At 36.0% G+C, this 135,026-nt stretch overlaps 2 protein-coding genes across 2 annotated transcripts; one reads left to right on the plus strand and one right to left on the minus strand.

Moving 5' to 3' along the window:
* The first annotated feature begins 12,185 nt into the window (after positions 1–12,185).
* Positions 12,186–110,613, plus strand: SLCO6A1 (solute carrier organic anion transporter family member 6A1). Its single transcript, XM_004281328.1, has 14 exons — positions 12,186–12,344; positions 14,034–14,721; positions 26,296–26,556; positions 30,802–30,987; positions 32,886–32,982; positions 39,729–39,850; positions 40,691–40,803; positions 59,041–59,185; positions 65,558–65,753; positions 83,266–83,419; positions 89,603–89,790; positions 104,690–104,754; positions 107,052–107,189; positions 110,414–110,613. Exons 1-14 carry the CDS (start codon positions 12,186–12,188, stop codon positions 110,611–110,613), a joined length of 2,712 nt encoding a protein of 903 aa, XP_004281376.1.
* Positions 110,614–129,071: 18,458 nt separating this feature from the next.
* On the minus strand, positions 129,072–132,238 carry LOC101276629 (AN1-type zinc finger protein 1-like). Its single transcript, XM_049707374.1, is given in 2 exon segments — positions 129,072–131,942; positions 131,945–132,238. Coding segments are annotated over 2 exon segments (801 nt in total). The 5' UTR covers positions 132,228–132,238; the 3' UTR covers positions 129,072–131,424.
* Between the last annotated feature and the right edge of the window lie 2,788 nt (positions 132,239–135,026).

The following is a 135,026-nucleotide window of genomic DNA, read 5'->3' on the forward strand; positions in this document are numbered from 1 at the left end:
CCATTTTTCCCTTCACAAAAGAACAAGGATTACTAATACATGGGTTCATGTGTGACAGACCCTGTGTGTCCAACTTAAATAACTTGAACAAGAAGTTCCCTGTCTCTAGAATAATAACAGCACCTTATGTACATTGAGTTCCAACTTTTTGTGTCATGTACTGCACCAGGTACTTTGCCTATGGATTTCTAGTTGATCCTAGTAATGTCCACCATTGTCGTCATTTACTGAGTACCTACAGTGTGTTTACACTGTAGTAGGTTTTTTTTTTGCGGTACGTGGGCCTCTCACTGTTGTGGCCTCTCCTGTTGCGGAGCACAGGCTCCGGACGCACAGGCTCAGCGGCCATGGCTCACGGGCCTAGCCGCTCCGCGGCATGTGGAATCTTCCCGGACCAGGGCACGAACCCGTGTCCCCTGCATCGGCAGGCGGACTCTCAACCACTGCGCCACCAGGGAAGCCCTGTAGTAGGTTTTATTACACTTAGTTTTAATTCATACCCAGTACAAAGTCAGCCAGGCATTATTCTCCACATTTTACAGATAAGGAAACAAGTTCAGAGATGTAAAATATTTACAGTGGCAAAGTGGGAATTTTGACTGACAAGATTAATGCTCTGACAATCTAGGACAAAGTTATAAACATGAAAAGACTACCCCCTCCCCCTCAAAAAGGAAATTTAATGGGCCATAGAAGTCTCTACTTACATTGTTTATAGTCAAAGGGATTTATTGCCCTATTGGACACACTAGTGATCAATACTATCTCAAATCTGAAAGTAATAGAAGAATGAGCTTGATTCTCTCTGTATATAACATGCTAAACTTTTAATGACACAGTTTCTCCACTTCAGGCTCAAAATGTTGTGTTTATTCCCTCTTTCTATCCCCAAGCATGGGCATGGTCATGGCCTGAAATGCCATGACAAGGGCAGACAGAATGTATAAGCAAGTACTTACCAGTATGTGGCTCATACCGTTACTGTCCTTTTTCTTTTTTTCATTATCTCTGACAAGTGAGTCTTTACTGGAACTCTAAATGAGAGCTGATTTCTACCAAAAAATGTACAGTAGCCTGTTGAATTACTATTGAAATGCAACAGACTGTGGCTAAATCTACTGTCTTTGAGACTGTGGGAAATGGAGTTTCCTAAAGCTCATAAGGTTAATATTACTTGCAGTAAGATGATTTTCCCAGAGATGGTGTTTTTCTATGGAATACACTAGATTTATGGCACAGTTCCAATCTAGGTTTTGAATTCTTTCTACAGACACCCTCTTATAACTTTATGAATCAAAACACAAATTCAGAAATTAATGGAAACATGAACCTAAAGATCACAATTCCAAAAGCCAGCTTGTCTTTTCTTGTCATTCAGAAAAAAATAAATTACTCTCAGTGGGAATTTAGTTTAATTTACTGCTCAAGTATTCAATTCTAAGGATTAATGACTCTTTAAATGGATTCTTTCTAAAGTAGTTCATAAAAAATTTGTTGGGAGATTATTAAGAAAAATCAATAAATTAGATATGATACAAATGTAAGTAAAATGGTCATTTCTTATTTGAGAAGGAAAAATAGCAAGGAGCTGATCTACTTCTTTTCTTGTGAGTAAAAGAAAAAAAAATCTTCCAAGAATTGCAATAATATCGATTCAGGGATTCATATCTCCCAAAGACACTAATTGCACCTTTTCTTTATTTTTGCTCTTGAGACAGTGGAACAAATGTGAAACAAGAACTGGAAAAGAGAGATGCTGATTTGTGTTTGTGTTTTCCTTCCTGACAGCTTTTCCTGGTGCCAACAGGGAGGAAGTGTAAAAGATGTATTTTAGCAAATAGAAAAACTGTAGGCTCTAAAAATTATTACCAAAGGGTAGTACTAGAAAAACAGAGAAAAGTAAACCAAATGACATAATACTCCTGGTTACAAGTTTCTATGAATTAAATAAATATTAAATACATAGTATTAGATATTTAGAACAAATAATCTTTGAGATCATTAAAAATTTCCTTTACTCTGACTTAACATTAATTTTTCCTTACTAATTTTTTCTATGTGGCTTTAAAACAAGATGTTGTATATATGTATTTATTTGTATTTGTGATATGTGTAAGAGGTATTCAAGATAGTGCCTAAGAATGTGGGCTTTAGAGACAACTTGGATGTGAATCCTGGCTGTGCCATTTGGTAAGTTTGTGACCTTGGACAAGTGATGCTACATTTTTTTGTCCAAATGGTCTCATGAGTAAACTGGATTCATAACAGCAGCTACTTTATGGTGTTGTTCTAAGGAAAAAATAAGTTAATATGGTGGCCTAAACCAGGTGCATGAACACTTCAAAGAGTGTGGGCAGTTTTACAGGAATCACTTTCCAGATCCTGAACTCAACAGGGTTGTGCCTGAGAACTTGTGGCTGGAAAAGTGGTCATGTTAGAGCATCATGCCTGTTTTCTTCTCTTTTTTCACAACTCTTCTTTACCACATTCCGAAATAAGTACATTTCTTACCCTTCCAGAGTCTTACTGTGCTGCTTTCACTTAAAGTATAAATCCTCCAGTGCTAAATAAAGTGACTACATGAAATAGTGTTAGTTCAGATAGTGAGTGGCACCAATGAGTAAAATTATGTTTTTTTGAAAGTCTGGTGATTTCCAGTTCTCTGTCTTCAACAAAACTGAAGGAAGACCTAATAGAGTTTTCAGCCGATAGATCGTTAGAAATAATTAAGGATAATAAGAACAGAGGATTCTTCCATTCCTATCTACCTCCGTCTGTGAACAAGTTTCTTAGCTTATGTGTCGTTGGTCACAATTTTAAAAATTATTTTAAATAAATAAACATATTATTTGTGTACACACACACGAATATGTATCTATTGAATTGGGTATGGTAGGTATCAAATTGCTTTATGACCTAGCCTCAGAAGGCAGACGGCATCCCTCTATTGTAGTCATAGCCCACCCATATTCAAGGGGAAGATACATAGATTCCAACTCTTGGTGGAGAGCTGTGAATATCACATTGTGATGGAGCTTGTTGGGTTGGATGTATTTTTGCAATCATCATTGAAAAATACCTCATATTATGAAGGGGGAAATTCTACAATTTTAAAGTTGCAAGCAGTTTTTTTTTTTTTCTGTAAATGGAGAAGTTTGAATTTACCTTTGAAGTCAGCAACCTTTATTTTAGACAAGAAATCTAAACAGTTTAATAGGGCTTTTCCTATGGGAATCCAATATCCCATTTTGAAGCGAAGAGATATAATACAGTGAGCAGTGAAATTGCTCTGCATTATAAATGAAAGTTTCTTTTTTTTTTACTTAAAAATGGAGTCACATCTCTGAAGTCCTTTCAGAATGAAAAACTCCCTGTTTTCTCCTTTTCTGTAGTCCTTGGGGAGTCCTAGTCTTAAATTCTGGGCAGGAGGGTCATGCTGAAGGACACATAGGTCAAGAGCTAAATCTAATGTGGCAGGGGGCTGGGGACTAAAAGAGAGATGTCCATAAGCACTTGCATTGGAATGGTTTGACCAGGGGATTCTAAGTAGTAGTTATATGTAATGTCTGGTTTTGTGTTCTTTGATAATTCTGTCTTCTGATATCCCAAAACTTCAGTAAAATTTTGGTTTATGTTACATTATATTGTTTTTTTTTTCCTTTGTAGAATTAAGGGGATGGGTTTGTGTTAGGATAAACAGCTTGTCCTGATTTCCCCAGGATTTTCTGGTTTAATACTGAAGTCCCATGTCCCAGGAAACTCCTCAGATCCAGGCAAATAAGGATGGTTGGTCCCTCTAGCTGGAGTCTGCACTTGAAATTACTTGTTGGGAGTGAAGGGTAATAGCTTAGAGAAAGCTGGTTACAGGTCAGTTAGTGGTAACCTTCAAAGAGGTATGCCATATCTTCTTTGCTTGAATCAGGCAGCAATTTAGGTATCTAGTAAACGTTAAGAAAAAGTATCCAAATCTTAGAACTAGGTAAAAGAGATTACTAGGTATCTTTTCAGTGTCATGCTAATTATTGTCTAGCTGTTCCACAGAGGTATTATCTGAGTCTCTAGGAGTGAATAACTTTGTCTTTCTTGCTATTTTAATATTGATTAGGATATTTTATATCTCTGTAGAAATTATTAACTTGTAGAAGCTGACGCACATGATTATTTTCTGATAGCAATACAAATGAATTTTGTTTAAGGGATGAAATGATTTCTGGCTTGTAAAAAAGATGAACCTCAGAAGTTGTACTTTTATTGCCCTGTAGGATATTAACTAGTTTTGTATTTAAATTAGCGTTCTTATTTTACTATCTTTTCTATAAACCACTATAAATACTCTGATTTTTTCCAATTCTTTTTCAACCAGCCTCACCATCTTGCCGGTTCCCTCATTAATGAGGTAAAAAATACTTGACTTTATTTGGGTGAGTGATGCTTTTATTTTTTTGAAAATCATATTTGGATATTAGAGATTTGTAGAATGTGTTAATATTCCTTAAAAATATCCTAGAAGGGACTTCCTTGGCTGTCCAGTGGTTAAGACTTCACCTTTCAATGCAGGGGTGTGGGTTCGATCCCTGCTTGGAGAGCTAAGATCCCACATGCCTTGCAGGCAAAAAACCAAAAAACATAAAACAAAAGCAATATTGTAACAAATTCAATAAAGGCTTTAAAAATGGTCCACATCAAAAAAAAAATCTTTTTTTAAAAAAATATCCTAGATGGGGCTTCCCTTGTGGCACAATGGTTGAGAGTCCGCCTGCCGATGCAGGGGACACGGGTTCATGCCCCGGTCCAGGAAGATCCCACGTGCTGCGGAGTGACTGGGCCCGTGAGCCATGGCCGCTGAGCCTGCGCGTCCGGAGCCTGTGCTCCGCAATGGGAATGGGAGAGGCCGCAACAGTGAGAGGCCCACGTACCGCTAAAAAAAAAAAAAAAAAAAAAAAAAAAAAAAAAATCCTAGAAATTCTTGGAGGGAGTGAACCTGTAAAAGTCTGGGTTTACTACATCCTTTCTGCCTCCCAGGGTTGGGGAGACAATGAATATGATGAAGAGATGGGGTGTTCCTACAGTTGAAGAAGCCTTTCTGTCCCTCCATCTTCACTGTCAGTCCCCCCAGCCTTCTTCCATCTCCCCTATCTGCAGAGTCCCTCCTCTTAGTCAGTGGATTCTATTTAATATGGTGGGGTGAGGGATGGTGCAGATTCTTCAGAACATTCAAATCAAAATATCTTCCAGTCAAACCTTTCTCTTACCAAGATGGACCTCTTCTTAATGCTTATTTATACCACATTATGATCCCCAAAGAGTCTCTGTTACTTTCCTCAGTCTCACCAAAGATGCTTTCCTAGCAGGAAGTTGGCGATGGAATCAGAATCAGAAGCAAACTATATACACTCACCTATATGTGTATGCGTATATTGTATATGTTGTCAGGGTCATAAGAGGAAAACATAACCCAGAGACCACTCTACAGTTTTTTTTAAAGAAGTTAATACCAGGAATTGGTCAAATAGGTTATGGAAACCAAACAGGGGACAGTGAGGCACTTCAGAAATTAGCAACAGAAGGAAGCTGCTCCACCCCTGGAGGGAGACAAGGAGAAGGCAGTGTTCCTGAAGCCCAGGGGCTGGAGTTAAATGGCAGAAACTGGATCGATGGGGAAGATGCAGCTGTTGCCAGAGAACTGCCAAGGCAGAGAGAGAAGGAGAGAAATATCGTGGTTTCTTCCTTCCTCCCACCTTCCCACTGGCCAAACCTAACGGGGAGCAGTGGATTACAAAGCCTGAGACTTGTAGCCTGCAGGGCCAGCGCCCTTGCGAGAAGAGAATAGCAGGCAGAGGAAGAAGGAGAGAGGAAATGGGCCAATACCAGTACATTGTGTGGTCGGACACATAATAGGCCAACAAATGTTATATTTCTGTTCCTTCCAATTTTGTTTCATTGGCCTTTAGGTTCTTTATCTCACTACTAGAAGCTGTAAAGAAAAGTGCTTTTATAACATATTCCAGGATCTTGAATCAGGTCAAAAACTTTCTAAGAGTACAAAGGTCTGTCCTGCGCTGAATTTCTTGAAAATATCTGTATTTGAGGACAGTCAGCTTGGTTAAGCTAAATAAATGGTCACTCTCTCAGATCCTGCATTTACTTCAATACTTTTTCAGTAACTCTCTCTCTTGCTTGGCCTCCCAAAGATCTTCTTTCTCTATTTATGACTCATCCCCAAGAAAAAGAGAACTTTTACCATTGATTCCTCTTCCTCTAATTCAATTGTTATCCTGTTCACACATACATACAGAAAACACTGGGCTTTGTGGTGGTACTAATTCCACCCCCCTTTGCCTTTGAGTTCTGAATACATTAAAAAAGATACAGAAGTGCAACACAAAGTAAAATACCAGCTGTACTACTGGAAAAGCTATATTGAAGAGCATAATTGGAACTTGAAAGTGAAATATACTTGTTCTTTCCACTGAATTGAGCTTACCATGTCATCATAGGTAGAGAGAACAGATAACTGCAGCCCAGTGTCCTGCAGGTTCAGTGTCCTTCCCCTATTTTCACCAGTTTGATAAATTAATCCTCCTTCTTGGGGGATAATCAAATAATGTGGTGATGGGAGTGACCAGAAGTAATCTTCAATGTTTCTTTCTGAGGAATATAGGAGACTTCTCTTTTTGTAGAAATGAAAGAAGAAGAGTAATAGATGTTTCCCCCAGTCAAATTACCACCTACATAAAATGTCAGTCAATCAGTTAAAAGCTAATTGTGGGCCAGTTTAGCCCCATTGGTTACCAATTTGTATGTAATCAATCCCTGCCTTAAAATTGTGCACATCAGGTATTCCTGATTAAAAGAATTTTAAAATACCGATTAAAATTTTTTCTTTAAAAATGTTTTGCTTTAAAACTCAAGTTTTACGAATATATTATGCACTGTTATAAAAGTTAGCATGGTATAAACAAAAATATACTGTTGTACCCTGAGTATAATCAGTAAGTCCAATTCAGCTCTCACAGAGTACTGGAGACATAATTAGGAACATTAAATCATTTTGTGGTTGAAAATATTTTCCTGAAAGAAAGGTAAGTAAAAAATGTAACAGCATGTTGAAATCTATTTTAAATGTCTAAATACTTTCTTTTAAACTTAATATAAAAATGAAAGTATCTGCCCACTAGATGGCGGCAAATTATATCTTTTAAAACGGCACTTCTGTTAAAGTAGAGGGGAAAGGAAGTCCCTGCTGGCAGTCAAGTTGTTAGGGAAGAAGTAGGAATTTAGACAGAAACCATGACTTGTAAAATGCACTGGCAAGTCAGATAAATTCTATCAACCAAATTGTGATTACAGACTATCTATATTGGTCTCCTAAGGTTAAATCTTTTTAACCCCAATTCCTTTGAACACATATGTTCTAAGAAAATAGCACAGAACAAACTGATCCAACTCCCCACAGTCTTCTGAGTTCTGAAAATACAGTCATTGACTGTGACAGAGACTGGCCCAATTTACAGATTCTACATAATGTTTGCCAAGATCACCCATGACTAACTCTTGCACCCCAAACCCTTTCTGTACACTTCCCTACCTCCCTCCTTTTGGTATTCATTCCCTCTTGCTTCAGTTAGACTTATAGAGGTGTTCCTGGTCATACTGGCTGATGAGCTTAAAGCTCATGTATCAATGAGACATGCTATTATCAAACTTACTACGGAATTATTTTCAAAGTTGCTATAATATTGAAATAGATTTATTTCAGTAATGTAAGTCAAATGTTGTCAATAGGGAAGAAGCAAACCATTAAATATACATTCTGACGAAGACTCTCTCCTTGACCAAACTTTACACAAGTTCCTTTGTAGCACTCTTTTCAACTAGTCTAAGCCACTCTTAGTAAAGAATCTGCTAAGTCATCATTCTCCACCCTTGATATTTGATCACTTTTGGTATCTCATCAAGTTCCTCATCTGCACCTTTGATGTATAAATCCTTGGCCTTCCTTTAGCAAGAATCTTGTTAACAAGATACCCTTGATGCCTCCTTGGTAATTTTCCAACCACTGACACCCTTAATCTACTCTTTGGATATAAATTCCCATTTGTCTTTGTCGTATTTGGAGTTGAGCTCAATTTCTTACCCCTATTACAGTAGTCTTGAATAGTCTTCCTTACTATTTTAACAATTGTGACAATAATTGAATAGTACATTTTAATTTTTTAATGTTTTACTTGTTTTCAAAAATTGCAATCTAGCAATTATTCTGAATGGCTTTAAACCTAAGTTATTTTTAAAGTGCTTTATTTCTAACAGGCATACATTTCTTTTTCTTCACCATCTCTCTTCTCATTCAGCTGTATATTACTTCACTCATTGACCTCTTAAATGATCTTCTAGTATCTTCAACTCCAATCCACTCAATCATCTTGAATTCCTAGGCTTCACTAGCTAATTAATAAAAAATTATATTCACTTTAACATAACACATTCTTAATCGAAGGGTCTCCGCTCTCCCAGATACTTCTGAGCACCTCTATTTCCACAAAAATGTCAGTCAGGGAGTCATTCCCAGGTATCTACATATTCTTTTTTTCCAGGTCCTTCCCTGTCAGAGTAGTTTGCTGTTCTTAAAGCTGCTTCAGGGGACTTCCCTGGTGGCACAGTGGTTAAGAATCTGCCTGCCAATGCAGGGGATGTGGGTTCGATCCCTGGTCCGGGAAGATCCCACATGCTGCAGAGCAACTAAGCCCATGCACCACAACTACTGAACCTGCGCTCTAGAGCCCATGAGCCACAGCTACTGAGCCCACATGCCACAACTACTGAAGCCCACACGTCTAGAGCCCATGCTCCTCAACAGTAGAAGCCACCACAATGAGTAGCCCGCGCACCGCAACAAAGAGAGTAGACCCCCACTCGCCGCAACTAGAGAAAGCCGGTGCATAGCAACAAAGACCCAACACAGCCAAAAATAAATAAATAAAATTTTTAAAAGTAAAAATAATAAATAAAAGTCATCCAGTCTGTGTTTAAAAAAAAAAAATCTGCTTCAGGAAACCTTAAAACTCATTGTTACAACTTTTTTTTTTTTTTTCGGTACACGGGCCTCTCACTGCCGTGGCCTCTCCCGTTACGGAGCACAGGCTCCAGACGTGCAGGCTCAGCGGCCATGGCTCATGGGCCCAGCCGCTCCGCGGCATGTGGGATCTTCCTGGACCGGGGCACGAACCCGTGTCCCCTGCATCGGCAGGCGGACTCTCAACCACTGCGCCACCAGGGAAGCCCTCACTGTTACAACTTTTAAGTTTCTTTCTAAATGTCTTAAACCTCATCTGTAATGTCTCTCACAGAAAACGTCAGTTTAGGCTATTCTGCTTCTTGAGAACATTATTACTTATTCTGCCACTTCTTTAAGGATAAGCTCAAGTGTTGCCCTCTCACTGTAGCCTTTTGTGAGAACATCTGCTCATAGATTCCCCCCTCAATTAAGTCAACTTCTATCCATTGATTGAGGTCTAACTTACAGAGGGCTACACATAGTAGGTACTTTTTAATATAAATGTTCATGATTCTAGTAACTTGATAAGTAATTATATTTGTTTGAATATCTACAATATGCCAAGAACTGTGCTAAACACTTTTAGTATGTTGCTTTTAATATTCACAATAATATATTAAATAGTATACTATCCTTCCTTTACAATTGAGGAACTAAGGGTCAGAATGTTTAAAAGACTTACCCCATACGTAATAACTAAGCAGAAGAGCTAGATCCAAAGTCTATGTTTCATTCACTATACATAATGCTTCTTTCATGCCACCTACCATTGTTTTCCTTTGGGTTTAAAAAATTATTTAGTGCTTCATTTATCCAGCAGTCACAGTCAGACTTCTAATCTCAGAAAACTAAAGAGATTCATGGGAAGCCAAAAAAAACAGTAAAATTTAAAAACCTGTAATCATTGAGAAAAGCAGTACTTTTAGCACCTACATTTTTTTGTTTGTTTGTTTTGTTTTTTTGTGGTATGTGGGCCTCTGACTGTTGTGGCCTCTCCCGCTGCGGAGCACAAGCTCTGGACGCGCAGGCCCAGCGGCCGTGGCTCACGGGACCAGCTGCTCCGCGGCATGTGGGATCTTCCAGGACCGGGGCACGAACCCGTGTCCCCTGCATCGGCAGGCGGACTCTCAACCACTGCGCCACCAGGGAAGCCCAGCACCTACATTTTTAATATTTTTAGTGGTACGTTGCATTTATTTTCAGTGCAGAAACTGCAGATCTTAAATTTTGTGTAGAATATGTAATAAGTTTGATTACATAATTATGGGAGGCAACATATTAGAAACTGTAGCAAAAAGTCACTACTCTTAAGCAGAGAGGAAGCAAGAATCATTTACCAAGGCTAACCTAAGCAAATGACGGCAATTTACTGAAGGAGCAAACAGTTCTATATCCCTTAATAACTAAGGTCATTTCTGTATTAAACCACTTTACAGTAATTTGTACCATCATGTATATCTGCTTTATTGACTCATTTGGCAAAAAGAGTTTTATGAATTACTCTTAACAGGTTACTTTAGTGAGTAGTTCTTCCTATATACAAGTTTAGAGGTTTTAGCTGAAATAAATATTATATGGTGTATATTTAGCAGCACCTCATAAACATTCATTGTTTAATTCAAGCTGGTCTCGAAATATCTTAAGCTGTTGGATTGCTGAATTTATCAGGGACTGCTTTACTTGACATCTATATTTCAACGCCTATATTGAAATTTTATGCAATAGTCACTTGTTAACTTCTAGAAAATATGCAAAAGGATTTTAATATCCATACTTTTATAGATTCAAAGACAGTTTTCTCACATTTAGTATTTCCAAAATTGGGATATGTTTTATAAGTCTTATTTACATTTTCTATAAAAAGCTGTTTTAAATCAGTGATCTGTCTTTTAGGAAAATAGTCTACATATGAAGATGTTCATTTCAGAATTGTCAGAGCAAAAATTGGAAACAAGCCAATTTCATCAATATGGGAGTGCTTAAATAAATTATATTAAATTCATACGATGGAATTCTATGTAGACATTGTACCACCATATAAAGAGAATCAACGTGGATTGTTGAGTGTGATGTTTACTGAGGTTAAATGTGCAAGGCAAGAAAGAGCTACTATTTCTTCTTAAAAACTTAGGCTACAATTCTTGTAACTGAGTGGCAGTGCCCCATTAGGTAATAAAAACCTTGTGATTAGACACTTCTCCACTTGAATAAGCACTACGATTAAAAAAGACACAACTAAATTATTTAGCTTGGCTTTAAAAAACAAATTTATTTATACAAATGGAAAAAGCCTCATTTTATAGTAAAATATAACAGATATAGAATGCCAAAGCATCAGTTAAATAATTAATAACTAAAAGAATTATTGTTAATTCTGTGATTTAAATAAATTCTAGTCCTAAAATTACTTACAGACTTAACTTTTTAAAACTAAAAGGAACCTCTGTCATTGCACTCTCCATTACAGTAGTTATCAGCCGCATGTAGCTTATTGAGCACTTGAAATGTGGCCAGTACAAACTGAGATATGCTCTCAGTGTAAAATACACACTAAATACTGAAGATTTAGTAGGAATGAAAGAATATAAAATATCTTATTATAGTTAATGGTTTTAAAATATTGATTACATGCTGAAATGACAATATTTTGAACATATTTGGTTAAAGAAAATATATAATTCAAATTAATTTGACCTGTTTTTATTTTTTATGGTGGGCACTAGAAAACTTTTAATTACACATGTGCTGACATTTTATATCTATTGGACAGCACTGCTCTAAAACTTTTATTTCTTAGAGACTTGGAAACTTCAAAGGTCTCAGTTCTGGCCAAAAGTAAAAAGAAGTTAGTAAGGAATCATTTATTACTTCTTTTTGATGCTCCTTTGGACTTAAAAAAAAAATTGTGATCAGAATAACAACCACAAAAAAGCCACGGGCAGAACTTCCCCGAGGACTTCATCTATCCCTCAGGATGCAGTTGTGCTAATAAGGTGTCATTGCAATGACCTTCTAACATATGCTGTCTCGTACAGTGAAAGGACATATCACTTTATGACTGTCATCTACTGCTTTCAGTAGTGATTTCCAGACTTAACATTCGTAAGGGGCTAAATCTTTTTTTTTCTCCATGGATACTTTAAACATCACTGGGTATTTAAAATATGGCTACACGATCATACAGTTGTATCCTTGCATAAAGGATTACTCAGATGACCTTGGAAGCAAGTCAAAGATCAATAAATCAGAATCGGGAGGGGAGATCATCTGTGTCAGTTTCCTTGATAAGGTACTAGTGCTACCCAAGTAAGTAATGCAGTTGAGAATCTAGAAATATGCAGATATTAAAGGGTAAAATGTTATTTATAGAATCATAGCTGGAAGTTTAATACTTCTAGCTAAAAATGCTTCTTATAAAATCTTCTGTTCATGGAATGAATGTTCTTTGTTTTCTGCATAGGTTTCCCAGGGTAAATCAATCCAAGGACAATATTTCTCTGGTTTTATCTTTACCCTAGTAATATGCTCCATGCTCCTTTAAAGATTTCCCTAAGTATTACTAATAGTTTCCATTGGTTGTAGTCATTGTCTTCCTGTAGCAGCCAATTTTTAATTAGTTAATTAATTACTAATCAAATCTTAATAAAATTCTTTAAAGTGCTAAGCACTGTTCCCTCAAGATGTGTTCAGTTTGGTGGAGAAATATATATACAAATAACATGAGATGCTTGTTTTAATGGAGATTTATATGGTCAAAGTGAAATTGTAGCATGAAGTCTTTGGGAAGTCACAATGAACTGAGTAGAACTGGAACATGAAGACCAAAGTCATAATAAAGTCAGTCAGAAGGCAGTAGTCAAAGCATGAAGAGCCTTGCAAATTTCATCCTGAATAATCACAGGTTTCCAAATAGTTTTTGAACTATGGAATCCTTTATTCAAATAAAATATTACATAGAGTCTCAGAGGGTAAGACAGGTAAATAGATTGCAGTACTGGAAATCCTCTTCTAACACTGGGTCTGAAGAGTTCCCAAGAGTTAGGAAGAAAAATAAATTACAGATGACTACCAAGACTTCAGACTGAGAGGGTGATCATTGTATATGTATTTACGTATATTTGACAAATTAAGTTTCTTAGTATAGGCAAAATAACATTTCCATTCACCAATGGGCATATAGCTCTGCTGAAGAAAGCCCAGCCTCAGGTCAATGGTGGTGTCTCTGGTACCTTCCTCCCCAATTCTTCTCGGTGATTTTTTTTCCCCTGGTCTACCAGCCCCAGTACCATTTTAGCAGCACAAAAACTTGTTGAAGAGCTGGATTGTTTTTGATAACACAACGTCTAATCCAGGGGAGGAAAGATAGTTTCATTTCTCCTGGAAAGTCATCCTCCCCATACATATGTCCTGAATAACTTGTATTTCTGCCTAAGAAAAGAAAACCGATAATAAATTGCATTTTTACATAAAAACACACATTTCATATCCTGGTAATATTCTCTTACATTCTTTCTTTTCAGAAGGATTTTTGTGCCTGGGAAAGTACATTGTTTTTTCATCTTGCTTTTTCATCCATTTGCTGCTAAGTGAAGTGTTTTACACATAGAAATTATTGTCCTGGAAACTCTATCCCTAGTTAAAAACAGAAAGGATTATTATTTTCCTCCCTAAATAGGGGAATGGGAAAATGATTTACTTTCCCAGGTACAAAAACAACCCTACTCTAATGGAAAGGAAGTTTCTTTTTCATGTCTTCTGATTTCTCCTGGTCATTTAACAATTTTCAGGTTGTTTCTAGCGAGATCATCCAGTTCAAAAAACACCACGATAAAATAAGTCTGGGTAAACTGGGAGACAGTTCTACTGTCCCATTATTGAACATTTCTCTTTCCTTGCTTCCTAATGAGAAAGTATTAAATAAGTAGTAGCATCCTTTGATGCTAGTGGATCAAAATATCTAATGGATCCTTTGCATTAGAGTTCCTCTGGCGGCCCCTGTCTGTGTGAGCAGTTATCAAAATCTAGTCGTACTAGCTTTCGCCCCACCCCCCTCCCCCTCCCCACGTGGAAGCAAAGAAGGAAACAGCCCTGTAAGCTCTCCCAGGGCAACTGTCAGCCTCCCCGTGGGACGTTTGCCTCCTGCCCAAGGAGAAACGTTCCCTCTGGAGGTTTGGGTGGCCACCAGTTCCCCGACGTCCGGGCCCAGCAGGCTTTTCCGCTGAAGCAAGGAGAGCAGGCCGCACCGAGCCTGTGGGAACCAGCCCACGGCCCGCCCCGCCTGCGCCGCCCAGCGTCAGCCACGACCCCTGCCTCAGCGGGCCGCGGCGGAGCCATGCAAGAAGCCCTAGTGGAAGTGGAGCCCCGGGCTGCGCTGGCCCAACCTGCCGAGAACACTGTGCCCTCGGAGGCCGAGGCCGGGAAAGCCAGGGGAAAAAACCCGCTCTTCAGGATCTTTCCAGCTAACCTAATCAAGTTCAGAAGGTTCAGAAAAAGAGAAAGAGACCAGGCTGGGTCCACGCCTTCCAGTATCAAGAAGGTACGGGAAAAACAGAAAGAGAGTTTGGAGGGGCCCTGCGGCTTGGGCTGTATGACTTTTCCCCGCTGTCAGCGTTTTAACAACATCCGTTGCTTCCTGATTTTCTTCTGCATCCTGCTCATCTCTCAATGTAAGCCTGACGGGGGGCTGGGTAGAGGAGAGGTGGTTCTGGTGCGGGCCAATGCGGGGCGTCAGAGGGTTGCCTACGTTGGGGAGGCGGAAGAGGGACGAGGTGCGTGGGGAGAGCTACGTGTGGTGTGGTGGCCCCGCTTCGTGTGGCGGGACTCTCCAGCGTCCTCAAGGTACGTCTGGAATCAAAGCTGGTTAAACGGGCCACTGCCTGGTTTACTTCACCTCATCAGGCACCTGATGGACATAATCCCCCCTCCGTGTGTGAAGGGGGCCTGGCCTCCAGAGAGCCTGATGGAGGGAGGGTGGCGTTGAGTCGTTGAACCGTTGTTTGGTCACCAGCCCTGAGAAGCCCTGTCATTCAGGGCTGAATCACTTGGGAGATTAAAATAAAGTCGAAAACAGTATCTGTGATCACCAGGTTGTTTCTGCTTCTACCCACAATTTTGAGACACATTGGCCAAGCCACTTGTCTCCTGGATCTTGTTTCCTTATGTGTGGATTGAAGAGGTGGAGTGGGACCTCAAACTATATCAGAGAAACCAAACTCAAAGGTGTTTATCTTTGCCCACACAGTTTGAAGAAGAGTGTGAATTTGAATGCCTTTAGAGAAGACATATATTTTCTACTTGGCCACAGCCCTCACCGCTCCCATTACACCTAGATTCTTTACTATCCTGTTTACACTGATGATATTGGAGTTTGCCAAACATGATCTGTTTTTGCTCTAAAATGCTGTGACTAAATAACTTCAATAAAAAGGCTATATGTGATAAGTACCATATGAGAGGAACAAATAAATAGTCATCAGTTTGTCTTGAGAAATCATTAAAGAAGTTTCTTTGAGAAAGAAGCATTTGAATTATGCCTTGACAAATAGGTATAGTGATAGCTGGGGATGTAGAATATTTATTGAATAAGGAAATGAATGAAAGAGTGTTTTGGTAAGTAAACACTTAATTACAGGAAAGCCTTGTTTTAGAATGGTGAGTGACAAGTTTGGCTGGATGATGGTTTCACCTAACCACCCAAACAGGTAATTATATTTATTTTATTCATCGTGTCTCCCCAGGACCTAATATAGTGACTGAGGCAGAAAAGACAATAAATATGTATTGAATACATAAGTAAATTAAAAAAGAAGAAAAAGACAAATTGTGGCCACATTATGAAGGTCTTTAAATATCAGACTGAGAATTCTGAAAGGATACTAAAAGTTGATTACTTCCCATTAATGTACTGGGTTAATAAGTCAGGTGCTTTACAAGCATCATCTCAATATAATCTCCCTATTCGGTGGGTAATGTGGAGCCAGTGAACGTTTTTAACAAGTGGTTGCAGTGAATGGTTTTTAGCTCTACTGCTTATTAACTGACTTCATACGGATCATTAGCACAGTTTGGGTATAAATACTGAGTCTTTCATTCATAAATGAATTTATGAATTTATTTAAATGAATTCTTCATTTTCCATTTATCAATTCATTTATTTACTGTTACATTTTAAACAATTTCAAACATACAGAAAGGGTGCAAAGGCAATACAAAGCATTCCTACCTCCCCTTCACCTAGATTCTCCAGTTGTTTACATTTTACCACATTTGTTCCTTCACCTTTTCTTTCCTATACTTATAGACTTTTTCAGACATGGTGCCCCATCACTGCTAAATACTCCAGTGTGCATCTTCCCAAAGTGAGGACATGCTGCTGCATAACCACCTTACACCCCTCCCAGTCAGGAATATCAGTGTGACACCACCATCATGTTATGAATTCGTACCCCCACTTACATACTGCCAACTGTCTCAATATTTTCTCCTTTCCCTTTTTGGTCCAAAATTCTATCCAGGAACACATGTTGCATTTAGTTGTCATACTTTAGACTTCCTCTTTAGTCTTCAACAGTTCCTCATTCTTTCCCTGTTTCTTATGTCCATGCCAGTCTTAAAGTATATGGGTCTTTCATTCTCTATGTTGAACTTTGACATGGTTTTTTTTGATCATTCCTTATGACCAGACTCAGGCCATACCTGCCTGCCTGCCACCCTCTCCCTCTCTCCCCGCAAATCTGTGATTTGCCTTTTCATTTTCTTGTGCCTTTTTGATGAAAAAGGTGTTCACTTTTGTTGAAGTCCAGTTTCTTAATTTTTTATGGTTCATTCTTTTTGGTTTCTATCTAAGAATGTATTGCCTAACTCAATGTCATGAAGATTTTCTGCTTTGTTGTTTTCTAGAATTTTTATGGTTTAGCTCTTATGTTTAGATCTCTGATCCATTTTGAATGATTTTTTTGTGTGTGTATGGAAAGAGTCAAAAATAATTTTTCTCCATATGGATACTTTATTCCAGCATGATTTATTAAACAGACTGTCTTTTGACCCATTGCATTACCTTGACACTGTTGTTGAAATTCTAATCTCTAGAGTCTTTTTCTAGCCTCTCTATTCTGTTTTATTGAACTAATATGTCTAACTTATGCAAATGCTGTATTGCATTGTTTACTCTGGTTTTCTTATATGTTTTGAAATCAGGTATTTTTATGACTTTGTTCTTTTTAAAAGTTGTTTTGGCTATCCTAGTTACTTTGCCTCTCCACATTAATTGTAGAATCAATTTGTTTAATTCTGTAAAAAAACTTACTGGGATTTTAGTTGGGTATGCTTTGATTGTATAGGTTTGGAGAAAATTCACATCTTTTTTTCTTTTGATTTATTATAAGAAAGAATACAGAAATTACTATTGCTCAAAACAGTCATTCTACGGGAAACCTCAAATAGCAAATTAGAATTATATATATATATATATATATATATATATATATATAAAATTTTCTTTTTTTGAAAGATAGTTGCTAGGAGAGTAGATTTTCCAGACCCCAATGAAAGATTCATTTTGCAATCAGCTTAAGCCTATATATATATTTTTTAACATCTTTATTGGAGTATAATTGCTTTACAATGTTGTGTTAGTTTCTGCTGTATAACAAAGTGAATCAGCTGTATGTATACATATAACCCCATATCTCCTCCCTCTTGCATCTCCCTCCCACCCTCCCTATCCCACCCCTCTAGGTGGTCACAAAGCACCGAGCTGATCTCCCTGTGCTGTGCGGCTGCTTCCCCCTAACTATCTGTTTTACATTTGAGAGTGTGTATATGTCCATGCCACTCTCTCACTTCGTCCCAGCTTACCCTTCCCCCTCCCTGTGTCCTCAAGTCGATCCTCTACAGAAAATTGACATCTTAACAATACTGAGTGTTCTGATGCCTGACCATGGTGTATCTATTTAGGTCTTCTCTCCTGCAAGTTTGCTGTATTAATTTATTAGTTTTAGGAGGCTTTTGGCAGATTCCTTAGGATTTTTAACTATGTGATCATGTCAGCTGTGAATCAGGATGGTTTTACTTCTTTCTTCCCAGTCTGTATGCTTTTTATTTTTTTTTTTTGCTTTCTTGTACTGACTAGGACCTCCAGTACAATGTTGAATAGAAGTTCTGCAAAGAGATATTCATTTATTTTTCCTGATTTTAGGTAGAAATCATTTAGCCTTTCACAATTAAGTATGTTAACTGCAGGGTTTTTGTGGATACTCTTCACCAGTTTGTAGATGTTCCCTTTTATTCTTAGTTGGTTGGGAATTTTTGTCATCAATGGTGTTGAATTTTATCAAGTGTTTCTTTTCCTGTATCTACTGAGACCATGATATGGTTTTTCTTATTTATTATATTAACATTATATATTGTGTTTTTTGATTTTTGGATTTTTAACCAACCTTGCATTCCTGGGATAAACCCTTATTGCTGGCCTATTATCTTTTTTTATAGATTGCTGGATTCAATTTGCCAAAATTTTGCTAAGAATTTTTTTTAATGAGAGTATTGGTTTGTAGTTTTCTTGGAATGTTTTTGTCTGTCTTTAGTATCAGGTTATACTGGCCTTATTAAATTAATTTGGATGCATTCCTTTCTCTTCTTTTTTCTGAAAGAGTTTATGTATGATTGGGTGCCTACACAAACTCTTTCAGAATTAGTTTGTCGATTTATTGCCTCTCTATATCAATATTAGTATCAGCTTTTTGCCTCTCAGCTCCAAACTCATCCTTTTTGCCTGCTCTGTGAAAATAGACCTGGGCCCTTTAAATATTTTTCTTTGTGAGCTGTCACAATGTTAAATTTTATCAGTAGAAGGTACTGGAGAGCCATTACACAGGAAATTTTACTTCTTGGTTCCAGTGTGTTTGCTTGACAAGCTCCTGCAGTGTATACAGATTTCTCTATCATCAGGCTGTTGCAGTGCTTGCATCTTCTCCAGTATCACTCTGCTGTAGTGCATGGTGTCCAGAAGCACTCAGTGGCTGGCAGCTTCCTTTGGCATTCCCGAGCTTTCCCCAGCACATAGAAGGAGAACTACCACAAAGTTTTAGAGTATAGATTTCCTGCCAGTTTTGTTAGCATGGCACCACGGTGACTTCTTGGTCGTTCAATAAGCCATGGCTATGCTCTCTTCAGCAAGGTCTGAATTTTAGCCCTTCAGTGCTCCCTTTCAGCCCTGGGGGAGTGGTTGTTCCTTATATGGGCTATTTCTATATTCTTTAGCATTCTCTTTACATCTAACTAGCTAATGCCTTGTTACACGAATCTCCTGTTATAGTTAATAATTCTTTATACTAAACTTTTCTTGTTCAAATTACTGTGTGGTTTCTCTCTTCTGATTGGATTCAGACTGTTATGGAATTGGTATCAGGAGTAGTCCCAGAAGATATACTCATAAAGTTGTAATTTTAGGATTGGTTTTGTTATGCCTTTAATCTTGAGTGAAGTGCTGAGCTCTTTGCCAGTGGAAGACGGGTAGTAGTTCTTGGCATGTAGTGGTATCATAACTAATCAAGCTATCACCTAGGCTTGATTGGGATGAAATGCCAAATGAAGCATGTACCTTGAAAGCTGAGTGGATGCTTAATTTACCTTATGGTAGTAATGATGACTATAAGGACTCTGGTGATGGATGGAATCTTTTGAATGCCCTTAAGCACTTATGAAGAGAAAATGACAAACTTAGGTTTGTTAACTCTCAGCTCATGTTATAGTCTGAGAATTCAAGGGCTCCCATCAAAGCCCTGAAGTAAGCTCTTATTTCTTTTAACCACAGAACAGATGTTTCTGGAAATCAAACGCAAAATGTAAATGTATGGATTGATGAATTATAATGACAGTTGAATTCAAAATCTTGTCAAATTTGCTCTGTGTCTTCCCCTCTCTTATGTATTCAAGAAGAGTGTTAATTTTTCAGTCTGTTCAGTTTGTTACTTACTAGGACATAGTGGTAACTTCTAAGCTCTTTACATGTGGAACTGAACTGTGTGTAAGTATTTGTGTGGACATATATTTTCATTTCTCTGGATTTATGCCTAGGAGTGAAATTGCTCAGTCATACGATGCCTCTACAGTTTAATTTTTAAGTGTGCTCTATGTTTTCCATGTATGTACTTCAACGATTTGAAGAAGTTGCCTTTTATTCCTAGTTCATTGAGTGTTTTTATTATGAAAGGGGGTTAGATTTTGTCAAATGCTTTTTCTGCATTTTGATGTTCATGTAGCTTTTATTTTTTATTATATTAATTTAGTGAATTACAATGATTCATTTTCATATATTGAATTGAAATTAAGGAGGCCTGTGGCTTTGGGCACTTAAATTTGGTGAAACATTCAAAATAATCATAGAGACAACCTATTTAAAGAGGTTTGTCTTGTAAAGTATTTGTCAAAGAAAGATTCTCTGAATTGAGTATTTTGTCTGAAATATTTCAGTACAAAAATATAACTGAAGACATTATTTAGTAGTGTTTTCTTTGAGCTTATGGGATACTTGCACACTTATAAAGAGTGCTTTTTCAATGAAAATATTATGATCTGTAGTAAAGAGTCATTTGGAGGCTTTATCAACTTCAAATTTATTAACTATTATATTGGAGATGTCTAAGACCTCAGTCAGGCTAAATGATTCACTAGAAGGACTCAGAGAAAGATGTTATACTCATGGTTATGATTTATTATAGTGAAAGGATACAGATTGAAATTAACAAAGGGAAAAGGCACATGAGACAAAGTCCAGAAAAAACCAGGCTAGGCTTCCATGTGTCCTTTTCCAGTGGAATTAATAGTAGGGATATGCTTTATACTCTCAGCAACAACGTGTGATAACACATATGCAAAGAGTTGCCAGCCAAGGAAGAGCATGTGAGCCTTGGTGTCCAGGGTTTTTGCTTTTGTTTTTGTTTTTGAGGGGGTGTCAGTCCTCTAGGCATGCAGCATCTGTGTGACTGACCTCAGCTACTCAGATTCTATTACTCCATCGCTCACACCCAACAAAAAAGGTATTCACCATAAAGCATGTTGTTAACATAAACTGTCTGACCAAAATGGAACTGTGTGGCTCAAGGCCTCCAGCATATAAAAGCACGCTTATATGGTAGAATATTCCAAGGGCTCAGAGTCATCTCCCAGGAGCCAACCAAAGACCAGTCTTGAAGACAGGCCTCTTTTTGAGCAACCCAGGCTTGAGTTAACTCTTTACTGCAAAACTATAAAAAGCAATTCTGAATTACAATTAATTTTTTTTTTTTTTTTTGCGGTACATGGGCCTCTCACTGTTGTGGCCTCTCCCATTGCGGAGCACAGGCTCTGGACGCGCAGGCTCAGCGGCCATGGCTCACGGGCCCAGCCACTCCGTGGCATGTGGGATCCTCCCAGACTGGGGCATGAACCCGTGTCCCCTCCATCGGCAGGCGGACTCCCAACCACTGCACCACCAAGGAAGCCCCTACAATTAATTTTATAAGAACAATTAGAGATAAGATCATATTAAAATATATTCTTCAGAAAAAATATGAATTAACATTTTATTAGAGGTAAGTATGGCTAAGAAATTGGTTAAAGTATCTGAGTGTGTAACGAGAATAATATTCCTTTATTTTGTAAATATCATGATACATAGTATAAAGATATTTAAAAAGTTTTTGACCAAATTTTTACCTTCACTAATGTAATAAAACTAGTTGGTTTATAAATTACAAAAATTATGTGATTTTTTATGTAGTACTCCATACCAGGCATTGAACCAGGAAAAATACAAACAAAACAACCCTTAAAGATGGGAATCTGGAATTGGTTATCTCACCTGATTGGGCTTGAAAGCAATGAAAAAAGCAATATTTGTGCCTGTGGAAAATGGTACACTGGAAGTCAGTGGCATGTAGTGACTTAAAAGAGTTATTTAAAATGTTGCCTGGGATAAAGTTCTTACTAGAGGCAAGACTTTGGGAGACTAAGAGCTTCTGCAATTGAGTCCTATGGTGGAAGTTTTGACTACAGAGATTTTGGGGTTGATTGCTTCTCACTGCACTGAAAAATTCACAGAAAGAAAATGAGAAGTTTAGGGCATGATTAGAAATGCGTGAGCTTTTCTGATGGTGAATTTTCTGTGAGAATCTTATCACTTTTAGGCACATACTGCATATTTGGAACAGTACCAACCCGTATTCACACTTGCAGAATTACAACATAAGTTGAATTCATAAATTTATGAGATCACTTATGTGAGAATTGGGGCATTGATTGGAGAAGAGTGGAACCCTGAGAATTGGGACAAAGGCATTTGGGTGGAATTCTGTGAATCCGACAACTGTAAACTCTGAAATCCTGAACCTCCTTTCCCAGTAGGACCAACTATTCCTGCTATGTCTCAAAAAGAAACAATTCCTTGCTTGGAGACCCTGAATTTACTTCACCTGAGTTAAGGGAATGCTGATTGCCCTCATGACCCACCCTACCATCCCTTATTGCTACTAGACTCATAGCTAGAATCAGATTCCAGCCTTCCCAGAATGACTAACATAAAATCTGTCCTGGGAGATAATATCTTATATACCCAAAATTTGCCTGCCACTTCAGTGATGTCTCTAGGGACCAACTGGTATGGAGTGTGCAGGGCTACCTCTTCTCAAACGAAGGACAAGTTTTTCATTTCTACCACCCACTACTAAGAAAAAACATAACCTTTGGTGAACCTGTGGTTTTCTGAAGACGAAAGTCTGCTGTAGTATAATGCTATAGGAAGCATCATAGCCCTGAAAAACAGAAAAAAGGAAGTCCTTCCAGTGGGCAAAACATTGGAGAGTACATCTGATTGTCTGTATTGCCTAGATACCAGGCTGCCTTTGACTAATGGTTTGACCATTTGGTGATTAGGAAAGGGTTGTGTAAGTGATATGTCTCTGAATGGGCAAAGTTATCCTATGTGAATGTTCACCAAAAGAAATCCATTGCAGAGGAAGCTCTCAGTAATGAAGTAGATAGACAGCTATCCTGTGAATATTAATCAGCCTCTTTCCTCTGCCATTGTATGTCTTGTTCAGTGGGCTCATATTTATAGTGACAATCACATCAAAGATAAGAGTTTATATGAGAGCTGAATGCAAGGCTTTATCTTCACCAGAGGTGATCTGGCTATTGCATTTTGGAGTGCCTGAATTGCCACCAGGAAAATTCAACACAATCCAGGAAATAACTCCATTCCCTAGTGAAACCAACCAGCTATCTGGAAACAGGTTGATTATGTTATCTGCTTCTATTATAGAGTGGGCAATAATTTCTCATCACTGAAATAGATATTTATTTTAGATCTGGGTTCTTCTTTCATCACCACAGTTCTGCCAGAACAACTATAATTGGACTTAATGAATGCCTCATACACCATCATAATCATCTTATGTAGTATCACATTACTTTTAAGGAAGGAACTCGTTTTACAGCAAAAGAAGTACATCAGGAAGTTCATGTTCATGGAATTCATTGGTCTTACTACAGAGTTCAATAACCAGAAACTCTTGGCGTTATAGATAATTTTAATGTCCTATTGAAGACTCAGATAAGGCATCAGCTAGGAGACAGGAATCAAAAGTTTGGGTACTGTCCTGTAGAGTGAGGCATATGCTTTATGTTAGTAATCTATATATGTTATCTGAAATTAAGAGGAAGAAGAGAGGGTGAAATTTGGAAGGAGGAAGTTATAAATATCAACTGTAGTCTAATAACCATTTAGAGACATAAACACTGTAGCAACTATGCATTTTTCTCTTGTTTTAAGTGTACGCACACACAAACATATATACATTTGTGTGTGTATGTATTTCAATTTTTAATTTTTTTCTCTTCCTCTTTCCCTTACTATTTTATAGAAGAGTATTGTGGAAGATAACTTTACAAATTTGTCTCTACAGAATATTCCTAAATTGGAAGAGGAATTAATACCCCAACCCAGAGACGGACACAGTTACTGACAGAACATTCTTTGCCTTGGCCAGTATCCTCCTTTGCCACATTTAAAATGAGAGTTGACAAAGTGAGAGAGTGGCATGGACATATATATATACTACCAAATGTAAAATAGATAGCTAGTGGGAAGCAGCCGCATAGCACAGGGAGATCAGCTTGCTGCTTTGTGACCACCTAGAGGGGTGGGATAGGGAGGGTGGGAGGGAGGGAGACGCAAGAGGGAAGAGATATGGGAACATATGTATATGTGTAAGTGATTCACTTTGTTATAAAGCGGAAACTAACACACCATTGTAAAGCAATTATACTCCAACAAAGATGTTAAAAAAAAAATGAGAGTTGAAGAAAATGCTTTTAGGTGCAGCAAAGTTTCTGTATCTTGTTTCTTGCTGGTTTTGGTCTGTTAAACTGCTGTGGTTCTGGGTCTGATTATGGTTTCTTCTGCAATACAGTTCCCTCACAGATTTAGTTAGGCCTACATCTTTGCTTAATTATTTATTTACTTATACCATTTATACCTTACAATTTAATTTTTATGTTAAAGAAAACCCATTCAGATTTGTGATTCAACTAGAAGAAGGGTTAAAATTACCTTGAAATGGATATGGTGACTGATTGGACTATGTGTCTCCATTTTGGGGGAAAAAGTGAGAACATCTTTGTTTGTAAGAATGATAATTGCAACATGTTTGGCAGAAGCATGATTATGTTGCTATTAATTTGGTATGGAAGAAGGGTGAAAATGTGTCCTAAGTAGTCCAGAGGGTGAACTCTTCAAGTTATTTGTTGGCCATGCACTCCATTGTTGCCATTCTGGACTCACCCCTATTTCCAAGGGGACTGGCAGCCTGTAAACTACAGTTACCAGACTTCCTTGCCAGCTGGCTTCCACTTAGGTGTTGCCAGTAAGAGGCTGTGGCAGTACATTTGAAAAAGGGGCAATGGGAAGCCTCTCTTTTCTATCTCTACGCTGGTGATGATTTTGGCAGCAGCAGCAATACTGGGTAAGCGAAGGCTCCTGGATTTATAGTCAGGAATAAATAAAACTCCATCAGCAATAACAGTGGATGATGCAGCAGTACAGTGTTCATGGGCACTGGCTCAAGCAACTGCAAGAGCAGCAGAAATAGCAGGTGACTATGAGGTAGCTAAATTTCATAGCATTAATAGGTGTGTGGGTCCTGGCTTCCTACGAAGAGGTAGTGATTGCAGTTCCAACAGCAGTAGCAGCAGCAGTAGCTGTCACTACTCCAGCAACTTTAGTGGCATTTATATCATGAGTTTTGGGTTTTTTTGTTTTTTGTTTTTTTTTCGGTACGCGGGCCTCTCACCGCTGTGGCCTCTCCCGCTGCGGAGCACAGGCTCCGGACGCGCAGGCTCAGCGGCCATGGCTCACGGGCCCAGCCACTCCGCAGCATGTGGGATCCTCCCGGACTGGGGCACGAACCCGCGTCCCCTGCATCGGCAGGCGGACCCTCACCCACTGCGCCACCAGGGAAGCCCTATCATGAGTTTTGATTAGTAACTATTTTTTCTTTTCACTCCAACAAATGTATTACTTTTGTAACCAACACCGATATCAATTTCTTTCTGTTTCAAATATGTAGTATGTTTATTTTTCCCAGTTGGATGCTGAGTTATAGAAATACACATATATGATACCATTTACTTACTGTTCAAGAACATGACAAATGATACTCTATATTGTTAAAGGATGTATATATACATTGTCAAAAAAGTGTTAAAACGGCTCAGAAATGGTAAACTCCAAATATTGGATATGGGTTATAGAGTGAGAGAGAAGAATGTGTTTAGGGAGTGCATGTTGGGTTTCAACTATTTTGTTAATGTTTTATTTCCTATTCTAGATGGGAGATAAGCAAATATTCATTAGATTGTTATTTATTCATTTTTTAATAATTGAAACATAATACATTAAAATAAAGATCAGTACTGAGATGATTAAAAAGAGCATATTCTTCAGTATATTACTCATAAATATAGTTTAAAAATAGTTACAAAAATTCAATTAGCAAATATTTCATAGAGGTTAAGACATATTAGTGTTTTAGAAAAGGAACTATTATGTATTTATAGATCTTAAACATTCAGAGTAATGTAAAATAAACTTAAGTCATTGCAAATTGTTTTGTTTTTCAGTGATTATAATGATGATCTATTTTGTCTTTATAAAGATAATTTAATGCATATTATTGCTTTCTTTTTTTCTTTTTACATTTTAGGTATTGTGTTTGGTCTTGTAGATCTGAGCACTGGCAATTTTCAGAAGGAGAATCATCTGAAAACCACTGAGAATTTAGTGCTGTCATTGACCTATGATATTTCATCTTGCCTGGTAGTAGTGTTCATAGCATATTATGGAGGGAAAGGAAACATACTAGGATGGATTACAGTTTCCTCCTTTTTAGTAGGATCTGGATCACTTTTATTTGCTTTTCCATACTTTAGTGGTGGAAATTATAAAATGACGGTAGAAACTGAAGGTAAGATTTTAAAAGATACTATCATACATCAAATCATTATTCATTTAAGCCATTGGCTCTAGGAACTTAAAATAGACTGTGATATTTATGTGTCTGTACATTCATTCATCTGTATCTACTTATATGATCAAGTTTATTAAGCTAATTAATGGTAGCTCCCTGGTAACATGTATGTCATTCTCCCATCTTCTCATGATCATATACCCTTTCATCTAAGAGATGGGCCTAGTAACATGAAAGAATATTTTGGATGATATTTGGGATAATATTTGGGATAATTATTTTGTGAAATTGGTTTTCTTTTATCAATTTTCATATATATTATAAATCTTTTGATTTATATCTTCCACAGTATGCTTAAATTGATCCCTTTATTTTGACCTCAGCACACATATACACAAGTACAAAGGCAAAGATAACCAAACTTACACAGACACACACAAAAAGTCAGAACTTTTCTAGCTACTTCTGCCATTTCAAAATGGGTGCTGCCCTTTGACACAGGACTTCGAATCTGGAAAGATTGGAGGCTTCTTTGCTTTCTTCATTGTTTTTTTGATTTATTCCACAATTTTTTGCTACTCCCAGTAGATAAAAAGGCTATTTGAAGTCCGTAGCACTATTTCTGACACTTTTGTGTCAGGTACTTTCTTGTTATGCATAGGCTTATAAAAGTGTTGGAATGCATTTACCAGTTTTGGAAACTTTAAACTGGGCTTTAGCAAGAAATGATGGAAAAGGCATGAGGATGTCTCTATATGTGTGTATGTGTGTATATACATTTTTATGATGTTTAAAAGTATGTTTGTGATGTGTGTTTATGCTGTGTGTTTACAATGGAAATAAAAATAGTTCATATTAAATATAATTTATATAAGATATTTAGCTATATATACTATATAATTCATATTATAAATAATATACTGATATGTATATAATATATATCATATAATTTATGAAATCTAATATTCACATATATTTATGTTTATTATATTTGTAGACTATATGTAGAATAAATACATTTATTAATTTATAGAATATATTTGTAATATATTTATTATATTTGTATAATGGACAGCTAATTGAATTAGAAGATGACTTATGGGAAGAAGGGAATGGATAACACTTTACTCCTATCCTTCCCTTAACCCTTTTCTGGTGAGAAAAGGTGAAAAGTTAGGAAGCACTGCTTGAGACATTAAAAATGCTGCTTGATGAGTACTCAGGAGTAATGACAGTAGAAATAGTACAGTCTTTCTTCCTTTGTGTTTTCTTTATAGTATCTAGATTCTAGATATTTTATTTTCTGCTTGTGATTAAGAACGTGTAATTTATCTAACAACAACCATTCAGTGTATTTACTGGGTAACCCTCTGCTTGTTCTTAGAGAAGCAGAAATAGAGTAAATAAATGGTCTTTGCAGGTAGAAGTGCTTATTTCATACACACATCTATGCAGATATTTCACTCATTTTGTTGAAAAGTTTAGTTCTTACATAACTAATTTTCTACTCTATGTACATACTTCAGTTTATGTATGTATGTATATTTAATTTCTGTATTTTCTTCTTTCATCCTTTTTTTGGGGGGGGGTCCTTCTCTTATTCTTTTCTGAATATCCCTCCTATTCTATTCTCTATTTTCCCCAGTTACCTGCCATACCCATCTTCCTGTATGACTGGCCTGAACCTTGGAGCAGTCCATTTATCACCACCTTACACTCCCTTTCTCTGCCCCCTCTACCCCATCTCAGTTTTCTGTACTAATGACAAATTGGTCTTCAGTCCCTATGTGTCAACTAACATGTAGAAATCATAGTAAACCAAATCCTTGAGAAGTTAAAACTAATTTTCTCCTCTAGTTCATGCAAACAGTTGTATCACACTCTGATCTTTAGTTTCTAGATCTCTGCATATAATTGAACACCCAACATATCCATGGTTGCAGTGCACTGTCACATTACTAAGAACTTACTAAATACCTGTTATCTCACTGTCTGATTATATCCACTAATTCTTCTAACTCACTCATATAACAGAAACATCAGTTCTTTCCTTTCATTAGAACCTTTAGTGTATTGACATCTACTTTCTCCCTTTATCAGATTCTCCTTGTTGTTACTTTCTTTCATTTGTAGCTTATTTTATGTTCCTTAATATGACATGTTAGAATATTTCAGACATACTCTAATCATTATACTAAGCTCTCTGTCCCATTGTCCTTTCTTGTTCCTCGTCTGGAAAACTTTTGATCCAACCATATACCTTTCTTTTATATCTATATCTGGGCTGCTGATGAGTGTTTTAGAGAAAAATCACACAAGAGGACAGCTTAGTCCCACAATGAATTTGTTACTTTCAACCTCAGTTATACTTTCAAATGGATCCATTCCCCTGATTTTTTTTTCAGTTCCCTTCTATAATTCACAACAAAGATTTTTGATTTTCCTCGTGTCTTAGTTAGTTTGGGCTGCTATAACAAAAATATCATAGACTGGTTGGTTTAAAAAACAGAAATTTATTTCTCACCGCTCTGAAGGCTGAGAGTCCAAGATCCAAGTGCCCTTCTTCACTTTAAAAAATCCCTTGTTTGGACTATAATTTCAAGAAGGGCACTAAAAGATTAGTTTTATCCTACTGGTAGAAGACATTTGTTTTCAAATGTTGGGCAGCAGGAATCTCAGGACCATGATCCTTAGGAGAAGGGAAACAAGTTGAATGTTTTTTTTTCTAGAAGGAGACAAGAGTAGTAGATTAGGGACATACTTGATTATCAGGAGGGTGAAGGACCTACCTGAGTTTAATAATCATGCATTCAAAGTGAGATTTGCATCGTTGTGTGTTTCCCTCCAGCCTCATTCAACTTTGAAAGCGTAGGTGTAGAGTAGGGAGAAGAGTTTAATTTGACCAGGGCTGAAGTTTTACTAAGGGATTGCATGATATGAAAGAGAACAAAGGATTTAAAAGTGTTAAGATGATAATGAGAGAAGTAAGGAGATGAAGGGGACATTGAGATCGTGAAAAGGAGCAGGATCAATGGATTGATTATAGGTCTTGGTGAGTTTTAAGGATTGTAGCAGCTGGGTTGCTAGAAGGAGTGATCTGGAAAAATAGAGAGAGTTTGAGTGTAGGATGCTTACAATTAAGGAAGGCTTGTAGTTATTGTTTCTGAAAGTTTAAAATGAGTAGCTAGGGTAAGTGGAATACAAGTACATGAACGGAGAGGAGTTCGAGGAACTAAGAAGCTAGGATGTTGGAAATATCAGATTGATACTGATATCACCACAAGTTAACATGTCTATATAAAATTGAATCAGTATTTTGGATCACAATTCTAGAGACCTCCTCGCATTTGACGTGGGATCAAGTTTCATTCTCTGTGGATACTGAACCACCTGAAAATTTCCATTTGTGTACTATTTTGCAGTCTATACTATTACCAGTTTTCCACTAATATTTTAAGAGCATTTGTTAAATTCCAATCAAAATAGACACAGTCAGAATGATCTAATTAGCATTACCTGGATCTACCAATCTAATGACAAATGTAATTCCAACAAACATTTATTTACTATTGATTTACAACCATGTGAATTTGAAAAAGCATAAGAAATACACTGTCACCTAAAGGAGTTTAAAATCTAGTACATTACCATATAATGACCAACAGAGAGAAAATTTTATTGTATAATGCCTTGTCTTTATGCACCTGTATTCTAGAAGTTAGTGGGTCTAAAATGGGAAACTATTTAGTAACACGAAGTTAATTTGAAGATTGCTGAAGAAGTGGATCTAGAACTAAACTCAGAAGGTAATCTTTAGTAATTCAGATAATTTAGGACGTTAGAAATACTTTTACCCTGGGGTCAAAACTCAGGGGTACCAGATGCCAAATTTAAGAGGAATATGTGTGTATGTGTGTGTATATACATATATGTATGTATATACTTACGCACACATAAGTATATATATACATATAATTATGCATACACATTTATATTTGGTTTATAATATGTGCATATTTTCCAGTATTCCCACAAATTTTCTTTTATCGTTGCTTTTTTTCTGAGAACATGATGATTGATTATAGAACTACTACATTCAATATACATGAGTGTTAACTAAAATAAAAGCATAATGGTGGAAATAGCTTATAAAAGGTAAAACATTTCATAGAAGATACTGCGTATTTGTTGTATGTTTAACTTTTGACTCATTTAACAAAAATATAATTATCTTTTCAAAAGATACTTGCCAAGAAATGAAGATGGTCAAGGCTTGCAAGAAAGCTTCATTATCATTCCAATCAAAATATATGACGTTCTTCATCCTTGGGCAGAGTGTGCAGGGAATAGCAGCTATACCTCTTTATGTCCTTGGAGTAACCTTTATTTATAACAGCGTTGCCACACACTCAGCTGGTATTTATCTAGGCAAGTTATTTCCCCTTCTAATATGATTTTTATATATTTTCATCCTATCAACCTATTTAGGCTGCAGTTCATTTCGCTGGGAAAAAAAATCTCAAATTACCAGATTAAATTGCTTGAGTAGTTGTATGTTTTAACTTTAAGGATACAGTGGGGTATCACTTCTCGGCCTTTTGGCTAATATAAAGGATATAGTGGGATGTTGCTGCCATAATATCCATAAGGGAGTAGAAACATTGTTTATGCTTGCTTAGAGCAAGATTCAGTGTGGTGCTGAAATAATCATTACTAAGCTCTTTACGTACATTAACACAATCGTTTTGGGGAGCTTTGATTTTTTTTTTTTTTTTTTTTTTTGCGGTATGCGGGCCTCTCACTGCTGTGGCCTCTCCCGTTGCGGAGCACAGGCTCTGGATGCGCAGGCTCAGCGGCCATGGCTCACGGGCCCAGCCGCTCAGCGGCATGTGGGATCCTCCTGGACCGGCACACGAACCCGTGTCCGCTGCATCGGCAGGCAGACTCTCAACCACTGTGCCACCAGGGAAGCCCAGCTTTGATATTTTGAAGTTAATGAAAACATAATCTCATTCATCCTATCAAGGAGAGGAGTGATGTGCTATTTAATTAGCTACAATGTAGTATCCTCTATTTATAATATTTCATGCTAGTGTATTGCACAATAAGTAGCCCTGGGGTACAGTAATCTGTACCTCTTTATATTGTAATAGCTTCTGGTCCTGGTAGATCATCTACTTATACAGGGTTATCTAACTGTCATTTTTGGAAAAAAATTTAAAGTTGTTTTTACATACTTATTGTGAAGGTGACTTAACAGAAAATAACATTTTTCACCAAAATAATAATTTTTCCACCAGAGGTAAGGAAAGTCATATCAATGAACTAAAATAGATAATATTCATATTTATGTTTGTTTTTAGAAAAAAAATTGTAGCCATTCATTACCGTTGGCTGCTGGTGGCAACAAATCTGTTTGTTTTACTTTTGATTCTATTGAATAGCAGTTAAAACACATGTATACACTACAGAGAGTAGCTTACTTTATTGCTACCTCCTGCCACCCTGGCAGCTAAAGTGAAGGATGCAAAGGTGATGTTTATGTTAAAGTATTATCTTGCTTTAGTACCACAAATTAAATTGAAATAAGACCCGTTGAATTTGTATTAAATATATGTGTATTTATTTATATTACATTAATATATAGATTAAATAAGGTACAGTGAATTACAAAATTATCTGAGTTTTTCTAATATGTGCATTGAATAATATGTATGATGATAAATTTTATGTGTCACCTTGGCTAGGTTATGGCAACCAGTTGTTTGGTCAAACACCAGTCTAGATGTTTCTGTGATAATTTTTAGATGTGACTAATATTTACAATCAGTAGACTTTGAGTCAAGCAGATTACCCCTCATAATATGCATGAGCCTCTTCTAATCAGTTAAAGCCTTTCAGAACAGACTGAGATTTCCCAAAGAAGAAGCAATTCTGTCTCCAGACTACAGTGTAGAAACTCTGCCTGAGTTTTCCCATGCTGCTGGCGTGCCCTGTAGATTTAAGACTTAATTATGGACTCAAGACTATAACATTAGCTCTTACCTGGATTTCCAGCCTGCCAGCCTGCCCTACAAATTTGGATTTGCCAGCCCTACAATTTCATGAACCACTTCCTTAAAGTCTCTGCCTCGCTCTCTGACTCTCTGTCTCTCTCTGTTTCTGTCTCTCTGTTTCTCTCTCAATATCCTATTGGTTCTGTTTCTTTGGAGACTAATAGAATATTCCATGAAGCTTTCAGAAATAATTCATTGCAGTGAGATCATTTTTATCATTTTACAACAAAGTTGGGTTATGTAGTTTGATGTTCAGTATCCATTTTATAGGCCTTGTGGAAGCTGCAGGAATACTCGGATATGCTTTGGGATATGCAATAGGAGCACCCTTAATTAAGGCCTCTGTGAACAGTACTTTTGAGACAAGGTAGGCTGGGTTTTTTTTTCTCTTTTTTTTCTGTTTTACATTGTATAAAATATTTATTGGATAGATACTGTAGCTTATAAATATATAATTTGTAATTACTATTTTAAAAATATGTAAATGTGACTGATATGCACATATGTATACATATAAATATATCTAAAATACACATTTTATCTTTGCTGTTTGAAATATAATTCAAAAAACAACTTATAATGACAACCATACTACTATTTCCACATATAGTTTTTTTTTTAATTGAGGTATAAAACACATAGTGTAAAATTTACCATCCTAACCATTTTTAAGTGTATAATATAGTAATGTTAACTATATGCATATTGTTGTGTAACGTATCTCTAGAACTTTTTCGTCTTGCAAAACTGAAACTCTATATCCATTATACAACAACTTGCCAATTCCCCCTTACCCCCAATCCCTGGCAGTGATTCTTCTACTTTTTGTTTCTAAGAGTTTGACTATTTTAGACACCTCATATAAGTGGAATCATGAAGTAATTGTCTTTTTATGACTGGCTTATTTCACTTAGCATAATGTCTTCAACCCTCATCCATGTTGTAACATATAACAGTATTTCCTTCTGTTTTAAGGCTAAGTAATATTTCATTGTATGTATAAACCACATTTTCTTTATCTATTCATCTGTCAGTTGACCTTTAGGTTACTTCAACCTCCTCTTGGCTATTGTGAATAATGCTACAATTAACATAGGTGTGCAAATATCTCTTTGAGACTCTATTTTCAATATTTTTGGGATATATACCCAGAATTGTTAGATGGTATGGTATTTCTGTTTTTAATTTTTTTGAGGAACTTCCATATTGGTTTTTTTTTGTTTGTTTGTGTTTGGTTTTTTTTGCGGTACGCGGGCCTCTCACTGCTGTGGCCTCTCCCGTTGTGGAGCACAGGCTCCGGACGCGCAGGCTCAGCGGCCATGGCTCACGGGCCCAGCTGCTCCGCGGCATGTGGGATAGTCCTGAACCGGGGCACGAACCCGTGTTCCCTGCATCGGCAGGCGGACTCTCAACCACTGCGCCACCAGGGAAGCCCCATGTTGGTTTTTTTTTTTAACAGCCATCCTAATATGAGGTGATATCTCATTGTGGTTTTGATTTTCATTTCCCTGATGATTAGTGATGTTGAGCATCCTATCACATACTTGTGGGCCATTCATATATCTTCTTTGAAGAAATATCTATTCAAGTCCATTGCATATTTTTAAAATCAGATTTTTGTTTTTGTTGAGTTGAGGCAGTTCTTTCTATATTCTGGATATTAGCCCTACTCCAGATACATGGTTTGCCAATATTTTCTCCCATTCTATAGTTTTTCTGTTCACTCTGTTGATTGTTTCCTTTGCTGTGCAGTTTTTAAGTTTGACGTAGTCCCATTTCTCTAATTTTTTTTGTTGCCTGTGCTTTTGGTGTCATATCAAAAAATAATTGCCAAATCCAATGTCATGGAGCTTTCTTTGTATGTTGTTTTCTGGGAGCTTTATTGTTGCAGGTTTTATGTTTAGATCATTAATCCATTTTGAGTTATTTTTGTATATATTATAAGGAAAGGGTCCAACTTCATTCTTTTGCACGTGAATATCCAGTTTTTCCAGCACCATTTATTGAAAAGATTATCCTTTCCCTGTTGTGTATTCTTTTCATCCTTGTAAAAGATTATTTGTCCATATTTATGAGAATATATTTCTGGGATCTTTATTCTCTTCCGTTGTTCTATATATCTGTCTTTATATCAGTACCATACTCTTCTGATCACTATAGCTTTGCAATATATTTTGAAACCAGGAAGTGTGGAGCCTTTGTCTTTATTTTTCTTTCTTGGGATTGTTTTGACTATTTGGGATCTTTTGAAATTCCATATGAAATTTTAGGATTTTTTTTCTATTTCTGCAAAAAATTCTGTTGAGGTTTTGATAGGGATTGCATTGAATCTGTATACCACTTTGGGTATTAAGGGCATTTTAACAATATTGAGTCTTCAGATCCATGAGCATGTATGTCTTTCCATTTATTTGTATCTTCTTTAATTCCTTCAGCAATGTTTTGAAGTTTTCAGTGTACAAGTCTTTGCCTTGCATGCTGCTTATTGTTAGTGTATAGAAACACACTTGATTTTTGTGTTGACTTTGTATCCTGCAACTTTGCTGAATTCATTTATTAGTTCTAACAGTTTTTTTCTTTGGAGTCTTTAGTATTTTCTAAATAGAAGATCATGTCATCTGCAAACAGAGGTGATTTTACCTCTTCCTTTCCAATATGGATGCCTTTTATTTCTTTCTCTTGCCTGATTGTTCTGGCTAGAATATCCAGTACTATGTTGAATAGAAGTGTTAAAAATAGGTAGGTGTCTTTGCCTTGTTCCAGATATTAGAGGGAGAGCTTTCAGTTTTTCACCATTGAGTGCAGTGTTAGCAGTGGGCTTTTCATATATGGCTGTTATTATGTTGGGTAATTTCCTTCTATTATCAGTTTGTTGAGTGTTTTTACAATGAAAGGGTGCTAAATTTTGTTGAATGCTTTTTCTGCATCGAGATGATCATGTGCTTTTGTCCTTCATTCTGTTAATGGGGTAAATCACATTAACTGATTTTCATATGTTGAACCATTCTTGTATTCCAGAATAAATCTCACTTGGTTATGATGTGTGATTCTCTTAATATGTTGTTGAATTTGGTTTGCTAGTATTTTGTTGATGAATTTTGCATCATTATTCATTAGGGATATTAGTGTGTAGTTTCCTTGTAGTATCTTTGTCTGATTTTGTTTTCAGGGTAATGCTGACCTCATGGAATGAGGTTGGAAGTATTCTTACCTCTTAATTTTTTGGGGAAAGTTTGAGAAGGATTGGTATTAATTCTTCTTTAAGTGTTTGGTGGTACTCTCCAGTGAAGCCATTTGGTCCTGGGATTTTCTTTGTTGGGAGGTTTTTTTTTGTGTGTGTGTGTGTGGTAAGCAGGCCTCTCACTGTTGTGGCCTCTCCCATTGTGGAGCACAGGCTCCGTACGCGCAGGCTCAGCAGCCGTGGCTCACGGGCCCAGCTGCTCTGCAGCATATGGGATCTTCCCGGACCAGGGCACGAACCCGTGTCCCCTGCATCGGCAGGCGGACTCTCAACCACTGCGCCACCAGGGAAGCCCTGTTGGGAGGTTTTTGATTACTGATTTGCTCTCCTTATTGGTTCTGTGTCTGTTTAGATATTTTATTTTTTCATGATTCAGTCTTCATAGGTTATATGTCTCTAGAAATTTTTCCATTTATTCTAGGTTATCCAACTTGTTGGAATAAAATTGTTCATAGTAGTTTCTTATGATCCTTTCTTATTTCTGTGACATCAGTTGTAATATCTTCTCTTTCATTTCTGATTTTTGTTATTTGAGTCTTTTTCTTGGTCTAAAGGTTTGTCAATTTTTTGATTTTTTAAAAAAAATCAACTCTTAATTTAATTGATTTTCCCTATTGTTTTTCCATTCTATGTTTCATTTATTTCTTCTCTAGTCTTTACTATTTCCTTCTTTTTGCTATATAAATATGTATTTTTTAAAATTAATTAATTAATAATTTATTTTTGGCTGCATTGGGTCTTCGTTGCTGCACGCAGGCTTTCTCTAGTTGCAGCGAGCGGGGGCTACTCTTTGTTGTGGTGCGCAAGCTTCTCATTGCGCTGGCTTCTCTTGTTGCAGAGCACAGGCTCTAGGTAGTTGTGGCTCACGAGCTCTAGAGCGCAGGGTCAGTAGTTGTGGCGCACGGGCTTAGTTGCACCAAGGCATGTGGGACGTTCCCGGACCAGGGCTTGAACCTGTATCCCCTGCATTGGCAGGTGGATTCTTAATCACTGTGCTACCAGGGAAGTCCCTAAATATGTATTTTTAAAGTTATATTTAATTATGTATTGGGAAGTGGTACTATAAGTGACTTATTGCCTTTTTTATTTCTCTCATTAAGATGACGGAGTTAATGAAGGAGATAAAAATCTACCACTACAAGAAAACAGAAAGGTCCACCCTCCATTTCTGAAACTCTGGTTTTATATAAACGTAGAACTAATTAAAACTGAGGTACAGAAGCCAACTAGCTCCTCTTATTTATTGCCAACTTGCCTACTATTTCCATAGTTATTTATTGCTACAGATAGTATGTGGAAGCTCTCCTCCTAGCTCCCCTGCCAGCTCATCTGGGTTCTTACCTAGCCATAGTGAAGTTTTGGTAGCTGGAAGGGGCAGGGTAGGTGGGCAGATAAAGTATCAGAGAATATGTGTTGGATGTATTTTTTTTGACTCTCTAAATTCACTTCCACCTTTCTAAAACCTTCTCTAGTCTCTTTTCTTCCCCAGGAGGCTATATTGAGAGCCTCAACATAATCCCTTGAACTCTGGATTTCAGTTGGATTTGGCCAATGAGAGGCACTGGCAAATGAGAGGGCAGGAGCAAATTAAGGCTAGGGTATTATCCTTCCAGTTTCTGCAGGGGTTGTATCCAGATTGGCTGTATTCCTATTCTAAAGATGACGCCTCCTTTGAGGCTTCCTTTTCCATTTATTAAGCAGTGTTCCACTTGACATTAAGGCTTGTCATAACAGTTTGCTACTGTACTGCTGACCCCATAATTTTGTGCTGTACCCTGTTCATTTCCCTAAACTCTGCCCACATCACTGGAAATAGTCTTCTTGTCCCTCTCTCTTCAAATTATCTCAGATGAGTACACCATCTGTTTCCTATCAGTATCCTGACTGATACTAAAAATAGTATCAGAAGTAGCTTTAGGATTCCAGAACTAGGTTGCATATTTGTATGCACAGATAACCTCCTTGCTGGGAGTAAATTGAAGATAGTTACTAAAATGATCATAGGTTGTAGGATGGGATTAAGTTCAGGGAGGGCAAGACTAGGAAATTAAATAGTTGTAGCATTTAATCACTGGAGGGACAGAAGTTATTTTAAGAGTTCTGGGTCATATGGCTTCTTTTAACAATACTAGAAAATATTCCCAGGGAAAAGGAAACATTTAATTGTGTGAATATTAAGTTCTCTCATTGAGATGAGAAAGGGGATGGCCACTATATTACAACTCCACTCAACAGTGGCCTTGAAATCAGGAGATCATTCTAGTGAGTAGAACTTCAGGCTGGTTGTCCACTTAGCATAGAAGGAGGGATGGCCTGAGGTATAAATTTATACTAATTTATGGTTGGGTAGCCAAGGACTTAGAAAAAGATTTAAAAAAAAAGGTAACCAGGAGGATATGTGGATGAAACTCTTAGAACTGGCACATGAAAAGGGTATGTACTTTGGAAGAGGCTCTTTAATCAGCTGGACAAGATGTCCCATCCTGTTAATGTTAGCCAGCCTCTCTCTCTTTTTTTCTAACCACCCTAATTCTTCCTCAATAAGCTCATGTGAAAAGTGGCCATGGTGACAGTAATGGTGAGTTTGCATGAGTGCAGTAACATGGACTTCTTCACACTAAGGACAATCCTCTCAACAAGAATATTTACTAGGATATGAGTATTCCTACCGCTGAGTATCCAATTCATCAGTAGTAGAGGTCAACCCTGAGTTCCCGATACGACACATTCATTGGGAGACAAGCTGTCATCAGGTTGATTACTTTGTTATTAGGTTGGCCCTCTTTTAACATACAGATTTGTCTTTATAGGGAAAGATACTTATTCTAGGCAGGAATTTTTCTTCTGTACTGTCTTAGTCCATTTGGGCAGCTGTAACAGAAATATTATACACTGGGCTTACAAAAACAGAAATTTACTTCTTGCAGTTCTGTATGCTGGGAAGTCCAAGATCAAGGTGCTGGCAAGTTCAGTGTCTGGTGAGATCTTGCTTCCTGGTGTCCTTGCTTCTCCCTGTGTCCTTACATGGATGAAGGGGCAAGAAGTCTATCTGGGGTCATTAATCACATTCATGCAGACTCTACCCTCATGACCTAATCACCTCCTAAAGGCCCCACTTCCTAATACCATTACATTGATACAAAATAATGTCACAGCTGAGAAAATCCCCCACAAAATTATGGCCTGAGCATTACTGGAGACAAAGGATGTTGAAACTGCAAAAGAACTGTGAGTAAAAAGGGAAAAATCAACAAATCCCAGCAGAGGATCCTTCACATTTCCATCTCACCCTGCCCACTGTAAGGCTTTGTAGTTTGCAAAGGCCGACCAAGAAAAACCACAAGGAAGAAAGAAGACAAAGTTCTATCAAAGCATGATTAGGTATGATCACTAGAAGTGTTAATACACACTCAATCTGAGAGTTCAGAGAAGGGACTATAAGAAAAAGATTACCAAGTATATGTGATTTAAAGGGTCACGTACCCAGATACAGTGTTAGTTGTGCAACTTAAAGGGCCAGGCTTATCCTAAAGAATTGGGCACATGATTTAAAGGGGCAGGAATGATTTCAAAAAAGAGATGAGATTTAGAGTGATGTCTTCTAAATGCATAGCTTCTGTTGGAGAAACAAGTTTAAAAGGAACAGAGAATTACTCTTCGCCACCTGTATGGACAGGGGAAAAGTGGGGAAAGGAAAAAATTTAGTATCCTGCAGGACAAAAGAGAACCACATAATTGGAGAACTCACAACCACTCAATTTCAGCAAAACAATAACAAATTAACAGAAAATGCTCTTTCTTGCTCTGTTTAATCATGGCTTTGTTTGTATTAAAATAGACAAAGTTGAAAATTTTCATTTTCTCTATTAAAGTGTTGAAGACAGTGATGATAATGAACGCTGGCAGCAGAGTTGGTGGATTCATTTTGTTATTATTGCAGTTATTGCATGGTCTACATCAATACCATTTTCATGCTTTCCACACGGTATTCGAGGTGACTATAAAAATATAATTCATTAAATTAAAGGACAGTATATTCTTCATCCCTACCAATTCTCAGAATATGGCTGAACTGCATTTCTTTCTGTGTACATTTTGTTCTGTCATGGACATACAGTGACATGTGCTAGTATTATTTGAACAAATAAAGCCGCATGTAGCCAAGTATTATTTATGTACCAGGCTTTCATTAGTACATATTCTTGCTTCTTGTCATTCCTCTTTAAAAATGCTTTATATCTAAAATTCAGAAGTTTTCTTAAAGAAAGAAGCATATTTAAACCTATTTACCTATCATGATTTAAGGCATGTATTACCCCATAGAATTGTTGTAAGATAGAGTAATAACTATTAAAATTCTTTTGGAAACACTAAAATATACATGTAATGTTAGAGAAATCGAATACTCTCCTAATGGTAGTATATTTCATTGGCACAAAATATTTTTAGTAATATCAAAGTTTGTGCTTTTATATTTTAGGTCTATGCTGTCAAATACTGTAGTCACCATATGTGGCTATTTAAGTTTTAAATTAAATTAAAAATCCATTTACTCAGTAGTAGCAGGTACATTTCAAGTATTTAACAACCACAGTACAGCTAATGGCTACAGTACTGGAGAGTACAGATATGGGAAATTTTCCTTATCACAGAATTTTCTTTAGGACGGCACTGTTTTAGAAGAATGTGCCTTTTAGTTAGATTGACTTTAGCATGTTCAAAAACAGCTCACTTGCCATTTCAAGACAAACTGGGTGTATTGGGATGTATGTTTATAATATGTGTTTTAGTTATTTGAACATGTCATAAGATTCTTTTACTTGTTAACATATAGGCACAGCGAGGATAAAAGCCGGAGAACGTAAACAGCCTCATTTGTTGGACAGAGATCAAACAAAAGATCAGGAGTTTGGAGCTAGTATCAAGGATTTATTTGCTACTTTTGGGGTAAAGTAAAATTTTACATAAACAAGCAAATTAAATTGACATGTACAATTCTTTTGTAGTGGATTTAAGAAAATAAAGTATTCAGCTTAAATCTGAGTGGAACTTTTGAAGTCTTAATTAACCTACTCATTTTATAGGTAATGGAAAATAGAACCCATTTCACCTAAGTGGCATCACCAAGAACTTGATTAGTGTCAAAGACTGGTACCAAGTATTTTTCTTTCTTCTATTGCTTTTAATTTGACTTTTATATTATATTGAGTTTATTTTCTCTCTGCATAAATAAATAAGCCATTTAATAAGATGACAAAGGGGGCTTCCCTGGTGGTGCAGTGGTTAAGAATCCCCCTGCCAATGCAGAGGACATGGGTTCGATCCCTGGTGTGGGAAGATCCTACATGCCGTGGGGCAACTAAGCCCATGCACCACAACTACTGAGCCTGCACTTCAGAGCCCGCGAGCCACAACTACTGAAGCCCTTGGGCTTAGAGCCTGTGCTCTGCAACAAGAGAAGCCACTGCAATGAGAAGCCTGCGCACTGCAATGAAGACCCAACACAGCCAAAAATAAATAAATTAAATAAATAAATTAAAAAAAACGACAGAGGTATTAACATTATCTTTTTACTATATTTAAATAACTTAGAAAAGAACTTTAGAAGTTAACAAATCTTCTCACAAACATCTTTTTTTTTCATTTAGAAATGTTTATCTTTATTTCAGAATGACCTATAGGAAGGACCTTACCCAGATAAAGGTCCTGTCGGCCCTTCTCACAGGTTATGACTGAGTTTTGCTTCTATGGACCCACCAGTCAAAGCAGCAAAACTAATGAACATCTTATTTTATGGAAAATAATCTCATCTCAGTATCAAATGGAGAAGAACTCTTCGTTTTCTGGGTGAGAAACACAGCCTACAGTACAGACATAGTGGGGTTAAAAAAAAGCAACTTCTAGTGATTCTTTATTCAATTTGGTTTTTCTTTTCCTATTCATAACTTCATCCTTTATGTTGTCTGAAGAACTGTGTTTCTCACATGTAGGTTTTATCAAGTCATTTTCCACAGTACTTGGCAGGTGAATTTCACACTCTTTCACTGGGACTTTGAAGACCCTTCACAATACCATCAACTGAATTTTCCTACCTCATCTCAGAAATTTATCCCTATCTCCCCCACTTGCTCTTTCCTGGATATATTGGGTACTTTTATAATTCTCTACCTTTGTAGATGTAAATCTCTCTACTTCAAATGTTCTTCTCTCTCTTCTCCATTTGAGAAAAGCTCTTTGTCAAATCTTACCTTACATTCCTAGGCAAAATGAGTTTCTCTCTCCTTAATGCTTTCATAGATGTTTGTTCAAAATATCATATCATATAAATGTATATATTGGATGTGTACAGATAGTACTTTTTATTATAATAGTTTAATTCTTCTTAAAATGAATAGATTTGTTGTATAAAATCAGAAATTTTGTTTACTTGTTTTCATTCAAATACAAAAGTGTTTATTTTTTATCAAATCATGAACTCTTCCCTGTAATGGATTATATTTCATTCAGATTTTTATTTAATTTTAATTTTTACAAAATATTTCATGTGTATATTTTAACAGTACTGAAATAAGTTGGGCATAACTTTTTCACATTGTTAAAAATTAAAATACAGTTGTTAAAATATACTTTTCAGAAAATTTAAACATGATTTTTTTTTTAAATTATTGCCAGGCAAGAAACAAAAACAAGCCAATTCCAATATTTCTTTCTTGGAAATAGAGTGCTTTGATTGCTAGTGTTAGGATACAAAATAATGTCCAGTTAACAGTCTTATACTTCTAACACCTGTCTGGGTGGGTAACTAGAAGATATCTTAATCTTTTTAAAAGTTTATTAGAAAGGACTTCCAGAATGTCAGAGTGAGGAGCTTAGAAATTCTTAAGCTCCAAAAAGCAGTAATTGAAACTGGCAAAATTGTCAACAACCATTTCAAAACTCTGGAAATTAGGATTACACTTTGAAAATCACTGATTTATCAAAGATTTTTCTACTTACCCTAATTCTGAAAGCACAGTTACAGAGCAGGTTCTGCACATGTCGTTGGCTTGTAAACTTAGTTTCTGATAGGTGCCTGTTCTAGGAAGAAGGAAGGTTACAAAAACCGAAAAGCACCTTGTGATATTCCTAACACACTGCCACAAAGTGGCCAAGAGCAAAACAGTAGTCAAAATGAAGTTTCCTTGCTTTGAGCCCACCTGGACTTTATATAAACAATAATTTGAGAAATTCTCATTTTCATTTATCAAGTACAAATTGGTGTGTAATTTAAATGGAATAACTTGTTACTCTTTTAAAAAGTTAAACTATTTTTTTTGTTACAACCTGATAGAACCATACCCATTTAATTTTTAAATGATTACAAGTTAACCGTTCTTGAAGCCCACCATTTAAAATGATTCTTAAATAGTTTTGGGGACGTTTATGTGCCTTAGTTTCTCTTCTATAAAATAATGGTAATAGTAGTGCATATCTTATATACATACTTAGAATTAAACGTATTAATAGATGTAAGGTGCTTAGAACAGTGCCTGGAGCATAGTAGTACAATATAATGGATTGTTATTTTAGTTTTTCTTATTCATCTCTTTTTAATTGTGTAGTGTCACTGTGTTTGGTATTTGTATGGTCAGGCCACTCAAGGTGGCTGTTCTCTGGCTCTCTGTACATTCCTCTGCTCCACCAGTGCCTGCTTCACCTAAACCCTACTCACCTGACTGACCTTTCTACACACTTGCCCCAGGCCCAGCTAGTGATTATTCTTATCAAAGGGGCGGTGAGGGGTGTGCTGCTCTGCTAGTTTCCATGGTAACCTGGTGAGCCAACCTGACTCCCCCTATAACTGGCAGTCCCCGCCCCTCCTCCCCACCCCCGCACCCCCAGTAAAGCCTGCTGCCATGTCTTGTCTGCTGGTCTGCAGCACACGATGAGATGTCGCTCCAGGACCTTGCCTCAGACATGTAAGCTCCCCCATCCATTAAACCATTGATGTCTCTGTCACTGACTCCAGGCTCTTTCTTCAGTCTTAAAGCTGGGCAGGCACTGGCCTTATAGGCTTGTGGGGTGCAGCCCAACAGTATTAAAGATAAACTAGTAACTAATACCCATGTCTTTATGGAACTTACGGGTCTCAGATTTTGTTTTTTGTGGTACGTGGGCCTCTCACTGCTGTGGGCTCTCCCGGATGCGCAGGCTCACGGGCCCAGCCGCTCCGTGGCATGTGGGATCCTCCCGGACCAGGGCACGAACCCGTGTCCCCTGCATCGGCAGGCGGACTCTCAACCACTGCGCCACCAGGGAAGCCCGGGTCTCAGATTTAAAACAAACAAACAAACAAAAAAAACCCCACAGATTAAAAACAACTGATTAACAACTGAGTAGAGAAAATTGTGTGAAACCTGTTTTAGATGAGGGGTAAAGAAGGCTTCACTGAACAGGGAGCATTTAAATGGAGGAACCTAAAGTATGAGAAGGAGTTAACCATGTGAAGAATGGTCGTTAAGAAAATTCCAAGCACAAGGTACACATGTGGAAAGACCTTGAGGAAGCAAAGATTTGGGTATGTTCAGTTTAGAGAAGACCTCTGTGTTGGAGCATAGTTACTTGGTGGGGAGAGTGATAGAATGATAGGTTGGAGAGACATTCAGACTCATGTCTTTGTGGGACAGGGTAAAAAATTTAGATTTTATTTTTAATGCAGTAGGAAGTCACTAGTTTATTTTAAGTAGGGGAATAATATGAACATAATATAAATTTTGTTTTAGGAACTTTTAAACTTTGTGTAAAAAATGGATTAGAGTGGATTAAGAATTGAAAAGTCAGTACAATTTGAGTGTTGTTTCAGGAAGTTTTCCGTATGTGCCATAAAAAGTTGAATTTTTTATTCAGTTGTAGCATATGACGACTCAATTTCAGGAGCCAATTAAAGAATCACTTGGCATTCATAAAGTTCAGGGCTACTGATAATAATTTATGTAGGAAGAAAAAAGTAGATGTTCTAGGAAGCAACATGATCTGAGCTTCTGGAGCCATTACAAAGAAAGAAAAATAAAAAGCCTAAAATATGGGGAAGCAAATGTTCTAAAATCCAGGTACCTTATAGACATGTAATGTTAAGATTCAATAGAAAAGCCCATACATCTAGGCTCTTGCCTTTAACGTTATAGCAGGCTTGAGTTTCAGAAAGAAAACAGAGAGATAACGGGCCTACAAGATTTTAAAAATTTGCAGTGTTTGCTTTCTTTCATAGTTTAGCACCTGCCAAAGATGAGTTTCTTAGTAGAGCATATCTTTTAAGCCATGTTGGTAAAATTAAAGTAAAGCATGTCTTCCCTGATGATAAAGGGTTAGCCAGTGTTCTCTGGTGGGTTGGTGTTTACTTGTGAGTCAGTCAAGCAATGAAGATTATAAAGGAATTCAAGTAAGCAAGAGCAGATTTGTGCAGTGGGTAATGGTTATAATCTCTCCTCAGGTAAGGGCTAGAGATTCTATGACTTTCTGGTAATGAGTAGAAGGTACAACTAACTGTGAGTTTATGCTTCTCTGTGGTAGATCTAATAGGCAGAGAGATTTTCCTTGTTAGGGTCTGTTATTTTCACCTAAGCCCAAAAGTCAGGTTGCACACTAGAGACTGACCACCAGAGAGTAGCATCCTATTTTCTTTGGTGAAAAGCCTTAAGAGAGAGCCAGCTATAGCCTTCTCTTTGTGTCCCACATATATATTCAAGAGTTAACAAGGCTAATGGTGAATCAGGTCTCCCCTTATCCATAGGTTCTGATCTGTTAGCAGGCCTACCTACTAGTGGGACCACTCAGTAGAGACAGTATATAACATTTACTGCTGTTGAGACCTTATATTGATACAAGTACTTCTTTGATTCTGAGATACACTTTTTCCCCTTGACATTTTAACATCTTTGAAATTGGGTAAGATCTTAAACTGATGAAATCTTGAAATAGCTGTAAGTCAGAATGTAATTGTGACATAGTAGATATTGCCTGATATAGCAAACTTGGTCATTACTATTCATATTATTACTACTTTGAGTTATATACATTAGTGGTGCTGTCCATATTGAAAGAAACTGCTCTTTAACTCTTCAAAAAGCTAATGCAATATTTAAGCATTGAATTGTAAAGTTAATATATATGTAGAAAGACAGAAACAGCAACAGGATATAATTTTTGATACTAGTAAAACAAATAATTGCTGTTGTAGGAATGATCACTAGTTCACATTTTCTTGCAAAGAAGTAGTCAAGTGTTTTATGGGACTAAAGTAAAGAATTCCCACAAGTAGAGATAGCTTTATTGTTCTTTTATTGAGATAATCTGCAAAAGGATTGCCTCCCACATGCCAAGTTGTGTAGCTGAGCCAGGAAAACTTGGCATTATTTGCAAATGACCTGGATGATAATGGGTTAATATCTAAAATATATAAATACCTCAGAAAACTCAGAAAAGTTGACATTTTATCTTCTTAATAGATATAATGTATTTCAAAAGCTGGTGAGACTGAAATCTGAGTAACGTAGGACTTTCCGTAAGGAATTGTACCATAATGTGAGTGGTAGTGATTTTTTTCACTTAGAAGTACATAAAATAATGGTGTCTCTTACAGTAGATGGTGTTGGCATTTTAGATTCAATGAAATATGGTATTTCAACCTTTCTGAGCCTCACTTTCTTCAGCCAAGAAATTGGTACAATAATGGTACCTTCCTCATAGGAATGTAAAGTGTACAGATCAGTGCATAGCCCATAGTAAAAACTCAATAAATGCATAAATAATATGAATTGAGATATTGAGATATTTCTGATTTTAGATTAAGGAAGGAAAATGCACAAAAAAATTAGGGGAAAATGTCATGACAAGATTTTCCTTTATCTTGATAAGAAGTGTGGGTTATCAACTATAAAATAAGAAGATTAAAAAGACTGGTGTGAGGAACTTCATTTACTAAATGCCTATTGTCTTTCTCCTCTATTAATCCTGTAGTTCAGTACCTCCTGGTTCATGACACTTAGTTGGTATTGTTTGCCTGAAGTTCAGTGACTGTTTAGAGGCTCCTGATATAAGGACTAATGGAAAATCATTCCAGCAAACAGATCATTCCAGCCAGTAAAATGTATCACCGTCATTATAAGACTTACTAAAGTTGGTTGAAATACACACTTCCTGATTTTCTACACATAGTTTTTTTTTAAAGTCTTCTTGTCATGAGTTTTTAATAAAGGGAGCCAGAGAAATGGGTATTTTTAAATGGCTCCCTACTATTACTGTATTTCTTGCTTGGCGTGATATATTTTAGAAAATTCAAGTAAGGAAAGAGAAGAGTTTTATTAAAATGTCAGTAAAGATAATTTTTATAGCTTATTATTTTTATTGAAATGTAGTTGATTTACAATATTGTATGGTTTCAAGTGTACAACATAGTGATCTAATACTTTTATAGATTATATGCTATTTGAAGTTATCATAAAATATTGGCTATATTTCCTGTGCTATATAATATATTCTTGTAACTTATTATATACATAGTAATTTGTACCTCTTTATTTGCTACCCCCTCTTGCACGTCCCCCTTTCTCCTCCCCACTGGTAATCACTAATTTGTTCTATCTGTAAGCCTGTTTCTGTTATGTTATATTCATTTGTTTGTTTTAGTTTTTATATTGCATATGTAAGTGATACCATACAGTGTTTGTCCTTTTCTGTCTGACTTATTTTACTAAGCATAATATCCCCCAGGCCCATCCATGTTGTTGCAGAAGGCAAAACTTTGTTCATTTTTATGGCTGAGTAATATTCCATTCTAAGTGTGTGTATATATATATATATATATATATATATATATATATATATATATATATATATATATATATATATATACCACATCTTCTTTATCCATTCACCTGTTGATGGACACTTAGGTTGCCTCCATGTCTTGGCTACTGTAAATAATGCTGTGATGAACATTGAGGTGCATTATCATTCTGAATTAGTGTTTTTGGATTTTTTTGGATATATACCCAGGAGTGGAATTGCTGGATCATATGGTAGTTCCATTTTTAGTTTTTTGAGGAACCTCCATACTGTTTTCCATAGTGCCTGCACCAATTTACATTCCTAATAACAGTGTACTAAGGTTCCCTTTTCTACCCATCCTCGCCAACATTTATTATTTGTGGTCTTTTTGTTAATAGCCTTTCTGTGGTGTGGTTTTGATTTGCATTTCACTGATGATTAGCAATGTTGAGCATCTTTTCATTTGCCAATTGGCCATCTGTGTGTCTTCTTTGGAGAAATGTTTATTCAGGTCTTCTGCCCAATTTTTAATTGGGTTATTTGGGGTTTTTTTAATATTGAGTTTTCTGAGGTATTTATATAGCTTGGATATTAACCCCTTATCATCCAGATCATTTGCAGATATTTTCTCACATTCAGTAGGTTGTCTCTTCATTTTGTCCATGGTTTTCTTTTCTGTGCAAAAACTTTTAAATTTAATTAGATACCATTTGTTTATTTTTGCTTTTGTTTCCTTTGCCTTAGGAGGCAGATCAAAAAAATATTACTGTAATTTATGTCAGAGTGTTTTTTCTCATGATTGCTTTAGCTATTCAGGGTCTTTTGTGGTTTTATATAAATTTTAGGATTATTTGTTTGTCCTGGGTATTTTTGTAGGGATTGCATTAAATTCTGTAGATTGCTTTGGGTAGTATGGACATTTTAACAATATCAATTCTTCCAATCCATGAACATAGGATATCTTTCCATTTTTTTGCATCATTTTCAATTTTCTTCATCAATTAATCTTATATCCTGTAACTTTACTGAATGCATTTATTAGAACTAACAGTTTTGTGATGAAGACTTTAGGGTTTTATATATGTAGCATCATGTCATCTGAAAATAGGGACAGTTTTATTTCTTCCCTTCTGATTTGGATGCCTTTTATTTCTTTTTCTTGTCTGACTGCTGTGGCTAGGATTTCCAATTCTGTGATAAATGGAAGTGGAGAGAGTGAGTATCCTTGTCTTTTTCCTGACTTTGGAAGAAAAGCTTTCAGCTTTTCATTATTGAGTATGATGTTAGCTGTGGGTTTGTCCTCAGTGGCCTTTATTATGTTGAGATATGTTCCCTCTATACCCACCTTGATGAAACTTTCTCATGAATGGATGTTGAATTTTGTTAAATGATTTTTCTGCATCTATTGAAATGATCACACAATTTTTATGCTGTTTTGCTAATGTGATATATCACATTGATTGATTAGTGGACATTGAACCATTCTTGCATCCCTAGAATAAATCTCACTTGATCATGGTGTATGATCCTTTTTATATAGTGTTGAATTCAATTTGCTAATATTTTGTTGAGGATTTTTGCATCTGTATTCATCAGATATTTTGGCCTGTAATTTTCTTTTTTTGTGTGTCTTTATCTGGTTTTTGTATGAAGGTAGAGGTGGCCTTGTAGAATGAATTTGGGAGTGTTCCCTCCTCTTAAATTTTTTGAAATAGTCTGAGAAGGATAAGTATTATATCTTCTTTATATGTTTGGTAGAATTCCCCTGTGAAGCCGTCTGGTCCTAGACTTGTTTGCTGGGAGTTTTTTTTCTTACAAATTCAATTTCACTACTAGTAATCAGTCTGTTCAGATTGTCTGTTTCTTTTTGATTCAGTTTTGAAAATTGTATGTTTCTATAAATTTATCCATTTCTTCTAGGCTGTCAAATTTGTTGTATTCCCTTATGATTTTTTGTATCTCTGTGATATTGGTTATAATTTTTCCTCTTTCATATCTTATTTTGTTTATTTAGATCCTCTCTTTTTTCCTTAATGAGCCTGGCTTAAGGCTTATCAATTTTGTTTATCTTTTCAAAAAAACAAAACAGCTCTTGGTTTTGTCGATCTTTTCTATTATTTTTTGGTTTCTGTTTTATTTATTTCTTCTCTGGTCATTATTATTTCCTTCCTTCTGCTGACTTTAGGCTTTGTTTGCTCTTCTAATTCCTTTAGGTGGTAGTTTAGGTTGTTTGTTATCGAGATTTTTCTTGTTTCTTCAGGTAGGACTGTATTGCTATAAACTTCCCTCTTAGAACTGCTTTTGTCACATCCCACAGATTTTGGAAATTTGTCTTTTTATTTTCATTTTTCTCAAGGTATTTTCTGATTTCCTCTTGGATTTCTTCATTGGCCCATTGGTTTTTTAGTAGTATTTTGTTGTCTGCACAAGTTTATGTTTTTTCCTGTAATTGTTTTCTAGTTTCATACCACTGTGGTTAGAAAAAATACTCAATATAATTTCTGTCCTCTTAAACTTGTTGAGACTTGCTTTGTAGTGTACATCTGATCTGACCTGGAGAACACTCCATTTGCACTTGAAAAGAATGTGTATCTGCTGTTTTGGGATGGAATGTCCTATGGATGTCTATTAAGCCAACTGGACTAATGTGTCATGTAAGACCACCATTTCCATATTGATTTTGTGTGTGGATGATGTGTCCATTGATGTAAGTGGAGTATTAACATCCCCTACTATTATTGTATTATTTTTAATTTCTCCCTTTACATCTGTTAGTGTTTGCTTTGTATTTTTAGGTGCTCGTCTATTACGTGCATATATGTTAATGAATGTTACATCCTCTTCTTATATTGATCCCTTTGTCATTATACAATGACCTTCTTTGTCTTTTATTATGGACTTTTTTTTTTTTTTTGCGGTACGCGGGCCTCTCACTGTTGTGGCCTCTCCCATTGTGGAGCACAGGCTCCGGATGCGCAGGCTCAGCGGCCATGGCTCACGGGCCCAGCCACTCCACGGCATGTGGGATCTTCCCGGACCGGGGCACGAACCCGTGTCCCCTGCATCGGCAGGCGGACTCTCAACCACTGCGCCACCAGGGAAGCCCTGGACTTTGTTTTAACATCTATTTTGTCTGATATGAGTATTGTAACCCCAGCTTTCTTTTCATTTCCATTTGCATGAACTATCTTTTTCCATCCCCTCACTTTCAGTCCATGTGTGTATTTAGGTCTGAAGTGAGTTTCTTCTAAGCAGTATATAGATGGATCTTGTTTTTTTCTATCCAATCAGGTAACCTTTATCTTTTGATTGGAGCATTTTCCCAATGACATTTAAAGTGATTATTGATAGGTATATACTCATTGCCATTTCATTACTTGTTCTGGTTGTTTTTATAATTCTTCTCTGTTCTTCTTATCTTAGTTTTCTCCCTTGTGGTTTTATGATTTTCTTTAGCAGTATACTTGTATTTCTTCCTCTCTAGTTTTTGTGCATCTGTTGTAGGTTTTTGATTTGTGGTTACCACAGGCTTCATATGTGTTGACCTATAACACTATCTACTTGTATTAAGCTGTTCTCCGTTTACATTCAAACACATTCTAAAAGATCTACATTTTTACTCCCCCATCCATGTTTTGTGTTGTTGATGTCATATTTACGTTTCCATATTTATCCCATAACTCTTTATTGTATTATAGTTGATTTTACAATTTTTGCCTTTTAATCTTTATACTAGCTTATTTAAATGGTTGATCCATAGCCTTTACTATATATTTGCCTTTCCTAGTGGGATTTTTCCTTTTTCATAAATTCTCACTTATTGTTATAATCTTTTCTTTTCCACTTAGAGAATACCCTTTAACACTTTGTTTAGGGTCAGTTTAGTATTCATGATTTCTTTTTGTTTTTTTCTGTCTAAAAAGTTCTTTAACTCTCCCCAAATCTGAATGATAACCCTGCTGGGTAGAGTATCCTAGGTTGTAGGATTTTCCCTTTTAGAAGTTTAAATATATCATGCCACTCCCTTATGGCCTGCAAAGTTTCTGCAGAAAAATCACTGATAGATCTATGGGGGTTTCCTTGTACGTGACTCTTTATTTTTCTCTTGCTGGTCTTTAGAATTCTCTCTTTATCTTTAACTTTTGCCATTTTAATTATTGTGTGTCTTGGTGTAGATATCTTTGGGTTCATCTCTTTTGAGGCTCTCTGTGTTTCCTGTACCTGGATATCTGTTTCCTTCTTCAGGTTCAGGATGTTTCCAGCCATAATTTCATCAAATACATTTTCAACCCCTTTCTCTCTCTCTTCTCCTTCTAGGACTCCTATAATGCAAATGATAGTATGCTTGATGAAATCTCAGAGGTCCCTTAAACTGTCCTCATGTTTAAAATTTGTTTTTCTTTTTACTGTTCTGAATGGGTGATTTCCATCATTCTATCTTGTAGATCATTTATGCATTCTTTTGTATCCCCTAGTCTGCTGTTAACTCCTTGTAGTGTGTTTTTCATTTCAGTTCTCATATTCAGCTCTGACTGATTCTTTTTATACTTTCAATTTCCTTGTCAAAATTCTCACTGTGTTCATCTGTTCTTTTCTCAAATTCAGTTAGCATTCTTATTACTAATGCTTTGAAATCTTTATCTGGTAAATTATTTATTTCTGTTTCATTAATTATTTTTTCAGAGTTTTTTCTTGTTATTTCATTTGAAACAAATTCTTTTGTCTTCTCATTTTGTTTAACTTTCTCTTAAATGTCTATGAAATTAGGTAAAACACTTAACTCTCCCAGTCTTGAAAGGGTGTCCTTGTGTGGGAGCATCCCTGTTCAGTCTGTGTGTTCCCAGTGCCTTTGGTGGGAGAGCTGGATCTAAAGTGTGCATGGGTCATGTATTCCGCCGGGGTGCATCACCTTGGTGGGAGGTGGGGCTGGAGATAGCATGGCTAGAGCCAGTCAGGGGTGAGCCAGGGCTTCTCCTATGCTCAGTGGCCATCCTCACCCTATCTGGGGTGAGGTTGGGTCCTGAGGTGCTGGAGGAGAAGCCCTGAGAATTGGGTCTGAGCTGGTTCTGTTCCCTGCAGGTGTGTGCTCTCCCCCTTCCCTGCAATGGCACCTTCACCCTAGAGGGTAGTACTGAAGCAAGAGGGGCCAGAGAAGGTGCCCATTGTGGGACAGGGCATGTGCTAAGGTGGTCTCTGCACATCAGTCAGTGTTCCAGACAGCTCCCGATCTACCAACTTTCATGAGTATCAGTCATGGCTACCCTCACCCCGTTCAGATGCAGTGCCAGGTCCAAGTCGGCTATGTCCTCACCAAGTGTGCACTGTCCAAGACAGTGGCAACCTTCACCCTAGTGGGGAACTGCGCTGGAGCTAAATGGGCTGGGGTACTCACTGGGGTGGTAACAGGAAACCAGCCAGAGCCCCAGGTAGTTTCAATCTGCTTCCACCATCTTTTCTGGGGAGTGAACAAGCATGTGCACACTCTTTACGAGTAGAGTCTCAGTTTCTTACAGCTCTCATGTAAGTTCCACTGGTTTTCTAACCAGCTATGGGGACTTGTCTTCCCACTATCAAATACCAGGGCTGGGATACTCAATATTTGGTTCAAATTCCTCACTCTCCAGGGAGGCTGTCTGAGCCCGTAATAATCTCTCTCCTCTTCTCTGTCCCCTCCTAGGAGTGTAAGTCCCGACCTGATCATTCTCCTCCCTTCCTACTTGATTGTGTGTGGATAGTTCTTTACAGCCTTGGTTGTAGAAGAGTCTTTCTGCCAGTCTCCAGTTGTTTTCAGTGAGAAGTGTTCCACATGTAGATGTACTTTTGATGTGTTTGTGGGGGGTATGTGAACCCAGTGTCCTCCTGCTCTGCTATCTTGATCTCTTCCCCAATTTTTATACTTTTAAAATACATAAAATAGACATAAGTAAAATAAAAGATAAAAAGCTAGAAAAGAGACAAAATATTTAACATTTTTATAAAGTTATAATGTACATGAGGTGAAAAGTTGTAACTCTAAAAGTAAATGGGATTAAGCTTGAAGAAAAGAAAGTAGAACAGTGAATAAATTTAATATCTATTTAGCTATAGCTATAAAAATATAATGGACTAGAAACATATTTTAAAACAACAAAAACATAATACTTGGAAGTGAGGGAAATAAATCATGGAAAAGAAAAAAATAATGAAATTAACATTGGCTGCAAGCATGTAAGGAATAAGATTTCATAAGGGAAAAGCTCCTTTTAAATGTGTGGAGCAGAGAGATCAACACTTTCACCGTCCTTTTCTTCATCTCATGCTTGTCTCATCCCTTATTACCCAGGAAGACATTTACATACTAGGACTCCAATGAACAGAGAAGTGTCAATGAGTATTATAATATGGAAGAACTTTGTGACTATAAAGGACCAAATGAATATGAGCTATTCTTCATTGCTTGTGTGACTGCTGATAGATGACAGAATATATCAAAGAAGATAATGTCCAAATTATTTAGATATTTTGGTAGTCAAATATTGGTAGTCAAAATATTGACTTTCCTTTGAAGGCAAATTAATTACTATTGTAGAAGACGTAATCAAATATATCACTTGTATTTATGTCAGGACATTATATACTGGTTTTAATCTCTGAGTTGTCTGCTAGGTTTTACTTAAAATAAATTGGTGTTCATAGAAGCAGAGTAGGTAAGATTCCAGCATGGGAAGCTGAAACATTTTTAAACATGCTATAAGCAAAAAGATAACCATTACTTATTTTCTATGGTAAATTATAGCTGTGTACCATAAAGAATCAAGACCAGAGCAGGTGAGAAGTTAAATAATCAGGTAAGACACTTGAGAAGTTAAAAATTTATTGGTGTCCTCCTCAACTTACGTTTTCCTTCTATTTGTCCATAGACACCAAGACCTTTTTACTGGCAGGATCAGTGTCTCCCATCATGCAACCTGGATTAGGGTAGGAAGTAGATTAATGCTTCTACCACATGAAAGAAAAAACTTCCAGAATTAATTGCAACATCATATGACCCATCTTCAGGAACTGTTTCCTCTTTGCAACATTCCTCTACAGTGATTTCTTCATTAACATTTGTATCCCACTGCTACTTGATCCCTCTCCTGAACCTCAGCCTACTTTTCTGAGGCCTCTATACCTAATACTTTATATTTTGTTGGTCCTGCTCTTGTTTCAGACTCCAACTAAGTAAGCACATATCGGAGTACCTAACCTAGTTTGAAGTTCCAGACCAGCATGAACCTCCTCTGGTGTAGTAAAGACCCTAGTTGTTGACAAACTCCGTGATGGACTAGGGCTAAGATCCACAGTACTGCAAGATCACACAACTGTCTCCTACTGTGCGGAACTAATTCAGTTTCTCCCTTTGTGTATCAACAACTACCAGAATTAAGCCTAATTTTGCTACATGAAACCACTTGGATACCGATTTGTATATCTGGCCTTCTTCTTTGCCTCCTGTATTTTATATCTAAGAAAAGAAATGGGTTGATTTTTTTTAAGCAGGAATACCTGGAAGAGAATCCATGGTATTCTGAGTATTTGCTATGCTCACAGTCCCTTTCTGAATAAAGTGCCCAGAAGTGTTTCCTTGTGCATTAGTTGCCTTGCTCTGTATGATATATTCCAAATGTCCTAGCCAAAAGTAGATCTGGGATCAGCACTTGAGTCCAAGACAGTAATCTTTAGATTTCCCCAAAACCTATTAAATATCATATCTTGAGAACAATGACCAACAGAGACACCTTGCTGTAAACTAACTAATCTAGTCAGTTCCTCTCTCTCGGGGAGGATATACATAGGAGAAGGAACTCAAGTAACATAGCTTTGGTAAATTTACATAGAGAAAATGAATGAGCAAAGGCCATTGAGATAAAGAAGAAAATGGAGAGAGAATAGTAGCCAAAATAGAAGCAGACATAGATACAATAAGCTGATAGAAAGAAACAATATTTGGGCCTTTGAAGCAATCAAGATAAAGCAATGGAACTCCCACTACTGAGCAGACAAGATAGGCTGCCATCTTATTCTGAATGATGGTTCTATTTCTTTACGAGATCTGAATTGTTTAGCTACTGAGAGAGTGTTTGGGCTTTCTTACTTTCTGTGTAACATTATGATAAGTTGCATCAACTGAATTAGCCACTGAGTCTGTTCATTTTAATCCTAAACAGCATAAACACAAAAATTATCTCATGCATTGGTTCTCAGATTAACATCATCATCATCATTTGGGAATTTGATAAAAATGTAAATTCTTAGGCCCCATTCCAGACCTACTGAATCAGAAACTCTGGAAGTAGGACCTCGCAATGCATGTTTTATAACCGCCCTCCAAATGATTTAAGGCTAACTAAAGTTTACAAACAACAAATTTAGTAATCTCATGTGATTACTCTTATAAATTATCAAACTGATGCATATTCTTTACTGGGCACCTACTGTGTGCCAGAAATTATATAAATTATTGCATATATGCAATTCTCATAATCACCATAAATATAGATATTATCATTCTACTTTACAGATGATGAACCAGTAATTTAAAGAGGATGAGTAACTTTTCCAAAGACATGTATATCTTTGGACACACACTTACATACACACACACACACACACACACACACATATACAGCTGGCCGAATTGAGGTTAAGAATATAAGAATACCTCATGTATTTTACTCTCAGGCCATTGCTCTTTCTACTATTACATAATACTTGCTGAAAATGAGATATGTAGAGATTGTGATTTGCTTATTGTTGCTCCAAAAATCAGTTGCAGAGCCAAGACAAAAAACCAGATTTTCTGTTTCTTGTTTTGCTTGTTATATCTAATACAGACTTCCATTTCATACAACATCATGGAATATTGCTATAACTTTCATTAGAATAAGGACTGTGCTTAATATTCAATTCTCAATAATTATTATGAATAAATCAACATTTGTGAACTAGAAGGACCTCTAAAAGAGGTGTAATCCACTAACTGAGCAGTATCTGAATGTGCAACATAAGAAATGTAAAATTAAAAAAATAAAATATTCAAATTAGACTTCATAAGTATCTATTTTTAAAATTAGATAATAAAGTAAAAAGTAATCACAAAACTATAAATAATTCAGAACTACTCAAGAACTTCATGAAAAAATTTAAAACTCTATGTAACAGTATTAGAGGAGACTAGGATAAGTTGAGAGATATACAATTTAATGAATAAAATGACAACTTTCATATATGTGATTTCTTTCTCAAATAATCTATGAATTCAATGTGATGTAATCAGTACTATGGCAAGAATTTTATTTTTTTAGTAAATGACAAATTGATTCTAAAATTAGTATGGCAGAATAAGGGCATGAATAGGTAAAACAAAGAGTGTTGATCCTAGTACACATTAAGACAGGCTATAAAGCCTTAGTAGTGGAAAAGAAAAAAAGGTAGCATTTTCTCAGTACAGATAAATAGGCCAGTGGAACAGAATAAAGAACACAGCTACAGATTAATGTATCTAAGAACTTGTCATATGATGGAAGAGGCACTTCAAGGATGATTGTTCAATAGGTGTGATGACTAACTTCGTTCTCTATTTGGTAAAATGAAGTTGGCTCTCTACTTCACATTATGCAAAAAGGTGATTTCTAGGTTAATGGAATGTGACCAGAAAAAAGTTAATGTTTAAAATGAAAGAAATACCTTGTGACACAGAGGTAGGAAAAGGTTAGACAAGATTCCCAATAGCGTCAAATATTGGCTTATAATTTATGAATTAGATTGCATTAAGTCAAAGATTTCTGTTCAATGAAGGAAGCTATAGACAGTGCTAAAAGGTGGGCGACAGATATCTAAATCCAACAAGAGATTAATATTTAGAATAAACAAGGAATTCTTGGAAAATCTACACAAGAATTTCAGGAAGCCTAGTAAACATACAAATAGCCAGTTCATACACACAAAACAGTCCTAAATAGCTAAGAATTATATCAAGAAATGCTCAGTTATATTTGAAATTAGAGAAATACAAAATATAGCATTGTAATAATGTACATTCATCAGCATGGAAAAATTTTGAAAGCCAGCCAATATTAAAGTGTTTGTGATTATGTGGGGGTGTGCCAGTTATCTATTGCTACATGACAAACCTCCCCAAAACTTAGTGGCTTAAAATACTAGAGCATCGGTATTGCCCATGATTCTGTGATTTGTGCAGAGCTTACTCTTCTCAGCTCTACTTGTGGTCAGTTGTAGTGAACTAAGTCTGGGGGATGGAGTCATCTGAAGACTTGTTCACTCAGATATTAGCTTTTGATCCTGGCTGTTTGCTGAAATGCCCACACATCGCCTCTCCATCTGGCCTGGGCTTTCTCATAACATGGTAACCAAGTTCCAAGGCCAGAGTCCTGAGAGAGTGAGAGTTCCCAGCAGAAGTCATATTATCCTTTTATGACCCAACCTCAGAAGTCTTGCAGCATTACTTGCTTTGCTGAGGCAGTCGTAAAGCCCTTTCGAAGTTCAGTGCCTCTTTCTTGGAGAATAGCAAAGTTCTGGAAGGGGATGTGAAGTCAGAAATATTGAGCTGATGAATTTTAGAAAGTATGAGTTGCTACATGAAGAAAATGGAACTATCTTGTATTATGGTGGGACTATAAACTGATAATTCTGGGGAAAAGATTTGGAGAAATAATGGAATGAAGTATACCAAATTCCAATGCCCTAGCAATCCCCTTCTAGGATATATACTTCCAAAGACACTCTATCCTATTTCCTTAAGGGTTGCACAGGGATGTTTAATGTAGCCTTGTTTGTGCCAGTAGGAAGTTGAAGTCAGCCTAAGCATTTAACCCTATGGGAGTGGATAAATATTGTGGAATTACACTATGTAATGTTAAATAGCACTCAGAAGATGAATTCAATGAATATGCAGAAAATGATTAGATTTTAGAAATTGTGTTTAGGGCTAGAAAAAGAAATTTTAAGTTTGTTAAAAAATATATACAAATACAAAACACCACTAAATAGTTTCAAAGATATATACATATCTAGGAAATACAGAAATTAGTTTGAAGGTTAATGTTTTAGTTCTAGCAGTTCTAGCAAACTGCCAGATCCCCAAATAAAAATTATAGGTGGTATGGAGATCAAATAACAAATAAAAATGGTTAAAACACTACATGTCTTTTATGGTATGTGTATATTGGTGAATTTTAAATTTATATTTCAAGTTTTATATACATATATATGTATTTTCAGTTAAGGTTGAGAAAGCTAAACTTTTTGTGGATTGGTCATTAACATACGAGTGGGTATATCTATTCCTCTTTACCTAACAAAATAAAATAATTCACATGTAACTTATTTCTATTTCAGATTCTGATCAAGAATCCAGTGTTTGTGTACCTATCCCTGTCCAGAGCTTCAGAATATTTAATTATCATTGGAGCATCTGAATTTTTGCCTCTATACATAGAAAATCAGTTTATATTAACACCCAGTGAAGCAACTGCACTTGCAGGTAGACATTTCCATTTGTACTCATTATGAAATTTTTATGTAAAGTTTTCTTATATGCATTTATGAACTATTTCAAATAAGCAGAAAGTAGAAGGAGTAGTAGCATTTGCTTAAACTTTAAATATCTAAGGTCTGCTTGCTGAAATTTTTAAAATATGAGCACTTTGCCATCATTGCATCAATAGTTTTTAACACATAAAACTTTGTAAGACTTCTGTACCTCTTCTTTATCCCATTTCTCTCCCTCCCCCCCCATAGGTAAGAACTCTTCTAAAGTTAGAGTTCATCCTTCTCTCACATTTAAATATTTTTATCTCTGATGTACCTATGTGCATACAATCTGTTTCTAAAATTCATATATCATTTTGTATGTACTCTTCTGTTACTTTCATCTGAAATTATGTTCCTCGATTCATGTTGATCTCTATTTAGTGCATTTTAACAGTGCTGTGGGATTCTATTTTATGAATACTGTTTATTTATCCATATCATATAAAAGGATATGAAGTTGCCCCCAACTTTTTCACTTTTCCAAACAGTGCAGTAACAAATAGACTTGTACATGTCTCCTTGTGCACATTTGTAAAAGTTGATCTATATTTAGACGTTCAAGAGGCATTGCTATTGTGTACATCAGTTTTACTAGATATTGAGAATTGGCTGTCCAAAAGAGGTTGCAAATGGAATTAAATGTTTTACAGTTCCAGCATTAATGGAAAGATGGTAAATGTGATCATTTATTTTATGCTATAAAAAGTCAGAGATGCATACTGTAACTTGCAGGTAACCAGTAAAAGGATAGTAAGAAGAATAGTAAATGAGTATATTTATTGGAAAATTTTTACTAATAATTTAAAAAAATAAGAAAGGAAAAAAAGAAGGAACATAAAACATGTGGGCCAAATAAAAAACAAATGTTAAGGTGTGCAAAAACATTGACTATCAGCCTATTATTGAGTAGATTTTGTGATAAAGGGCATGCCACTGTCAGACTGCACATAGTCCAAAAGCCAAACAGTTTCAGGGGCCATGACAGATTTTTCCACAGGTATACCACATTGTTTGACACTCTGATTAATTAATAGAGATAGGGACTAAACCCATTCAATTTGTTTCATAGAGTATTTAATTAAGGCTCATATCAACAGGACTCCAAAGAACAGGATAAGGCCACTTGCAGTATTGGCCTCAATCATGCTGGCAAATTCCTGGACCAAGCCAGCTGAACAAATTTCTTGACCCTCAGGGTCTACCTTAGAAAGCAAGATGGCTTTCTCCTAAAGTTTCCATATTGACCTTTCCACTTAGCCTGAGGTATTAATCCAGGCATAGAAGAATGCATTAGCAATTGCATATATTCTACCCTGGCCTGCAAGGATGAAGTTTTGGTCAATTCTGTCATCCATAACAATGATGATCAGTGACTGAGGCTGACCAGAGTGCTTTCCAGGGATGAGGTGTCATTGATTATTTCAACTAAAATTAGGGACAAATTTTGTACCACCTTTTCTAGTTGGATTACTCTTAGAGTAATAAAGATAACTGCCCTCAGGGTACATATAAATAATGTATCAGTAGTCCCTCTGGAAATCTTCCCTGAGTAACCAAAAGTAAGTACATTTAAGAGATTTCCACTGTCTTCTGAGGGCTCTGTGATACTGGTGGTGTTTCTTTAATCATGTGAAGATCTCTTGTGACCCACCCCCATGGCTTGAACACACCAATTCCAGTTGACAAGTAAGGCTTGTCAAATGGTTAGTGGTGAGTCTGTTTTGGTTCATCTCAAAATGAGAATATCAGTCCACAGAATCACAAAGTCTCTGTGGGTCAGAGCTTTGGTTGTGACAAGGGGTCAGTAGTAAGCTGAGTTGCTTTTAAATGTACCTGTTTCAGGGAGTCGGTGAGTCCTATACAACCAACGATGCTTCTGAGTGGGGACTTCCTCCCTTCTCTATAGGCTCCAGCAAACAAAATCATCAGTCATGGAGCCTTGTAGCTCAAATAGGTTATTAGGTTTGTGGTACCTCAAAGTAGGGAGCATACCACAGCTTGCAGATTAGCATCCAGTGTAGGCCTGTGGGTTAGCTGTTATACAAGACCAAAGAGAATGCCCAAGTGAATCGGCTACTGTCTCTAATACTCAAGAATCCAAAGTGATGCTAGGCTGGCTTTTGGTTGGGGGAAGGGAGACAATTTTTCCTTAACCTCCAGAGTGATAGAGCATTGTGATTTTGTCTGCAGAATCCCCCCAAAGCTCGACGAGCAGACTTCTGGATTTTGTGAGGCTTGATCAGTCACCCTTGCTGGTGATGGTGTGCTAATACCAGAGTCAGAGCCATTGAGTCAGGCTTCTGACCCTACAGCCAACTGAATAACGTCTGTCACTGAAAGCTTTGGGCATCATAGTGTAGTGGTAGTCACAATAAATTCTGACCTGCCCCCTTGTAGTAAATGGAAGAGGAATTTAGGTACTCCTGAGGGAATACTGCAAATGTATATTTGTGGCCTGGTAGCATGAATGAGAATTAGTCTTTTTCTCTGGGTGCTAGAGGGATGCAAAAGAAGACTTTGGCAATGTCCCGGACAGTGTATCCAGTGCCATCAGTCTGTACCAAAAATTTAGTTACATCACAGTGTATGGAACGTCCAGGGCTATAGGAACAATGGAATTCAATTGGTGGTTAATCCACTGTAAACCTCAAGCCCCTGGTAATTTTTTTCACTGAACATAAGGTCTGTTGAATTGAGATACTGCAATTCTTACTACTTCTGCTTCATGTGAGTCCATAATGAGAGTTGGGTCTTTACTTTTTCCTCCTGAGATTCTATGTTGTTCCTGTTGGACCATACTTGAGGAGCAAGGGTAACAATTTATGTGTTCCAGTATCACTTTTGGAGTTTAGCGCATATACAGTACAAGCCTAAAATAGGTAAAAAATAATTACCTATTTTATATTTTGAAATTGGAGCCACAGCATTAGTATAGTGAAGCCACAACAAAAGTGCTCTAAAAGGGGATCTATCTGGTTTATCCAAGCATGTTCACTATAGAAATACCCTAGAAAATATGAAACAAAAAGCAGTCAGTACTTCTACTTGTAGGATATACAGCATCAGAGGGTAGTGGAGAATTGTTGCCCAATAAATAGAGTAGTAGTTATAGTACATTTAAATAAAGACAAATCTTGACGTCTACCTCACTACATACATAGATACCAATTCTAGATGGATTGCAGATCTCAATGTGTATGGTAAAACAATAAAACTTTTTAGAATAAGGCATAGGAAAATATCTTCATGGCTTGGAGAGGACAAAGATTTATTAAACAGGACACAAATTACATAGTCATAAAGAAAAAAAATGTGCTGTTACATTAAAATTAAGAACTTCTGTTCATCAAATGTCAGCATGAAGAGTGGAAATGCATGCAAAACAACCTTTTCAATAGAAATATTCTACAAAGTGTTTGTGTCCAGAATATGTAAAAAATCTGACAATAATAAAAAGGCAGATAATCCAATGAAGATGGACAAAAGACTTGAACAGACATTATATAAAAGATGATATCAATTGGCCAATATTCATGTGAAAATGTGCTCACCTTCAGTGGTTTTTCAGGGAAATGCATATTAAAATCACAATGCAATACTATTACCCATTCACCAGAATTGCTAAAATGAAAAAGAAAGATATATGTTGGCATGGATGTGGAGCAATTGACATTTTATCCACTACTGGTGAGAATGTAAATTGGTTTATCATTTTATAAATCTGTTTGGCAGTATCATAAAAATCTGAACCTATACATATTCCCTCACCCAGGAATTCAACTCCTACTTATATACCCAACATAAGTTCTTCTCTTAAGAATATACCCAACAGAATGCAAACATTTACAAAATGACATATACATGAATTTTTAAAGTAGCAGCACAATTTGCAACATCACAGTGAATAAATAAGTTGTATTGTATGCATATACTAGAATGCTATTCAGCAATGAGAAGGCATGAACTATTGTTATATACAAAAACATGGGTGGATTTTTCAAACATCATGTCCAATAAAAGAAGCCATAATGTATGCATACTTTATGATTCATATTTTATAAAATCCTATAGGTGCACGAAAGAGCCTCTGGCCTTCTGGTAATGTTTGATTTTTTTACCTGGGTGTGGTTACGTAGTTATGTTCACTTTGAAAATTCATCAAATGTGTAATATTGATTTGTATATTTTTCTGTACACCAATAAAGTATTTACATAAGAAGTTTATTGGAAGTTCTGTGCTTTGCAGTTGAATTTTCAACTGTTTTATGTCCTTTTAGGGTAGTCTTTCATGGACCCAGCTATTTAATTTTTGAACTCCCAGTGTCCAGTATTTTCTTATTGCCTAAGGCAATAAGCCTGACAGCCAATACTTTCTCAGCTGAGTTGTGTTCTCAGTTTTCTGCTCACAGATGTAATTGGTTTTCTTAACTCTATAGTTGTTGGGTTCAAACTGAATAAACCTAGGGTTCTCTGGCATTGTGGGTAGGGATAGGAATTGGGGATCAAACATTTTATATAGACGGCCATCCAATCCTCTTGTTTTTTAAGTCTACCTCACTCTTGCTTTCAGTCATACCTACTGCCCTTAATTTCTGAGATTATGAGGTAAAATGTGGTTTACTTCTTCTTGACTTCTTAACTGCAGCCTTGTTGCTCACCCTCTGATTCTCTTCCAATTCCCATAATTTTCTTAATAAACATTACCACTACACTATTTGTACTTTTTTGCTTTCTAATAAATGAATTTGTCTGTAAATTCTACCTTTTAACAAATACTCATATAATGTTTACTATGTGATTATACACTGTTCTAAGCACTTAAATATTAACTCATTTAGTTCTCCTAACAAGTTATAATGGAGGTATCGTTAGTTATAGATTTTTAGTAGCATCTCATACATTTAGATGTATTTAATTTGTATTATTGTTCAGTTCTAAGCATTTTTAATTCTCATCAGCGTATTTTTACTTAAGCCATGAATTATTGAAAAGAGATTTTTAGTTTGTAGAAATAGGCTCTTCTCTTTTAAAATAACTGCTTGTTCAAATCAATTAATACTTTCCATATCTTTAATAGTGTTGTAAGCTAAGTCTCTGTCTCTGAGAAAGCTGAGTTAGAACACTTTGTTTATAGATTTTTAATTTTCTTGAAATCTAGGCAGTGTTTACATAATTTGTTTTATGCATTGTCATTAGGTATATACATGTTCATGATCTACATTTTCATGGTACATATATTTTCACTGCTTTATTTTCAAGCTTTCCTTTTTTAAAAATATCAAATTTGATACTCTATCTTTTTAATAGTTGTTTTGTCCATTTATCATTATTGTAAATTCTGACATATTTAAGTAATTTTTAACTTTTTAATTGTACATTTTGTTTATTACACTTCTCTTTTGCTACTTTTTCCCCCCCACTATTCTGTCCTCTCTCAATGGACTCATTTTTTATTCATTTTATCCCCCTCGGTTGGTTTAGGAAATTTTCACTACTCACTTTCAGTTTACTAACCCCACTCCTCAGGATTGTGTATGTGTGTTTGGTCTAGGTTATTAATTTTATCTTTTTAAAAAATTAGCTATAATTATAATTCTTTTGCAAGTTACAGGCTCTCTGGCAGCTTTTACAATTTACACTTTAATCTTGATGTTATGAAGTTTCCTTACCTTATGTGATTTAATATTTATTTATTTTTACTCTTTCTCAGTAATTGGAGTGTACTTTTATTCCCAGGACTAATATTTCTTTCTTTTTTTTTTTTTTTTTTTTTTGCGGTACGCTTGCCTCTCACTGTTGTGGCCTCTCCCATTGTGGAGCACAGGCTCCGGATGCACAGGCCCAGCAGCCATGGCTCACGGGCCCAGCCGCTCTGTGGCATGTGGGATCTTCCCAGACCGGGGCACGAACCCGTGTCCCCTGCATCGGCAGGCAGACTCTCAACCACTGCGCCACCAGGGAAGCCCATATTTCTTTAATTATTGAAATTTCTCATTCTTAGCTACAAATTTTCAAATGTTGTTCCTCTGGTATGCCTTTTATTGTATTTCTTCTCACAACTGCTGTAAAACATTTTGTGGAGCCTCTTATTCTAGGTCCTTTAGGCCTATAGCTTCAGCCCCACTCACAAATTTGTATTTCTCTTAGGGATCAGGGTTTGTTCAGGTATTTATTAATATCATGCCTTTAAGTTTTGTCTCGGTCTCTTAGTTAAATCTATGTTTGCTCTATGTTTAGAGCAGAGGGGATTACCTCAAAGTATGAATTTCTGTACTATCTTTAGCTATTTTTAACTGTGTTTTCTCTTCCTCCTTTCTTTTAGGACTTGTTTTAATTCCAGGAGGTGCTCTTGGCCAGATTCTGGGAGGTATCATTATTTCCAAGTTACAAATGTCTTGTAAAGGCCTTATGAGATTTGTAATGGTTACATCTGCTGTAACACTTGTACTCCTTGCATTTGTAATTTTTGTACACTGTGATTCAATACCATTTGCTGGGATCACTGAAGATTATGGCGGGTAAATATAATTTTATATATATGAGATTTTTACATCTAATCCCAACAATATATTTGTTTGTCGATTAATAATTATTTATCCAGTAAGCCTAATATGCTCATATCATTCTTGGCATTATTGAACATGTAAAAGAAACATAAGGCATAGTTTCACCTTTCACTTTAAAGGCAGAAATATCATAATGATAGCTTGTAGTATGACTGCTTATGCATTCATTCTAAAGAAAAAAAAACATATTGAAATTAATCAGCACCCAGAAGTAGAAATCTGTATTAAAGTGAGTAGCAACTAGGAGACCATACTGTCTGTACAAAGCCAGTCTTACCTTTGTTTTTGAATTGGTGTGTCTGCCTTCTTATCAAAGAATGGAACTGAAGACATCTGAAAGTATGCATGAGTAATGTCTCCTTTAGGTTAAACATGCAAAAATTCAAAGAACTGGGCAGAGATTGATGTTAAAGAAGAGAAACAGAACTGGAATTGGAAACCAAAGGACTAAGCAAGTAAAATAAGTATAGAAAACAAGACTTACACTTGAGCTACAATGAAGTGGCTTATGGCAGACAAATGCTCCCACTGAGAACACCTAGAAAAGCTGAATAACATTTTAGAAATGTGTTTAAAGGCATCAGACAGTTGTTTAGGCAACTAGGAATTTAAAGACCAAAATCCTGGAGAAAGGCAAACCTTGTGAGGAGAAGCAATCTTCTGCAGTTGCATTTTACCCTGAGTATATTTACTATTTCTGGACATTGGCAAGAAGCTGGCAATTCCAGCAAAGTGGGCAAAACGCATCTAATAAGATGACAAAAAACTGGCACAGATTTTTGACTGACCTTTGAGCCTAAAGAGACAAAAATTAGGACATTAAAAAGAATACCAGATGAAAATATAAACTACACAAAGAAGAGCAAAGGAAATTGTAACTAGGTAAATCATTTTTTCTTATTTAAATCTCTTTAAAAACAATTGTTTAAAACAGATTAACATGCAATATGGGTTTACATGAAGTGCTGTCATATGTTGGTAGCCTGTATTAAGTCAAAATGTATAGTGTAAACCCTGAAGCAACCACTAAAAAACAATGAATATAGCTAATAAGCCAACACAGGAGTTAAAATAGAATTTTCCAAAACTGATCTCAAAGTAGGCAGAAAAGTAGAAAAAGAGAACAAAGAAGAGAGAGAATAAATAGAAAACAAATAGAAAGAGGATATATTCAAACCTGACCACATTAGTAATCACATTAAATGCAAATGGTTGTAGTATCTCAGTTAAAAGGCAGATAATCTTCAGTTTAATTTCAAAAAAGCAAGACTATATGCTGCATGAAAGAAATGCACTTCAAATACAGACACAAGTAGATTATGTGTAAAAGGATGGGAAAAGATATAACATGTTAACAGTAGTCAAAAGAAAGCTCATATCAGTGACCAAGCAGATTTGAGAGCAAACAATATTAGCAGGAAAAAATAATGTCATTATGTACTATAAATTGGCCAATTCATCAAAAATTAATAACAATCCTAAATGATTCTGAACCTAATGAAAGAGCTTTAAAATATGTGGAGCAAAAACTTATACACTGCAAGGAGAAATGTAGAAATTCACAAGTGTAGTCAGCTATTTCAGTATTCCTCTCTTAGTAGAAGTAGGGAAAAAAAAAAACAGTGATGATAAAAAAGATTTGAATAACACTGTCAACCAACTTGACCTAATTGACATTTGTAGAACATGTCATGTAACAAAGCAAAATATGCTTTCTTTTCAAGAGTGCCTAAAATAGGGGCTTCCCTGATGGTGCAGTGGTTGAGAGTCCGCCTGCCAATGCAGGGGACACGGGTTCGTGCCCCAGTCCGGGAAGATCCCACATGCCGTGGAGCGGCTGGGCCCGTGAGTCATGGCCACTGAGCCTGCGTGTCCAGAGCCTGTGCTCCGCAACAGGAGAGGCCACAACAGTGGGAGGCCCGTGTACGGCAAAGAGACAAACAAAAAAAAGAATGCATAAAATACTTACCAAAATAGACCATATTCTATGAAACAAAACTCAGTAAATTTAAAGGATCAAATAATAAAATGGAAGTAAAATTTCTGACCATGATGGGATTAAATTAGAAATAATAAAAAAAGATTTCTGAAAAAGCCCCAGATATCTGGAAACTGAAAAAACCTTCTATATAAACTTTGGGTCAAATAATTTCTCCTAAAGGGAAATTGTAAAATATTTTGAAGTGAATGAAAATGTAAACACACATTAAAAAATTTGTGGGAGGCTGTTAAAGCAGTATGTAGGGCAAAATGTATAGCATTAAAAGTCTGTATTAGAAAAGAAAAACGTCTCAAACCAGTGACATTTGTTTCTACCTTAAAAAACTATAAACATCAAAGCAGACTGATTGTAAATTAAGTAGAACAAAGCATGCAGTTGAGATCAGAACAGAAATCAGTGGAGTAGAAATGAGAAAAACAATGGAAAAAATCAGTAAAATCGCAGGTGTTATTTTGAGAAAATTGATGAAATTGCTAAACCACTACAGAGAGAAAATTACCAAAATCAGAAGTTAGAGATCTGTTTTTAGTATAGGTTCTACTCATATAAAAAGGTAATAGGTTAATATTATGAACAACTTTATGCCCATAAATTTAACAACTATCATGAAATGGGTAAAACCTTTGAAAGACAAAAACTCACTTAAGAAGAAATAGCTAATTTTTGTATCTAGCAAATAAATCAAATTTGTAGTTAAACACTTTCCCACAAAGAAAACTCCAGGCCCAAATGTTTTCATTGGGGAATTCTACCAAACATTTTAAAAAATCTGTTCTTATACAAATTCTTCTAGAAAATTGAAAAGGAATGGTTACTCCCTAACTCATTCTATGAGACCTGCATTATCCTGATCTCAAAACCAGACCAAGACATTGTAAGAAAGGAAAACTATAGACCTATATCACTCATGAGTATAGATGCAAAAATTCTTAACAGAACTTTAATAAATGGAATCAAATAGTATATTAAAAGGAAACTAAATTATGATCAAACAAGATTCATATAGAGATACAAGGATAGTTTAATAGTTTAAAAATCGATTGATACATAATCTACCATATAAATAAACTAAAAATGAAAAAAATTTATAATCTCAATAGATGTCAAAAATGCTTGATAAAGTGCAACATCTATTCCTGATCAAGTACAAAACTAATAATGGAAGGGATTCTATGAAAATGTACAGCTAACATCATACTTAGTGATGATTATAGACTGAATGTTTGTGTTTCCCCTTCCTTCCAGATTCATATGTTGAAGCCCTAATCCCCAATATGATAGTATTATGAGATGGAACCTTTAAGAGATAATTAGGGTTAGGTAAGATCATGAGGGTGGACACCCCATGATGGGATTAATGTCCTTCTAAGAGGAGGAAGAGGCCAAAGCTTTCCCTCTATTGACTGTGTGAGGATAACAATGAGGAAGGTGATGTTCTGCAATCCAGGAAGACAGCCCACACCAGACACCAAAGCTGCCTGCACCTTGACCTGGACATAGCTTCCAGAACAGTGAGAGATAAATGTCTGTTGTTTAAGCCACACAATCTATGATATTTTATTATAGTGGCTTGAGCAGACTAAGACGATGAAACATTGACTAACCAGGAATACAAGGATATCTGTTTTTAATATTTCTATATTAACATTGTTCTAAAGGTTCTAGCCATACAATAATGTAAGAAAAATAAACAAAAGACATTGCAGTAGCAAAAGTAGAAGCAAAACTGTGTTTATTTGAAGTAAACACCATTGTCTATATAGAAAATCCAAAAAACACTCTAACTAATAAAATGAGTTTAGCAAGTTTGTAAGATCAAATCAACCTACAATAATCTATGGTATTTCTATATGCTAACTACAAATGCAGAAATCAATATTAAAAATAATATTGTTAATTCCCATAAGGCTATCAACTGACTTTTCAGCAGAAACTCTGTAGTCCAGAAGGGAGTGTCATAATGTATTTAAAGTGATGAAAGGGAAAAAACTTATAAACAAGAATACTCTACCAAGCAAGCCTTTTATTCAGATTTGATGGAGAGATAAAAAGTTAGATAAGGGCTTCCCTGGTGGCGCAGTGGTTGAGAGTCCGCCTGCCAATGCAGGGGACACGGGTTCGTGCCCCAGTCCGGGAAAGATCCCACATGCCGCGGAGTGGCTGGGCCCGTGAGCCATGGCTGCTGAACCTGCACGTCCGGAGCCTGTGCTCTGCAACGGGAGAGGCCACAACAGTGAGAGGCCCGCATACTGCAGAAAAAGAGAAGCAAAAGCTAAAATTCTTCAGCACAACCAAACCAGCTTTACAAGAAATATTAAAAGGACTTCTCTGACTGAAAAAGAAAAGGCCATTACTACAAACATGAAAATTATAGAAGGAAAAAGCTCATTGGTAACAGCAATATGAAGGAAAGACAGTAAATCAACCACATATAAAGTTAGTATGAAGACTAAAAGACAGAAGTAGTAAAATTATATCTATCTACAATAAGTAGTTAAAGGACACACAAAAAGATGTAAACTAGGTCAAAAACAGGAGACGTGGGTGGAGCAAAAATGCAGGATTGTTAAAATGTGTTTGAACTTAGATAACTAACTTAAAATGATGTGTGTGTGTGTGTGTGTGTGTGTGTGTGTACCTACATCACGGTAACTACAAATAAAAAATCTATTACACACTGAGTAAAAAAAGGAATCGAGACATAACATTAAAGATAGTCATCAAATCATAAGGGAAGAGAACAAAGGAAGAGAAAGGAAAAAGAAAACGCCTATAAAAACAACCCCCAGGGAGGAGCTTCAAGATGGCAGAAGAAGAAGACGTGGAGATCACCTTCCTCCCCACAAAAACATCAGAAATACATCTACGTGTGGAACAACTCCTACAGAACACCTACTGAATGCTGGGAGAAGATCTCAGACCTCCCAAAAGGCAAGAAACTCCCCATGTACCTGTGTAGGACAAAAGAAAAAAGAAAAAACAGAGACAAAAGAATACGGACGGGACCTGCACCAGTGGAAGGGAGCTGTGAAGGAGGAAAGGTTTCCACACACTAGGAAGCCCCTTCACGGGCGGAGACTGCGGTTGGTGGAGGGGGGGAAGCTTCAGAGCCGCAGAGGAGAGAGCAGCAGCAGGGGTGCGGAGGGCAAAGCAGAGAGATTCCAGCACACAGGATCAGTGCCAACCAGCATTCACCAGCCTGAGAGGTTTGTCTGCTCACCCGCTGGTGCGGGCCGGGACTGGGAGCTGAGGTTCGGGCTTCAGTCGGATCGCAGGGAGAGGATTGGGGTTGGCTGCGTGAACACGGCCTGAAGGGGGCTAGTGCACCCCAGCCACCCGGGAGGGAGTCCAGGAAAAGGTCTGGAACTGGCGAAGAGGCAAGAGACTTTTTCTTGCCTCTTTGTTTCCTGGTGTGTGAGGAGAGGACATTAAGAGTGCTGATAAAAGGAGCTCCAGAGACGGGCGTGAGCTGTGGGTATCAGCACGGACCCCAGAGACGGGCATTAGACACTAAGGCTGCTGCTGCAGCCACCAAGAAGCCTGTGTGCAAGCACAGGTCACTATCCACACCTCCCATCCTGGGAGTCTGTGCAGCCTGCCACTGCCAGGGTCCTGTGCTCCAGGGACAACTTCCCCGGGTGAACAGACGGCGCGCCTCAGGCTGGTGCAAGGTCATGCTGGCCTCTGCCACCGCAGGCTCGCCCTGCATTCCCTACACATCCCTCACCCCAGCCTGAGTGAGCCAGAGTCCCCTAATCAGCTTCTCCTTTAACCCTGTCCTGTCTGAGCAAAGAACAGATGCCTTCAGGCGACCTACACGCAGAGGCAGGGCCAAACCCAAAGCTGAATCCCAGGAGCTATGCGAACAAAGAAGAGAAAGGGAAATCTCTCCCAGCAGCCTCGGGAGCAGCGGATTAAATCTCCACAGTCAACTTGATTTACCCTGCATCTGTGGAATACCTGAATAGACAACGAATCATCCCAAATTGAGGAGGCGGACTTTGGGAGCAACGATATATAGATAGATAGATAGATAGATATATTTTTTTCCCTTGTTCTCTTTTCGTGAGGGTGTATGCATATGCTTCTGTGTGAGATTTTGCCTGTATAGCTTTGCTTTTACCATTTGTCCTAGGGTTCTGTCTGTCCTTTTATTTTATTTTTTTTAGTATAACTTTCAGTGCTTGTTATCATTGGTGGATTTGTGTTTTGGTTTGGTTGTTCTTTCTTTCCTTTTTTTAACTTTACTTAAAAAATTTTTTAATAATTATTTTTTGTTTTCTATTTTAATAACTTTTAAATTTTTTTAATCTTCTTCCTTTCTTTTTCTTCTCCTTTTTATTCTGAACTGTGTGGATGACACACTCTTGGTGCTCCAGCCAGGTGTCAGGGCTTTGCCTCTGAGGTGGGAGACCCAAGTTCAAACATTGGTTGACCTGAGACCTCCCAGCTCCACATAATATCAAACGGCGAAAATCTCCAAGATATCTCCATCTCAATGCCAAGGCCCAGCTCTAATCAATGACCAGCAAGCTTCACTGCTGGACACCCTATGTCAAACAACTAGTAAGAGAGGAACACAACCCCATCCATTAGCACAGAGGCTGCCTGAAATCATAATAAGGTCACAGATACCCCAAAACACACCACCAAACGTGGACCTACCCACAAGAAAGACAAGATCTAGCCTCATCCACCAGAACACAGACACTAGTGCTGTCAACGAGGAAACCTACACAACCCACTGAACCAACCTTAGCCACTGGGGAAAGCCACAAAAAACAATGGATTCAGAATAATGATAGTAAAGATGATTCACAATTCTGGAAATAGAATAGAGAAAACACAAGAAACGTTTAACAAGGACTTAGAAGAACTAAAGAGCAAACAATCATGAACAACACAATAAATTATATTAAAAATTCTCTAGAAGGAATCAACAGCAGAATAACTGAGGCAAAAGAATGCATAAGTGACATGGAAGATAAAATAGTGGAAATAAATACTGCAGAGCAGAATAAAGAAAAAAGAATGAAAAGAATTGAGGAGAGTCTCAGAGACCTCGGGGACAATATTAAATGCACCAACATTCGAATTATAGGGGTCCCAGAGGAAGAGAAAAAGAAAGGGACTGTGAAAATATTTGAAGAGATTATAGTTGAAAACTTCCCTAATACGGGAAAGGAAATAGTTAAGTTCAGGAATCACAGAGAGTCCCATACAGGATAAATCCAAGGAGAAACACACCAAGACACATACTAATCAAGCTATCAGAAGTTAAATACAAAGAGAAAATATTAAAAGCAGCAAGGGAAAAACAACGAATAACATACAAGGGAATCCCCATAAGGTTAACAGCTGATCTTTCAGCAGAAACTCTGCAAGCCAGAAGGGAGTGGCAGGACATATTTAAAGTGGTGAAGGAGAAAAATCTACAACCAACATTACCCAGCAGGGATCTCATTAAGATTCAATGGAGAAGTTAAAACTTTTACAGACAAACAAGACTAAGGGAATTCAGCACAACTACACCAGCTTTACAACACATGTAAAGGAACTACTCTAGGTAGGAAACACAAGAGAAGGAAAAGACCTACAATAACAAACCCAAAACAATTAAGAAAATGGTAATAGGAACATACATATCGATAATTACCTTAAATGTAAATGGATGAAATGCTCCAAGCAAAAGACATAGACTGGCTGAATGGATACAAAAACAAGACCCGTATATATGCTGTCTACAAGAGACTCACTTCAGACCTAGGGACACATACAGACTGAAAGTGAGGGGATGAAAAAAGATATTCCATACAAATGGAAATCAAAAGAAAGCTGGAGTAGCAATTCTCATGTCACACAAAATGGAGTTTAAAACAAAGACTATTACAAGAGACAAAGAAGGACACTACATAATGATCAAGGGATCAATCCAAGAAGAAGATAGAGCAACTGTAAACATTTATGCACCCAACATAGGAGGACCTCAATACATAAGGCAGATTCTAACAGCCATGAAAGGAGAAATCGACAGTAACACAATCATAGGGGACTTTAACACCCCACTTTCACCAATGGACAGATCATCCAAAATGAAAATGAATAAGGAAACACAAGCTTTAAATGATACATTAAACAAAATGGACTGAAGTGATATTTATAGGACATTCTATCCAAAAACAACAGAATACACTTTCTTCTCAAGTGCTCATGGAACATTCTCCAGGAGAGATCAATACTTGGGTCACAAATCAAGCCTTGGTAAATTTAAGAAAATTGAAATTGTATCAAGTGTCTTTTCTGACCACAGCGCTGTGAGACTAGATATAAATTACAGGAAAAAAATCTGTAAAAAAATACGAACACCTGGAGGCTAAACAATACACTATTAATAACCAAGAGACCACTGAAGAAATCAAAGAGGAAATCAAAAAATACCTTGAAACAAATGACAATGAAAAGACGATGACTGAAAACCCATGTGATGCAGCAAAAGCAGTTCTAAGAGGGAAGTTTATAGCAATACAATCCTACCTTAAGAAACAGGAAACATCTCGAATAAACAACCTAACCTTGCACCTAAAGCAATTAGAGAAAGAAGAACAAAGAAACCCCAAAGTTAGCAGAAGGAAAGAAATCATAAAAATCAGATCAGAAATAAATGAAAAAGAAATGAAGGAAACGATGGCAAAGATCAATAAAACTAAAAGCTGGTTCTTTGAAAAGATAAACAAAATTGATAAACCATTAGCCAGACTCATCAAGAAAAAAAGGGAGAAGACTCAATAGAATTAGAAAAGAAAAAGGAGAAGTAACAACTGACACTGCAGACATAAAAAAGATCATGAGAGATTACTACAAGGAACTCTATGCCAATAATTGGACAACCTAGAAGAAATGGACAAATTCTTAGAAATGCAAAACCTGGCAAGACTGAATCAGGAAGAAATAGAAAATATGAACAGACCAATCACAAGCACTGATATTGAAACTGTGATTTAAAATCTTCCAACAAACAAAAGCTCAGCACCAAATGGCTTCACAGGCGAATTCTATCAAACATTTCGAGAAGAGCTAACACCTATTCTTCTCAAACTCTTCCAAAATACAGCACAGGGAGGAACACTCCCAAACTCATTCTATGAGGCCACCATCACCTTGATACCAAAACCAGACAAGGATGTCACAAAGAAAGAAAACTACAGGCCAATATCACTGATGAACATAGATGCAAAAATCCTCAACAAAATACTAGCAAACAGAATCCAACAGCACATTAAAAGGATCATACACCATGATCAAGTGGGGTTTATTCCAGGAATGCAAGGATTCTTCAATATACGGAAATCAATCAACGTGATACACCATATTAACAAATTAAAGGAGAAAACCCATATGATCATCTCAATAGGTGCAGAGAAATCTTTCGACAAAATTCAACAGCCGTTTATGATAAAAAACCCTCCAGAAAGTAGGCATAAAGGGAACTTTCCTCAACATAATAAAGGCCATATATAACAAACCCACAGCCAACATCGTCCTCAATGCTGAAAAACTGAAAGCATTTCCACTAAGATCTGGAAAAAGACAAGGTTGCCCACTCTCACCACTCTTATTCAACATAGTTTTGGAAGTTTTAGCCACAGCAATTGGAGAAAAAAAGGAAATAAAAGGAATCCAAATCGGAAAAGAAGAAGTAAAGCTGTCACTGTTTGCAGATGACATGATACTATACATAGAGAATCCTAAAGATGCTACCAGAAAACTACTCGAGCTAATCAAATGAATTTGGTAAAGTTGCAGGGTACAAAATTAATGCACAGAAGTCTCTGGCATTCCTATACACTAATGATGAAAAATTTGAAAGTGAAATCAAAAAAACTCTCGCATTTACCATTGCAATTAAAAGAATAAAATATCTAGGGGTTAACCTACCTAAGGAGACAATAGACCTGTATGCAGAAAATTATAAGACTCTGATGAAAGAAATTAAAGGTGATACAAATAGATGGAGAGATATACCATGTTCTTGGATTGGAAGAATCAACATTGTGAAAATGACTCTACTACCCAAAGCAATCTACAGATTCAATGCAATCCCTATCAAGCTACCACTGGTATTTTTCACAGAACGAGAACAAAACATTTCACAATTTGTATAGAAACACAAAAGACCCCGAATAGCCAAAGCAATCTTGAGAAAGAAAAACAGAGGTGGAGGAATCAGGCTCCCTGACTTCAGACTATACTACAAAGCTACAGTAATCAAGACAGTATGGTACTGGCACAAAAACAGAAATATAGATCAATGGAATAGGATAGAAAGCCCAGAGTTAAACCCACACACGTATGGTCACCTTATCTTTGATGAAGGAGGCGAGAATATACAATGGAGGAAAGACAGCCTCTTCAGTAAGTGATTCTGGGAAAACTGGATACTACATGTAAAAGAATGAAATTAGAACACTCCCTAACACCATACACAAAAATAAAATCAAAATAGATTAAAGACCTAAAGGTAAGTCCAGAAACTATCAAACTCTTAGAGGATAACATAGGCAGAACACTCTATGACATAAATCACAGCAAGATCCTTTTTGATCCACCTCCTAGAGAAATGGAAATGAAAAGAAAACAAATGGGACCTAATGAAATTTCAAACTTTTGCACAGCAAAGGAAACCATAAACAAGACCAAAAGACAACCCTCAGAATGGGAGAAAATATTTGCAAATGAAGCAACTGACAAAGGATAAATCTCCAAAATTTATAAGCAGCTCAATAACAAAAAAGCAAACAACCCAATACAAAAATGGGCAGAAGACCTAAATAGACATGTCTCCAAAGAAGATATACAGACTGCCAACAAACACATGAAAGAATGCTCAACATCATTATTCATTAGAGGAATGCAGAACAAAACTACAATGCAGTATCATCTCACACCAGTCAGAATGGGCATCATCAAAAAATCTACAAACAATAAATTGTGGAGATGGTGTGGAGAAAAGGGAACCCTCTTGCACTGTTGGTGGGAATGTAAATTGATGCTGCCACTATGGAGAACAGTATGGAGGTTCCTTAAAAAACTAAAAATAGAACTACCATACGACCCAGCAATCCCACTACTGGGCATATACCCTGAGAAAACCATAATTCAAAAAGTCATGTACCACACTGTTCAGTGCAGCTCTATTTACAGTAGCCAGGACATGCAAACAACCTAAGTGTCCATCAACAGGTGAATGGATAAAGGAGATGTTGCACATATATACAATGGCATATTACTCAGCCATAAAAAGAAACGAAATTGAGTTATTTGTAGTGAGGTGGATGGACCTAGAGTCTATCATAACAGAGTGAAGTAAGTCAGAAAGAGAAAAACAAATGCCATATGCTAACACATATATATGGATTCTAAAAAAGAAAAAAAAGTCATTATGAACCTAGAGGCAAGCCGGGAATAAAGACACAGAACTAGAGAATTGACTTGAGGTCATGGGTAGAGGTAGGGGTGAGCTGGGACAAAGTGAGTGAGTGGTAGTGTATATATGGATATATATACACTACGAAGTGTAAAATGGATAGCTAGTGGGAAGCAGTAGCATAGCACAGGGTGATTAACTCGAGGCTTTGTGACCAGGTAGAAATTTGGGATAGGTAGGTTGGGAGGGAGGTGAAAGTGGGAGGAGGTATGGGTATATATGTATATGTATAACTGATTCACTTTGTTATAAACCAGAAACTGAAACACCATTGTAAAGCAATTATACTCCAATAAAAATGTTTAAAAAAAAAAAAAAACCAAACATGTAACAAAACGGCAAAAAGTACGTACCTATCAATAATTACTTTAAATGTAAATACACTAAATACTCCAATCAAAAGATATAGAGTGACTGAAAGAATACAAAAACTACTAGAGTTTATCAATGAATTCAGTAATGTTCCAGGATGCAAAATTAATACACAGAACTCTGTTGCATTTCAGTACAATAACACCATAGTATCAGAAAGAGTAATTAAGAAAACAGTCCTATTTACAAATGCATTACAAAAAACAAAATACCTAGAAATAAATGTAAGAAGGTAAAGGACTTGTACTCAGAAGACTATAAGACACTGATGAAAGAAATAGAAGACAACACATGCAGATGGAAAGATAAACCATGTTCATGGATGGAAGAATTAATATTGTTAAAATGATCATACTACCCAAGGCAAGCTTCAGAGTCAATGCAATCCCTAAAAATACCAATGGCATTTTTCACAGAACTAGAATAACTAATGCTAAAATTTGTATGGAAACAGAGAAGACCCCTAACAGCCAAACAATCTTATGAAAGAAGAAATCATGCTCCCCTGATTTCAAACTAAACTACCAAGCTACAGTCATCAAAACAGTATAGTACAGGCACAAAAACAGACACATAGATCAATGGAAATGAAACCACTCTTATATGGGCAATTAAGCTACAATAAAAGAGACATATACAATGGGGCAAAAAACAGCTTCTTCAACAAATGGTGTTGGGAAAACTGGGCTGCTACATGCAAAAGAATCAAGCTGGACTACTTTCTCACACCGTGCAGAAAAATAAATTCAAAATGTATTAAAGACAAATGTAAGACCTGAAACCATAAAACTACTGGAAGAAAACATAGGCAGTCCACTCTTTGACATCAGTTTTAGTAATATTTTTAGATGTCTCCTCAGGCAAAGGAAACAAAAACAAAAATAAATGGGACTACATCAGACTAAACAGGTTTTGTTCAGTAAAGGAAAGCATCAACAAAACAAAAAGGCCTACTGAATGGGAGAAGATATTTGCAAAGGATATGTCTGATAAGGGGTTAATATCCAAAACATACGAAGAATACATACAAATTCCACTCCTGGGTATTTACCCGAAGAGAAGAAAAGCACTAATTAGAAAAGATATATGCACCCCTGTAATTATTGCAGCATTATTTACAATAGCCAAGATATAACCCAAGTGCCCATCAATAGATGAATGGATAAAAAAGATGTAATATACATACAATGGAATATTACTCAGTCACAAATAATAATGAAATCTTGCAATTTGCAACAAGGTTGGAACTAGAGAGTATCATGCTAAGTTAAATATGTCAGACAGAGAAAGACAAATACTGTATGATTTCACTTATATGTGGAATCTAAAAAACAAGTGAATAAGTATAAAAAACAGAAACAGAGCTGTAGATACAGAGAACAAACAAGGGCTTGCTGGAAAGGAGGGAGTTGCGGGGAGGAATTAAATAGGTGAGGGAGTTTAAGAGATACAAACTTTCAGTTGCAAAATAAGTGAGTCATGGATATGAAATGTGCAGTGTGGGGAGTATAAAAATAACTATGTAATATCTTTGTGTGGTGATATATTGTAACTAGACTTACTGTGGTGATAAGTTTGAAATGTACAGAAACACCAAATCACTATGCTATGTAACAGGAACTAACAGTCTTGTAGGTCAATTATACTTCAAAAACAAACAAACCAATTAAGGATGATACAAACAGATGGAGAGATATACCAAGTTCTTGACTGGAAGAATCAACACTGTGAAAATATCTATACTACCCAATCTACAGATTCAATGCAATCCCTATCAAACTACCAGTGGCATTTTTCACAGAACTAGAACAAAAAATTTCACAATTTGTAAGGAAACACAAAAGACCCTGACTAGCCAAAGCAACCTTGAGAAAGAAAAACGGAGATGGAAGAATCAGGCTCCCAGACCTCATAATACACTACAAAGCTACAGTAATCAAGATAGTATGGTACTGGCATGAAAACAGAAATATAGATCAATGGAACAGGATAGAAAGCCCAGAGGTAAACCCACACACATATGGTCACCTTGTTTTTGATAAAGGGGGCAAGAATATACATTGGAGAAAAGACAGTCTCTTCAATAAGTGGTGCTGGGAAAACTGGACAGGTACATGTAAAAGTATGAAATTAGAACACCATACACAAAGATAAACTCAAAATGGATTAAAGACCTAAATGTAAGGCCAGACACTATCAAACTCTTAGAGGAAAACATAGGCAGAACACTCTATGACATAAATCACAGGAAGATCCTTTTTGACCCAGCTCCTAGAGAAATGGAAATAAAAACAAAAACAAATGGGACATAATGAAACTTAAAAGCTTTTGCACAGCAAAGGAAATCATAAACAAGACAAAAAGACAACCCTCAGAATGGGAGTAAATATATGCAAATGAAGCAACTGAGAAAGGATTAATCTCCAAAATTTACAAGCAGCTCATGAAGCTCAATATCAGAAAAGCAAACAACCCAATCCAAAAATGGGCAAAAGACCTAAATAGACATTTCTCCAAAGAAGACATACAGATCGCCAACAAACACATGAAAGGATGCTCAACATCACTAATCATTAGAGAAATGCAAATCAAAACTACAATGAGGTATCACCTCACACCAGTTAGAATGGGCATCATCAAAAAATCTACAAACAATAAATGGTGGAGAGGGTGTGGAGAAAAGGGACCCTCTTGCACTGTTGGTGGGAATGTAAATTGATAAAGCCACTATGGAGAACAGTATGGAGGTTCCTTAAAAAACTAAATACAGAACTACCATACGACCCAGCAATCCCACTTCGGACATATACCCTGAGAAATCCATAATTCAAAAAGTTATGCACCGCAATGTTCACTGCAGCACTATTTACAATAGCCAGGACATGGAAGCAACCTAAGTGTCCATTGACAGATGAATGGATAAAGAAGATGTGGCACATATAAGCAATGGATTATTACTCAGCCATAAAAAGAAATGAAACTGAGTTATTTGTCGTGATGTGGATGGACCTAGAATCTGTCATACACAGTGAAGTAAGTCAGAAAGAGAAAAACAAATACTGTATGCTAACACATATATATGGAGTCTAAAAAATAAAAATGGTTCTGACAAACCTAGGGGAAGGACAGGAATAAAGACACAGACGTAGAGAGTGGACTTGAGGACATGGGGAGGGAGAAGGGTAAACTGGGATGAAGTGAGAGAGTGGCATGGACATATATACACTACCAAAATTAATAGCTAATGGGAAGCAGGCACATAGCACAGGGAGATTATCTCAGTGCTTTGTGACCACCAAGAGGGGTGGGATAGGGAGGTTGGGAGGGAGACACAAAAGTGAGGAGATATGGGGTTATATGTATATGTATAGCTGGTTGACTTTGTTATAAAGCAGAAACTAACACACCATTGTAAAGCAATTATACACCAGTAAAGATGTTAAAACCAACCAACCAACCAACTAACTCACTCATAGAGAAAGAGATTAGATTTATGGTTAACAAAGGCAAAGGGTTAAGGGATCGGGAATTAAATGAAGGCAGTTGAAATGCACAAACTACCAGTTATAAAGTAAATAAGTACTAGGGAAGTGATGTACAACATGACAAATATAATTAATACTGCTGTATGTCATATATGAAAGTTGTTAAGAGGGTAAACTCTAAGAGTTTCATTACAAGGGAAAATTTTTTTCTCTTTAGTTTTGTATTGATGTGAGATGATGGATGTTCACTAAACTTATTGTGATAATCATTTCATGATGTATGTAAGTCTAATAATTATACTGTATATCTTAAACTTATACAGTGCTGTGTCAATTATATCTCAATAAATTCTGGAAAGAACTTTAAAAAATAATGTTAACAATACTATCAAACAAAAAGAAATACTGTAGAAGAAAAGATTAATATATAAGATTCTATGGCATTTTATATACTACCTACAAACAAGTTGAAATTGATATTAAACAACAATACCATTAACAATAGTATCAAGAAAAAAAATTCTTAAGGATAAATATGATAAAGATGTAAAATCCCTTTGCACTGATTACTGTAAAACATTGCTGACAGTAATTAAAACCTACATTTTTAAATGAAGAGATATCCCATATTTGTGGGTTACAAAACTCAGGATCTTTAGAATGTTAATCCTCCCCAAATTGATGTATGTATTTGATGTAATCACAATCAAAATCCCAGCAAGCTTTCTGTTTTAGATACTGGAAAAATGACTTTTAAATTCATATAGTTATGCAAAGGATGTAGAAAAACCACAAACAATTCTAAAGAACAAAGGTGGAGGACTAATGCTATTTGATTTCAAGACTCATTATAAAGCTACAATAATCAAGAAAGTAGTACTGGTGTAAATATAGACCAATAAGTCAGTGGAACAGAATGGAGAGTCCAAAAGTAAGCACACACATATATAGATAATTAATTTTTGATAGGGTGCATATGCAATTTAGCAGAGAACATACAGTCATTTTAACAAATGATGCTGGAACAATTAGATATCTGTATTTAAACAAACTTTGATCCATATCTTATACCATGTAAATAATTAATTCAAAATGGATTGTAGATGTAATTGTGAAATATAAAATTCCAGGAATATGAGGAAAATTTATGTGAACTTGGGTTCAGCAAAGATTTCTTGGTTATGACACCAAATATGTGATACATAAAGAAATATATTGATAAATTGGTCTTCATTAAAATAAAAAGCATCTGCTCTTTGAAAGATCCAATTAAGGTAATGCAGAAACAAGCCATAGACTGAGAAGATATTTGAAAATCATATATCTAACAAAGAACTTGGTTTCTAGAACATATAAAGAACTTTGAATGCTTAGTAATATCCACAAAAATGGGCAAAAGATTTAAACAGATATTTAACCAAATAATAGAAACAGATGGAAAATAAGCACATGGAAAGATGTCCAGCATCAGTCATTAGGGAAATACGTATTAAAAACCACAATATGAAGTTACTGTATCCTTGTTAGAATGTCTAAAATTAAAAAGACTGACTATTCCCAGTGTTGACAAGGAATATAGGAAGCAATTGAAATCTTACACACTGCTTGTGAGAATGCAAAATAGCACAATCACTTTGGAAAACTGTTTGACAGTTTCTTAAAAAGTTAAATGAACACCTACCATATGATCCAAACATTCTACTCCTTAATATTTATCCAAGAGACATGGAAGCATATGACCATACAAAGACCATGTAAAGACCAGCTGCATGAAAGAAGCCAGACAAAGAAAATGCACCTAGTGCACTATGAAATTCCAACTAATGAACAGTTTCAGAAAGTAGACCAGCAGATGCCAGGAGGTGGAGGAATTACAAAGGAGCATGAGGGAACTATTGGGGGTGATGATTATGTTTGTTAACATGATTGCAGTGATGGTTTCACAAGTGTATGCAGATTGTATGCTTTAAAAATGTACAGTTTATTGTATATCTGTTGTACCTAAATCTGTTAAAATTATTTAAATAATCATATTTCATTGATCTCATTGATATCTTTGTGTATACATTAATAAGGATAATACAGTTGTATTATAATTACATTCAATCTCTTCTTTTACAGAACAGGGCAGTTGGGAAACCTGACAGCTCCTTGCAATTCTCATTGTAAATGCTCATCTTCATTTTATTCTGCTACATGTGGAAGAAATGATATTCGATATTTTTCTCCTTGTTTTGCAGGTTGTACATATTCTAAAACATTAAAGAATCACAAGGTAATTATCTTTTTCTCTGCTTCGTCCTCTCCATTAAGAAGTGCAACTTACAGATGATGTTTATATTTTACTCCTGCTGTCTATAAAATCCTTTCCCCCTCTTATTTTCCGTTTCTTAAATTTTTCTTAAATTATGGCTTCATGTGATAACAATACATAGGACTTGTGAGAATTGGGAGTGAAGTAGGGACCCAGGTTTTAAAAATTCTGCGTTTCTCTCTCCCCTCTCTTTGTCTAGTCTGTGTGATGGGAAGAGAGCAACAAAGAGGATATTTCCTGACCCATGGGCATTATATCATCTTCCTTAGCAGGCAATAAAGTACTTTATTAGTACTTTATTTATTAGTATGTACATAACAATATTCTTTTTCCTGTTACACAGATCATTTTATCACAGTATATTAGCATGCCTGACCAACTTTAGTTCCTCGTTGTCATATTTTCACTGGCCTACTATTTAACAATATATCTTCAGTTTTTAATTGAATATTAAAAAGATTATATACCCTTTAAAAATTCTTTCTTCTTAAATGTTTAAAATGAGTCTTTAAAATTTTTAAATTTAAAATGGTTATTTATATGTATTATGTATTTTAAAAACTATTACATGTTTTAAATGATTTATATATTTTAAAATATATTTAAAATAATATTTAAAATCTTTAAAATATATTACTGTGGGAAGCTTTAAATGTAATAGAAAACCAAAATGAACTCCCATATGTTAGTTACCCATCCTCAACAATTTATTAACTTATGGAAAATCTTAATTTACACTCCTGTTTACTTCCTCTCCTCCATTTTATTTTGACAAGTAAATGATTTTTTAAATCTCATGTTGTCACCACAGAATAAAGAACTGCTTGACCTTGGTGTTTTGATCCATGGGATATTCAAGAGCTAAAAATGCCAGCCACTATATAGCTTCCACCCATCTTTCTTTTACTGGGGAATCCCTTTTAGGGATTTGTTTCTATTTCATAAAAATCTTTATAATTTCCTTTCATTTCTCTAAGGAATAATTAATAATGAATAATGAAATAATTCACAAAATAGTGACTCAAACTGTGTGATAACATTTGATGCTGAATAAAAATTGAAAGAATAAAATATATTTGAGAAAAATTAGATCTGTTACGAATTACCCAGGACAATTAGCCTTGAAAGAAATAATGGCTCTGAAGGAAAACTCACAATAGCAGAAGTTATGATTAGTACAATTTGATACAGATGAAACCAATTAACAGATAAAATATACATTAATTTCAAATGGGAAAGAACTGATGCCAGTAAAAATAATTTTAACAAAATGAAAATTAGAGAAATACCATATACAAAAAATTATTGTGTCTAAATTGTGTTAATGGAATTCCCTCTGGAAAATTTTTTTCAGTGAAACTATGTCAACTTTGAAATAATTCTGATTAAATGTTCGTATTCAAAATATAAGGGTCAAATGTATTAGAATTGAGTGCTCTTCAATTACACTTATGCAAAAGTTTACAAGAGGAGTGGTAGGAAATACTACACCTTTGAAGATTTCTAAGTTTCTATAGAAAATCACAGCTTTACCAAAACTGAAAATAGATATCTGCTCTTCATGTTGATAATATTCCAAGTGTTTTGCCTCATTGAGACCCACATATTCTTATCCATGCTATCAAGATCTTCAAATTTCCTTATATAGATATGAAAGAAATCTTGGGATTTCCTTCCTGATCTTCTCACTGGGACTAGCTCTTTTCAGCAGCTGTTATGGCTTTCAGTATAAAATAGCAGTATCAGGGATCTTCTTCCAGAGACTGCTGTAGTCCAACAGGAGCCTCATTCAACATATCTATAGAGAAGGGAAGTCAGTCTCGTCCAAAGCATTAAGGATTACAAGAAGCCAGTCTTCAGGATCTCTTCCAGTTGAAACATCCCTAGAATATTTTAACTTCATTTACTGATTTCCCACCTTTGTGCTATTTTTGTCATGTATTTTATTTCTCCATATATTTTAAAGGACACATACTGTTATTTTTTTGTACAGTCAGTATGCACTTATATTTACCCACTTCCTTGCATTTCCATGTTTTCATATGAGATTTTTTTTTTTTCCTTAAGAACCATATTTCACTCCCATTTCTGAAAAGAAAAACTGTCTTCACTTGGTATGGAATTCTGTATTGGCAGTGATGCCCACCTGCCACCCCACCCCCTGACTGTGGCCCGGCGTTTGAAAGATGTCATTATATTGTCTTTATGTCTCTGGCTGCTTAGCTTCTTTTAAGATTTTCTCTTTGTTTTTGACTTTTAGCAATTTTACTTTGATATGCCTGGATGTGGTTTTCATTATATTTATTTTGCTAGGGTTTCACAGAATATCTTTAGTCCGTGGATTTATGTCTATCAGTTGGAAAATTCTCAGCTATTATTTCTCCCTCACTTTCTCCTCTTTTATTGGTTGTGGAGGAGGCACCATATATTAATTTAATATTGCTGCATAACAAATTACTACAGCCTTAGTGTCTTTAAATAATACCCATTTATTATCTCACAGGTCATAAGTCCAGATATGGCATTGCTGGTTCCTCTGCTCAGAGTCTCACAAACTGAAATCAGGGTGTTGGCTGAAATACATTCCTTTCTGGAGGCTCTGGGAAAAAATCTACTTCCAAGGTCATTCAGATTTTGGGCCAAATTCAGTTCCATTGGGCTGTAAAAAATGAAGTCCCTATTTCCTTGGTAGCTGTCTGCTGAGGGCCAATCTTAGCTCTTAGAGGCCACCCCCATTCTTTGCCACATGACTCCTTCCATTTTCAAAGCCAGCAACAGAATCTCCCTTGTGACACATGTTTTGAATCTCTGACTTCAGGAAAAGCTCAGTTCCTTTTATATATTATCTAATTAGGTGAAGTTTACCTCTGTCTCTTAAAGTCAGCTATGCCATGTAACATAACTTAGTAAAGGGATTAAAATCCACCAATTCACATCAATCTAGGGATTATGCAGGTTTATAAAATAGCAGGATGGGAATCTTAGGTGCCATCTTAGTATTCTGCCTAACAGCAGACTACAAATAGACCTTTCTACTGTATCCCATACTCTTTTGCTCTTTTCTCTATTTTCCATCTCCTTTTATCTGTTCCATTCTAACATTTATGTTTCTGTAGAATCCAAGTCCCTGGTGAAATTCCACATCATTTAAGATATTTTATCCATTTACCCTCTATTTTCTGGAAAATATTAATCATAACTATTTAAAGTTCTTGCTATTTAGCCTACTATCTGTAGTAGTCTACTTATATTTGTCCTAATTTTAAGCCAATTATTCTTGTCATTTTGCATATCTTGTAATAATATATGAAATTCTGAACATTATATATGAAAAATGTATCTTAATATAATTATACAGTTGTCTATTTCTCTCTTTATTTTGACTTCAGGTATTTTAGACCCTCTAATTGTGTGCATACACATTAATAATTGTCACAGCTTCTTGATCCTTTTATCTTTACAAAATGTCCCTTTCTATCTCGGGTAATACTCTTTGTCTTGAAGTTTGTTTTATATATTAAACAGTCACTGTAAGCTTTCTTGCTGTTTTCATGGTTTATCTTACTTCTATCATTTTATTTTCCAGCTGTTCATGTCTTTATGTTTAAAATGTCTCCTGTAGCCAAGGTATAATATGCTTTTGCTTTTTCCTCAATTCTGTTAATGTCTGTCTTTCAATTGGAGTTTTTAGACAACTGACATTTATTATAATTATTGATATGGTAGACTTAGATCTATCTTCTTCTTTTATTATTTGAATTGAATGTATTTTACTATTTCATTTTAATATAATTTTTCCTATTTTGGTTGTATCTCTTTGGATATAACTCTACAGCCCTTCAGCCCTTCCAGAGCCTAATATCTTTCGATTCTACCACCTGTTCACTAAAGTTTCTTCACATTTTCACTTTTCCCCTTAGTCATCTTAGGTTCTATGGTCTGCAATTATTTGTTGTACTAGATATCTTTTTTCTGACCTCCAGATCCACTTTTCACCTTCTCTACCCTCTCACTGTTCCAAGAGACCAAACTATAGGATGAGAGTTCTATTATCATATATAATCTATTATCATATAGACTATGATAATAAGGAGTCTTGATAGAAAGTCAGAAAGATGGGGGGAAAAAGTGAAGTCGTTGTGTTTATTTTCTTGGTTCCCTCTCTGAGCCATGGACTGACTGCCTCCCTTGCCTGCAAGTCTTAACTTCTTTCAGGGAGGCCTTCTCCATATGACCTTCTCTTTCTGGTAACCATTCTTACCCTAGGACCCTTCAAATCTACTTTCAAAATACATGCTAGATCTGACTATCTTCATCATTTTCTCTGATACCCGGGCCCCAGTCACCAATGACTTGCATCTTACTTTAAGAGCTTTTTAACTGTTTTCTCTGCTTTTACCCTTGCTTTCACAGTTCAGTAGCCTCAATATATCAGCTAGAGTGATCTTTTAAAAAATGTCATTTATACATCTATCCCTCTAATGGTTTCACATTACTAAGAATAAAGACTGAAGTTCTTAAATTGCTCTTGCAATTACCTACCAGTTTCTATATAAATCCTTCCCTCATTACTCCAATTTCATTTTCTCTTAGTTTCCCTCATGTTCACTCTGATTCAAACAAATTTTTCTCCTTGCTTTTCTTTGAATTTTTCAAGCAAGCTCCAGTCCCAAGGCTTTTCAATTTCTGTTTTGTTTTTCCCACCTGGAATATACTTCTTTCAGGTAACCACATGGCTCACTCCCTTACCTTCTTCAAATCTCTGCTCAAATATCACTGTATCATTGTAGCATTACCTGTTCATGTTAAACTCACCCCTATAATCCCTGTTTTTTTTCCTTACTTTATTTTTTCCTCCATAGTATTCGTCACCATGTGCTCCATTAAAGGTTCTTTTTTTTAAAAAATTGCCTATCTCATGCTAGTAAAAAATTTCCTACATGAGGGCAGGGATTTCTATTGTATTGTTTACTATGTTTTCACAATACCTAGAATGATGTTTGGCACATAGGCATTATAAAAAAAATATGGTAGAATGAATGATTTGCTATTTAGATATTTCTATTTTTCTTTAATATATCCAGTAACCACTTAGCAGCTTCCCTAAACAACGGACATGGTTTTTGTACCATCATTTTCTGAATCACACAGGTTCAAGCCATCTTTATTTCCTCTTATTCCTTCACTGGTAACTTAGTTTAATATTTCTACTGAATTTTAAAAATTATTATTATTATTTAATTTAGAATCTTTTCAACAGATTAACAAATTGCTAACTGGTCTCTGTATCTCCAACTCTGTTTATCTCTTCTTAGAAAATACCACCTATTCATCTTCCTTGAGTTATCAATAATAATATAACAGCCCCAAGTTTTCCTTCGTTCCCATTAGGGACTACATTATGACTTATGTTGGCTTTAGGCACTTTTGCCTTTTTAAACCCCTTCCTTCACTTAAAAAAAGAAAGAAAGAGAGAGAGAGAGAGAGAGAGATTTAATGTACAACTACTTTGGCATAAAGACAAATATGATCCAGGCTGGATGCATTATAATATATTCATTATTATGATATTTATTTTTTCTCTGATTTTAAAAGACACTAAAATTAAAACCTTTTTTTTTTGGTTCTGAAAGTATTGTGGGTCCTAGGTACACTGTGCCTACTCTGCCTAATAGATAACAGCCCTGTCATCATCACATACAAAATAAAGTCTTGCCTTTGCAGCATAGTTCTAAAACTGTCTATGATTGGGTAACTCTCCATATTTCAAATTCCAGCTAAAATTCCACTTTATTCATTACATTTTCCTTATTTGTCCTTAATCTATATCTCTCTCCAACAATTATTTGTACAATTAAATGTAAATATTTTTAGTGAAATTTCTTAAATTAATAGAATTTTTCCTAAGTAACTATAATTATATATACATGTACACAATTCTTTGTTAGGTAAAATACCTTGATCTTATTTATCATTAGTGGTTCATTTGTAAGTTATGAATGGCAGATTTAATATAAGGATATTTACTAATAAAACTGCCTAGTCTCCCTGTAGTTATTGATTTAATTTTTATTTTACAATTATAAGAGTTTTTGTCTTGTGACTATATTTCTAAAAGATTGTTTCCTGTCTTCATTTTCATAGACATATTACAATTGTTCTTGCATTAAAGAAGGATTAACAACCTCAGATAATCAAGGTGACTTTATTGACGCTAGACATGGGACATGTGATCCAAAGTGCTATAAATTACCTTTGTTCATTGCTTTTATCTTTTCTACAATTGTATTTTCTGCTTTTGCTGGTGTACCAAACATCCTGACCATCCTTCGGTGTGTATATGTTATTCATAATCATTATTCATTTAATACATATGAAAGACAAGTTTAGAAAGGTTTTAGAATATTGTAGTAAATGATTTATGCTTTTGTTTCAAGGTAGCAACTGCTAGAGGGGAAAATTGTTATATTTTCAAAATTCATGTATATGCTTAATTCTCTATTTTAATTTATTTGCATAAAGTATGTATATAGATAACGCATTTAGTTTAACTTAAAACTAAATTTATTTACTTAATTTAACATACCTGGAAAATTCATAAATATAGGAAAAATCTTAATTATAACACATGTGATTACAATGTTGATTCATTGGTTATAGATATTTATTGACTATTTACTTCTATATTAGCCAGTTTGACTATGAGAAGACATGTGTCATCAACAAAGGAACATAATAACTTCTAGAATTTTGGAATTTCAATACATAAGTTTATTATTATTCTAAATTAAACCAACATTTGTTATTCATTTGTTCTTCCTGAATATATGAAATATATTTAATATTTGTTTTTACCATAGTAGCAGAATAATTGGTCATTATTTTCAGATTATTTTTTTCAAAAGACTAACATAAACCTTTAGGTCATGAGGAGCAATTTGTTGTACCCTAGGAAAACAGACTAAAAAACATGAATAAATATATGCAAAAGAAATCTGAGTTGGGCACACATGGTCTCTGACTTCAATGAACTTGCAGTTTAGATGGGAGACAAAACTTTAACATATCAATACAGTGAAGCAGGTTTTTACTTATTCACCTAGATCTGGCACTGAAACTACAAAAACTAATAAAATATGGACCTTGCCTAAGCTGCTTAGAGTTTACTAGGGGGAGAAAAACACATAAAAAGGAGTGCAGGGAGGGCTTCCCTTGTGGCGCAGTGGTTGGGGAGTCCGCCTGCCGATGCAGGGGACACGGGTTCGTGCCCCGGTCCGGGAAAATCCCACATGCCGTGGAGCGGCTAGGCCCATGAGCCATGGCCACTGAGCCTGCGCGTCCGGAGCCTGTGCTCCGCAACGGGAGAGGCCACAACAGTGAGAGGCCAGCGTAAAAAAAAAAAAAAAGAGTGCAGGGAGTTCTTAGAAATGCCATGATTAAGACTTGTACAGATTGACATGGGAACAAAGTGGAGAAAATGGTCATTTTTATCTAGGATGATTTGGAAATGCTTATAGACAGTGTGGCACTTGAACTTGAGTTGTGAAGATAAGTGATTTCTCACAATGCAAGCAAACTGGGGGCAAGTTCTTAACAGGAAAAATTAGTAGGAAAAGTAGAGGCAAAAATGTGTGAAATATCTTGGCAAGGAGTTTGTTATGACAAGAGTAGCATGATTGTAAATTGGACAGGGAGATTTGAGCTTGGTAAGGGCCTGGTCATGGGAGGCTTTCTTTGCCATGTTAACGTGAATGATGTTATCCTATATGCATCTAGAAGCCATTGAAAAGAGTAAACCTCAGAAGTAAAAGTTATCAAATATGTGTTTTAGATAGATTAGTTTGAAGATAGTGTGGATGATGAAGCTGATAGAAGAAAACAAGAAACAAAGGAAGGTACTTAGGAGACCAGTTTAGAATTTATCTCTATTTAGAGATAGAGAGAATAGAACATAATAGAGAAATATTTAGTTTGGATAAAAGGGCAAGGTTATTAATTTGATGTTCCTGGTATAAAATGTGGAAAAATCTAGAATTATGTCCAGTTGTCCAGTCTGGGGAACTAAATGAATTATAATGTATTAACTGAGATAAATTCAAAGAGAAGAGAAAGCTCAGATTGAACATAATCAGTACAATGTTGAGCATGCCTTAACATTGTATGAAACTTCTGAGCAAATATTCTCAGCAGTGAGATGAGAAAGATGATAGTAATACTCCAGAAGTCTAGTTCTGAATCTTCTCATGTCTCCTGGTAACTGTAGAGAGCAATAAGTAGAATAAAATATAACATGCATGCACACACACATAAACACACATGCACACATATACTGTTTCAGTACAATTATGAGATCAACAAAAAATGACAGAGTTGTAATTGCATATAAATATTGCCAAAATTGAAGTAGAACAAGGAACCAGCTTGTAGATTCATAAAGATGTTACAAAGAATAACAGGGAATGTGGAGAGGGTCTCAGGATTGACAGATCTCAAATATCTCCAGCATATATTTCTGCTCAGGAAGAGAGGATGGTACCTTAAGATGGAAGTTCTGGGAGTAGGACCGAGGTAGATAAGTCAAAGCAGAGTATTTTTGGAAAGAATGGGAAAAAAGTTTTGCAAAATGCCAAGGGGGTCCAGACATAGCAGATCTAAAAAAGTGCCAGCAAAATACCATCTACAAGTGAATACATAGCTTTGGAAAACAATAAATATGAAGAGATCTCGAAAGCCCAGATCTGGCAGTACAAGTTCTTTTGAAGCAGGCCAGGTTTGCAGAAGCAGAGAAGGTATAACCACACATAGGGACTATATTTAACTCCTCTATATAAACAGAGAAGATAACTCTTCAGTTTTGAAGCTTGGAAAGCTGGGTGCATGTTCCATTCCCATAACTTTCTGCCTCTAGCTTAAGAAAACCCATCTCATTAAAAATGATTAAGTAGAAAAGGAAAAGCTTCTGCCTACATACCAAATAATTATAGTGAGAGAAATGAAAATTATTAAGCATTACTTTACAAAGGACAGTGAAAACTCACTAGAACAATGTTACCATGAATCAGATAAAAATATAAATGTAACTATATGTAAGTTTAAGTTAAAAAAATTAAACAATCTTGGCCACAAAACAAGAGAAAAATAGCTAGATGAAGGAGGCTATGGAATGAAAACTGACAGAACTCAGGAAAGAAAGAAATGGGAAAAAATTTATAGATGAAGACTAAATTATAAAGCACACAAGGAAGAAAAGACAACATAGAAAGCATGTATGTGGCATAGAAGAGGGAGAATGGAGAATATAAAATAAAAGTAAGAAAAAGTATTAGAGAAAATAGGCAAATATAGAAGATAGGAAAAGGAGATCCAAAATGCACATAATTGCAGTCCCCAAAGAAGAAAACCAAAAAAATAAATATTTAAATCTGTAGCTAAAGTTTACTGAAATAATAAATAATGATAAATAATGAATAATTAAATAAAATAATATTTGAATCTACATATTGTAATGGCACATCAAGTGTCTAGGGAAATTGATCCAGAGCAATCAACACTGAGATGTACTGTGGTAAAATTATTGGATGTAAAGATGCAGAAATAATCCTTTTGTCATCTAAAAGAAAAAAGGAAAAACAAAAGTTTGGCATCAGGTTTCTAAACAGCAGCATTCACCTCCAGAAGACTGGAGAAACACTTAAAAGATCCTCAAGGAAGGAAAACATGAGCTCATTATTTCATCATCAACAAACTGCCCTACAGTTATAAACAGTTTGGATATGGAAGTACCCAGGATATGTTGATATCAGATACTCCTTAAGAACTGACAACAAGGCAAGTTGTAACCAACCAAGATATGATTGGGGAAATTTTGATAAAAGGTCTGGCGAGGGACTTCCCTGGTGGTACAGTGGTTAAGAATCTGCCTTGCAATGCAGGGGACGTGGGTTTGATCCCTGGTTGGGGAACTAAGATCCCACATGCCATGGAGCAACTAATCCCACGTGCCACAACTACCGAGCCTGTGCGCCACATAGAGAGAAGCCTGCACACCGCAACGAAGAGCCCACACGCCACAACAAAAGATCCTGTGTGCCTCAACGAAGATCCCGTGTGCTGCAACGAAGACCCCGCGTGCTGCAACGAAGACCCAACGCAGCCAAATAAATAAATAACTAAATATTTTCAAAAAAGAAGGTCTGGTGGCAAGCATCAAGTATGTTAAACTACTTAGATTTAACTACCTATATTTAGCTAATATATTTAACTAAGTGCAATTAATTTATGCTAGAACTGAGGCAAATACTAAGCTAAGCGTGGCAAAATAGAATGAAATGTAATATGCTTTGATAAAGTAGAAATTGTACAACTAAGAAAAATGGGAGAAGTAAACAGGGTAGAGATCAAAAGAAGGATAAGCTTGATGGCTGCCTAATAGATAATAAATGGAGAGTCAAGGGATATTATTTTTATAGACATTTTATTGAAGCATAATATGTTTTCAGAAGAGTGCACAAATTGCAAATGTAAATTGATGGATTTTAACACAGCAAAGACACCTATGTAACCAGAGTCCAGCCCAAGAAACGGATAATACAAGTATTCCAAAAGCCCCTCCTCCACCTCCCTTCTTGTCTAAACCCTTAATGCCTAAAGATTACCACTCTCCTGACTTCTGCAGTGAATAGGCTAATTTGTTCTGTGTTTGAACTTTATGCATACACAGGAGAATACAGCACATAGTCATTTGTGTCTGCATTTCGTTACTCAACAACGTGCTTTTAAGAGTCATTCATATGGTTGTATATAACAGAAATTCATTTTCATTGGTCTATAGCAGTACTATCCAATCAGATTTTGTAAAATGATGGAAATGTTCTGTATCTCTGATATCCAATATAGCCTCTAGCCACATGTGCCTATTGTGCATTTGAAATGTGGTCAGTGTGAATGAGGCACTGAACTCTTAATTTTATTTAGTTTTAATTGACATAAATTTAAGTAAGCACACATGGGTAATAGTTAACCATATTGTACAACGTAGTTTTATAGTAGTCCATTGTGTGAATATACTAAAATATATTCATTCTGTAGTTAATGTTGTTTCCACTTTAGGGCTAATATGCTGTTTCTATGAACATTCTTTTACTTGTTTTTTGGAAAACATATGAATATATTTCTATTGAGTACACATATAAACAGCAGAATTGCTGAGTCATATGTATGTTAAGCTTTTTAATAAATTTTTAAAGTATTTGCACTAGTTCATTCTTCTAGCAGTCTATTGTTAATTGTTCTTAAACTCAAGCAATTTTGATAGGTGTATAAGTGTTGATATTTCATTGTAATTTTAATTTCCCTATTCAGAGGATTAATATTATTGAGCATGTTTTCCTTTATTCATTAGCCATAGGAATGTGCAATTTTGTCAAATGTCTTTTCTGTTGTCTATTTTTACATTGGGTTGTCTGTCTTTTTTATTATTGATTTGCAGAATTTCTTTATATACTCCAAATGTGGGAGTCATTTGACATATATATTCATGACAAATATCTTCAACTCTATGACTTGCCTTTTCACTCTGATAATGGCATTTTTTGAGTGAAATAAATTTTTAATTTTAATGTCCTGTTTAAGAAATCTTTGCCTGATCAAAGTCATGTGGACATTTCTTATGTTATTTTAATAAGAGATTATAAAATCAATAATTCAACTGGGAATGATATTTTTTGTATAAAGTTGGGACCCAGGTTCATCATTTTTGGATGGATACTAATTGACTCACCACCGTTTATTCAAAGGCTGTCTTTTCCCCACAGACATGCACCAGCAGACTCTATATATGTGGTTCTATTTCTGCACTCTGTTCTGTTCCATTGGTGTATTTGAGCATCCCGGTACCAACATTACACTGTCTTAATTGCTGTGTATTTTTTGTGAATATTTACATCAGTCTTTGTTGTAAGTCCATCTTTGAGATTATCTTGGCAATTCTCGGCGCTTTGTATTTCTAGGTGATTAAAATCACCTAGTTAATGTCCATAAAAAACATGCTGAGATTTGGATTGGAATGTCTTTGAATCAATTTGGGAGCATTGCTATACTTACCACACTGAGTCTCTTGATCATTCAATGAAGTATGATTCCTTCAGTTATTTAAATCTTCATTTATTTCTCCAATAACGTTTCATAATTTTCTTTTTCAGAGTTGAGGTCTTAAACCTCCTTCATTAGATTCATTCCTAGGTAACTGATGTTTTTGATATTTAGTATAGCATAGTATAAAATAGTTGTTTATTACTGGTATGAAGGAAATGCAATTCATTCTTATTGCTTTGACCTTGTATTTTGTGACTGTGTTCATATTAATTTCTAATAGTTAGTTGGTAGATTACTTCAGATTTTCTATGTAATAATGAACAAAATTCACCACATCAAAGCTGCAAAGAAATAAAGGCTTTATTTGGCGTCTGAGAATTCCAATTCAGGAGACACTGATCTGAGCAAGAGTTGAAAATGTGTTCCAAGGAGGAGATAAAAGACAGGGGTTTATAAAGGCAAAAAACCCAACAAGGTTGCAAAAGTTGTTTCAAAAGAATTATAATTGGTACTGGCAAGCCAAAGCTATTCTTATCTTTATGTGATTGGTAGCAAAAGGCTACCACTAGAGGGAGGGAAAAGTTCATTACTGTGACAGGTTGCAGGTTTTCTTGTAGAGTCCTTGGAATATTTGTGGTTTGGCCCAATTCAAAAGTTCATGGTTCCAGCTGGTGAGGATGTGCGTAAGCCCTGCTTCCTTAATGGCCTTCCAGCTCCATTTTAAAGAGCTCTCTTAGCAATATGTTCTCTTTTTTTTTTTTTTTTTTTTGCAGTACGCGGGCCTCTCACTGTTGTGGCCTCTCCCGTTGCGGAGCACAGGCTCCGGACGCACAGGCTCAGTGGCCATGGCTCACGGGCCCAGCCGCTCCGCGGCATGTGGGATCTTCCCGGACCAGGGCACGAACCCACGTCCCCTGCATCGGCAGGCGGACCCTCAACCACTGTGCCACCAGGGAAGCCCTGGTATTATTTTTTAATTAAATCTTTGGAAGAACTCAGTTGTCATGTACCTGGCCTAGAATTTCTTTGTGAGAATGTTTTAAATTAAAAATTGAATGTCTGTGTGTGTGTGTGTGTGTGTGTGTGTGTGACAAATCTTTCTGCTTTTATCTTTATAAATTTCTATCATTTTACTTCTATGTTTTTAGTATTTTTATTTTATTCACCTATATCTTCTGTCTATTGGTATATATGCCTTTTCTATCCAAGTATAAATTTAGCTGCATCCCAGAAGTCTTGATATATATTTTTACTCATACTTTCAATTCAAATATGCCTTTCAATGTATTTTTCATTTAAACCATGTGTTATTTAGAAGTGTACAGTTGGTGCAAGGTTGGTTCCTTCTGATGGCTATGAAGGCAGGGTCTGTTCCAGATATCCATGGCTTGTAGATGGCTATCTTTTCCTGAGTCTTCACATTATCTTCACTCTGTGAATGTCTATGTCCATATTTTCTCTTCTTATAATGACACCAGTTATATTGGATTAGGGCCTACCCAACTGACCTCATTTTAACTTAATTACCTCTGTAAAACCCTGTATCCAATATGATGGCATTCCAAAGTACTGGGAGTTAGGATTTTTGGCATATAAATTTTGGAGGGAACAGAAATCAGTCCATAACAGTAACAAACCATCCCAGGTTTAATCACTTAACAACAACAATTTATCCTTATCTTTCATGGTTCTGCGAGTTGACTGGGCTCAACAGGGTAGTTCTTGCTTAAGGTTTCTCTTGAGCTTGTGGTCAGATGGCACATAACATTTGAGTTACCTGATAGCATGACTGGGTTAGATTTCCTAGATGGCTGACAATTTAGGCTAAATTTTCCTAGGAGCTTAGGTGGAGCTGTTGATTGGTCATAGAGGCTTCTTTGTGTAACTTAAACGTCTGCTAACAAAGTGCAAGAATTCCAAAAGGGAACATCCCAGGTTTTAGTGTTCTAAGAGACCCAGGCATAAGGTACAAGGCATAAACTGCAAGGCTTCATTAGACCTAGGCTGAAAGTCCAAGAATGTCACTCTTCTGCATTCTATTTGTCAAAAAAGTCATGTTTCAAAAGAGGGTGATTAGATTCCATCTCTTGATGTCAGGAGCAACAAGCATGTATTGGGGGAAAAGAGGAATCAATGATAGCCATGTTGAGTGATTATCTACCACAGTATCTTTCATTGGTTTTGGAAAATATTTAACTATTCTTTCTTCAAATATTGCTTCTGCTCTATTCCTTATCTACTCACCTTTTGGATATCAGTTACACATATTGTAAACCTTTCACTATATCCATGTATCTTTTATTCTTTTTTACTTTCTGTTTTCATTTGTTTTTATGCTCTGTGCTTCAGACTAAAGTTTTTTCACTGATCTCTAATGTATTAATAATATTTCCACCTGCTTTTCCAGTTACCTGTACTCTAGTTTACTAATTCTACCATCCCCTGTGTCTAATTAGTTGTTAAATTCACCTATGAGTTCATTATAATTAGTGTACTTTTCTGTTATAGAATTTTATTTCTTTTTAATAGATTCTAGTTCTCTGATAATATTCTCTTTCTTGTCATCTGTTTTCTTGGACATATTAATCCTCTAAATTTAAAATGTCTGTCAGATATCTAGTATCTGAATATTCTGTAGTACTATTTAAATTTCATTTTTTTCTCTTGACTCTGTCTCTTATAACTCCTATAATTATTTTTAATCATGTGAGATTTTGTGTACCAAAAATAATAGAGACTCTGAACATTAATAACTCCAAAAATATTTTACAATAGCTTTATTAAGGAAAGTAGAATAGGAACAGTTCTCTGTAAACCAAGCAGGAATTTAGCTGATTTAAGGATAGGTTTAAGTTTTTTAAAGACCTTATCAATTTTCAGATTGTCCTTTATCCTAGAGTATCATCTTTCAAGAGGTCCTGATTGAAAGGTATGTTGAACATAGGATCCTTCAATTTTGGTGACATTTGAACTCCAGTATTTGTCTACCCAGTCACAGTAAAACTTCCTAGAGCAATATTATCAGTTCTTTTTACATTGCATTAGAAATAATAGGACTTCCCTGGTGGTGGAGTGGTTAAGAATCCGCCTGCCAATGCAGGGGACACGGGTTTGAGTCCTGATCTGGGAAGATCCCGCATGCCGCAGAGCAACTAAGCCCATGAGCCACAACTACTGAGGCCCCGTGCCACAACTACTGAAGCCCACATGCCTAGAACCCGTGTTTCGCAACAAGAGAAGCCACCACAATGAGAAGCCCGTGCACTGCAACAAAGAGTAGCCCCCACTCTCTGCAGCTAGAGGAAGCCCACACACAGCAACGAAGACCAAATGCAGCCAAAAATAAATAAATTTATAAAAAAAGAAATAATAGCCAGTACATTTAGCTAACTATTTGGTAAGGTAACAGCATATAAAAAATAGCAGATATATTGAGCTATACACACACACACTCACACACAAACAAATTCAGTTAAAAAAATTTAACGTATATTAACTGAAAAATGAAAACAAAATAAGGTCTGTAGTCTGGTTAACAGCAGCAAGCCAATGTCAGTTTCCTGGTTTTAATATTATATTACAGTTCTATAAGATTTCACCATTTAGGGATGCTGGGTGAGTGTACCCATGATGCTTTGTACTATTTTTACAACTACCTGTGAGTTTCAAAATAAATAATAATTTCAAAATAAAAATAGTTTCAAAATAAAATGAAACACACTTGAATGTCACAAAAACTGACTTGAACAATTTGAAAAGATATATCTCATATTATTGAATAGGAAGACCTAACACCACCAATGGATCAGTTCTCCTTAAGTTAATTCATAATTTTAATGTGATAATGAAAATACTAGTGGAATTATTGAACTATAAAACCTGATTCTAAAGTTTTTATGGAAAAATAAGCAAGAGTAGCTTGGGAATCTGAAACAAAGAAGCACAGTAACAGAGGCTTAGCCTCATAAACTAAAATGTACCATAAAGTCTCAACACTGAAGCAATATAATATTGACTTATGAATAGACTGACATTAAGTCTAGAAATAGATCTCAACTCATATAGGAATTTAATATAATGAAAGTAAAATTCTAAATAAGTGCATCAAAAATGGACTTTTAAGAAAGTGGTTTGGGTATAATGGGGATAGACTTTGGGGAAAAAATTATATCCAGAGCCCATATGATACAACAAGAAAAACTCAAATGGGACAAAGATTTAAATGTAAAAAAAATTAAATAATACAAGTGGTAAAAAAATCAGCTAATTTCATTATTATTATTATTTTAGATGTTGGGGGTAGGAGTTTAGTAATTTATTTATTTATTTTTGCTGTGTTGGGTCTTCGTTTCTGTGCGAGGGTTTTCTCTAGTTGTGGCAAGCAGGGGCCACTCTTCATCGCGGTGCACGGGCCTCTGACTATTGCGGCCTCTCTTGTTGCGGAACACAGGCTCCAGATGTGCAGGCTCAGTAGTTGTGGCTCATGGGCCTAGTTGCTCCGTGGCATGTGGGATCCTCCCAGACCAGGGCTCGAACCCGTGTCCCCTGCATTAGCATGCAGATTCTCAACCACTGCACCACCAGGGAAGCCCTCATTATTATTTTTAAAAGGTGAAGGTATTTGTTACTATGACTAAAAATCTGGAAGTCATAAGGGAAAGACTGATAAATTTTAGTCCATAATATTAAAAATAATAAGCAAAGTCAAAAGCCAAGGAACAATGAATTTATGCAACTCATATTCTATAAAAGATTAATTCCTCTAATAAGTAAAGCTCTCCTAAGATTAACATCCCAATAGAAAAGTGGAAAAGCATCAAAGAAAACAAAATACAAATACAAATATGAAAGGATGTTCAGCCATATCTACAGTAAAGGTCATAGAATTTAAAAATTTTATGTGATAGTATTTCTTATGTACCTAGTTGACAGGAATAAAACATTGATAATAGATCTGTTTATGTGGCTGTATAGAAAAAAGTACTTTCATATATTGCTTGAAAGAGCACAAAATGGTGCAACTCTGATGAAAAGAGTATCTTTAATACTTCAAAAATTGCAGATATGTTTACCCTTTATGCTAGCACTTGTACTTGAAATCCTTTTTGCAGATATCCTGCAAAAAAATATATTTACATCCATAAGGCTATCTATATTACATAGAACCACATATTGTGTATGTACTATATACATGAAACAACAAACACTGGAAAAAAACTAAGTGTGAAAGAGCAACAGACAGGTTGAGTAGATGATTTCATTTTTGCACAATGTAATATAATGAAAGTGAAAACAAATAGGGAGGGGCTCTATGTTCATATAGGAGGGGATCTTAAGAATATATTGTAACATGAAAAAATCAGGTACAGAACAGTCAATATATGGGGTTCACCAAAAAGTTCATTCAGGTTTTTCCATGAGATGTTACAGAAAACCTGAACAAACTTTCTGGCCAACCCAATAGTTTGTTACTTCCTCTGAAGAAATGAGAGTATAGAGGTATGCATTTATAATCATTTGTATTTTCATAAAGAAACACTGTGAAGGTATAAACAAGAAAGTGATGAAAATGATAACCTAAAGGGATGGGATAGAAATGAGAGTAGATGAGAGCAGGGGTATAAGTAAGCATGTCTCTCCAGCATGTGCTCTTTGTATAGCTTTCCAAAATATAATCAAACTTCAAATTCAACAGAGTTTAATTTTTTAAAAAGTACAATAAAAGTCAAAACCAAATACATCAATTGTGAAATCATTATCAAGTGCTAATGTCATGGAAGTGGTGTGGGATGGAATAGCATTGCAGGCCAATGCTCCTACAAAGGATAACTAGAAAAGCTGGGTTAAATTAACAATCATATATTTAAAGGCACAAAGTGGCAGAGGACTAGAGGGATTAAAATTCCAGAGAGAGCAGAAGCTTTTAGAGATGAAATAGGGATCTAAAGCTGTCCCTGACATTCTTGTCAATTCTTGATGAGGGGTAGATGCTGACAACATGGACTAGGTCTAGGTAGAGTGTCGCACTAGGGGGCAAGCAAACTGACATAGTTTCTGGTGACCAAATGGGGCCAGGAATGACACCATTCTTTTTCCTCTGGAGAATTCTGATGAAATCCGAAGCTGTGTGAGGCTTAAGTCTAAACAGAAAAGTATCAATATCATGATTTGTCAGTTCTCACTCCATCAAGGTGATCATTAAGAAAAATTAGTTCTTCATTTCTTTCCCTTCCATCCCTCATTATTTAATTAATTAATTATTATTATTATTATTTTATTTCTTGTGGCATATGGGCTCTAGAGTGCAGGCTCAGTAGTTGTGGCGCACAGGCCCAGCCGCTCTGCAGCATGTGGGATCCTCCCGGACCAGGGATCAAACAGTGCCCCCTGCATTGGCAGGCAGATTCTTAACCACTGCGCCACCAGGGAAGTCCCCATCCATCATTATTTTAATATGTGTATGTATTCTCACCTGTGATAGTTACCATGGATTTAAACAAGAAGGTGGATGAGCACTTTAAGGGAAAAAGGTGAAATAAAAGAGGAACAGAAGTGACCAGATTCCTGCTTCTCTGATGGACTTTGGAGGGTGGCACAATAAAAAAAAAAAAAAAAGTAGTTTCACTAATAAGTTTTCAATTGTAATATTAAAACGTACTGCAAAAAAAATGTAGAAGAATGCCAAGAGAGAATTATGGGACAATATAAACTAAATCTCCTCTCTGGGGATTCAGAGAGGGTGTCCTTAAGGAAATCACATTTAAGCTAAGCCCTAAAAGATGGGAGATGAGAATTTCACACAGTGGGAACAATGTATGCAAAGACTCTGACTCTGAGTGCAAGAAATAGCTATATAAGAGTGTTGTATGACAGAATGTCGTAAACAAAGAAGGTGGTAAAGGCAAAAGTTGTGAGGTGGCATGCAATGAGACTGATGAGCCATTGAAGGTTCCTAGTGGGTTAGTGAAGTAATCAGAATTTTACCTTAAAAAAATCACTTGTGGCTCTATGTGGAGAGTGGACTGCAGGGATAAAAATGGTTGTTGGAAGATAAGTTAGGAAATTCTTTTATTTTCTTCAGGCAGAAAATACACGCTTGGAATAGGCCAGTAGAATTAGAGATGAAGAAAATCAGAGAGAGATATAAAAAAAGTTATTTATAAAAATCACAGTATTTTATTATTGATTGTGGTGAATGAGGAAAAGAATACTCCTTCAAGCATGCCTCTTTCCAGGTTTTGGGCTTGAAAACTGCATGGGTGATGATTCCATTTCTTGTGACAGGGAGCACCAGGGGAAGAGCAACTTTTGTGTGTGATAGGAGCTTAAGTCTAGAACTCAAGAAAGATATGGACTGAAAATATATACTTAGAAGTCATAAGAGATATTGGAAGCTGTCTTTTACATCTTGGAAGAGTACTAACCAATAGTTTGTTTATTCCATGAAATTCTTAAACCATACCATCATAGCCTTACTCCTTAGACAAAATACCAAAAAAAATCACTTTATTCTTAAAACATAGTAATGTTTTTCACTAAAAAATTGTGTTTTATGAATATTATTTCTTGTTTTGCTGTTCATTTAACTGATTTTGGAAAATTAGGGGAATCATTCATCTTTTCATCTTTTTTTGTATATCAGAAATAAAGTTATAATCAAACTGAAGATACATAAATATTTGTTAATAATTATGAGTTGTTAGCTCTTTATATACTTCAGAGAACACCATTATTATACTACATATAAAAAAACTGCTTATGCTAAATGAAGCAGAATACTAAATTTTAGTTAGGCATATGACCCACATTTCTATTTTATACCAAAAACTTTATCCTAAAGTGTGGTTCTAAAATGTGACACTTTACTTCCTTTATATGTCTTTAATGAATCTGCTCATAATAAAAGTTAAATTATGTTTCATTTAGAAACATCACTATCTTTTAAGAATTGGTAAATATGTAGTAAATATTTGAGGAAAGAACATATATTTTTACCAGGTTGATACAGGTGGAATTATTTCACTTTTTACAAAATAGTCATAAAGTACTGAACATATGCTACATTTTAATAAATTGAGTCATTTTGGATGACAATATTGGTCATACTTGTTTATTATTCAAGTTCCAGAACAAGGAAATAAAGGGTAAGCACAGGATTTATTTAAAATATCCATTTAAAATGTAGCTTTTATTTCTTTACTTTTTAAAATGTTCAAGGGTTGATTATTTTTTGTTGTATTTTAGTTTATTTTCCAAAATACTAATATGTGATTTTTATACATTATTTTTCTTTTTAAAACAAATACTTGACGAATACAAAATACAGAGATCTTCATTCTTCATATTTGAGAAAGTTATTTCTTATTTATTTTAACTTTTGAATAGTGAGGGTAAAAGTCAGAGGTCCAACCGAAAAGAGATGGCACCCTCAAATTAGGACAATTCAAGTAAGGTTGAATGATGTGGCTATTTAAAATGCGGGCAGGGTATAAGGAATCCCAAAGTATAGTGCAATACTTCAGGTCTGTTACCACCCAACACCCAAAGGGAAACAAGGGTAGGAAGAAGAGAGACCTGTAGAGGGTACTGCTTTGCCTAGTGACCCAGTCAACTTGGGTAACTGCAGAGAGGGAGCCTGGGAATGAAGACCTGAACTTCACCTTCCTTTCTCACTCTGGAGCACCCTATTGGCATAACCCAATCAGTAGCCAGAGGCAAGAGAACCCCATTGATGTAGTGCATTACCTAAATGGAGAGCAAGGTAGAGAAAGGTAGAGAGTAAGTTTCACAGGGACAAAAGGAAGAAATCTGAAACAATGGATGTGCACCACAGAATGAAGAATGAGAAGTATGAAAGGTAGTGCTAAATTTTTTTCAGCCAAGGCTGGGGCAGAGAGTTTGGGCCATAAATGCTTCCTCCTAGTGAAGCACAAGTAGCTTTAGAATTGGTTGGCAGTGGGCAGAATATGGAAACATGGGAAGAGTTGCAGTTAATTCATCCAGATTGAACTCTGTCAACTGGCCAAAGATCCTTAGTCTAATGGATGCACAGGGAAAAAAATTACCCCTGAGCCTAGCAAACATTCTTTACAGCTAATAATAATGATTTTTCATGATATCATTGCTATTTGCTTGCAGGATTGTATCTGACAAACAACGTTCTCTGGCCATGGGTGTGACCTTTGTGATTTTGAGAATATTTGGTATGGACTTTTGGCAATCTATTATTACATTGAATTGAATGGTTTCTTTTTTGATTTATACATGTGTCAACATGTATATTTAGAATTTCAAATGAATAATTATGATAAACTGACACAAAACAAGTGAATGGGGGAGCTGCTTTACAGAATTTAGGAGACAATACTTAGTGTAAAAAAGATAATACTTGGGGCTTCCCTGGTGGCGCAGTGGTTGAGAGTCCGCCTGCCGATGCAGGGGACACGGGTTCGTGCCCCGGTCTGGGAAGATCCCACATGCCGCGGAGCGGCTAAGCCCGTAAGCCATGGCCGCTGAGCCTGCGCGTCCGGAGCCTGTGCTCCGCAACGGGCGAGGCCACAACAGTGAGAGGCCCGCGTACCGCAAAAAAAAAAAAAAAAAAAAAAAAAAAAAAAAAAGATAATACTGTAAAGCCTATCCTGTCATATAAAATATGCATTAATATTATATTCAGTTAGAAGAGAATCTTTTTGATCAGAAGTATATTCTTCAAGCTTACACAAGTGGTTTGGTAAGCTGAAACAAAGCACATATAAGCATAGAAACTATATTTTACATTGCTTGCATGTTTGAGAAGTCATTAACCTAGACTAGTGCTTTAAAAATTTCTCATTACCAAAGACACTGAATCTGATGTTTTAAAAGATTTATATCCAAAGAACAAATTGGTTTTGCTGAGGGTGATGCACTGTGTACTTCAGGCTTTCTTATGCAAAAAATAGCTTTCAAATCCACATTATGACTATATTAGGAGCTCTGATTCAAGAAGTTGATTAAAATTATTGGTGGGGTAAGGAAACAAGATTAGACTGGATTGAAGACTGAAAGCCATATGATAAATGGAGTCAAGAAAGTAGAAAAATTTAAGTGTGGCTCTAATGGGGATCAGAGAAATTGTTCTATAGCTAGATCAATATGCAGGGTTTAAATTAGCTTTTTTAATTGAGAAAAATTAGAGCATATTTTTACGGTCAAAAGTGATCCAGTGGATAAGGATGGATTCTTAGTGGAGGAGGGAGCATAAGAAACAGCAAGTGCACAGTTTCTTACCTCAGAAAGGAAGCCAGTGAGGCTGAGGCAGTTTTGAATGGGAGAGGGTGGAATAAGGTGATGATATTTTAGATACAACTGTCTCTACATCTTTCAGGGTTTTGCCATTAGAGAATTTAAGCAGAGGGTAGATATTATCTGATTTACATTTAAAAGATAACTCTGCTGCTGGAGTGAGAAATATTTATCAAAGATAAATGTGGAGGAAAAGAAAAAGGAGGCTTTTGCTGAAGTCTGAGTCAGAGTTATATTAAATTGGATTCTGGGGGTTGTAATGAAAAAGAGAAATCAACTTATCCAAGGTGTATTTGGAGTTAGTGTTACACTGGTTTATCATGGATTAGAAAAAATATGGTGGGAAATAGAAAAAGATGAGTAGTAGGCCTAGGTTTTTCACTTTGAACAATTATAAACAGAGTACCAGCACTCACTGAGACTGGGAAATCTGGTGATGGGCAGTGGTCTTTGACAGGAATCAAAAAGTCATGAGGCATGAGCACTCCGATAATTTCTTAAGGAAGATGGTCAATCGTTAGATATGTTAGTTCTGAAAACCTAGTTCTAATGCCTTTGGAGTGGCATTTATTTATTTATTTATTTATTTTTATTTTTAAGACTGCATTCACTTTTACCTGAAAGCAATACTGTTGCTGAGGAAGTGTCTCTGTGAGTATATAGAGATTTCCCTCAGGCAGCACACAACTATTCCTCTGCATATGAGGTCTTCTGAAGCTAGGGCTGCTACAAACATGCCAAAGCATTTACATTTTCAGTTATTTTCGCAATATCTTGATACATAACAGGCATACGCTGCATTTCAAAACTAAATTTTCAGTCATTGAAAATTTCACAATTTGAAATCTTAGGAGATATATGGAGTTCACAAAATCAATATTTAGTATCTCTGTTTTAAATACTTTCTCCTAAGTTTTTCATTTAGAAATTAACAAAATGTTGAGATGTCAACTAAATAACAACATGCATATCATTCTAAGAAGATGAAAATCTGCTAGCTTTTTTTATATCTACAGGGATAGGGATTTTTGAAAACACTCAATTACGTTTTCAGTTTTTAACAATCCTATTGATAAGCAACTTCTTAGATAACTTTAAATGATATGTTTACAGTGATGATGACTAAATATATAAGTTTACATTTAGGATTAAAATCATTCTGATCCCAACCTACAGTGTTTTCATGGTGAATTTACAATCATTGCTTTTTTCATAGGGACTATACCTGGACCAGTAATTTTTAAAATAGTGGGAGAAACTTCTTGCATCCTTCGGGATACTGAGCGCTGTGGAAGCATTGGAAGTTGTTGGATCTATAACAAGACAAAAATGGCCTACCTGTTGACAGGAGTATGTAAGTGATATCTATTGAAGAATATTGAGAAGTAAAATTGTTTTTATTTAAAATTTTTTTAACATCTTTATTGGAGTATAATTGCTTTACAATGGTGTGTTAGTTTCTGCTTTATAACAAAGTGAATCAGCTATACATATACATATATCCCGATATCTCTTCCCTCTTGCGTCTCCCTCCCTCCCACCCTCCCTATCCCACACCTCTAGATGGTCACAAAGCACGGAGCTGATCTCCCTGTGCTGTGTGGCTGCTTCCCACTAGCTATCAGTTTTACATTTGGTAGTGTATCTATCTATGTCCATGCCACCCTCTCACTTTGTCCCAGCTTACCCTTCCCCCTCCCCCGTCCTCAAGTCCATTCTCTGGTAGGTCTGCATCTTTATTCCAGTCCTGCCCCTAGGTTCTTCATACCCTTTTATTTTAGATTCCATATATATGTGTTAGCATATGGTGTTTGTTCTTCTCTTTCTGACTTACTTCACTCTGTATGACAGACTCTAGGTACAAATTGTTTTTAAAAACGTATGGTTTAGAGTAAGTTATAGTCATAATAAACTAAGAACAAATGGATACTTTGATTATTAAAGAAGCATATATTATTATATACAAAATATTTTAGAAACTAATTACTATAGAACTGATGTAAATATTTGAGACATTGCATTAACTACACAATTGTTTTATGTTATTCCTGAATAAAGGGTGATGATTAGAAGAATTTCAATTTGGGAAAAAATTTTGCCTGTATACATATACAACTAAGTTGCTTGACCTTATGGCCCTTTCCATTTCTGCAGTAAAAGAGATTGGATAATTTAAAGAAGAAATTTTACACCACTGAAAAGTATCAAAATACTCTTATCCCACTTAAATGTAAATTTCACATCGTCTCTTTTGCTCAGTGATAAAACAGGGCCGACATATAGCAAACATTCAGTATTGTTGAATAAATAAGAGATATAGAAAATTGGGATGCTATAGTGATATGGTCAAATTGTTGGGGAAAGCCTCGATATGCTTGTATTACTTCGGGAAATTCACTAGATCTTCTTGTGAAATGAAGATGTTGAACTACATAATTTCTGGAGCCTTAATCAGCATTAACTTTCAGTGGTTTTATTGTATAGATACTTCTGGTGTGCTAAACATTTAAAAGTGTTTATATGTTTTGTGATTTTACTGAGTGGGTTCAGTAATTCAAAGAACCACATAATGATAGACTCTAATATTTAACAGTAACAAATATCTGTTTGATAAACAGTATTCAGCAATGCCTTCTAAATCAGAAGTCAATTGTCCAGTGAGCTTATTAGTCAATACTGAACACTAAATAAATTTTTAAAAATTTTAAAAAGTCAAAAATGGCATTTAAGAAGTCAAAATTAATTTCTCAGAGATAATTCAACAAAACTAGGCATTATTCTTAAGAAAGTCTGCTGAACCTTTTAGTTTTCATTTTAGATATAACTGTAATGTGCTTAGCTATTTTCAAACGTGGCATATAATTGAGAAAATAGATGAACTATTAGAAATCCTACTAGGGAGCTACTAAAAGGGATAATGATAATACAGAACATAGGGAATTACAGTCAGAAAGGGCAAATACAGGAAACTGAAATAGGAATATACATTTGCAGCAATTTAGTGTAAACCAGTATTTAAATTTTATTCCATGAGTCACTTGAATCAGAATCACTTGGAGTGTTTGCTAAAATGTAAGTTCTGAGGTCTTTATTTAGAATACCAAGAATTAGTGGTAGGAATGTATATTTTTAATAAAGCACCTCAGGTGATTTTTATCTCAGTAAACTTTGAAGACAGCTATGTGAGAGATCCTGGAGCTGCAGTGTCCAATATGGTAGACATTACCTGCACATATCTATTTAAATTTAATTTAATGCAATTAAACATTCAGTTCTTCAGTATCAACAGCCAAATTTCACTTGCTTAATGGTCACATTTGACTATTCTATGGGACAGTGCAGATGTAGAACACTGCCATTGTCACAGAAAGTTCTATGCATACCACTACTCTAGAGCAAGGCTTATTCAAGAGGGATGCATGAGCCCTAGGAGCCCACATTAAATTTTAGTGTATTTTTGGAATCCTAAAATTCTGTTTGTACAATTGTATGTCTTCTATAAAGGAAGGCTGTGACATTCATCAGATTCTCAAAAGTTTTATCAACTCAAAAAAGTTAATAAAAAATTTATCAGTCTATCAATCACCTGTGGAACCAGCACTCAAAAGAAGCTATAGAAATTTCTCCTATGCCCCTGGCTAGTCAATTTCCCTCCCCCACAGATAAACCCCTTTCATGTTTCTATTAAAATATGTTGGTTTTGCCTGTTCTACAAATTATGCAAATGGAATATAATACATGCTGGTGGGGTTTTTCACCTGTCTTGCTTAATGTTATGCTTTTGGGAGATTCATCCATGCTATTCTATAGCAGTAGTTTGTGCTTTTAAAAAATTTCTGAGTATTGTTTCACTTTATGAATATGCTATAGCTTATTCATGCTCTTATTAATGGACATTTGGGTTGTTTGCAGTGTTCAGCTGTTATAAATAAATGTTTGAAGTATTGTATCATTACAAATAGCTCATTAATGTTTCCTATTTTATCTTTGAAACCACTGTAATTGATAGTGTCAGATAACTGATATTGTTGCTGTAAAATATTTTTTACTTTAATGACCAGGGTTATTTGCACCCAAAGTTCAAGTACTTTTATATAATTCCTGTAATATATTAACTTTCCAAAACTTGAAAAATGAAAATGTATTTAAAAACTTACATAGTCAATTAATTTTTCTGAAATATTTCTGTTGGCCTTTGGAAAATGATGAATATTTCAAGGAGTAAAGCTGCATGAAGTTGTTTAAAAAGGTTCCAGTTTCTGCTGATAATTAAGTTCTGAAAGTAGAAATATATTTTTATGTTTTAGAATTAATACATTCTGTGAAATAGTAACACACTTTGCATTTGTCTTGGGCTATTTGTTTAAGATGGCTAAAAGATTTTGTAAACATATTTTTAAAATTTCCTTTAAGTAACTTGACATAAGTTTTTGACATTAATTGCATTCTACAATTTGAAAATTGGTACATTTATAGATGAAATATACTTACCTTTTCTTTGGTAGATGGCTCTTTCCACAAACATTTTTGCTCTAAATAAATTGACACATCTGATGGCTGTATTTTTTTCGAATTCAGGTTTTATTTGCAAAGTAGTTACTATCTTCTTCACTGCTATTGCATTTGGCCTATATAAATATTTACCACAGGAAAACAGTGACATCCGGCCTACAGTTGTGAAGAATCTAAAAGTTAAAAAAAAGGAAAGAACTGGATCATCATTATGTAAGAATTACACATTGTCAATCTATCAATGGGATATTATTAATAAAATTTAAAATGATTTAATATAACTATATGTTTAATAAGTGAATGTGATTCATGTGATCTTATAAGCTTTATTATATTTTGAGTATAAATATAATAATATAGTCTCTGTGTTTTGCACTTTTAAAGGATATTATAAGATACATATTTAATACTTTCAATAGAAAGGTAATACTTTGAAAGAAAAGCATGAAGTGGAAATGGGAAAATACACATAAGTTAATTCTGACTGCAATGATATCGTATATATTAGTTATTGGTCTTTGGTTATGTAGGCTTACTTAGGTTTCATATAGTTTATTCTTATTACTTTTCATTTGGGCTGTGGGTATTTATTTCTCAATAATTTTTCAAAGTAATATTAGATGTGCCAGTCTAGTTCATATAATAAAAATTTATATGAAGGTCATATTTATTCTCCAAAAGGAGACATTTTAAAATTAACATTTATCTCTGTTAATGGAGAGGTTTCCTCAGAAAATTTCTCTGGTCAATTGGCCAGTTTGCAATACATATTTTCATGCTTCTTTAATTTTTGTAGACATAAAATTCAATTTGATCATATACCTCTCTATTTTTACCTTGACTTGAATTTTATTGATAAAGACTACTGGTACCTAAGTTGATATCCATTTTTGTGTTTTTGTATTTAATTTCATGATTAATCGTAATTATTTCACTTAAAGAAATGTTCAAATTCGAATGCAGAAAATGTGTCAACCATTTATGGAATTTTTCTTAAGCTTAAATGTGTTTCTATAGAACAATTTTGATATAATTATTTCATACATGATTCTACATCTATCCAAATTATATAGCAATCTTCCAAATATTGAAATAAAAATCAAATTGTTCTGAAACAAAAACTTCTCTGCAGTGTTTCTTTTGTTCTCTTGGGAGAATGCATAACTGACAAAATTTCTTCTTTGTTATTCACATTAGTCAATGACCCTATGTGTAAGGGCAGACATTGCCCTATTCATCTTGGCTGGCAGAGGGAAGTGAGAAGCAGGGAATATTCATATCTTACTATATGTTTTTCTTACCTAACTTTAACATGCATTTATGAAAATCTATAAACCAGTCTTTATGTGAAACTCTACTTGACAGTTTGACTCTTCTCTGTTTGAACCAGCAGGATGGCAGAATATCTGAGGATCAGAGTGTGAAAACAGAATCTTTAAAGATTCTACAACATCTGTTGCTGTGTCCTACTTTCAGAAAAGGGGAATCACATGTGACGTTTACCAAAGTAGTAGAAATGTATCTGTGGTGATTTGTATTTTCATAATAAAATACATTCTTATAAAGCATTTCTCATATGTTTTTAATGTATGTAGGATTTAAAACATCAATGTACAATATAGGTTTATCTAGAATTAAAGATTAATAATTTTAGGTTATTTATATTCTTCCTTAATATTCTATTGTCTAAAAATATTTGAAAATTTATGCAACTAGGAAATAAGATAAAACAATAATATTCAGATCCAATTTGAAGGTGCTTATAATATATTTCTGTGTATGTGTAAATATCTACATACTTCTTTTTGGTTTTTTTTGGAAAACAAACCAGCAAAGGTATAATAAAGATTATAATAATTTGGAGAGTAGTGTTAAGACTTAAATTTGCGTATAACTTTCTGCTACAATAGACCATGTGTTTCTATGTCACAAACTATTATAGTTCATAGAGGATTGATAAATAGAGAAAATACAACCCAAAGTCACTGGTTAACACCAATTTAGCAGCTTTTGAAACAATCAGAGGAAGCTTTCTCACTACTAATGAGAAGACCTTAAGAAGAAGTCTTAAAAAAAAAAAACAGCTAAAAATCCTATTGAAATACCTTCCTTTGGAGTCAGTTTTGAATGTTTTAATGCTAACAAGGATCATTACACTTTCTACGTTAAGGTATCTAGTGAAGCTGCAAGTGCAGATGAAGAATCTGCAAAGACACTTTTAAGTATCAGATTTTAAATTTTTGATGAAACTGTTCTCTATTGAGAATTCATGCCCTCAAGGAACTACATCTCAAAGGAGGGAGGTGAGCCCCCCAGCATTTAAACCTACAAAGGACTGAGTGACTGTGATGCTGGGTGAAAATGCTATGGAGATTTAGTTGTGCTAAGATTTATTAAGATGTTTTTGTTTTCTTTGGATATATACCAAGAAGTGGAATTACTGGATTATATGGTAGTTCTATTTTTAGTTTTTTTTGAGAAACCTCCATACTGTTTTCCCATTTATTCACATCCTCACCAATACTTGTTATTTGTAGACTTTTTGATGATAGCCATTCTGACAGGTGTGAGGTGATAGTTCATTGTGGTTTTGATTTGCATTTCTCTGGTGATTAGTGATATTGAGCATCTTTTCATGTGCCTGTTGGCCATCTGTATGTCTTCTGTAGAAAAAATGTATATTCAGGTCTTCTGCCCAATTTTTAATCAGGTTGTTTGGTTTTTTGATATTGCGTTGTATGAACTGATTATATATTTTGGATATTAACCCCTTATTAGCCATATCATTTGCAAATATTTCTTCCCATTCAGTAAGTTGTCAGTGGTTTTCTTTGCTGTGTAAAACCTTTTATGTTTAATTAGGTCTGAATAGCTTATCTCTTTTATTTTTTATTTTGGCTACATTGGGTCTTCTTTGCTGCGTGGGCTTTCTCTAGTTGTGGCGAGCGGGGGCTGCTCTTCGTTGTGGTGCACAGGCTTTTCATTGTGGTGGCTTCTCTTGTTGCGGAACATAGGCTCTAGGCACGCAGGCTTCTGTAGTTGCTGCACAAAGGCCCTAGAGCGTGTGGGCTTCAGTAGTTGTGGCGCACGGGCTTAGTTGCTCCACGGCATGTGGGATCTTCCTGGACCAGGGGTAGAACCCGTGTCCCCTGCACTGGCAGGTGGATTCTTAACCACAGCGCCACCAGGGAAGACCGAATAGCTTATTGTTTACTTTTGTTTATTTTGTCGCAGGAGACAGATCCAAAAAAATATTGCTACGATTTATGTCAAAGAGTGTTCTGCCTGTTTTCTTCTAGGAGTTTTAAGATTTTAAGGCTTACTTTTAGGTCTTTAACCCATTTGAATTTACTTTTGTATATGGTGTGAGAAAATGTTCTAATTTCATTGTTTTATGTGTAGCTGTCAAGTTTTCCCAGCACCATCTATTGAAGAGACTATCTTTTATCCATTGTATATACATGCCTCCTTTGTAATAGATTAATTGATCATAAGTGTTTGGGTTTATTTCTGGGCTCTGTATTCTGTTCCATTGTTCTGTGTGTCTGTTTTGTACCAGTACCATGGGGTTTTGGCTACTGTATCTCTGTGGTTTAACCTGAAGTCAGGGAGCATGATACCTCCAGCTTTGTTATTTTTTTTCAAAATTGTTTTGGCTATTCTGTATCTATCGTGGTTCCACATAAATTTTAGGATAATTTGTTCTAGTTCTGTGAAAGATGTGATGAATATTTTGTTAGGGATTGCATTAAATTTGTAGATTGCTTTGGGTAGTATGGGCATTTTAACAGTATTAATTCTCCCAATCCAGAAACACAGGATATTTTTCTATTTCTTTGTATTATCTTCAATTTACCTTATCAGTGTTTTATAGTTTTCAGAGTATGGGTCTTCCACCTCTTTGGTTAAGTTTATTCCTAGGCATTTTAGTCTTTTTGATGCCATTTTAAGTGGGATTGTTTTCTTGCTTTCTCTTTCTGATAGTTCATAATTAGTGTATAGTAAAGCAACAGATTTCTGTATATTAATCTTGTATCCTGCAACTTTACTGAATGTATTTATTAGTTCTAATAGTTTCTTCGTGCAGACTTTAGGGTTTTCTATATATAACATCATGTCATATGCAAATAGTGACAGTTTTACTTTTTCCCTTCCAATTTGGATGCCTTTTATTTCTTTTTCTTGTCTGATTGCTGTGACTAGGATTTCCAGTATGATGTTAAATAGAGGTGGTGAGAATGAGCTTCCTTGTCTTATTCCTGATTTTAGAGGAAAACTTCCTGCTTTTCTGCTTTTCTCCAGTAAGTCTGATGTTAGTAGTGGGTTTGTCATAAATGGCCTTTATAATGTTGAGATATGTTCCCTCTATACCAACTTTTATGAGAGTTTATATCATGAATGGATGTTGAATTTTGTCAAATGCTTATCTTGTGTCTATTGATATGATCATGTGATTTCATCCTTTATTTAATTTTGATTTGCAGATATTGAACTATCCTAGCATCCCTGGAATGAATCACACTTGATCATGGTGTATTATCCTGTTTATATATTGTTGAATCCAATTTGCTAATATTTTGTTGAGGATTTTTGCATCTGTATTCATCAGAGATATTGGCCTTTAATTTTCTTCTTCTTCTTTTTTTTTTCCAGTGTCTTTGTCTGGTTTTGGTATCAGGGTAATGATGGCCTTGTAGAATGAATTTGGGAGTATTCCCTCCTCTTCAATTTTTTGGAATAGTTTGAGAAGGATGGATATTAGCTCTTCTTTATATGTCTGGTAGAATGTCCCTGTAAAGCCATCCAGTCCTGGACTATTGCTTACTGGGAGTTTTTTTAATTAAAAATTCGATTTCACTACTTATGTTTGGTCAGTTCAGGTTGTCTATTTCTTCATGAGTTGGTCTTGGAAGTTTGTATATTTCTAGAAATGTTTCCATGTCTTCTAGGTTGTCCAATGTATTTGCATGTAACTTCTAGTAGTATTCTCTTGTGATTTTTTGAATCTCTGTGATATTGGTTGTTAATTCTCTTCCTTCATTTCTTATTTTGTTTATTTGGACCCACTTTCTTTTTTTCTTAATGAACCTAGCTGAAAGGCTATCCATTTTGTTTATCTTTTCAAAAACTGGCTCTTGGTTTCACCGATCTTTTCTATTGTTTATTCTCAATTTTACTTATTTTCTTTCTGATCTTTATTAAGTCCTTCTTTCTCCTGACTTTGGGCTTTGTTTGCTCTTCTTTTTATAATTCCTTTAGATGATAGGTTAGGTTATTTATTTGAAATTTTTCTTGTTTCTTGAGGTAGGACTGTATCGCTATAAACTTCCCTCTTAGAACTGCTTTTGCTGTATACCATAGATTTTGGAAAGCTGTGTTTCTATTTTTATTTTTCTCAAAGTATTTTTAATTTCCTCTTTGATTTCTTCATTGACCTATTCCTTTATAGTAGCATGCTCTTTAGCCTCCACATGTTTGTGTTTCCATTTTTCTTCCTGTAACTTATTTCTAGTTTCATACCATTGTGGTTGGAAAAAATGCTTGATATATTTCCGTTCTCTTAAATTTGTTGAGACTTGTTTTGTAGCCTAGCAAGTAATCTATCTTAGGATAGACTAAGCTAAGAGAATTCAGCACCACAAACCAGCTCTACAACAAATGCTAAAGGAACTTCTCTAAGTGGGAAACACAAGAGAAGAAAAGGACCTACAAAAACAAATCCAAAACCCCAAATCTACAACTCTGATGGGGAATGTTGATAACAGAGGAGCCTCTGCATGTGGAGGACAGAGGACAGAGTTTATATGGGAAATCTCTGTACATCCTGTTATTTATTTATTTATTTATTTTGCTATAAACCTAAAACACAGCTCTAAAAAATAAAGTCTATTATAAGATAAAGAAAACTTACTCTTGTCCCATCAGACTTTTTTTCCAGATAATTACCCATTTTTCCTTCTTTTCCTTCTAATATAACTCTCATAGCATTTAACTAAAGACACTTTTCTGCTTATTTCATGCTAGGTGTAACTAGTTATCCCTTTAGGTGTATGATTTTATCACTCCAAATAAATGTTATGCCCCTTGAGGGAAGGGATTTTTCTTCATTCTTTGGAATATTCTCACTTCTGAGTACATGCATACCTTGCTCTCTATATGGCTGAAAATAAAATATAAGAACAAGTTCATTCTGTAGAAAATGTTCAAAATGTATTTTTCCTTTCACTTTGCATCCAATATTCTATAATTTTTCTTTCATTCAGCAATACTGACATTATTATTCTATTTTTGATTAATGTACATAAAACTTTTTGTTCTAAAATCATTGGAAGCAACAGGGAGCACTTATTTTAAGGAGAAATAAATTATAAGACTACCTAGGAAAACAGGATTCACTTGCTTCAGAAAGTGATACTGAAATGCATATAGCAATATATTACTGAATTCATTTTTCTTCTTGTCTCTAAGACTAAAAGGAAAACATGTTGTTTTACTTTGTTCCTATGAATTGATGAAAGGGAGTTTTTACAGTTTTTTAAATGTAAATTGTTTTTTTTTTGGCCACGCCACCTGGCATGCAGTATTCTAGTTCCCCGACCAGGGATGGAACTCATGCCCCATGCAGTGAAAGCTCGGAGTCTTAACCACTGGACTGCCAGGGTAGTGCCTTAAATGTAAATTTTATATAAAAGTCATTGCTTAACATAATAAGCAGCATGCCAAAGCTGCACATATGTTTTTCATATCCTACTTTGATAGGCAGAATGACAGCCCCTCAAAAATGTCCATGTCTTGTCTCTGGGGCCTGTCAGTATGTTAGAGTATGTGGCAAAGGAGAAGGTTGCAGATGGAATTAAAGTTCTAATCAGCTGACCTTAAAATAGAGAGATTATCCTGGATTATCCGGGTTAAATGTGATCATGAGAACCCTGAAATGTGGAAGAGGGAAGCAAAAGAGTCAGTGTCAGAATGGTGTGATGTGAGAAAAATACAACTGTCCATTTCTTGCTTCGAAGATAGAAGAAGGAAGGGGACCATGAGCCAAGGAATGCCAGCACTTTGATTGTAGTCCAGTGAGACCCATGTGGATTTCTGACCTTCAAAGACTAAGGTAATACATTTTCATTGTTTTAAGTCACTAGTTTGTGGTAATTTGTTAAAACACCTATAGCAAACAAGTGTATCTATCATACTTGTCCTCACAAATGTATAGGAATGATACTGTCACAGAGATAATATTCATCAAATATTCTATTCCCTACCCTCACTTACATTTTCCAGTCCCCTTAAAGTTAGATGTTAGTTGTTCTGGCCAGTGAAATGTAAGCAGAAGTGAAATGGGTCACTTTCAGATCAGATTCTTTTCTACTGCCATGTCCATATGGTTTAGATGGTACAACTACAAGATGGCACCTCCTCAGTGAAGCTGGGCCCCTGAAAGCCTATGTAAAGCGCAGGAAACACTCTCAAATCCTCTTTGAACATGTAGTGGAGCTAGAAATAAATTTTTTTTTATTACTTTAAGCCACCACAGTTGGAATGGTAATTTGTTACTGCTGTTTGACATGGTTTATCCTAAAAAAAAAATACAGATACTAAATATAACTTAGTAAAAATATTTCTGTCAGGAACTAAGTTTCTCTAATTTCTAGAGTTCTGTCTTAAAGACAGAACTTGCAGAATTTAGAAGACTTCATGGCTAACATTGCCCTTAGACTGTAACATCTCATCTATACTTTTAGCACACAAGATTTCCAATTCTAAGTTGTGCTCTCTGGCCAGTGACTGGAATGAAGACTGTGTACCTTATTGAAAAGAGTCATATATTCCTTACGGATTATGGTCAATAGCAGAATAAGATGCAGTTATACAAATTAAAGAAGTTGTTTTATTTTTGCTCAGAGGTAATCCGTAATCCCACCTCCTCATGGAGGTGCCTGGGACAAGAGTCTACAGTAATGCCTGGAGAGGAGCCAGGATTTTTCTCAAAGAATTTTGAGCCTCTCATACGCCTGAATAATACTTCTGTGGCAGTGCAGAGTTACCTGAGAACTAAAAGTTATGGTTTTACTTTAGCTGAGAGATTTTTAAAGGCAAGTTGTTCCTATTTGACCTAGTTAATTACAGAAGAACTTTAGTGTAAATCTGTTTTATAAATGAACCAAAGATGTCCCCTAGGCTGTTTATTTCGTCACAGCAGACTGTGTCCTGTTAGCTCAAAAGGTCACTGGTGTCAAAGTAAAATTTTTACACTTTGTTTTCAACATAGCCCAAATAAACAGAATTTAGTCATTTTGAGTCTGATTGCTTTGTGTATCTTGTGAAGCTATGCCCAACATCTGCTGGCCATGGATAAAATAAACCCTATAGCTACAAAAGCAGAGCTGCTGCTGCCCTTTGGAACTCTCTGAACCAGATTCCCTACTGGTCTCCTGAATGACATCCCCTAAACATGTAAGCCCCCTCTCCCCTGGGAGTTCACTTGTCCCTCCATCCCCTTCTAGATAGTGCTTTAGGCTCCAAATACTATCATGCCATGAGGGACTTCCCCCACATGCAAACCTGTCAAAGTGTTGCTGAAATAATGCTCATATGTACAACAGCCACTTCATGGTCATATCTTTTCCCTTGTTCAGCCCTGAAATCCCTCAAACTCACTGCAGAATCTTACAGAATGTCTGATTTTGTCTATCATTGCTGGGCTCACTAAATGTTAATTGCCAAAAGTACCTCCAAGTAGCTGTGAGAATTCACTAATTAAATGGGATTACTTAATTTTTTTTTTTTTTTTTTTTGCACTACGCAGGCCTCTCACCGTTGTGGCCTCTCCCATTGCGGAGCACAAGCTCCGGACGACGCAGACTCAGCGGCCGTGGCCCACGGACCCAGCCGCTCTGCGGCATGTGGGATCCTCCCGGACCGGGGCACGAACCCGTGTCCCCTGCATCGGCAGGCGGACTCTCAACCACTGTGCCACCAGGGAAGCCCCGGATTACTTAATATTATCCATTTGTATTATGGTGAGTAATCACTCTCAAAAACTCATTGTTTTACTTTGACGTTGTTAGATGTTAAAGCCTATTTTTTTCTTAAATTTATTTGGCAATAGGCTCAGATGATTTTTAAAACTTTATTTTGTTTTGGACCAATTTCATTAACAGAAATATAACTGCTACTGTAAGGGACCTTGTGAGCACATTATAATGTAGTGATTAAGATCATAGTCTTCGTCTCTGATAGAGCAGGGTTTGAATTCCAGTTTTGTCGCTTAATTGTGTAAATTTGGGCGTTACCTAACTTCTTTAAGCAACTTTTCTTTTTGCAAAAACAGGAATAATAATTGTATAGAACCATGGGTTTTAGTTATCTATTACTGTGTAATAAGTTAATCTAAAATTTAATGGCTTAAAACATTTATCATCCAGTTTCTGTGGGTCAGGAATCTGGGGGCAGTTCACCTGGGATCTGTGGCTCAGGGTTTCACAGGGCTGGGTCAATGTGTCAGCTGTGGCTGCAGTCATCTCAAGTCTTACATAGAGAAGAACCTTCTTCCAAGTTCAGTCATATGATAATCATACTGTTGTTGGTAGGATTCAGCTTCTCAAGGTATGTTGGACCAAGGGCCTCAGTGACTCCACCAGCTTTTTGAACAGAAGTTTTTTGGCATGTGGGCCTCTCCATGTGGCTCATATCATGAAACTCACTTCATCAGAGCCGCAAGCAGGAAGAGCCCAAGAGTAAGTGCAAGCCAGATGGAAGTTGCAGTGGTCTATAGCGTAGTCTCGGAATTGACAGCTCATCACTTAAAAAAAAAAAAACCTAATCTACAACTTTATTCAGATTTCAACAATTTTTCCACTCAGGATCCTATTCAGGGTTGTCATGTCTCCTTAGTCTCTTTGATCTGTAATCATTCCTCAGTATTTCCTTGTGTTTCATGATCTTGACATTTTTTTGAAAGAACTTCTAATTATTTTGTTATTTTGTAGGACTGCCCCTCAATTTGGATTTGTTGGTATTTTCTCATGATTTTGTTGAGGTTTTACATTATTAGAAGGATAACACAAAAGTGATTTTCCCTTTCCATTGTATCATATCATGGGTACATGATGTCAGTATATATTGGCAGTGTTATTAACTTTGATAAATTGGTCAAGGTTGTATGCATCAGGCTTCACTTCAATGAAGTTACTATTTTTTTTTTATCAATCTGGAACCACCACCACTTTTGACATATTCTATTTGTTAGAGACAAGTCGCTAAGTCCAGCCAGTACACACAAGGAAGGAGATGATATAATGGAATAAGTATCAGGAGGCAAAGTTCGTTGGGAGTCATTTCAGAAGTTGCTCATCATACTATGAAAGGTAAGGTAAGTAAATGTCCATCAACAGATGAATGTATAAAGAAGATGTGGTGTATATATATACACAATGGAATATTACTCAGCCATTAAGAATGAAATAATGCCATTTGCAGCAACATGGATGGACCTGGAGATTATCATATTAAGTGAAGTAAATCAGACAGAGAAAGACAAATATATGATATTGCTTATATGTGAAATCTAAAAAAAAATGATACAAATGAACTTATTTACAAAACAGAAACACTCACAGACTTAAAGAACAAACTTATGGTTACCAGGGGGAAAGGGCATGGGGAGGGGAGGGATAAATTGGAAGTTTGGAATTGACAAGTACACACTACTATATTCAAAATAGATAACCAACAAGGACCTACTGTATAGCACAAGGAACTTGGCTCAATATTCTGTAATAACTTAAATGGGAAAAGAATTTGAAAAAGAATGTATACTTGTAGGGGTATAACTGAATCACTTTGCTGTATACCTGTAACTAACACATCATTGTTTATCAAGTATACTCCAATATAAAATAAAACTTTAAAAAAGTAATAATAATAAAAAAGGTAAGGATACAGTTGTAAGTAAGGTAAGGATATAGTAGGTAAGGTAAGGATACAATAATGCACATAAAGGACTTAGCATGTTACTGTATAAATGGTAGCTATCATAATGATAATTATGATAATTATTTTGTGGCTCTCTTTCAAATTGATTCATTTGACAAATGTTTATTGAATGCTTATAATGTTAGAAATGGAAATACAAAACTATTTGGTTTAGGGGAGAAATAATAATAAACAGGTAAAGAAAATATTTGTGAATTTTTGAAAAATAAATAAATTTATTTATTTATTTATTTATGGCTGAGTTGGGTCTTTGTTGCTGCATGCAGGCTTTCTGCACGCGTGCTGCGAGCGGGGGCTACTCTTCATTGCGGTGCGCAGGCTTCTCATTGCGGTGGCTTCTCTTGATGCGGAGCACGGGCTCTAGGCACACAGGCTTCAGTAGTTGTGGCACGAGGGCTCAGTAGTTGTGGCTTGCAGTCTCTACAGCGCAGCCTCAGTACTTGTGGAGCACGGGCTTAGTTGCTCCACGGCATGTGGGATCTTCCCGGACCAGGGCTCAACCCTGTGTCCCCTGCATTGGCAGGCAGATTCTTAACCACTGCGCCACCAGGGAAGCCCAATACTTGTGAATTTTGATGAATGATATAAGGAAAGCTATCAGGACAAGGTGATTGTGTGTGTGTGTGTGTGTGTGTGTGATGATTGTTTCAATCAAGACAGAGAAAGCCTACTTGATATGATACTTATGCTGAGATTGAATGTTCAGAAAATATCAGCTTTACAAGATCCTGAAAAGTAATATTGTAGGCAGAGAGATTAGCAAGTTCAAGGACAGTGAGGCAGAGAAGAGTTTGTCATGTGAAGGAAATAGGAGAACCTTATGACTAAAGTATACTGAGCAAGGGGTAAAGTGTTATAATGTCGGTGAGGTAAACAGGGGCTAAATTATATAGGACCTTGTAGGCTGTGGGAAGGATGTTATTTTATTCTAAGTATGATGGAAAGGATTGTAGTGTTTTATGAAAGGTAATGATAAAATCTTATTTTTAAGCTTTTATTCTAAATTTATTCTAAATTTATATTTCTACAAATTATAGAAAACTTGCAAGAATAGTGTAAGGAAGTTCTGTATATGTGTGGTGAAAATTATAACAATGCCAGCTCTCTCTGATTGAATCTATTGTCTTCAAAACATCTAAAATGGTATACTGGCCTTTACTTTTCTAGTATTCAAAGAAGACAACATTTCTGTACCTACTATATAAGGACAAGGAATCATTATAATTAGGTTATTTTCTCTTTAAATATTCAGATAATAAGTACAAAATGTTTGGAGACTATTGAAATTATCTCTAGTGTTTAAGTTTGGGACAGTCATAAAATGGCATCTACTGACTGGTAGGAAACTATTTTTCAGATCAGTCTGGTGTTATTGCAAGTATCCTGTGGGCAATTTTATTTTACTGTTTGAATTTCACCTTAGGATTTTTGCCTTTACTCTTGACATTTTTTTTGTTTTGTTTTGGCAAGGAAATATAGGTACAAGTTTCTGAACCATGGACATTTTAAAGGAATGTGTAACTGATCCAAAACTTTGACACCAACAACGATGCTTGAATATTATGGCACATACATGGTAGTACCTAATTAACACTTGTGCCTACAGTGTCTCCATGCTCATAGCATGCCATTCTTACTGATTTTTTACACTTGCTTTAGAAAGTGTTGCATGGCATTCATTCAATATACCTTTTCTATTCAGGTTCATTATTTGGTAAAGTATTTGTTGGTGTACAATTATATGTGCTTTACTGTTTTATGACTCATCCCACTCCATGGATGACCTCAAAACTATGTAGTATTTCATCTGGCTTCTTTCTTGTTTTCTTCCCACCCACATCTCACAACTGAATCTTTCTTTCTTTGCTAACATGTACTTTGAATGCCTTTGACACAAATAGAAAACAAGAGTCATGGTAAACAGCACACCAGAAGTCCAAGAAATCTATTGTCTATTCAGTCAAGGAGTGCTAAGAAAGGAAGGTGGTCACAACCAACAAACATCTTATCTGGTGAGCTCATGAATGGTTCTAGTTAGAATAGAACACAGTCCATTTATTTGCCTGGCCAAGGCCTGGAAGTAAACATAAGGTTGCTACGTATGGGAACAGGATAAGGGGAAGAAATAAAAGTGGTTTAGTAGAAAGACGACAGAATTCTAAGTATGGCTCTGACACTAAATAGATGTTAGATGAAACAAATTTTACTTAAGTTTATATTCTGATCAGTATTTCATGAAATTACTGGATTACTGAGTTTTAGCATCATTCAATTTCAGATTTGGAAAGGGGTTCAGTGGTTGGCTAATCCAAATCTGTAGTATAAATGCCTCCCACAATACCCCTAATAACTGACCAGCTGGCTCCTTCAGTGAAAGAGAATTCAGTACCTACTGAGGCAATCTATCCCATTTTATATAGCTCTAATTCAATGGGTCTTAAACTTTTTTGTCTCAGGACCCATTTATACTGTTAGAACTAACTAAACATCACAAAGAGCTTTTTGTTTATATGGGGTATATCTATTGATAGTGATATTAGGAATTAAAATGAGGCATTTAAATAATTAGTTCATTTAAAATAGCAACAATAAGCCCATTAGATATTAGCATAAATGTTTTAAAATTTTAATAATTTTGAGCTAGGCACAGAAAAACTTCTACTACATGATCTCACTTATATGTGGAATTTTTTTTTTTTTTTTGCGGTACGTGGGCCTCTCACTGTTGTGGCCTCTCCTGTTACGGAGCACGCGCAGGCTCAGCGGCCATGGCTCACGGGCCCAGCCGCTCCGCAGCATGTGGGACCTTCCCAGACCGGGGCACAAACCCGTGTCCCCTGCATCGGCAGGCGGACTCCCAACCACTGTGTCACCAGGGAAACCCCTGGAATTTTTTAAAAAGTTTAATTCATGGAGACCGAGAGTAGTATGGGACCAGGGACTGGAAGAGGTGGGGGAAAAGAGGAGATGCTGGCCAAAGAGTACAAACTTTCAGTTATAAGATGAATAAATTCTGGAGACCTAATGTACAGCCATAGTGACTACAGCTAATAATAATGCATTGTATACTTGAAATTTGCTAAGAGAATAGATCTACAGTGTTCTCACAACACACACACACACACACACACACACACACTAACTGTATAAGATGATGGGTTTGTTAGCTTGATTGTGGTAATCATTTCACAATGCATATATATATATATATATATATAAAGTATGTTGTACACCTTAAATATATACTTTTTTTTTTTGCGGTACACGGGCCTCTCACTGTTGTGGCCTCTCCCGTTGCAGAGCACAGGCTCCGGACGCGCAGGCTCAGTGGCCATGGCTCATGGGCCCAGCCGCTCTGCGGCATGTGGGATCTTCCCGGACCGGGGCACGAACCCGTGTCCCCTGCATCGGCAGGCGGACTCTCAACCACTGTGCCACCAGGGAAGCCCCTATACCATTTTTATTTGTCAATCATACCTCAATAAAATTGAAAAAAATAATTATATTAAAAAAAATTATAGTGAGAAGAATGAAATGGTTTAATCTCTTTAATGTCTAGCTTAATAAGGGGTTCTTATGTCTTCTTTTTTGTGATATGACACGTCAAGTAGCCTCTGGAAAACTTCAGTGTTCACTTGCATGAAAATGGGGATCTAAACGGCAAATAACATCCTAGTATTATTTAAATATAGTTGTGAACTAGCAGACCCTCTGAAAAGGTCTCAGATTGTGCTGGGACTCCGGATCACATTTTGAGAACCATTGCTCCAATTATTTACACTGGATTTTCTTTATTTTGAGTTCATATTATCCTTCTACTTGAAAGGTCCTTGTACTAATCTCAAGAACCATAAAGAATAAGTGTGATCTCTGTTTCAAATGATCCCCTCACTCAAATATTTTATGACAGCTATTTGTTATCCCTGTATCTTTCCTTCAGGATAAACTTTCATAGTTCTTTCAACTAATTATCATGTGAAAATTTTCAATTTTCCACCTTAGTTATATTGGGTTGGCCAAAAAGTTCATTTAGGTTTTCTGAAACATCTTCCGGAAAACCCCAAATGAACTTTTTGGCCAACCCAATATTATCCTTGGGCCTACTCCCATTAGTCAGTTGTTCTCTTCGTGCATCAATTAGGGTTGAATACAATATTTCAGGATAGTCTGAATGGTGCAGAGAGAAAATCTTAACCTGGATTTCATACTTCAATTAATGTCTCAAATTAATACATATTTGATCCATATTTTAACTAGCTGATGTTTAGTCAAATCTTTATTTTGCAATTTTTTTTTTTGCTGTATGAGGGCCTCTCACTGCTGTGGCCCCTCCCGTTGCGGAGCACAGGCTCCGGACCTGCAGGCTCAGCGGCCGTGGCTCACGGGCCCAGCCGCTCCGCGGCATGCGGGATCCTCCCGGACCGGGGCACGAACCCGCGTCCCCCGTATCGGCAGGCGGACTCTCAACCACTGCGCCACCAGGGAAGCCCTATTTTGCAATTTTGATTTAAGTGGATTTATAGAATTTTTTAAACCTATGTCATCTTGTTAGATATGGATCATGGTTTTAGTTTGTGGATCCTGATGCTGTTATACAAAGTATTCATAATATTTATGGCAGATATAATGCAACATGCACCAAATTGCTTTATTTTCCTCCTGGGCATACAGCACAACTACATACTGAGCTCCTGTTGCATCTAGGCATAGGACTGAGTTTTGATCAGTGGGATATAGGCAGAAGTGCCCTATGATCTGTTTCAGTGCTGGCTAGAAACATGCAGTGCAAAGGTGTACTCTCTCTCCAATTGACTTGTTGCAAAAAAAGACCTCAGAGAGAACAAAAAGTGGATCCCTGAGTCCATCATTTGAAGGAGACATTCCAGGAGAGCCTTCTGAAGAGGAAAATTCACACTGAACCTTCCATGAGCCAGAAAGAAACTGTTATTTATTGCTCTACGCTCATTGAATTGTTTGATAGCCTACATGTTCTCAGCTTCTATTAAAATTCTCTATGGTTGACATTAGTCTGTTATTCAATCACTGTTTTGCCATAGTCAGTCAATCAAAAAGGACTGTACTAAGGGCTTCCCTGGTGGCGCAGTGGTTGAGAATCCACCTGCCGATGCAGGGGGCACGGGTTCATGCCCTGGACCAGGAAGATCCCACGTGCCGCGGAGCAGCTGGGCCCGTGAGCCATGCCCGCTGGGCCTGAGCGTCCGGAGCCTGTGCTCCTTAACGGAAGAGGCCACAGCAGTGAGAGGCCCGTGTACCACAAAAAAAAAAAAAAAAAAAAAAAAGGACTGTACTACGTCAACAATACTAAGAGTACTAACTGTACTGTCATTTACCCCATATTTATCATATCCACATGAATATAAGATAATTTTTGGTAGATGGTATGGTGAAATTTAGATAAATGATGAGTGATGCTGACATCATAGAATAAGTTGGGATGTATTCCCTTATCTTTGATTTTCTGAAAGGGTTTATGTAGAATTGGTATTAGTTCTCCCTTAAATGCTCAGGAGAATTCACTATGGAAGTCAATGGGCCTGAGGTTTGCTTTGTGGGAAGATTTTTAACTACAAATTCAATTTCTTTAATAGACCTAGGCTTGTTTAGAGTATCTATTTATTACCTCTTAAGAGTTCTTTTGTAATTTGTCTTATAGGTATTTTGTTCATTTCATCCAAATGTCAAAGTTTTAGGCGTAAGGTTTTTTATAACTGTATCCTTTTAATATCTGTAGAATCTGTAATATCACCTCTCTTGTTCCAGATATTGGTGCTTTGTACCTTCTGGTCAGTTTGGCTAGAGATTTATCAATTTTCTTTATCTTCTAAAAAAAATAAGTTTTGGTCTTATTAATTTCTCTATTGTTTTCCTGTTATCTATTTCATTGATTTCCTTTCTGGTCTTTATTAGTTCCTGTATTGACTTTGCATTTAACTTGTTCTTTTTTTTTTTTTTTTTTTACAACCAAATGCACATTTATTTAACAGTATCATTGGCGGAAAAAGCATAAGGATATTTCTATCAATAAGGTTTGATGTCTGGAAAATACTGTCTTGTCTTTGTTTGAGCACTCTGACTTTGACATTCTTTATTTCTTCAATGAGTCTTTCTTGCCTACCTTCAGAATCCCACAATTGAATGGTCAGATTTGTCTCCCTGTCTTCATCTGTCACCAGGTTTATGGTAAAGTTGGTAACATCTGATAAAGTCTTAGTCACATTCACCACTTGGAGCATTTTAGGATCTTCTAGTTGTACAAAGAGGTAGCTGGAGTTTGGCTGTTGACCTCTGTAACTTGACCTTACAACGACAGTTTCTTCAGTCTTTGTGAAAAATAGTATTTCAGTCTTTTCTATGTTCAGAAAACTGAGAAACGATTTCCTTGCCTCCCCAAGAGTCACAGACGACAAAAGCAGGACCATAAAAAGTTTTCTAATCATTTTGAAGCCTTAAATAAATTACATATGCAAAACCATTTAAATAAACTAAAGAACGTTCTTCATACAGGTGTTCCAGTGATGGTCTGAGGTTGTTAGGTAACAGTTGTTTCTGCTAGATCAAAGTCCAGTAGGAGGGACTCTTGTACTTTTCAAACAAATACAGAGCTATCTAATGAGTGACATAACGGTTTAACCTACAGTTACGAAATGTCAAAGTCATAGCATTTAACAGGTTCAGTTTATCACAGCAGAAACCTAATCTTTACTCCTGACTTCATTTCTGCCACTGGAAAAACAGCCTCCTACTTATTTGATTTTAAAACCTTAGTGTCATCTTTTTTTGAGTTCTGTTCCTTCCTAAGGAAAATCTACACTAAAAGCAGACAGGATCCAAAAATTTTAAATAGATGTTGAGGAGGCCTAGAGGTGGGTGTTACTATTTTATTCATTCAGGTCAGAATCAAGTAAAAATTTACTGAATATGTGTTCTAGGGCCCTGAGCTAGGAGCTGAGTATACCACAGTAATCAAGCTAGGTGACTCGTCCCTCCTGGAGCTTAGCCTTGGTGGCTCTTCATCATTACTTAGGAAACTGCAGAGCCCATACATTGGCCTTGCAGCATCCTTAGGCTAGTTAGGGTTTTCCCATGACTCTAAACAGTGATGGTATCAGTTAGGCAAAAACTGAAACGGTTTGTGGTGTCCTTAGGTAGAAAAAAAATTCCTGGATGGTTACCAGATAGCTTGGCAACCTAGGGAGAGCACATAGCCAGATCCATGGCCAAAGGTACAGCCTGGTTAAGGGACCACTGCTGCTGGACACTTGGACCCTGACACAATGAGGCAATCGAAGCCCACTGACTAATTCTAATCTTTTATTCCTTCCTAGTAACACGACTCCTTACTCACAGCTATGGCAAGGATATTCAATTGACCCAACTTAGGTCATATGCCTGTCTTGGAATAAGGAAGGAATAAGGAAAAGAGTCAGGCTTTTTGAACTTCAACCCACAGATTCACAAATGCTTTCTGTTTCCCAAACAAGAGGAGGGGCTTCTGATGCTAAGCAGAAAAAGAGAAAAAAAAAAAAAAAAAAGAACAACAAAGAAACCCCACTACAGTTATCTACTACTGAGCCTATAGATCTAGTAGTCTCTGATCATATAATCATTTCAGCAGATCCTTCCTGTAATCATGACACAATCTGTGTCAGATGCAACAATGACAGTTACACATTAAGTATTTTAGATCATAAAATGTTTGCTCCTCAAAAATTGTCAAAGCAATTTTTATTGGATATTTTTACAGGTTTTTGAAATTTTGACTTATGTAGGTTAATCTTTCAAATACAATAGACTTTATAATCCATCAATTTTATTTCCATGTACCACACTGAGAAAAACAAAATACACTATACTAATGTTGAAAAAGGGACTGGAACTAATGCTTCTGTGATATTTCAGTTAAGTTCCCAGAGAACTTCCCTGGTTTAAAAAGACAAAAAATAAACATAAGACAAGAACTTTATGAAACCAAAGCTATCTTTACAGTTATGTGACCAAATATCTTAATTCACAATTTTTGTTGCCCAGGTCAAAGAGGTGAGGAATGTAAATTTTACTTTCCTCAGATCCTTCCATCTGTAGCCTTTACCCTTCTTCAGGTTCTCCAAGGCTTCTTATCTGAAAACTGCCTGGAATAAAATCTGACAAATCTGGGAAAAATCTAGTAATTTATTATTCATGTGTATTTACTGGCTGATTATATGAAGCTTAAGCTCATTTGTATCATACTGTAGTTAGATATTTATCTGAATTTAAAACATTTTTCTACTTGTGGGTTTTCTGCTTGTAATTCTAGTCGCCTGTGAGCAGGTAGAAAGATTCTAAGGAGGGGTGGGGACAGCCAACCCTAGAATTATATTAAGCGGACTCAACTGAAAGCCCTAAAAGAAAGCCTGAGAAAGATGTCTGATTTCAGAGTAATTTGGAAACGAGACACTGGGGGTACTTCCTCTCGTGCCCACAATCTTGTTCTCTTTAGGAGACTTCTCAGCCTGGATCTCCCGTCCATAGAGCCTCCAAGAATGCTAGCACCTGTGTCTCTTACAGACTAGTTTGCTCCACTATCTGGGACCAGATGACATAAGTCCTTCCCTCCATGCTGCTTTGTCTCTTTTCTAATCATTGACAGGACCTCTTCTTTAGTCTCAAGTGTAGCTCAATCTCTGTTCGCCTTATTTCCCTTCTTTTCAACCCACATTGGTATTTTTTCCGGTATATTTAGCTTCAGTTCAATTCATGAGACATGTGTTGGTCATCTACCCTGTGCAAGTAATTATGCAGATGCTAAGGTATTTGTATTAAAACTTTCTGGTATCTGGGAATATATTTAAATATTATTTCTACTTCTGGTCTTATGGTTTCTGATAAAAGAGCTATTAGAACATAGCTATACTTACTATATATTCGTTGGCACTTGCCACGCTGCTTTGTATTATAGTTTTAAGTACGTATACATCTCTTCATTGTATCCACCATGGCAGTTAGAATCAAATCCTTACATTTAGTAGGTACTTGAATACTAGGTTAATAAATGAATGTATAAGCAGCTGATAGAAGTCAGAAGTTATCTCCATTCACTGCATGAAAATAATATGAAGAAAGAATTAGAGATGAAATAAACACTGTGAGTTTATTCCTTTAATTAAACCTAAAGCCACTATCCCTGTCTATCGCAAAGTAGGAAAGGGACAAATAACAAACAGAAATAACTTCTATTTCTTCTCTATAGTAGTACTTTGCTGAGTATAGATAGAATACATCAGTCAGGAGCATTAATTTTAATGTGTTGGTAAAATGTAGTTACTTTTGGCATGTGTTTTGCTTTGGTATATATATAAAGGACTTGTAATGTAGTTTAGCTATCCCATCTTTCTTCTTATCTGTACTATATGATACAGATAAAATGGTGAATCCTACTGGAGGGAGTTTTTTAATCAGAGATATGCCCCAAAGCACTTAGGTGACAACAAGAAAATAATTTTCCCTTCCTAGGCCTGAGACTCCTCATCCACAAACTTTGAAGAGTGAGTGAGATGACCTCTAAGTTTCTATGGTTCATGTATACACATCAATTTATACATCATGATGTAGGTGGATACTAAGGCTCCATGATGGTAGGCTTGGTCATGTGTCTTGCGTAAAGCAAAAGTGATACATGTTATCTTCTAAGAGCCATCTCTTTCTTCTGCCATAAGAATGGCAATGTCCCCAAAAAGGGTCATTCCTTCATATTAGATTCTGGAGTAAAGACAACATGGAGCAGAGTCACAGCCAATCAAAGCCGACATTAACCAAATGAGAAATATATCTTTGTTGTTGTTATTATAGCATAACCTAATAAAAGTTAATTAGATAAGAGAATTTGCTAAATGTCAGTTCATAGTTAAACCTGAAAACACAAAAATTCAAATCCAATTTAATAGAAGACTGATAATGTAAATTATGACATAATATGAAATAAAAAGCAAGTTTTAAAAATAAAAAATACATAGTATTTATAGTAAAAGAATTTGATTAACAATGAATTTTCCTCGTGATTTCTAGCTTGACTCCCTGAATGACTATTCCAAGTAAGAATCAACATTGTTTAAAAACTGTTCTTCATCATTCAGATATTCCAAGATAATACTTCCACCATTGTATAAAGGACAATCCTCCTTAGCAATCCAGGTTTCCAAAATATGATCCAAGGGTAAGGCTTCTCCTGAGGTACTATGACATAATCTCAATTTCTTAGGTGTTAATTTGTTATTGTCATTTTTAAGACTGGCTAAAGAAGCTGCAAAGTCTATGACCCTTCCAATGCTCCACTGCTGGCGAAAGAACATTGGCTTACTCTTCTCTTTGCTCCCCTTAGGTAAGAAAACCTGAAAGTAAATTCTTTCCGTCTGTGGCAATGATTTATCTCCATTAGCATGCATCTTTAATTTCATCAATGCTAACTTTGCAGCTGTTTCACTATTTTTTGCACCTTTCCGTCGTTTACTTGCTGTCTCTCCTCTCTTGGAATCAATAATGTCTTTAACAAGTTTCTGAGTGGCAGCCATACGAGACTTAGGGATTTCCAGTTCTTCACATTATGATCTGACTGATGACGATGTCTCAGGCAAAAATTCTTCTCACAATAAGGACACATAACTGGCACAAGCTCTCTTTCAGCACAGTCCTTGAATGAGCATGGGTAAGATGTATGTGTATCTGACTTCAGTCTCTCAATTACAGTAACCTCAGGATAGCTATGTGACTCCCTGCTCCTGTGTTCAAGGCAAAATATTCCTGAACAACCATCACATACAAATGGAAGAAAATCTCGCTGCCGGCACTGTTCCACCGGGCAGTGCCGCCCAATGTCCAACTCTGCCATCTCCCAGCGCCGCGAGCTAACTTGTTCTTTATTTTTCAGTTTCTTATGGTAGAAAGAAAAAAACTGAAAAATAAAGTTTTTTTTATATAAAAATAAAAAAACTTGAAGTCACTGATTCGAGACCTTTCTTCTTTTTAATACAGGCATGTTATAAGCACTGCTTTAGTAGCATCCTACAAATTCTGATGTTTTGTTTTTCATTCAGTTCAAAATACTTTATTTTCCTTTTGATTTTGTTTTTGACCTATGGGTTATTTGAGCTGTGTTATTTGGTTTTCACACATTTGGAAAATTTCCAGATATCTTTGTTATTGATTTCTGATTTAATTCCATTGTGATCAGAGAACATTTTTTTTTTTTTTTTTTTTTTTGCTGTACGCGGGCCTCTCACTGTTGTGGCCTCTCCAGTTGTGGAGCACAGGCTCCGGACGCGCAGGCTCAGCGGCCATGGCTCACGGGCCCAGCTGCTCCGCGGCATGTGGGATCTTCCCGGACCGGGGCACGAACCCGCATCCCCTGCATCGGCAGGCGGACTCTCAACCACTGCGCCACAAGGGAAGCCCCAGAGAACATATTTTGTATGACTTGAATCTTTTAAAAATTATTGAAACTTTTTTCACGGCTCAGGATCTGGTCTATAGTGATAAATGTTCCATGTGAACTTTGAAAGAATGTGTAGCCTACTGTTATTGGCAAGAGGTTCTATAAATTTTAATTAGGTCAAGTTTGTTTATAGTGTTGTTTGAGTCTGCAATACTCTTGATTTTCTATTTGTTCTATTAATTATTGAGAGCGTAATTGAGAGCATATTAATTATTCTGAGCATAATTGTGGATTTGTGTATTTTTCCTTGCAGTTCTATCAGTTTTTGTTTCAGGCATTTTGATACTCTATTTTTGTGATTAATTATTTGAGATTTTTAAGTGCTGTTGATGAATTTACCCCATTATCACTAAGAAATAACCTTCTTTATCTCAGATAATATTCTTCACTGTGAAATCTATTTGCACTGTTATTCATGTATCCATTCCAGCTATCCTTTGATTAGTATGGGCATAATATATCATTTTCAATCTTCTTCTTTTAGCCTATTAGCGTTTATATTTAAAGTGTGTTTCTTGTAGGCAGTATTTAATTGGTTTTTGCTTTTTGTATCAGATCTGATCATCTTTTCCTTTTAATTGCAATGTTTATCCTATTTATATTTAGTGAGATTATTAATATAGTTAGCTGTAAATCATCACCTTGTTACTTGTTTTCTTTTTCTCTTATCTATTTTTGTTCCCTTTGATCTCTTTTCCTGCCTTCTTTTAGATCAATTGAATATTTTCTATGATTCCACTTTATTTTTTTTCTTGGCTTTTTTATTGTTGTTTCTATTTTGGAGGCTGCTCTAGGGCTCATGGTGTAAGTCATTATCATATTCTACCTTTGACATGATATCACTTCACATATAAGACATTTACAATAGCATACTTCCATTTCTCTTTACCTGGTCTTTGCATTATTGCTGGCATACATTTTGCCTCTACACAACTTATGAATTCCACAATACTTCTTTATTTTTGTTTAAACAGTGAATTATCTTTTAAAGAGATTGAAATAATTTTTTAAAAATCACACATATTTCTCCGTGGGTCTTGAACTCCATCTCCTCATTTCTGGTGTTCTTTATTGTTTTGCATAAATCATTATTTTCACTTGTTATCATTTTCCTTTATCCTGAAGGACTTCTATAACATGTGTGCAGGTGCTCTGGGTGATGAATTCTTTCTTTTTTTTTTTTTAATGTCTGAAAACTTCTTTATTTCACCTTCATGTTGTCTTACTGGCCACTGTCCCTCTAATCCCTTCAGATGGTTCTTTCCCTGGACTAGGATAGTTTCTTCCCATACATGTGCTCTCAGTATTCTGCTGAATACTAGAGGGAACCCTCTGCATATCAACTCTGTCCAGCTTTCTCCTCTCCAGTACTCTGTCCTGCACATTCTAGTTGTCTTGTACCTTCAGCTTTGTCTCCTCAACCCAAGAGAGTCTGATGGGTTTTCTATGGATCTCACATCCTGCCCCACCCTACCCACACCATCAGTTGAAAACTCTCTCAAGGCAATAAACTGCTCACCTAGTTTGTTTCCCATCTCTCTGAGATGATTGTCCTTCATTACCTGGTATCCAGTGTCTTAAAAACCTTTTTTTTTTTCCTTCATATATTTTTTTCTTTTTCTCTTGGGTGTTTCAAGTTGAGGTTAAATCCAGTCTCTGTTACTCCATCCTGCCTGGAAGTGAAAGTCCCTTCACTGACTGTTCTTTTAATGCCAGTTTTTTGTATTCCATTTTTCATATTAAAAAAAAATTGTCTTTATTTCACCATTGCCTCAGAAGTTTTTACTTCTTATAGTTCTTCAGTATTATTTTCTTTTTCTAGTCTAGCAAATTTTCATCTGCCCTGATAAGCTGGAGTATGGAGATCCTTGTACCTCTTCATCAAAGAATAGACAGTTGATTCTGTGAATTTTCTCTGATACTCACTTAAGCAATTCTCTATTTTCATATCTCTCTTGTAGAGTATAAAACATTTGTCTTTGTCCTATAGGAGCATACGCTGAGAGCTTTTACAAGTTGTAAAGTAGAAATGTAAACGTTTTGTTTTGTTTTACCTATGTCAGTAGACTTGAGCTTTGTTCATTAAAGCTCTTATTTACAAGTAAATTATTTTGCTAATTAATAGCAGCCTGCTAGCTCCCTCAGCCTCACACCAGACTTCTCCCAACTCCCAGGAAATTGTGAAAAGATTATTGT

Source organism: Orcinus orca, chromosome 3 (genome assembly GCF_937001465.1).
Source record: "Orcinus orca chromosome 3, mOrcOrc1.1, whole genome shotgun sequence".
Lineage (NCBI taxonomy): Eukaryota > Metazoa > Chordata > Mammalia > Artiodactyla > Delphinidae > Orcinus > Orcinus orca.

Excerpts from the sequence above, each read along its gene's own strand:
- SLCO6A1 (XM_004281328.1), top strand. The coding sequence starts at position 12,186 with ATGGATACTTTAAACATCACTGGGTATTTAAAATATGGCTACACGATC. Across the intron at positions 32,983-39,728 it reads AACAGTACTTTTGAGACAAG|TGTTGAAGACAGTGATGATA; the intron begins GTAGGCTGGGTT and ends TCTCTATTAAAG. Across the intron at positions 59,186-65,557 it reads TGAAGCAACTGCACTTGCAG|GACTTGTTTTAATTCCAGGA; the intron begins GTAGACATTTCC and ends CCTTTCTTTTAG.